The following is a 144,179-nucleotide window of genomic DNA, read 5'->3' on the forward strand; positions in this document are numbered from 1 at the left end:
GAGACAGCACAAAAGAGATGGGGGAGAGAGACAGCACAAAAGAGATGGGGGAGAGAGACAGCACAAAAGAGATGGGGGAGAGAGGCAGCACAAAAGAGAAGGGGAGATAAACAGCGCAAAAGAGAGGGGGGAGAGACAGCACAAAATAGAGGGGGGAGAGACAGCACAAAAGAGAGGGGGAGAGAAACAGCACACAAGAGAGGGGGGAGAGACAGCACAAAAGAGATGGGGCAAAGAGGCAGCACAAAAGAGATGGGGGAAAGAGGCAGCACAAAAGAGATGGGGGAAAGAGGCAGCACAAAAGAGAGGGGGAGAGACAGCACAAAAGAGAGAGGGAGAGAAACAGCACACAAGAGAGGGGAGAGAAACAGCACACAGGAGAGGGGGGAGAGACAGCACAAAAGAGATGGGGGAGAGAGACAGCACAAAAGAGATGGGGAGAGAGACAGCACAAAAGAGATGGGGGAGAGAGACAGCACAAAAGAGATGGGGGAGAGAGGCAGCACAAAAGAGAAGGGGAGAGAAACAGCGCAAAAGAGAGGGGGGAGAGACACAGCACAAAATAGAGGGGGGAGAGACAGCACAAAAGAGAGGGTGAGAGAAACAGCACACAAGAGAGGGGGGAGAGACAGCACAAAAGAGATGGGGCAAAGAGGCAGCACAAAAGAGATGGGGAAAGAGGCAGCACAAAAGAGATGGGGGAAAGACGCAGCACAAAAGAGAGGGGGAGAGAGACAGCACATAAGAGAGGGGGGAGAGACAGCACAAAAGAGATGGGGAAAAGAGGCAGCACAAAAGTGATGGGGGAAAGAGGCAGCACAAAAGAGATGGGGGAAAGAGGCAGCACAAAAGAGAGGGGGAGAGAGACAGCACAAAAGAGAGGGGGAGAGACAGCACAAAAGAGATGGGGGAGAGAGACAGCACAAAAGAGATGGGGGAGAGAGACAGCACAAAAGAGAGGGGGAGAGAGACAGCACAAAAGAGAGGGGGAGACAGCACAAAAGAGAAGGGGAGATAAACAGCACAAAAGAGAGGGGGAGAGAAATATCACACAGGAGAGGGGGGAGAGACAGCACAAAAGAGATGGGGGAGAGAGACAGCACAAAAGAGATGGGGGAAAGAGACAGCACAAAAGAGATGGGGGAGAGAGACAGCACAAAAGAGATGGGGAGAGAGGCAGCACAAAAGAGAAGGGGAGAGAAGCAGCGCAAAAGAGAGGGGGAGAGACAGCACAAAAGAGAGGGGGGAGAGACAGCACAAAAGAGAGGGGAGAGAAACAGCACACAGGAGAGGGGGGAGAGACAGCACAAAAGAGATGGGGGAAAGAGGCAGCACAAAAGAGATGGGGGAAAGAGGCAGCACAAATAGATGGGGGAAAGAGGCAGCACAAAAGAGAGGGGGAGAGAGACAGCACAAAAGAGAGGGGGAGAGACAGCACAAAAGAAATGGGGAGAGAGACAGCACAAAAGAGATGCGGGAGAGAGACAGCACAAAAGAGAGGGGGATGGAGGCAGCACAAAAGAGAAGGGGAGAGACAGCACAAAAGAGATGGGGGAGAGAGACAGCACAAAAGAGAGGGGAGAGAGACAGCACAAAAGAGAGGGGGAGAAACAGCACACAAGAGAGGGAGGAGAGACAGCACAAAAGAGATGGGGGAGATAGACAGCACAAAAGAGAGGGGGAGAAACAGCACACAAGAGAGGGAGGAGGGAAACAGCACACAAGAGAGGGAGGAGAGACAGCACAAAAGAGATGGGGGAGAGAGGCAGCACAAAAGAGAGGGGGAGAGAGGCAGCACAAAAGAGATGGGGAGAGAGGCAGCACAAAAGAGAGGGGGAGAGAGGTAGCACAAAAGAGAGGGGGAGAGACAGCACAAAAGAGATGGGGGAAGTAACACGATAGGTGGAGTAACACGTATTAAAGTGCTAAGAATAGTGCTTTTTAACACAACCTAGTTACCATGGGTCCCAGACCGCATGTCTTGTTGTTATATTTTGTCAGGGTAATCATGCAGGCCATATAGACCTCCTCCACTAGGGGGAGTAAAAGGGATTAAAGTGCTAAGAATAGTACTACTTAACACAACCTAGTTACCATGGGTCCCAGACCACATGTTTTGTTGTTATACTTTGTCAGGGTAATCATGCAGGCCATATAGACCTCCCCCGATAGGGGGAGTTACAGGGATTAAAGTGCTAAGAACAGTACTACTTAACACAACTTAGTTACCATGGGTCCCAAAGTGCTAAACAAGACCGCATGTCTTGTTGTTATATTTTGTCAGGGTAATCATGCAGACCATATAGACCTCCCCCGATAGGGGGAGTTACAGGGATTAAAGTGCTAAGAACAGTACTACTTAACACAACTTAGTTACCATGGGTCCCAGACCGCATGTTCTGTTGTTATACTTTGTCAGGGTAATCAGGCAGGCCATATAGACCTCCCCTGATAGGGGGAGTTACAGGCATTAAAGTGCTAAGAATAGTACTACTTAACACAACCAGTTATCATGGGTCCCAGACCACATGTTTTGTTGTTATACTTTGTTAGGGTAATCATGCAGGACATATAGACCTCCCCCGATAGGGGGAGTTATAGGGATTAAAGTGCTAAGAATAGTAATACTTAACACAACCTAGTTACCATGGGTCCCAGTCCACATGTTTTGTTGTTATACTTTGTCAGGGTAATCATGCAGGCCATATAGACCTCCCCCGATAGGGGGAGTTACAGGGATTAAAGTGCTAAGAACAGTACTACTTAACACAACCTAGTTACCATGGGTCCCAGACCGCATGTTCTGTTGTTATACTTTGTCAGGGTTATCAGGCAGGCCATATAGACCTCCCCCGATAGGGGGAGTTACAGGTTTTAAAGTGCTAAGAATAGTACTAATTAACACAACCTAGTTACCATGGGTCCCAGACCACATGTTTTGTTGTTATACTTTGTCAGGGTAATCATGCAGGCCATATAGACCTCCCCTGATAGGGGGAGTTACAGGGATTAAAGTGATAAGAATAGTATTACTTAACACAACCTAGTTACCATGGGTCACAGACCGCATGTCTTGTTGTTATACTTTGTCAGGGTAATCATGCAGGCCAGATAGACCTCCCCCAATAGGGGGAGTTACAGGGATTAAAGTGCTAAGAACAGTACTACTTAACACAACCTAGTTACCATGGGTCCCAGACCGCATGTTTTGTTGTTATACTTTGTCAGGGTTATCATGCAGGCCATATAGACCTCCCCCGATAGGAGGAGTAACAGGTATTAAAGTGCTAAGAATAGTACTACTTAACACAACCTAGTTACCATGGGTCTCAGACCACATGTTTTGTTGTTATACTTTGTCAGGGTAATCAGGCAGGCCATATAGACCGCCCCCGATAGGGGGAGTTACAGGGATTAAAGTGCTAAGAACAGTACTACTTAACACAACCTAGTTACCATGGGTCCCAGACCGCATGTTTTGTTGTTATACTTGGTCAGGGTAATCATGCAGGCCATATAGACCTCCCCCGATAGGGGGAGTTACAGGGATTAAAGTGCTAAGAACAGTACTACTTAACACAACCTAGTTACCATGGGTCCCAGACCGCATGTTTTGTTGTTATACTTGGTCAGGGTAATCATGCAGGCCATATAGACCTCCCCCGATAGGGGGAGTTACAGGGATTAAAGTGCTATGAATAGTACTACTTAACACAACCTAGTTACCATGGGTCCCAGACCGCATGTTTTGTTGTTATACTTTGTCAGGGTTATCATGCAGGCCATATAGACCTCCCCCGATAGGAGGAGTAACAGGTATTAAAGTGCTAAGAATAGTACTACTTAACACAACCTAGTTACCATGGGTCTCAGACCACATGTTTTGTTGTTATACTTTGTCAGGGTAATCAGGCAGGCCATATAGACCGCCCCCGATAGGGGGAGTTACAGGGATTAAAGTGCTAAGAACAGTACTACTTAACACAACCTAGTTACCATGGGTCCCAGACCGCATGTTTTGTTGTTATACTTGGTCAGGGTAATCATGCAGGCCATATAGACCTCCCCCGATAGGGGGAGTTACAGGTATTAAAGTGCTAAGAATAGTACTACTTAACACAACCTAGTTACCATGGGTCCCAGACCGCATGTTTTATTATTATACTTTGTCAGGGTATTTATATATCTATCAAATTGATCTATTTATCTTCTATTGATTCTATCTAACTATCAATCTATGTATATCTATCTATCAAATCTATCTATCTCGTGGCCAGACTGATTTGAGACAGCCACTTGTGTTTAGGCCAAAAGTAGGAGGACAGACCAATCTTTCATCTCCCTGTTCCAAAAATGCAGGCTATATAGACCTCCCCCGATAGGGGGAGGAACAGGTAGTAAACTGCTAAGAATAGTACTACTTAACACACCACGAGTCCCAGACCGCATGTCTTATTGTTATTCTCTGTCAGGGAAATTATATATCTATCAAATCTATCTATTTATCTATCGAATCTATGTAACTATCAATCGTATCTATCAAATATAAATTGCATCTATTGGTCTATGTAATTTGTATCAATCAAATGTATATTGCATCTTTTGATCTATGTAATTCGTATCTATCAAATGTATATTGCATCTATTGATCTATGTAATTCGTATCTATCAAATGTATATTGCATCTATTGATCTATGTAATTTGTATCTATCATATGTATATTGCATCTATTGATCTATGTAATCTATGTATCTATCTATTAAATCTATCTATCTCGTGGTTGTGCAAATGGACTGTTTGCAGTTGTTTGCGGTGCGTTACACGGGGAGTTTGGTCTGTCACTGTGAAGCGGGCGTAACCCTTACACTACCTGATCGATATAACATCATACCTGATGTTTTAAAGCACATTATTCAAAAAAATTTTAGGAATGTTAGGTGATTAAGGCCCTTTATGGGTTAATAACAGACTCTGCATCAACTATGTAATTTTCCGTGGAAGTTTTGCCATGGATCCCCCTCTGTTCAGGTGATCCTATACTGCCTCTATAATATTCAGCTCTTGTTTTATCAGTTGTTTTTCTCTCCAAATATGATTTCACTGCATTATCAGTGTGCTTGGGATCATTATCATACCGAGAAATAAAACCATTCCCAATCATGTGTTTTCCAGAAGTAATGGCATGATGAATTAAAACCTATCTGTACTATTCAATATTCATGATTCCATCAATTTGGACAATATCGCCAACACCACTGGCAAAAATGCAGCCCCAAACCAGGACAGACCCTCCACCATGTTTCACTGAAGGCCACAAGCACTTATTCTTCCATCTCTCTCCAACTCTTCTCACATATTGTTGACAATTGTACCCACAAATTTCAAACTTGGATTTGTCACTCCATAATACTCTTTTCCATTGATCTTCATTCAAATCTTTGTGAGCGTTAGCATATCTTAGCCTTTTCACCCTTTTCCGTTTTCAAAAAATTGGTTTCTTGGCTGCTACCCTTCCACATAGACCATTGTAAATCAAGATTCTTCAGACTGGAGGGGGCGGAGCCAGCCAGGAAAGAATATGGATGCAGTTCTGTGGAGCTCCCGAATTTAACATACTTTTGGAGCTACAAATTAGTTATTAAGGATGCAAACAGGCTATAAAAATGTACTTGGACTCTTGGCAGTTCAAGGAAAAGCTAGATCTCTCTTTGTTATGATCTTCCTACTTCTACTCGTCTAATGAGGGATTACAACAACTAGCTCTCCAAATGACGACTCATTATTCTGAAAATAGGAGAACTTTAACTCTTTCATGGGCCTAACTAATACTCATCTTTTGCAAATTATGCCTGATATTAGTTAAATATTACCTGTTATTGAGTAAATAATAGGCTGTTTAAATGCAGAATGTTTACATGTGTCAAGCAGAGGCTCCCAATTATTATTCATATGCTATATGTTGTTTACAATGGGGAATTACATTAAGGTTTTATGAGTAATGCTTAAAAAAGATATTTAGAGATGTGCTTAATTTCAGCAACTCGCAGGATGAACCTATTAAGAGAGTTTATGCTGTGTACCTACCAACAGCCCCTTTTTTGATATAATGCTTTCTCCTTTAACTAAGTAATCTGAGGTGCTTATACTATATTTGTTTGACCTTATAACAAGAGCAATGGCCTTAGTAATCATATTTCAAATATATATTCTGAGTTGCTTAATGATCTTGTATAGAGGTTCTCCATTAGAACTTACCTATTCAACACAAAAATTGTTTCCTGGGGTTAAATTATGCATAGCCCGTTATATTCATGATGGCTGGAACCCTTGTGTCCACTGGTATTGCTGGGTCAAGCTCTCTAATTTAATTTAATAACACAGGAGTGTGGTGTAAAACATAGTTAATGGATGTCCTAATGAAATGGGGATCTCTGAATATACCTGTAGGGATTAATTTAAAACACTGCTACACTCATACTTAGTTAGTCCCAACTCATGTTGTAGGAAAATCTATGATTACACACATTTCCGGCTCATAATGGTTAATAGATGCCCCATGGGTCTAGTGTTATGTATCCATGGATTGTTTTACACGTGGATATAGCATAATATTTTAGGAGTTACCTACTGATCACATAGACCTATTAACACACATAGGAGAATTTATGACCAAATGTATATCTTAAAGACTGTATTTTCCCCTACTTATTGCAACACGCTCCATATAAGTTAACTATTGGGGTTTCAGGAGAAGTCCATGCTATCAGCGGCCGGGATGGCATGGATAAATCTCTTGCATAATGACACTGGAACATATCAGTTATGAGGGGAAATTTGTTTACCTTTTCTCTTCACCATCAGTTCCCTATAAGTTCATATATATAACGGAAGCTTAGCTCACTTCTTTATAGACATACATTTAATGATCCTAGCTTGGTCTTTAGGGTCAAACATATTAGAACCCTTAACCTGTCCTATAGTTGAGACAGCAGCTCACATCTTCTCACCTCCCCCCCCCCCACACACTTGACTAAGATTAGTCTCCATTCACCCATTGTGGTGAATATTTCTGCGGTATTAATCCGCTATATATACTTTATATCTAGCCCATTATAATAGATATTATACATGCTATCTTTTATTCTTTTTTATTGTTAGAAGCCTACCTCTCTTATTGTTGGTTATTGTTCTAAGCATGCCAGTTTAAAATATCACCCTATCAGGCAGTATATCTCAACAAAGAGGTAATACAGATTTTGCAATAAGTTAAAATAAAATTCTAAGGTATCAAATTATATTAATTTACTTGCACTAAGAATGGCTGTTATAATGCTTCTCTTCTATTATGCTTTTTTTGTATAAGTTCAACTAAACAATTATTGGATAATTCACTGTGATGTTGTCTTTATATTTCGTTGGGCGATCTCAGAAGTTGCTTATGTATCTCTTATATCCCATTCTGTATAGATAATTATTTTTGTGCTGCAGAAATGGTTTCTGTGATGACATAGCAAGAATGTTGTATTACTGAATACCTTAAATAAAAAACTTTGATTTAAAAAAAAAAAAAAAGATTCTTCAGACTGTAGAATGGTCAACTTGGCATCCCGAAGAAGCTGCCAGATGCTGATCCAGGTCCTTGCTGGACTTCTTCCTGTCTCTCAAAGAAGAAACTCTGAGAAACTCCTCATAAGATTTTGAAAGTTTTTTAGCTTTCCAGTCTGTTTTTTGTCCTTGAATTCTCGTGATTCTTCAAATTTCTTTATAACATCTTGAATACCACATCTTGAGTATCCAGTTTGTTCGCTTACATGTTTGTCAGAAACTCCAGTCACATGGGATCAATCCTCAAATAGCGTTCCTTGTGTAGTAGGAATTCTCCCAGTTTAATTCCTCTGTTTCAATCACGGTTTAACAGAGTGCTTTGTGTTGTGTGCTGGAACTGTCTTACAGGAGACATGCTTAAATGAATCACATCTATGTGTTTCAGCCAAATGCTGGCCTTTATCAAGATGTTCTAACAATTAATCACTTTTCAAGAATATATACATATATTTACACATCTTATTAGCAAGCTTCCAATGAATTAAACTCATACCACATGTGTATGCAATACTCAAACATGTCTTGCACAAACCTGGTGTAATACACCTTTATAACAGCAGTCATTTTGACATGAAATAGTAGGACAAATACGGGTGTTGGAAAAGACAATAATTAGTGTTCCATTACATTTAGGGTTACAAGAGCCAGATTCCTGCTATTGCTCAAGTGTAAGGGGAGGTCATAATAAATACTATAGAAGCTGTTTTTTTCTGGGGGGGGTTTAATACTGCATTCAAATATCATGCACTTTGTACTTTGTGGTTGTATTCTAATAAACAGACTGAGAAATAATTATATATTGTCATTATACGATAGTTAAAACAACAAATCTAATGATGGCCTAAGACTTTTGCATAGTACTGTATGTATCTTTAGACAAAATGTTCCCTGAATATTTGTTGGCTGTACTATTCGTTATTTGTTTAGTTTAAAATGAAAGGAGTACTGAATTTTAGTTAAACATTTGAAAAGTTAATCTGCAGCAGTTGATACCTTTTGAGCACTGAAGAGCACGCTAACCCAATCCTCTGCTTGCTAGAGCCCCGGCTGCGCTAACAGCAGGCTTAACACGCTTGGCTCCAATGAGTTGCACTAAGCCTCCTGTGTATATATATATATATATATATATATATATATATATATATACACACACAGTTGTAATGAAAATTATTCAACCCCCATTGCAAATCAGGTTCATTTTCAAACTTTACAGACTTTCAGCTATTTGGAATGAACAAATCAAACAAAATCAATTAAAATAGCTCAACACAATGAATGCTTCAAGTGGTTTCCCCAAATTCAAATAAAAATGCAACATTTTACGAATTCTGAAGTCTCAAAATGATTCAACCCCTGAATAGAATTCCTCACAACAGCAAAAATATGCAAAACAGGTGTTGTCTTAAGCACACCTACTGATGCAACTAAACAAGGGCTTCATTAGTTGCACCAGATGAGCTTGAGACAACACCTGTTTTGCATATTTCTGTTGTTGTGAGGAATTCCATTCAGGGGGTTGAATCATTTTGAGACTGCAGAATTCATTTAAAGTTGCATTTTCAGTTGAATGAGGGGAAACCGCTTGAAGCATTCATTGTTTGATTCTTTTGTTTGATTTGTTCATTACAAACAGTTCAAAGTTAATGGAACAGTGGTTACACTAAGTGGACGGGGTAGAAAAAGGAAGCTATTAACTGCTGCAACCAGATTTCTGAGAAGACAGGTTGAAAAAAACCCTTGAGTGACTGCAAAAGACCTGCAGCAAGACTTGGTGGCAACAGGCACTGATGTTTCAGTTTGCACAGAAGGTTTCCATGCCATAACTCTACTACTTAACCAAAAGCACAAGAAAAGTTGGCTCCAATATGCTCAAAATCATGTAAATAAGCCACAGAAGTTTTGGGATTCTGTTCTGTGGAGCTATGAGACAAAACTGGAACTTTTTTGGCCCGATGGATGAGCGGTATGTCTGGAGTTAAAAGAATTAAGAATATGATGAAAAGAACACTCTGCCTAAAGTTAAGCATGGTGATGGCTCGGTGATGCTCTGGGGCTGCTTTGCATCCTCTGGCACTGGAAACCTGCAGCATGTGGAAGGCAAGATGAATTCAATGAAGTATCAGGAAATCCTAGGGGAAAACATCATGCCATCTGTGAGGAAGCTGAAGCTTGGGAGTCATTGGACCTTCCAACAAGACACTGATCCCAAGCATACCTCAACTTCTTCCAAGGCTTGGTTGCAGAAGAAGTCTTGGAAGATTCTACAGTGGCCATCACAGTCACCTGTGAAACCCATAGAAAATCTCAGGTAGGATTTGAAGAAGGTGGTTGCAGCACCCAAACCCAAGAATATTACTGAACTGGAGGCCATTGCTCATGAGGAATGGGCTAAGATATCTCAGAAACGCTGCCAGAAGCTGGTGTCTGGCTATGCATCTCATTTGCAGCAGGTCATAAAAGCAAAAGTATGCTCTACTAAGTACTAAAGCTGCTTGCCATGAAGGGGTTTAATAATTGTGAGTCAACAGAAGTCATTAAAAGTTGCAATTTCAGTTCAATTTGGGAAAACAACTTGAAGCATTCATTGTGTTGAGCGTTTGTTTCATTAATACATTGCAAACTGCTGTCTGTAAATTTTGACAATAAACTTGATTTGCAATGGGTTTTGAATAATTTTGATTACAACTGTATATATATATATATATTGGAAACAATGTAATTCAGAGGTTTTCTGTGAGAAAAACAAGCCTTCTAGCCTGTCTAGATTTGTTAATGAACTGTACAATGAGTTATTTTCTCTCTCTCTCTCTCTCTCTCTCTCTCTCTCTCTCTCTCTCTCTCTCTCTCTCTCTCTAATATATATATATATATATACTAGTCCTAAAGCCCGTTTACACGGCCATTTTTTGCAGTACAGTGGTCCCACCCCTTGCGCTCTCTCCCTCCCCCTCTCTTTTGCTCTCTCTTCCCCCTCTCTTTTGAGCTCTCTCCCCCCTCTCTTTTGAGCTCTCTCTCCCCTCTCTTTTGCGCTCTCTCTATCCCCTTCTCTTTTGCGCTCTCTCTCCCCCTCTCTTTTGCTCTCTCTCCCCCCCTCTCTTTTGATCTCTCTCCCCCCTCTCTTTTGAGCTCTCTCTCCCCCCTCTCTTTTGATCTCTCTCTCTCCCCCCTCTCTTTTGCGCTCTCTCTCTCCCCCTTTCTTTTGCGTTCTCTCTCTCCCCCTCTCTTTTGTGGTCTCTGTCTCCCCCATCTCTTTTGTGCTCCCCCCTCCTCTCCCCCCCTCTTTTGTGCTCTCTCTCTCCGCTCTCTCTCTCCCCTCTCTATTGCGCTCTCTCTCCCGCCTCTCTTTTGCGCTCTCTCTCCCCCCTCTCTTTTGCGCTCTCTCCCCCCTCTCTTTTGTGCTCTCTCTCTCCCCTCTCTTTTGTGCTCTCTCTCCCCTCCTCTCTTTTGCTCTCTCTCCCCCTCTCTTTTGTGCTCTCTCTCCCCATCTCTTTTTGCGCTCTTCCCCCCTCTCTTTTGCTCTCTCTCCCCCCTCTTTTGTGCTCTCTATCCCCCTCTCTTTTGCGCTCTCTCCCCCCCTCTCTTTTGGGCTCTCTACCCCCTCTCTTTTGCGCTCCTTCTCCCCCCTCTTTTTTGCGCTCTCTCTCCCCCCCTCTCTTTTGCTCTCTCTCTCTCTCCACCTCTCTTTTACTCTCTCTCTCCCCCCTCTCTCCCCCCTCTCTCTATCCCCCCCTCTCCCCCCCTCTCTCTCTCCCCCCCCTCTCTCCCCCCTCTTTTTCTCTCCCCCCTCTCTTTCTCGCTCCCCCCTCTCTCTCTCCCCCCTCTCTATCTCTCCCCCCTCTCTATCTCTCTCCCCCTCTCTATCTCTGCCCCCTCTCTATCTTTCTCCCCTCTCTATCTCTGCCCCCTCTCTATCGCGCAACCGGGCATGACCAGCCCACCTTCACGCCCGGTCACGCCCCTTCATGTCGGCCACGCCCCGCTCATGCCTGGTCACACCCACTTCTGCCGCAGATCAGCTAGAGACTCAAAGGCCAGGTGTGTTTGTCCTCTTGCTGTCTCTACTGCGCATGACAGCTTCGGACAAACACACTTGGCCTTTTATATTATAGTATATATATATATATATAAAGATACAAAAGAGAATGGTAAAATTGCTCTTTAACAGTCATAATAATAGTAAGCCTCCATAAAGGTTTTCGATTTACACGGCCATTTTTTGCAGTACAGTGGTCCCACCCCTTGCGCTCTCTCCCTCCCCCTCTCTTTTGCTCTCTCTTCCCCCTCTCTTTTGAGCTCTCTCCCCCCTCTCTTTTGAGCTCTCTCTCCCCTCTCTTTTGCGCTCTCTCTATCCCCTTCTCTTTTGCGCTCTCTCTCCCCCTCTCTTTTGCTCTCTCTCCCCCCCTCTCTTTTGATCTCTCTCCCCCCTCTCTTTTGAGCTCTCTCTCCCCCCTCTCTTTTGATCTCTCTCTCTCCCCCCTCTCTTTTGCGCTCTCTCTCTCCCCCTTTCTTTTGCGTTCTCTCTCTCCCCCTCTCTTTTGTGGTCTCTGTCTCCCCCATCTCTTTTGTGCTCCCCCCTCCTCTCCCCCCCTCTTTTGTGCTCTCTCTCTCCGCTCTCTCTCTCCCCTCTCTATTGCACTCTCTTTCCCGCCTCTCTTTTGCGCTCTCTCTCCCCCCTCTCTTTTGCGCTCTCTCCCCCCTCTCTTTTGTGCTCTCTCTCCCCCCTCTCTTTTGTGCTCTCTCTCCCCTCCTCTCTTTTGCTCTCTCTCCCCCTCTCTTTTGTGCTCTCTCTCCCCCTCTCTTTTTGCGCTCTTCCCCCCTCTCTTTTGCACTCTCTCCCCCCTCTTTTGTGCTCTCTATCCCCCTCTCTTTTGCGCTCTCTCCCCCCCTCTCTTTTGGGCTCTCTACCCCCTCTCTTTTGCGCTCCTTCTCCCCCCTCTTTTTTGCGCTCTCTCTCCCCCCCCTCTCTTTTGCTCTCTCTCTCTCTCCACCTCTCTTTTACTCTCTCTCTCCCCCCTCTCTCCCCCCTCTCTCTCTCCCCCCCTCTCCCCCCCTCTCTCTCTCCCCCCCCCTCTCTCCCCCCTCTTTTTCTCTCCCCCCTCTCTTTCTCGCTCCCCCCCTCTCTCTCTCCCCCCTCTCTATCTCTCCCCCCTCTCTATCTCTCTCCCCCTCTCTATCTCTGCCCCCTCTCTATCTTTCTCCCCTCTCTATCTCTGCCCCCTCTCTATCGCGCAACCGGGCATGACCAGCCCACCTTCACGCCCGGTCACGCCCCTTCATGTCGGCCACGCCCCGCTCATGCCTGGTCACACCCACTTCTGCCGCAGATCAGCTAGAGACTCAAAGGCCAGGTGTGTTTGTCCTCTTGCTGTCTCTACTGCGCATGACAGCTTCGGACAAACACACTTGGCCTTTTATATTATAGTATATATATATATATATAAAGATACAAAAGAGAATGGTAAAATTGCTCTTTAACAGTCATAATAATAGTAAGCCTCCATAAAGGTTTTCGATTCCACTCAACCCAGTTAGTACTCAAAGTGTCCTTATAGGTGAGAGTAGACCAAACAGTCCTGTAAAACCCTTCACAAGTGTTTCCCCATAAGGTAGCCAGAAGAGTCAGACCAAACAAACAGTGAAATATATATATCCCTTGTTGTTTAGGTAATACACAGTCAGTGTTCAATAACACTAAAGCAGCTTATAGCTGTAATAACTCAGTGCTCCAGACAAACTTGAGGCTGCGTTCCAGCCAGTACAGAAGCAGTGTCCGTGTTTGCTTCTCTGCTGCTAACTTTCGCCGCCCTGCGTGGATCCTAACTCTGAGACCCAACCGGTTCCGGTCACATGGTGCGCTCAAGGCGCCTCAGCTAATAGGATCCTTATGCCTGCCAGGAGGCTCCAGGTGAATAACGCCGGGGGAAAAACACTCATCCGAGGGCAGAAGGGAGAGTGGAAAAGAGGCTAGCTCCTGCTCCAGCCTGGGAAACGCTGGTAAATAAAGCCAAAAAGGAAAAAAGTGTCCAGGCTAAGTAAAAGTAAAACGTCCTTTATTCAAATTCCACTTGGGATAAAAACAGATGCATAGGGGTCCAGCACAAACAAAGTGAACAAATACTCAGCTAACATGTTTCAGTGAAAACTGTAATCATAGCTAAAGTGAGTACAATGTGCTGGCTATTTAAAAGCCTAGAACAGCTCTCATTGGACAGAATTAAAACCAATAGATAAGTCACAGTGTTCAATCAATTAAGTATTAAACTACAAAACTATATATCCTGTCATAACCCTAAGATAAGTACAAAACATATATCATATATCATGTACAAACTATAAGAAGTTAGACAAGTGTCATAAAAGTGTAAATGGCAATACAAGAAAAATCGCAACAGTTAGTCATAACAGATATCATAATTTCGTGTCATCAGTAATACATCATATCATATCATAAAAACCTCCATGGACTGGTTAAATAACACAGCCACTATAACTCCTACATGGAAGTCATATCCTAAAAAAAAGGGGGGTCAAGTATCGATATATGAATGTATATACACAGTCAAAAAGAAAAAGCAATCATATATATATATATATATATATATATATATATATATATATATACAATGCAATGCAAAGAGCTGTAGCACTATTTAATTAAACATTCACCCTAAGTCAAGATACTAGTCATATTGAGTATATGTAGATACCAAAGCACATGTACAAACAGTTGATCATGTGTTTAAATCCAATAAATAATGATAATAATGACCATTATTTATAATTATGACTAATTAGAATTATGTTTATATTAAATAAGCATAGCATGTATATCTAAAAATACACTTACTGTGAAGTATATAAAGTGTAAGATGTATATTGTGTCCTTGTATAAAATAACAAAGGCTGTTAGAACTTACACTAATGTTGGATTATAAACTAATATATACATACATATACTTAATGGAAAGTATATAATATATATAGTGTGCATAATAAAATATAAAAAGTAAAAAGTAAAATAGGTTAAATATAGGTAAGGAAGAGAAAATGGAAACAGTAGTTGGCAAACGCAGACAGTATCAAGGGGAGAAAAAATAGTAGTTTTTCACTTCCGATAATTGATCAAATCGTATTTGGAATTGAGTCCCCCTGGTACTCTAGTCCGTAATTTGAAAATCCAAAACATTTCCCGTTTGCCAAGCAACTGATCCCTGTCCCCTCCTCTAGAGGGTAATTTCACTCATTCAGCTGACAAAAGACTAAAGTGTTTATTTACAATTTTACAGATATCCTTATATCTCTATTGATCACATGATTGGGGTAGCATCTCTCTCTAAGTCTATTCCTCATTTCACAACTTTGCTCCAGGCAAGTGTTTACTTCACTACAATTCCGTTTAACTCATGTAACACACTTTCCTGACCTTCACTGAGGTGGGTGATAGTGTAATGCTGTCTACCTGTTTCGTGTATGAGAACTAAGCCTCCGCAGAGTGGGAGTAGGAGGGGGTTGAAATCAGGTATATAAGGGATGCCTGTATGACGCAGTGCCTCCACCTATAGGTGACACCCTAGAATAATAGGGTGTGGGGTCCTATAAGATTTTAGTACAAAAAGAAAACAAGTAATAACCACACAAGAAATCTTCAAATAAAATGTTGCTTTGATTATTATAAAGTGTTTAACCAATAACATACAGTGCAACAAATACAAATAATAATATTAATCACAATATCTTCTTATGACATCAGTATACCTTTTTTTTTAACTCAGAAGTCCTTCATGAGCTCATGAAATAATAACATAACTGTTGCTGTAAAATACTTTAAGGTGGTGCTGTACAATGCAATTTCATATACTAAATAGAATTTAGTTGAGATAATTATCCCTTGCTGCTTGTGAACTAAGCTAGAGAGCGCTGCTTGTGATCGATGCAGTGCTCAAGAAAACTTCTCCTCAGAAATACTGAATAACATAAGTCTCTACCTTATTACTGAATTTCAGCAATCCACTTGCCTTATACTGCAAAGTCAGTCACTCTTTTACTACAAACAGCTGCAGAAATCTCACAGTTATGCCCTTATGTAATGTAGCTTTATAAATCCAGTCAGTGTATTTGTGCAAACTGTTCAGGCAGAATAACTTATAGGATATTCTCTGGGTTATCTCTTTAATACACATCACACTCAGTTACTTCCTTATGTAATGCAGCTCTGCAATCCATTTAGTGTATTTATGCAACTGTTTAGGCAGAATAACTTCTAGAATATTCTCTGGGTTATCTCTTTAATATACAACAACTCTGCAGCACATCAGATATGACTAGTATATCTTTTCTCTTGCATTTAGTTAACATGAAGTTATGGAGATCTTAAAACAGCAGATAATGGCTGACACTCACAGTACAAATAAAAGGTTCTAACTTCTGTCTGCAGCAGCCACATGTAGCAATGTCTGAACTGTCTCTGGAATCCATGCATTAGTCTGAATAACTTCTTTCAGCTTGGAAACAGCAACTTTCTTCCCCCATTTCAAAGTCTGTGAAAAGCTCCACACTTCTCTTAACACCTAAGAAATCTCCTCAGCCTAAAAACTCCTCCCCCTTCCCAGATGGCATTTCTCTTCCTCAATACAACTATTACAGCAGCCATCTTGGGTAAGGGCAAGGTCCTTACATACTCCCCCCCAAAAAAAAACTTGCTGTCCCCAGCAAGGGGTACAAGAGCAACACATCAATACATTTTCTTTAGCAAGTCTACTAACAAAATCACATATTCATCATGAGTCAAATTATGGTTAGGGTATACATCTTTCAAAACACATCGTACAGCAGATGTTAGAGCAGGCAACAAGGGTTCAACATTATAACCAGGGTTTCCTAGTGTATCATATGTCAATTTCTTTGGGGGATGTCTCTTTCTTGCTGGTCTTTTCTCTCTATAGGGACTTCTACTATCATAATGTATAGGGTTTGGAGATTCCCTATCTGGTATAGGACTATTAGGGAAGGTTGGCATATCAGGTTCAGAGGTTGGGGCAACAGAGGAGGCATGCTCATCATTATAGGTCTCTCTTTGCAATGGAGATCTCATTTCAGGGTCCGATTGAATTGATGAGTCTTCATGTGGGATACTATATTCATTATTAATTGACATGCTTGGGCCTTGGTCCTCATGATATGTAACATCATGCTGGAATTGAGGTATAGGCAACAAATGATTCCGATGCCATGTCTTCACAACACCATTTTCATCTGCCATCTGAAAAACTGGAAGACCTGGCAATTGTCTGACTATCCTATAGATACTATTCCTCCATCTAGGAGCTAACTTGTGCTTGCCTGGTATCCCTAAATTCCGTAAAAGGACACAGTCTCCTGGTTGCAAATCCTGATGTTTTATTCTCTTGTCATATCGTTTCTCATTTAATCGAGCTGTAGCTTCTTCAGCCAACTTATAAGCTGTTTGTAAACTCTCCTGCAATCGCCTGACATACTGATAGTGACTCTTATGAGAAACTCCATCTGATGACACCCCTAACTGGAGATCTATAGGTAGTCTCGCTTCTCTCCCAAACATAAGGAAGTATGGTGAATAACCTGTGGAATCATGTCGGGTGCAGTTGTAGGCATGAACTAGTGCTTCTACTTGACGACTCCAAGTTCTCTTTTCAGACTCTGGCAGGGTCCCTAAGATATTTAGCAAAGTTCTGTTAAACCTCTCAGGCAAAGCATCTTCTTCTGGATGATAGGGAGAAGTTCTTGTCTTCTTAATTCCCAAAACATTCATCATTTCTTTAATGAGGCGACTCTCAAAGTCTCTACCTTGATCAGAATGCAGTTTCTTAGGAAGACCATAATGAATGAAAAACCTTTCCCAAAGAACTCTAGCCACTGTACTAGCCTTCTGGTCCTTTGTTGGGAAGGCTTGAGCATAACGGGTATAGTGATCTGTTACAATAAGAACATTTCCAATGCCACGAGAATCTGGCTCAATGCCCAAAAAATCCATGCAAACAAGATCCATGGGGCCTTCACTTTTCAGATGACCCATAGAGGCAGCTCGAGTTGGAAGAGTTTTCCTCTGTACACATCTAAAACATTTATGAATGTAGTCTTCTACATACTCTCTCATCTTTGGCCAATAACATCTATCCTGCAAGAGGCCAAACATTTTTTCTATCCCAAGATGTCCGTGCTGATCATGCAAGGATGACAGAACAAGTTTTCTTAGTTTGGCAGGTAACACCAATTGTCTTCAATCTGGATAATTGTGGTATTTAACTACTCAAAACAGAAGTCCATCTTGAATTTGAAACTTATCCCACTCTCTATCTAGTGGACCAGACCATTCCCTAGGAATTCTCTTCAGTATGTGTGGGCTATCAGTTTGAACAGCTTTTCGAAGTAGTCCAATTAAAGGATCTTGTTCCTGTGCATTTATTAATTCTTCAGGAGGTATTCGAGACCATCTGGCTAATTCAATATTAGAAAAGTGTTTAAGCAGAGCGCTGGTTTATAAACAGGATACCACACAACTTACAAGTAAGAAAAGATCCTTCTATCTTTTAAAAAATGTAGTAAGAATTATGGTGATAGTAAGTGCGCTAAAAGAAAGCTAAAGGTATCCAATATTATCCAGTATTAAAAAGAGTTATAAATATATGTATAAAAGTGAAAAGTGTGATAAATGTGTATAATTCACAGTCAAAAATAAAAAGGGGGGTGTGAGGGGAAAAAAAGAGGTCTATGCAAAAAAATGGCAGTGTCCGCAAAAAATGTATCTTGGGAAGAACTAATATAATCTTCTAATCATGGTGTGCTATATAATAAAAATATGTAACAATAAGTGATGTGTCTATATATTGGTGTAATAATATCAAACTTTAGATAGTGTATGTGGGAAAAAAAACAATACGTTAATTGGTAACGAAAAAACTATAATATCTAAAAAATTATGCAGCCTAAATCATATATCAAAAATATTTATTTATACACACTCACAAACAAATAGAAGGGGACGTCTCCCCTAATAAAAAAGTAATAAAAGCAGATTTAAGCAAGTAGAAATTCAATTCTAAAAAAGCAGACTTTGCTGAGAAAATGTGTTAAAAAATCCACAGTATTGTGCAGAGAGAGACAGTTCCTTATAGCATCCGAACCTTTCGTTGTTGCTTTATAGGTAGATTTTACTGACCAAGTTCAGGATTTAGAAAAAGTGTAGGCTCCTTATAGTACTATACAGTCATTCAACTTTATAGGACTTATTGCTTTAGGATACTTTCTACTTACTTCACCACCCGTGTGGCAACGATATCACCTGTACAGCTCCAAGTATCCAAACTGAGTCAGTGCGCCGCGTGTATCTCGGCGTCTGACGTCATCGGCAAACTTCAGCCGCTGTCACCGTAATAGTTGGCTTTTCTGGATATTATAATCCTAGGTGGTTTTGGAGATAGTCACTTCTTGTGTTTCCAACAGAGATAGTTCCCTGCACTTAGTGCTAATTGCACGCAGGAAAAAGGTGGATATTGAGAAATGTAAATAACCCGGGTTAACTTATTAACCCGGGTTATTTACATTTCTACTGGTATTCCGGCCTCTAAAACGATCCACAGCTGACGCAAGCTACACCTGTCTTCATCAATCCATAGGTTTCCCGGGTGAGACCTCCAGCGTACTGACTGCTGGTTTTGAATGTCAGCCTGCCTGCACGCACCTTGTTGATTCAAGGTGCCACTCCACTTGTGAGTATATTTCTTATACTTTATTTCTCAGTTGATGTAAACTGATTCACACTATGTTGGCGCCCGTTGTTGCTTTTATATCCTCTGCTTTTTTAGAATTGAATTTCTACTTGCTTAAATCTGCTTTTATTACTTTTTTATTAGGGGAGACGTCCCCTTCTATTTGTTTGTGAGTGTGTATAAATAAATATTTTTGATATATGATTTAGGCTGCATAATTTTTTAGATATTATAGTTTTTTCGTTACCAATTAACGTATTGTTTTTTTTCCCACATACACTATCTAAAGTTTGATATTATTACACCAATATATAGACACATCACTTATTGTTACATATTTTGATTATATAGCACACCATGATTAGAAGATTATATTAGTTCTTCCCAAGATACATTTTTTGCGGACACTGCCATTTTTTTGCATAGACCTCTTTTTTTCCCCTCACACCCCCCTTTTTATTTTTGACTGTGAATTATACACATTTATCACACTTTTCACTTTTATACATATATTTATAACTCTTTTTAATACTGGATAATATTGGATACCTTTAGCTTTCTTTTAGCGCACTTACTATCACCATAATTCTTACTACATCTGGCTAATTCCACTACAGATGGTTTACAATAATATACAGGCAGAGCTTGTGGATGACATCCCAATGAATCTACTGCTCTCAAATCTGAAAAAACAGAGGTTTCGTCTTTGAAGACACTGGTTTGGCAGAATGCTCTCACACCAAGTGAAGGAATTTCTTCCCATTGAGAATCACCTGTTTGTTCTGGTAGTCCTGGTCGTCGGGACATTGCATCAGCCCCTATATTCTTAGGCCCTGGCTTGTAACGTAACTTAAAGGTGTTATTTGATAGTGCAGCCAACCACAGCTGACCGGTTGCATCCAACTTTGCTGTAGTCAAGATGTAGGTAAGTGGATTATTATCTGTTCGAACTTCAAATTCTACTCCATAAAGGTAATCGTGGAGTTTATCCACTACTGCCCATTTCAGAGCCAAGAACTTAAGCTTGTGGACTGGATAATTCTGTTCACTCTTAGACAAACTCCTACTTAGATAAACAACAGGTCTCAACCCTCCAGGGTACTCTTGGTGTAAAACTGCCCCCAAACCCACATAGCTAGCATCTATATGTAGCACATAAGGTTTCTCGGGATCTGCATAGGCCAAGACAGGTGCCTCAGTTAAATTTTTCTTTAAATTCTCAAACGCTTTGGAGCACTCTGATGTCCACCGAGTTCCTAAAGGAGTTTTTGCATTTAGTGGCTTTTTAGGATCATCTTCACTATGTTTCAGCAAGTCGTTTAGGGGTCGAGCTAACTGGGAGTATCCTTTCACAAATCTTCGATAGTATCCACAAAATCCAAGAAATGATCGAAGTTCACCAATGTTGTTAGGCTGTGGCCATGCGGTTACTGCTTCCACCTTAGCAGGGTCTGTAGACATCCCTTCTGCCGAGACCACATGACCTACATAGGTCACAGATGATTGCCCAAATCTACATTTCTCCGGACTTAACTTTAGGCCTTCTTCATGAAGACAATCCAATACTTTCAGGAACCTTGTCTCATGTTCTTCCAAAGTACTACCGAATACAATAAGGTCATCTAGATAGACAAGACACTCATGTCCATTCATATCTCCCACAGTACGTTCCATTAGCCTTTGGAATGTGGTTGGAGCTCCACAGATCCCTTGTGGCATCCGTGTAAACTGATAGAATCCTAGTGGACAAATAAAAGCTGTCTTCTCTTGGTCTTCTTCAGTCATCCCTACCTGAAAATAGCCGGATCTCAGATCCAGAACACTGAACCAGCAGCTGCCATTAAGACAATGTAAAATCTCTTCAATTCGAGGTAGGTCATATTGGTCAGGTATAGTTCTTCGATTGAGAGTCCGATAGTCAATGCACAAACGTATAGACCCATTCTTCTTTCTAACCACTACAATGGGTGAAGCCCATGGACTGCGAGAAGGAACAATTATTCCAGCTTTTTCCATCTCAGCCAAAACGGCACGAACATCCTCAACATCACAAGGAGGCAATCTCCTAGAGTGTTCCCTAAAAGGGGCAGAATCTGTTAGGCGAATGGTATGAAGCATATGTTTTGAACGTCCTACATCCATTTCTGCGGCAGAAAAAACTCCTGCACGGGCCTTCATAGCCTTCTGCAACCGCTCACATGCCTCCTTAGGCATTGTAGATCCTTCAAAGTTAAATTGTAGTTTTTTCTGTTTCTGTTTTTGAGAGAGAGAAACATTTACGAATAGCCAATGATGAGTCTACTACTGGATAAAGATATCCCAAAGTCTGATTAAAATCAATACCAACAGGGTATGGAGCCAAATTTTGGACCTTAACATTTAGCCATTGTGGTGGAGGCCCATCCTTTCTTCTGTGTAAGATTTCAGGTACCAAAATCCAACCCTGCTTGGTTGCTTCTTCATCTGGCGTTTCAAGAATAAAACAGTCCTCTTTGGGTCTGCCGTCAGGGTACACCAACAAACATTTTAACTCTTTCATCCCTCCTGGGGAAATTTAAGTCACTCCGGCAGAACGGTTGTAGCACTGACCAGCATATTGTCTCAAAGATATCTTTTCAACCTCCTGACGTAAAGTTGGGTGTAATGACTTGTCTATGTGTTGCCCCCCAACCTCCATCATGAATTTCCGTAGCAAAGATTGTACATATTTTGTGTTGGTCCCTAGAATTATAGGGGCTTCGGAATCTTTGCAGGTTTCTGGGCAGATTAAAGCCTTCACTTTCATGGGGTATATCATACTAGTATGTAACTGGACTATACTAATGACTACTGTGACAACTCCATCAACAGCACACCTATTTCCACCCACACTTCTTAAATCAATTTGAGAGGGAGGCTTGATTTTAAGATGTTTAAGGTAAGTATCATAAAAACTACGATAGATTATGGTGCACTGAGATCCAGTGTCCAACAGCGCCTGTGTAGAAATGTTACAAACTTTTACTCCAATAAAAGCCCTTGGCCCAGCTACATCATCTTCAGATAAATCAAAGGAAATATCAGTCATTCCCGTCTTCTGAGGGACTGTAAGGCTTCCCAAAAAATCACCAGCATATGAATGTATTTTGCTGGGGCAATCCTTTGAGAAATGGCCTATCTCTCCACAAGTGAAACAACTCCATTTTGGTCAAGTAGTATTTTGGAGTTTTACAGGTAGTTCTCTCTCCGACTCCAACTCAGCCTTTACTTGGTCAGGCAGTCCATTCTCCATAAGCTCTTTCAACAAAGAATCTGCCTTTCTGGAGTCTTCTATTTTTTTTTTAGTCTCACTTTTACCTATGCAAGCTTCGCCAGACTTACGCATAGTGTGGAAACTCATTTCCTCTTCTTGAGTCCTTATCATAGGCATAAGGGCCTCCAATTCTTTTGGTGCTTGAGAGTGCAATTGGGCTCTAAGAAAGATGGCTATTGGGTGGTCTGGTATAATGCCACAAAGGAACTGATCTTGCCTCCGTTTATTCATATCTTGTCGGGTCACTACCCCTTTTCGAAACAATAATACAAGCTGCTCATGTAATCTTAATAGAAAGTCAGATATCTTCTCTGTCTCTCGCTGCTTAAGTAACCGAAACTTATACAAGAGATCTTCTGGATCTTCAAATAGACTATATAAGGTCTTTAAGAAAGATATTAACTCTACAGCAGTAGCTTCAGGGTGTTCCTCTCTATGGTGTTGCAACAATACTTGTGCTGGTGGCCTAACACTTTCTAAGAGGCGGACACGCTTCACTGTCTCTGGGCAACTCCATTCTTGCAGCACCATGTTAGCATGATCACACCATGCCGCAATACCCTCCTCTCCTAAGGGTACAGGAAGGTTTCCTGAAAATATCTTTAGTTTCCGGTAACTGTATGTATGTGAGCTGTCTGTGATGCTTGTAGCCAACATCTTCAGAACTTCAGATAGACTAGACTCCCTATTAGATTCATTTTGAGATCCTCTAACACCCTGAACATCATTTTCCTTGACTATATGCAGTTCTGATTTTATGGCATAAATGAGGGGTAGTCTGACTGAAGGTAGCCCTAGTAGCTGTAGCTCAGAGGGGTTGGGTACTTTTAAAAAACATTGGTTGGTGTCTATTAATATGCTACCCCAAGTGTCATCTGGTACTCTTTTGAATGCTACTATCTTAGGGTACTCTCTTAGTTGAAGTGCTCTCTGGAGTGATTCACATAGTTTATCTCGACTGTTTCCTACTGGTATCTAAGTCACAGCCACTGCCTGCTCAATTGATACCTTTTCCTGCATTGCCCACTCTCTCACCTCTTCTAATTTTAAAAGATGCATCTCTTCTGATTTTGCCCCGCCTCTCGATCTCAGCAGTGCCTCCATCTGTAACACCCTTTCCTGACCTTCCCTGAGGTGGGTGATAGTGTAATGCTGTCTGCCTGTTTCGTGTATGAGAACTAAGCCTCCGCAGAGTGGGAGTAGGAGAGGAGTTGAAATCAGGTATATAAGGGATACCTGTATGACGCAGTGCCTCCACCTATAGGGGACATCCTAGAATAATAGGGTGTGGGGTCCTATAAGATTTTAGTACAAAAAGAAAACAAGTAATAACCACACAAGAAATCTTCAAATAAAATGTTTCTTTGATTATTATAAAGTGTTTAACCAATAACATACAGTGCAACAAATACAAATAATAATATTAATCACAATATCTTCTTATGACATCAGTATACCTTTTTTTTAAACTCAGAAGTCCTTCATGAGCTCATGAAATAATAACATAACTGTTGCTGTAAAATACTTTAAGGTGGTGCTGTACAATGCAATTTCATATACTAAATAGAATTTAGTTGAGGTAATTATCCCTTGCTGCTTGTGAACAAAGCTAGAGAGCACTGCTTGTGATCGATGCAGTGCTAAATAAAACCTCTCCTCAGAAATACTGAATAACATAAGTCTCTACCTTATTACTGAATTTCAGCAATCCACTTGCCTTATACTGCAAAGTCAGTCACTCTTTTACTACAAACAGCTGCAGAAATCTCACAGTTATGCCCTTATGTAATGTAGCTTTATAAATCCAGTCAGTGTATTTGTGCAAACTATTCAGGCAGAATAACTTATAGGCTATTCTCTGGGTTATCTCTTTAATATACATCACACTCAGTTACTTCCTTATGTAATGCAGCTGTGCAATCCATTTAGTGTATTTATGCAACTGTTTAGGCAGAATAACTTCTAGAATATTCTCTGGGTTATCTCTTTAATATACAACAACTCTGCAGCACATCACACTCAGTTACTTCCTTATGTAATGCAGCTGTGCAATCCATTTAGTGTATTTATGCAACTGTTTAGGCAGAATAACTTCTAGAATATTCTCTGGGTTATCTCTTTAATATACAACAACTCTGCAGCACTTCAGATATGACTAGTATATCTTTTCTCTTGCATTTAGTTAACATGAAGTTATGGAGATCTTAAAACAGCAGATAATGGCTGACACTCACAGTACAAATAAAAGGTTCCAACTTCTGTCTGCAGCAGCCACATGTAGCAATGTCTGAACTGTCTCTGGAATCCATGCATTAGTCTGAATAACTTCTTTCAGCTTGGAAACAGCAACTTTCTTCCCCCATTTCAAAGTCTGTGAAAAGCTCCACACTTCTCTTAACACCTAAGAAATCTCCTCAGCCTAAAAACTCCTCCCCCTTCCCAGATATCATTTCTCTTCCTCAATACAACTATTACAGCAGCCATCTTGGGTAAGGGCAAGGTCCTTACACTCAGATAAGTTGTCCCTTGGCTACCGCCAATCATGTGATCAATAGAGCGCAGAGACAGGTTGATCACTTGGACCGAGGCACTTTTTTGAAGGGATCTAATTAACATAGGGACCAATTGACCACTAGTGTTAAAGATAAAGTCACGTTTGTAATTGACTACAGTACAGAATATAAGGATATCTGTAAAATTGTAAATAAACACTTTAGTCTGTTGTCAGCTGACAATAGTCTTGTGAATTGTGTAGAGGGAGGATTGCGCTTCTCTAATAGGAAGAGCAGGACACTTGGGAATATCTTGGCTCCGTCAGAGATATTGGTCAATAATCCGAGAGTACAAAGCTCTTGGTTACGCCATAGGGGGATGTACAGGTGTGGCAGGACAAGGTGCAGGTCCTGTGAATTTATCATTGTTTCTGATGAATTCAGATCTGAGGTTACTAGGGAGACCTTTGAGATCTCTTCCTGCCTCAACTGTACATCCTCCTATGTGATTTACCTCCTCTCTTGCATAGAGTGCCATCTTCAGTACGTGGGACTCACCACAACTGAGGTCAACACTAGGATTAGGAATCATTTGTCCACCATAAAACTAGGTGAAGCAAGCACCCCACTGGTTAAAGATTTCAAGAATATACACAACAAAAGCAACACCACATTCAGGTGGCAAGCTATTGAATGGGTGAAATTACCCTCTAGAGGAGGGGACAGGGATCAGTTGCTTGGCAAACGTGAGATGTTTTCGATTTTCAAATTACAGTCTAGAGTACCAGGGGGACTCAATTCCGAATACAATTTGATCAATTATTGGAAGTGAAAAACTACTATTTATTCTCCCCTTGATACTGTCTGTGTTTGCCAAGTACTGTTTCCCTTTTCTCTTCCTTTCCTATCTTTAACCTATTTTACTTTTTACATTTTATTATGCACACAATATATATTATATACTTTTCATTAAGTGTATGTATGTATATATTAGTGTATAATCCAACATTAGTGTAAGTTCTAACAGCCTTTATTTTATACAAGGACACAATTTACATCTTACACTTTATATACTTCACAGTAAGTGTATTTTTAGATATACATACTATACTTATTTAATATAAACATAAGTCTAATTAGTCATAATTGTAAATAATGGTCCTTATTATCATTATTTATTGGATTTAAACACATGATCTACTGTTTGTACATGTGTTTTGGTATCTACTTAGGGTGAATGTTTAATTAAATAGTGCTACAGCTCTTTGCATTGCATTGTGCATATATATATATATATATATATATATATATATATATGATTGCTTTTTCTTTTTGACTGTGTATATACATTCATATATCAATACTTGACCCCCTTTTTTCTAGGACATGACTTCCATGTAGGAGTTATAGTGGCTGTGTTATTTAACCAGTCCATGGAGGTTTTTATGATATGATATAATGTATTACTGATGACACGAAATTATGATATCTGTTATGACTAACTGTTGCAATATTTTTCTTGTATTGCCATTTACACTTATATGACACTTGTCTAACTTCTTATAAGTTGAACATGATATATGATATATGTCTTTTACTTATCTTAGGGTTATGACAGGATATATAGTTTTGTAGTTTAATACTTAATTAATTGAACACTGTGACTTACCTATTGGTTTTAATTCTGTCTAATGAGAGCTGTTCTAGGCTTTTAAATAGCCAGCACATTGTACTCACTTTAGCTATGATTACGGTTTTCACCGAAACATGTTAGCTGAGTATTTGTTCACTTTGTTTGTGCCCTGACCCCCATGCATCTGTTTTTATCCCAAGTGGAATTTGAATAAAGGACATTTTACTTTTACTCAGCCTGGACACTTTTTTTCTTTTTGGCTATATATAAGGGCAAGGTGTTGTGCCTCCTATATTACATTATATTAAATCATAGTAATCAAACAAATATACCACCAGCATTAGAAACGTTTCAGTATTTAAAGTGGAAAAAACTATTTTAAAAAAATAGTGTATCTTTTCAACATTATTATGGCTTTCTGGACATCCTGATTCCTAAGGCTATAAATTAAAGGGTTTAGCATTGGGATGACACTTGTATAAAAAACTGATACCATTTTGTCTTGTTGTTTTGTTGGATCCCTTGGAAGCATATATATAAAAATGTTAGCCCCATAGTAAAGAACCACAACAATTATGTGTGGCATACATTTGGAGAAAATTTTGTATCTTCCAGAATGGATTTTTGCTACAGCAATTACGATTTGAATGTAAGACAAAGTTATAAAAAATAGAGGAGTAATAAGCAATATTACACTGCCGGTAAAAACAACAGTTTTTGATATAGTTGTGTAATCACAGGCTAGTTGAACTAGTGAAGGAGTTTCACAAAAGAAATGGTCAATGGTATTAGGACCCTCATAAGTTAAATGATACGCAGCCATAAGATCTATTGATGATATTATATAAGCAGCTACATATGTTACTATGATCATCCTAACACAGACCATAGTGCTCATCATCATATTATAGCGTAGTGGGTAACAGATCGCAACAAAACGATCATAAGCCATGAAAGCCAAAAGAATACAATTGCTTTCTCCAAAAAGAAGATACAAATAAACTTGAATCATGCATCCTATAAAAGAAATAGTTTTTATCAATGTTAAGCAACTCACAAGCATATTTGGAATAATTACTGAAGTGTAGCAGATATCCTGGAATGATAAACTGACAAGAAAAAAATACATAGAAGTATGAAGACGATGGTCTATTCTCACAACAGCAATGAGGAGAACATTTGCACTCAATGTGCACAAGTAGACTATGAAAAACAAAACAAAAATTGCAGTTTGCAAGTTGGGGTCGTTTGATAGTCCGAGAAGAATAAATTCTGTCACTGTGCTGTGATTCCCACATTCCATTATATTTCAGCCTTATTTAAATGGGATCAGAAACTGTGGATTGATATAAAATATCATATATAATGAATCATCATATATTACTCATTTAGAATGCATGTATCTGAACTAGGGCATAAACAAGAGACATGTTTCTCTATACATTACTGACATAGCAAATATTATAACCATTATTTGTATTAAGAAATTAATTTATATATACAGAATTTGTAAGTGTATTACTAATATTATAAAGAGTTGTTTGTGTGATGATTATGAATTCTACTGTAAATAGGTAACCAAAATATAATTACTACAATAGATCCTATAACTGATATAATTAAATATCCCCACTATTTTGCAGTGATGTGCAGTCACTAGAGGCAGGTGAGGCAGTGCTTCACCTCTCATATGGGCAAAAATATATATATTTTTATGGGCTTTAAAAAAATAAAATAAAAAAATTGCAATTTTTTTCCCCAGCATTTTTTTTTTCACAGATACATGTTGTGCAATGGAGAGGCACAAGCAGGTCTGCCCACCATTACACAACATGCTGCGCCATCTACTGGATGAAAGTGGTTAAGATCATTGCATGGCCCATAAGTGCTTTATTTGAGGCAGTCCTATTTGGGCTGAACCAATCTAGTGAGAGGCATTAGTCAGTGGCACTTAGGGTTGGGGCTGGGTGTTAAATCATATAAAACAAAACAAAAACGGAAAAAAAACTACTTTCATTTATTTTGTTGCTGTGCTGTGAAGCTGCTAGCTTTTGCTAAAGTGAAAAAGAGAGTTCTGTGCTTCCCCTCTAAGTGCAATGGAATGTGCCACTGTCACTTCCTGAATACAGACAGAGGCAGAGCAGGAAGAGATTCAGTCAATAAGCAGTGTTTAAGACACATCTTTGAAGTAAGTTCTACAACCTTTGATTTCACTGAAAGGGATTCTGTTAGTGAAAATTATAATTTAATGAATGTGATTTAACAGCAGTTGAAGGATCGTTTTTGTATTTTGTTTCCTCAACCTTTACACCCACTAACTTAACAGCTTGCCTTCACTTTCTGAACTCTCTGTAGCTCTGCTATTTTATTACTTAAAAATGCAGTGGTCTCTCTCCCTCCCCCCTTGTGTGTGTTTCTCTCTCTCTATCTATCTATCTATCTATCTATCTATCTATCTATCTATATCTATCTATCTATCTATCCATCTCTCTCCTTATGTGTTGTTCTCCCCATGGTCTCTCTGTCTCTCTTCCTCCCCCTCTGACTCTCTCATCCCTTATGTGTCTCTCTAACCCTCTGTGTTTGATTGTGTCTCTCTTTCTCTAACCCTCTGTGTGTGATTGTGTGTCTCTCTTTCTCTCTCTCTCTAACCCTCTGTGTGTGTGTCTCTCTCTCTCTAACCCTCTGTGTGTGTCTTTCTCTCTCTCTCTAACCCTCTGTGTGTTTCTCTCTCTCTCTTTCTCTCTCTCTCTCTAACCCTCTGTGTGTGTCTCTCTCTCTCTTTCTCTCTCTCTCTCTAACCCTCTGTGTGTGTCTCTCTCTCTTTTTCTCTCTCTCTCTCTAACCCTCTGTGTGTGTCTCTCTCTCTCTCTCTCTCTCTCTCTCTCTAACCCTCTGTGTATCTCTCTCTCTCTCTCTCTCTAACCCTCTGTGTGTCTCTCTCTCTCTCTCTCTAACCCTCTGTGTGTGTCTTTCTCTTTCTCTCTCTTTCTCTCTCTAACCCTCTGTGTATGTATTTCTGTCTACCTTTTATTTATTTAATTAATGAATTGGTAGTGCCATCTGATGGTGTGGCTTTATTTAAAGGGGTGGGGTCAAGCGCCCCACCATCTTTAAATTTCACCAGCCACCACTGGATCAAGACATTTTTATATTTACTGAATAATGAAAGAATCTATAATCATAATTTGCAGCATTAAAGTAAAAAGTATGTTTTAAACATATTTTAATGGGCATGGATTTCTAGATCTCATAATCAGAGCAAGCATTTTGTTATCTGGCAAGTGTTTCTGTTACATCCTTTAGACTAAAATCAGATGTTTACTAAGTTGACCAGTTTTCCAAGACACCATTTAAAGGGACATGAAACCCATATGTTTTCTTTCATGATTTAGAAAGAACATGCAATTTAAATAACTTTCCAATTTACATCTAATATCTAATTGTCTTCATTCTTTTGATATCCTTTGTTGAAAATCATATCTAAATATGTTCAGTAGCTGCTGATTGGTGGCTGCACATAGATACCTCATGTGATTGGCTCACCCATGTGCATTGCTATTTCTTCAACAAAGGATATCTAAAGAATGAAGGCATATCCAAGCCACGGCCTCACCAGCCTCTGACGTCACTGCACGTCACTGCTATTTTGTAATAGTTGTGTGTGCCATAAAGGGTATGAGCAGTATTATAATAACATTGAGGGCACCTAAACAAACACTTAAAAATATAAAATAACATTTAGTATCTGATACCTCCATAAAAACTATTAAAAAAAAAAGCTATAAAGAAAAACACAGAGTGAGACTCATAAAATGCAATTTAAAAAAAATGTATATGCTGATAATAATAACAGCTAAGTGAAGTATTAATCCCAATAAATCATCTTAGACTTTTTTGCTCTATCATAATATCGCATTTTCTGTTATTTTCCGTGACTACAATCACATTTTTGACTCCTCAATAAAAGCCCTATTTTTAACATGGGTCCAAAATCCATTTTCAATAGACTGTTCAAGACCAATTTTAACTTTTCAAAGTCAACACCTAAAGGCACTTGATAAAGCCCCAAAAATGTTTGGACACTTTTGCAAGTATATTATAGTGCTTATGTGCAAGACACTTTGAAATGGTCACAGGAAACCGTCCTTTGTGACCATGTTTCTATAGGAAACACACTTTTGTAAGCATAAAGTCCAAATGTTCATGACAGTGGGTTTATAAATGCTTGTAACTACGTAATTGAACTCTCATTTAGAAGTTTGATATTGCAGATGCAAGCACTGTAAAAATGAAAGGCATGATACCTATAAAATATATTCACAAAGGCGCAATCTCATTCAAACATCTTCAATTCAGTTACAACGCTGTAATGGAGCGAGATCATGCGATATAGTTTCAGTACTGTTAAAATTAAGAATAAGTAGATGTCAGTAGTCCTTTTTATAGAAACCCATAGTTTTCTTTTTGTTTCCTGATCATGTCAAACTAGAAAATGGTGATTTAAATTAATAAATACAAATATTATAAAAAAACAATAATTTTAAAATATTAAAAGTGAAAATATTGTGATATAGCAAGTATCCCCATCATGTCAAGATACAAAAGGCATTCAGATCATTAGCAGTGGTGAGGATGGATTAGAATTGCAATAGGTTAATCTATATATGTAAACAAGAATTTCCCTTACACACTGATCAAAGAGGTTAATTCAAAAGCACTTTGTTGAAACCTTAAGAGGTATAAAAGGGCTATTGTTATATGTCAGTTTCAGGCCTTTTAAAGAGGTTTGTTTTTTTAATCACATTCGCAGGTGCAGGCTTTTAATGCACAGTTCATAGAATTTGGGTCATTCAGGAGATCAGTCAAATTGCTATGTGTTTCTTTTCTTTAAGTAATTCTAGAGAAACAAATATTATTTGTATACATATTCTTAAACATACCTCAGAACAAGAATGATTTTAGAATTAATATTTAATTCAAATTCTATTTTTTTATATTATATTTGATATATAGAAAAATATTATTTAGATGATGAGAAATGAGTAATCTTTTTGTGCTGTTAATACGCTAACACACATAGATGTATATTGGGCTTTATAATCTCCCTGTTTATATTTTGTTTATTAAATTAATACCTAGAGATTTAATTCTAATACCCAAAGCTAATTTCTTTCATTAGATATATGAAAAAATGAATTGTAAAATATCCGGAAACCTCTAAAGTATTGTGAAGGTGAATATTGTTCCAACATATATTAATGCAACTGACTCACATAATTAAACTAATTTACTTTTACAGAATAATACGTATTACGAATATATATATTTTTAAAATTAAATTATGTAATTGAACTATCCCGCAAGATTCGTAACGCATTCTAAAGTCAGTAGTTATGAGTTTTACACTACAAAGCTATAGCATAAAACTCATAATTATAGTGTTAAAAAGTACACTAACACACATCAACTACCTATTAACCCCTAAACCGAGGCTCTCCCGCATCGCAAACACTAAAATAAAATTATTAACCCCTAATCTGCCGCTCCGGATATCGCCGCCACTAGAATAAACATATTAACCCCTAAACCGCCACACTCCCGCATCACAAACACTAGTTAAATATTATTAACCCCTAATCTGCTGCCCCTAAGATTGCCGCAACCTACATTACAGTTATTAACCCCTAATCTGCCGCCCCCAACGTCGCCGTCACTATACTAAAGTTATTTACCTCTAAACCTAAGTCTAACCCCTAACTTCAATATAGTTAAAATAAATCTAAATAAAAATTACTATTATTACCTAAATAATTCACTAAATTACACTTCAAGACATCCAGCGCAGAGCATCCTCTTCTTTCGATGTCTTCTTCCCAAATGAATGTTCCTTTAAATTGACGTCATCTAAGATGGCGTCCCTTGAACAGCCAATAGAATGCGAGCTCAATCCTATTATATGATTGGATCAGCCAATAGGATTGAAGCTCAATGCTATTGGCTGATTGCATCAGCCAACAGGATTTTTTCACCTTTAATTCTGATTGGCAGATAGAATTCTTTCAGCCAATCGGAATTCAAGGGACACCATCTTAGATGACGTCATTTAAAGGAACATTCATTCGGGAAGACGTCGAAAGAAAAGTATGCTCCGCGCCGGATGTCTTGAAGATGGATCCGCTCCGCGCCGGATGGATGAAGATAGAAGATGCCGTCTGGATGGAGACTTCTGCCTGCCTGGAGGACCACTTCTGCCGGCTTGGATGAAGACTTCTCCTGGCTTCGTTGAGGACTTCTTGCCACTTTGTTGAGGACTTCTCCCGGCTTCGTTGAGGATGGATGTCAGCTCTTCAAAACTGTAAGTGGATCTTTGGGGGTTAGTGTTTTTTTAAGGGTTTATTGGGTGGGTTTCAATTTTAGGTTAGGGTTTGGGCAGCAATGGAGCTAAATGCCCTTTTAAGGGCAATGCCCATCCAAATGCCCTTTTCAGGGCAATGGGGAGCTTAGGTTTTTTTATTTAGGATTTTATTTGGGGGGTTGGTTGTATGGGTGGTGGGTTTTACTGTTGGGAGGGTTGTTTGTATTTTTTTTACAGGTAAAAGAGCTGATTTCTTTGGGGCAATGCCCCGCAAAAGGCCCTTTTAAGGGCTATTGGTAGTTGAGTTTAGGCTAGGGTTTTTTTTTTATTTTGGGGGGCTTTTTATTTTGATAGGGCTATTAGATTAGGTGTAACTAGTTTAAATATCTGATAATTTGTTTATTTTGTCTAATTTAGTGTTTGTTTTTGTAATTTAGGTAATTATATTTAATTTATGTAATTTATTTAATTGTTGTGTAATGTTAGGTGTTAGTGTAACTCAGGTTAGGTTTTATTTTACAGGTAAATTTGTATTTATTTTAGCTAGGTAGCTAGTAAATAGTTAATAACTATTTAATAACTTTTCTACCTAGTTAAAATAAATACAAACTTGCCTGTAAAATAAAAATAAAATCTAAGATAGATACAATGTAACTATTAGTTATATTGTAGCTAGCTTAGGGTTTATTTTATAGGTAAGTATTTAGTTTTAAATAGGAATTATTTAGGTAATGATAGTAATTTTTATTTAGATTTATTTTAATTATATTTAAGTTAGGGGGTGTTAGGGTTAGGGTTAGACTTAGGTTTAGGGGTTAATAACTTTAGTATAGTGTCTGCGACGTTGGGGGCGGCAGATTAGCAGTTAATAAATGTAGGTAGGTGGCAGCGATGTTAGGGGTGGCAGATTAAGGGTTAATAATATTTAACTAGTGTTTGCGATGCAGGACCATGGCGGTTTATGGGTTAATATGTTTATTATAGTCAAGTTTTCTAAAAAATAGAAGAGAGGAGCACGGACTCAAATGCAGAGTATAAACAGTTTAATATATATCACACACGACAAATGGCCACTCACAAGATTAAAATATAAATGAAGCATATGTGTAACTTGTACACCATAAACTTATCGGCTCAAACCGGTGTTTTTCTTATCTGTGTCCAAAAAGACGTTGAATCTCCCGTGTCTCTCCCGTAATCCTCCAAAATTACCAAGTCCAGGTTGGCAAAAGAGTTCATACAAGTTCATATGGGATATATCGATCACGGGGGTTGTGACACTAACTCTTGACAAAGTCACACCGAGTCGTGACGAAATGCATAGAGACCCGCCCACCCCTGAGCTCATCGTTCCTGTGAAGCCGCCCCAGTTCCGATTCTGCAGCTAGGAATTTGGAGGTTTGAGTGCTGAGGAACGCCACACTAAAGTGTGATATTATTTTACAATTCTTTACTCATCAGCTCCACTGTTAGTGTCACAACCCCCATGATCGATATATCCCATATGAACTTGTATGAACTCTTTTGCCAATCTGGACTTGGTAACTTTGGAGGATTACGGAGGAGACACGGGAGATTCAACATCTTTTTGGACATAGATAAGAAAAACACTGGTTTGAGCCGATAAGTTTATGGTGTACAAGTTACACATATGCTTTATTTATATTTTAATCTTGTGAGTGGCCATTTGTCGTGTGTGATATATATTAAACTGTTTATACTCTGCATTTGAGTCCGCGCTCCTCTCTTCTATTTTTTAGAAAACTTGCTTACAATCAAGGTCTGTGGAATCACCTGTCTAAGAGGAGCTGCTGGAGTCTTTTGCATTATTTGACTTTATATCAGATTGGATCAAGTATAAGGGGATCTTTGTACTTTTATCACCGAATTTTGTGCAATATATATCTGAAAATCTGTACATATATATCTGAAAATCTGTATATTTAGGTGTTTACATTATTTATATTATTTATATCATTGCCTTATTTCAGGTTATTTGCGCTACTTTGGTGTGTGTTTCACACACCGTAATTTTGTTTTATGTTTATTATAGTGGCGGCGACGTTGGGGCCGGCAGATTAGGGGTTAATAAGTGTAGGTAGGTTGCGGCAACATTGGGGGCGGAAGATTAGGGGTTAGTAAATATAATGTAGGTGTTGGCGATGTTGGGGGCAGCAGATTAGGGGTTAATAAGTATAATGTAGGTGTCTGCAAAGTCCGGAGCGGCAGATTAGGAGTTAATAAATATAATGTAGGTGTCGGCAATGTCGGGGGCGGCAGATTAGGGGTTAATAAGTGTAAGATTAGGGGTGTTTAGACTCGGGGTTCATGTTAGGGTGTTAGGTGTAAACATAAATTTCAGCCGGCTGTCTATGGGGAAATCGTGCACGAGCACGTACAACCAGTTCACCGCTGATTTAAGCAGTGCTGGCATTGGAGTGCTGTATGGAGCAGAATTTTGCTCTACGCTCACTTCTTGCCTAATAACGCCGGGTTTAGGAAAACCTGTAATACCATCTCTGTAGGTAAGTGAGCATGTTAGCACCGCACCCCTCATAACGCAAAACTCGTAATCTAGACATTAGTTTTTTGACCGTTTAAGGTTTTCTGAGTTGGTTTCTGATAATATCAAGCTCCTCAAAAATATCTGATGGAAAAAAAATGATGGGCGAGATTACAAATGCCGCAGTAAATCAAAACTTTTTGCTAGCTGAATGCTTTTTGCGCTTCTCGGGATCCACTCGTATTACAAGTTGAAAAAATTATTTTTTGTGCTAGCGGTAGTACGAGAAACGCAAAAAACACTAGCGGAGTTTTCGAGTGTGCATGCATGTGTTCCCCCATAGAAATCAATAGAAAAATAAGTAGAAAAAAACACCCTACTAAAAAATGAAAAAGCCTAAACCGCCACCCCCCCAAAACGCAAACTATTAACTCCTAAATCGCCATCCCTCCACATTGCAAACACACTAAATAAACTATTAACCCTTAAACTGCCATCCACCCACAATGCAAACTAAATAAATAAACTATTAACCACTAAAGCACCATCCCCCCACAATGCAAAGTAATTAACATCTAAACCCACTAATCTAACACCCCCTAACTTAAGCCCAATTTAAATACCCATAAATTAACTTAAAAATATTCTAACTATCTTACAAGAAAGAAAAACTTACCTGTAAAATTTAAATTAAAACCTTAGCTTACCATAACTAAAAAAAAGAATACACTACAAAAAATTACTTAAAAGACCGCTGCTCCATAACTTGTCTGTCTGTTCTGAGGCGGCGGACTGAAATCAACCCAATCAAATAAGATTGGGTTGATTGACACCCCCTGCTAGTGGCCGATTGGCCGCAAATCTGCCGGGGGTGGAATTGCACACGCAGTTCACAAGAACTGCTTTTGCAATAATAAATGCCGATAGTGTATGCTGTCAGAATTTATTGATATGCGGTGGCCATGATATGCTACTTCGTATCATGTCCGCTCGCACATTGTTAAATATGCCCCATTAGGCTAAACCAGTACAATAATTACCTGTTGATTCATATAATATCAAATATTTTTTTTCTCATTTAAATTGTAATTTAAAGACTGTCTGATTAAACCGAGAATATATATCTACTGTAATTCCCATCTAATTCAACAAAGACAAGATGGATAGAATTTCAGTTATACATCTAAATCAGCCACTAGTCAGATGTGTCCTATGGAGACTGACACACAAATAAGCCAATCTAAAAGTCCGAATTTCGACTGTATCTAAAATCACTAACACGCATGATTATCCATCTAATTTGGTAGAGTCCAAGTCCAATACCTATAAATCCTCAAAATCGGTATAAACCGAATGTATATAAGATCAAAAATCGAGGATAAACAGAAAAATAGATACGGCTCGATATTCCACCAATCACAAGCAGGTAACATGATTGACAAATATGTGCTCCAATCGCGTCACGCAAACGATGACTGACAGTTTATGCAGCAATCACAGTCCATCTTAGGGTATAAAAATCACGCGAGAACACAGCGAGATTGCCCTTTGAAAAAGCCACAACGGTAAAACGCATCAGTGGCATCTCTGGTCGCAATTTTTAAACTTTCATTAGCTTACTCAATGATTTAAATCATTCGAATGATTTTTAAAAATTAATTATAGGCAAAATTTATTAATAATAATAATAATATCGGACCATTTCGCTAATGTATTTACCTAAGCCACTTTATATTTAATGGCTTTTAAGATAGCGATTTAAAGGTTTTGATTTGGATATTTCTCTCCTATGCCTAAATTCAATCTATGGTCATTAGAGTATGCTTTTGTGTTTTTAACCAATTTCCTTAATTTTATGTTATACCAAATAAAGGATAAGTTTTAACCTCTTTGAATGTCTTGGATATTAATGTATACATTGTTGCAGACACTGAGTGCTACAAGTGTACTCTTTGTTCCGCCTCCTGCTGAAATAGCTCTCCTGAATCCAAATAAAGCTGCCTGATGCTGAGAAAGGTCCTTGCTGGACTTCTTCCAGTCTCTCAAACAAGAATCTCTGAGAAACTTCTCATTAGATTTTGAAATTCTAGTTCGTTTTTGTCCTTGATCAATCCTGATTCTTCAAATTTCTTTATAACAGCTTGAAAACCACCTCTTGAGTATCCAGTTTGTTTGCTGATTTCCCTTTGAGAGTGGCCTTGCTGATGCAAAAGTATGATTTTATGTCTGTCAAATTCTGTGATCTTCAGCATTTTAAATGGAATAATGTGATTGAAAGTTGGTCTTATTAGCAAGCTTCCAATAATTAAACTCATATCACATCCACATGTGTATGTAAAGCTCAAGCATGTCTTGCATAAACCTGGTGTAATAGATCTTTTTCACAGCAATCATTTTGACATGAAATACTAGGACAAATACAGGTGTTAGCAATAACATTAATTAGGGTTCCATTCCTTTTAGGTTTACGAGAACCAGGTTCCTGCTATCTGTTTTTATCTATACCTTTGTATAATCATCTATATATATATATATATATATATATATATATATAGGTATAAATATATATTGTGCCAAAATACTGTCAGATATATGTAGAAATATGTATTTATGAATAAATAGAACATATTCTTCTATGTGAAGAACATTGGAATGTGAAATATTCATATTTTTATGTCGGTTAGAGCACATGAGAATATGTGATCGGGTTTGCCTTAGAGTGGGGTGTTTTTTTCTATTGACTTCCATGGGGGAATAGGTTATTGTAAGCTTTTTGTGCACGTTGGGTTAGCGTGAGCGCAATAACTTTTAACTTTCAACTCGTTACACCAGTGCACCCTGATGTGCGCAAAAAGTTTACTTCTAGCACAATTAGTGCTCTAGCAAAAGTGCTAAGTAGCGCTCCACTCGCCCTATATAGGGCCAAAAATATATATTTTTTTATTTTCAGGTATTTGAGTGTAAAAAGCTAAAAAGTATATTTATAAAAGTTCTACTCTGTGAAAAGTATTACTGGGATAAAAAGAAGCTGCACTCAGGTGGTAAATTGCCATAGAACAAGCTAACAATGTTATTGAGCTGGTCATTACTGTGAGTGTGCTTCTCTTTGTATGTATTTAGTCTCCCTAAGGTGAAAAAGGGGCAACCAGATGTGGACTCCTTGCTCAGTGTGCATAGTGGAATATGGCTAAAACTCACTGACGAGGCCCAAAGAAGACAGAAATAATCATCTGGTGATGCTGTGTTCCTTGTTCAGAGAGGGATTGCCTGGTATTTTGGCTCTGGACTGACCGTAATAGGCGGGATCAGACTGATATACTACAGGAAAGTTTTACTCTGTGAAAAGCATTACTTGCCTAAAAAGAAGCTGCACCAATGTGGTAAATCATCATAGGATAGGCTATCAATGGTATTGCGCTGGTCATTCGTTCCTGTGAGTGTGCTTCTCTTTGTATATAAATATATATATATACACACACATATAACACAAGAATACACTATACTCTAAGACTGGACATAGTACACATCCTAAGTCACTGTAAACTTCCCAGCCCTGAACACTGACAGACAGCTGTACAGTTTCAAGCAGCCCAGACAGTTAACCCCTGAGCTGCCTGGATGTCAGGCCCATTGAGAAACTCACAAAAATTATCAATGCAACACACAGAAAAAACTGGCACTCACCAGCAAGCACACAGCAATGTTTAAAAACAAAAATGGGAGAGTCAGTTGCATTTGGCGCCAAAAGGTTTAAGCTCAGGTGCATGTCAAGGTTCCTCCCCTCCTGGGACCCTAACCTGCAGACACACAATGCATGCTTTTAAACAAACCATGTACATGCAAAACACAGGAATGGACTGCACTATCAGAACGGACAGGGTACACATCCCAAGTCACCATTAACTCCACAGACCTAAATACTGACAAACAGCTGTAAAGTTACCAGCAACTCAGGCAGTTAACTGAGCAGCCTGGGTGACAGGCCCATAGGGAAACTTACAAAAAATTTCAGCACAAGGACACAAACCTGGCACTCACCAGCAGGCACACAGAAATGGTTAAAAGCAAAATAAATCAATGTCTAAAGGCAATATGATAAGCTCTTTTCCAATAATGTGTATTCATTATCATCCAAGGCACACTCTAAAATGTTGATTACTTTGACTACAGCCTCTTCTGCGGCTCATCCCTCTACTGGTCCATATTTGATTCTATGGCATATTGAGGTGTGACTTAGATTCACTTAAGATGTTTGTGCAACAGTTAATTTGGAAGTCAATGGTATAGTACGGTGTATATTTTAGGACATCCTCTCTCCTCTAAAACACCATCCTTGCTAATACCTCCTCTCAAACTCCATCAATCATTCACTGAAACTCCATGCTCCCTCCTTTAAAACTCCATTGTACCTCAGGTGTCAGACATTAGGTATCAGGACTCAGGTGTCAGGCATCAGGTATTAGGTCTCAGATGTCAAGTATCAAGTGTCACACATCAGGAGTCAGTCAATAGGTATCTGATGTCAGACATCAGGAGTCAGGTATCAGACATCAGGAGTCAAATATCCGGAGTCAGACATCAGGTATCAGGAGTCAGACATCAGGAGTCAGGTATCAGAAATCAGGAGTCAGAGATCAGGAGACAGACATCAGGAGTTAGGTGTCAAACATCAGGTATCAAGAGTCAGATATAAGGTATCAGGAGTCAGGTATCAAAGGTCAGGTATCAGACAACAGGTGTCCCTATTCAGAGGTTTATATAGTACAAGTTGAGCTGTTTGTTGTTTTTTTAATATCTAACTTATAACAATATAAAATCACATTTCTGTTTGTGCTTTTTTTACATATATATATTTGTTTAGCAAAGATGTGCACTCTCACTTACTTGCAGCAACCAGGGTGCTAGTGGAATTGAATATAACATCAGAAAAAGACCTTGCACTCGCTGGATTTTTTAACAAACTTTTTTACTTGGCAAAATTAGTGACGTTTCGGGGACAGTGTATCCCCTTCCTCAGACAGTGAATGCTTCAAACATTAGTGAATTTATACAAACAAACAAATAACCCCTCCCCCCAATTAGCAAAAAAAACCGCCAAAAGTGTTGCTATGGTGACCATATGTCACAAAGTGAACATCATATATAGGATGTAATATAAGTGATCAATGCTGTGACAGTGCAAATATTCATATTAAAAGACCTATAGCAGTACAAACATGGTAAACAAATTAACATTCCACAGTTATGGTAATCATGACGTACCCCTTATAACCGTTATTGTCTGGGGAGCCAACCAATATTGAAAGCCTCATGTGTTGTTACCTAGGTGGTCAGGCACTAAGTACATATATGTACAAACTCACAACCTACCATGATTGAAAACAAACAAAGTTCTGATGCCGATCGCCGTGTACCATGCCATCGCAACTGCACCCGCAATAGGAAAGACAGGCAAACCCGGAACTGCATCGGCCGATCACGTGTGTGGCGATGCACCAATCACCCGGGTTGCGGTTGGGGTTGCCATGGCGATGGGTCACAACGATCCTAAACAGAAACAAAGAAACAAGTCAACGATATTCTGTAGCAAATTAAATGCTAAGCGTAAATTAACAGCACCAGAACACTGAACTCTATCATTGTTACAACTCATATCTATCAATACTTATAGTGCGCGCTGCTACAGTGACTATACCACTACTATAAAGATACTCTACAATATATACAGCATAACAATCCTGCCGTAATATGATAGGGGTATATTAATATCATACACTGAACCCTAAAGCGCATATCTATCAACACTCATAGTGAGCGCCGCTACAGTGACTATACCACTACTATACAGTTACTATACAATATATACAGTATACCATGATGGGGGGTATATATAAAAATCTCATACACGGTAGCACTGCCCATTAGAAGAAGGTGATCGTAAATGGGAGACCCCACAGCCCATGAACCTTCCCAAGAGAAAGTACCCAAACACCCCAAAGAGTAAAAATTAATAAAAAGAAAAGGTACAATAATAATAAACCAGATGGTGAATGAAAAACACAAACTATAAATAAATGAAATAAAATGGTAAGGGATAAAATGTAATAAGAAAAATACGAGATAGAGAATAAAACCAAATGAAAGAGAATAAAGTAAATAAGAATTAAACACCAAGGACAGAAAATGACCATAGGACAAAAATGGGAGAAACAAGAAAGGAAAAAGGGAAAAAAAGAGGAAGAAAAAAAGAAAAAGGGGAGAGAAAAACAGAAAAGAAAAGAAGAAAAAAAGGGAGAGAAAAAAAGAGAAAAAAAAGAGAAAAAAACAAAGAAAAAGACAGTAAAAAGACACAGGATCAACAAACCACAAGTGAAGCAGAATAGAAAGTGAGCAGCAAGAAGGAAATAAAAGATAAGCTAGTAACCAACAAAACATTGAATAGAGTGTGGACTCTCAGGTAGGTAAGCCAGAATGACATGGACTCTCATGATCAGTAAGGCAAATATCCATAAGGGCTGGATCTAATTTACAAAAAACAATGCCAGTCAAACATAGTATTGAGTCCATGTGGTTGCAGGGTATTTAAACGAAAGATCCATTTAGCCTCAACTTGTAGGAGAAGTGTATCTCTATCACCCCCCCGCCTTAATGGGGGGACATGATCAATTAAGGTGAATCTCAGATCATGGAGTCCATGGCCTTTCTCCACGAAATGCCGGGCCACAGGTTGATCACTAAAGCCCTTCTTTAGAGCCGTTCTGATGGATGACCTGTGGTTAGCGAACCTGGTCCGGGCATCGTCAGTTGTTTTTCCCACATAGAACCGCCCACAGCTGCAATTTAGTAGGTATACCACATGAGAGGTGGTGCACGTCAGCACATGCCTAATCTTGAACCTCTGGTTGCGGTGGGGATGTCCAAACGTTGGTCCTCGAATCATGGCGTTACAGGTGGTACATCCCACGCATCTATAGCATCCTGGTTTCTTTCTTTGTGTCAACCATGTCTCAGGGTTGTAGCAATGGGTAGGATCCGTGAGCATCAAAAAATCTTTTCAATTTTTGTCACGTTTGTAACCCACTCTCGGGGGTTGCCACTTGTTGAACGGGAGAGAGGGGTCACCTTGTACGATGTGCCTGCACTCCTCAAGGCAATTCCGAAAGCCCAACTGCAGCGGGCCGCAAGAAATAATAGTGATGAGACCATAAGACACCAGCAACTTGATGAGATGCAGCAACGATTCGTACAACGAGGATATAATCCGCACCTTGTCAAACAGAGTAGAACGGGAGTGGAAAAGGATACCATGATGTCTCCCCGAACCGATCCTAAAGATGAGCAGCGGATGACTTTTACCACGGTATATAGTCCCTCAACTAGAGCCTTAGGTGTAACACTAAGAGAACACTGGCACATCGTACAAGGTGACCCCTCTCTCCCGTTCAACAAGTGGCAACCCCCGAGAGTGGGTTACAAACGTGACAAAAATTTAAAAGATCTTTTGATGCTCACGGATCCTACCCATTGCTACAACCCTGAGACATGGTTGACACAAAGAAAGAAACCAGGATGCTATAGATGCGTGGGATGTACCACCTGTAACGCCATGATTCGAGGACCAACGTTTGGACATCCCCACCGCAACCAGAGGTTCAAGATTAGGCATGTGCTGACGTGCACCACCTCTCATGTGGTATACCTACTAAATTGCAGCTGTGGGCGGTTCTATGTGGGAAAAACAACTGATGATGCCCGGACCAGGTTCGCTAACCACAGGTCATCCATCAGAACGGCTCTAAAGAAGGGCTCTAGTGATCAACCTGTGGCCCGGCATTTCGTGGAGAAAGGCCATGGACTCCATGATCTGAGATTCACCTTAATTGATCATGTCCCCCCATTAAGGCGGGGGGGTGATAGAGATACACTTCTCCTACAAGTTGAGGCTAAATGGATCTTTCGTTTAAATACCCTGCAACCACATGGACTCAATACTATGTTTGACTGGCATTGTTTTTTGTAAATTAGATCCAGCCCTTATGGATATTTGCCTTACTGATCATGAGAGTCCATGTCATTCTGGCTTACCTACCTGAGAGTCCACACTCTATTCGATGTTTTGTTGGTTACTAGCTTATCTTTTATTTCCTTCTTGCTGCTCACTTTCTATTCTGCTTCACTTGTGGTTTGTTGATCCTGTGTCTTTTTACTGTCTTTTTCTTTGTTTTTTTCTCTTTTTTTTCTCTTTTTTTCTCTCCCTTTTTTTCTTCTTTTCTTTTCTGTTTTTCTCTCCCCTTTTTCTTTTTTTCTTCCTCTTTTTTTCCCTTTTTCCTTTCTTGTTTCTCCCATTTTTGTCCTATGGTCATTTTCTGTCCTTGGTGTTTAATTCTTATTTACTTTATTCTCTTTCATTTGGTTTTATTCTCTATCTCGTATTTTTCTTATTACATTTTATCCCTTACCATTTTATTTCATTTATTTATAGTTTGTGTTTTTCATTCACCATCTGGTTTATTATTATTGTACCATTTCTTTTTATTAATTTTTACTCTTTGGGGTGTTTGGGTACTTTCTCTTGGGAAGGTTCATGGGCTGTGGGGTCTCCCATTTACGATCACCTTCTTCTAATGGGCGGTGCTACCGTGTATGAGATTTTTATATATACCCCCCATCATGGTATACTGTATATATTGTATAGTAACTGTATAGTAGTGGTATAGTCACTGTAGCGGCGCTCACTATGAGTGTTGATAGATATGCGCTTTAGGGTTCAGTGTATGATATTAATATACCCCTATCATATTACGGCAGGATTGTTATGCTGTATATATTGTAGAGTATCTTTATAGTAGTGGTATAGTCACTGTAGCAGCGCGCACTATAAGTATTGATAGATATGAGTTGTAACAATGATAGGGTTCAGTGTTCTGGTGCTGTTAATTTATGCTTAGCATTTAATTTGCTACAGAATATCGTTGACTTGTTTCTTTGTTTCTGTTTAGGATCGTTGTGACCCATCGCCATGGCAACCCCAACCGCAACCCGGGTGATTGGTGCATCGCCACACACGTGATCGGCCGATGCAGTTCCGGGTTTGCCTGTCTTTCCTATTGCGGGTGCAGTTGCGATGGCGTGGTACATGGCATTCGGCATCAGAACTTTGTTTGTTTTCAATCATGGTAGGTTGTGAGTTTGTACATATATGTACTTAGTGCCTGACCACCTAGGTAACAACACATGAGGCTTTCAATATTGGTTGGCTCCCCAGACAATAACGGTTATAAGGGGTACGTCGTGATTACCATAACTGTGGAATGTTAATTTGTTTACCATGTTTGTACTGCTATAGGTCTTTTAATATGAATATTTGCACTGTCACAGCATTGATCGCTTATATTACATCCTATATATGATGTTCACTTTGTGACATATGGTCACCATAGCAACACTTTTGGCGGTTTTTTTTTGCTAATTGGGGGGAGGGGTTATTTGTTTGTTTGTATAAATTCACTAATGTTTGAAGCATTCACTGTCTGAGGAAGGGGATACACTGTCCCCGAAACGTCACTAATTTTGCCAAGTAAAAAAAGTTTGTTAAAAAATCCAGCGAGTGCAAGGTCTTTTTCTGATGTTATATATATATAGATAGATAGATAGATAGATAGATACACATATATAGAAATGGTCCTCCAGGCGGGCAGAAGTCTTCACCCAGATGACATCTTCTATCTTTATCCTTCTGACGTGGAGCGGCTCCATCTTGAAGACATCCGGTGCGGATCATCCTCTTCAATCAACGGCTTCTTCTACAATGAAGGTTCCTTTAAATGATTGGAACAGCCAATAGAATGCAAGCTCAATCCTATTGGCTGATTGGATCAGCCAATAGGATTGAAGATCAATCCTATTGGCTGATTGCATCAGCCAATAGGATTTTTTCAACCTTAATTCTGATTGGCTGATAGTATTCTATCAGCCAATCAGAATCTAAGGGACGCCATCTTGGATGGCGTCAATTTAAAGGAACCTTCATTGTAGAAGAAGCCGTCGATTGAAGAGGATGCTCCGTGCTGGATGTCTTGAAGATGGAGCCGCTCTGCGTCGGAAGGATGAAAATAGAGACTTCTGCCCGTCTGGAGGACCACTTCTGCCGGCTTGGATGAAGAATTCTCCCGGCTTCATTGAGGATGGATGTCTGGTCTTCAAAATTGTAAGTGGATCTTCGGGGATTAGTGTTAGGATTTTTTAAGGGTGTGGGTTTTATTTTTAGATTAGGGGTTTGGGCTGCAATAAAGTGAAATGCCTTTTAAGAGCAATGCCCATCCAAATGCCCTTTTCAGGGCAATGGGGAGCTTAGGTTTTTTTAGTTAGGTTTTTATTTGGGGGGTTGGTTGTGTTTTTTTTTTACAGGTAAAAGAGCTGATTTCTTTGGGGCAATGCCTCGCAAAAGGCCTTTTTAAGGCTATTGGTACTTTAGTTTAGGTTAGGGTTTTTTTTATTTTGGGTGGGCATTTTTATTTTGATAGGGCTATTAGATTAGGTGTAATTAGTTTAAGGATCTTGTAATTTGTTTTTTATTTTCTGTAATTTAGTGTTTTTTGTTTTTTTGTAATTTAGCTAATTGTATTGAATTTTTTTAATTGTATTTGATTTAGGGAACTTATTTAATTGTAGGGTTAGGTTAGGTGTTAGTGTAAGACAGGTTAGGTTTTATTTTACATGTCAATTTGTAATTATTTTAGCTAGGTAGTTATTAAATAGTTAATAACTATTTACTAACTATTCTACCTAGTTAAAATAAATACAAACTTGCCTGTAAAATAAAAATAAACCCTAAGCTAGATACAATGTAACTATTAGTTATATTGTAGCTAGCTAGGTTTGTTTTTTACAGGTAAGTATTTCGTTTTAAATAGGAATTATTTAGTTATTAAAAGTAAGTTTTATTTAGATTTATTTTAATTATATTAAAGTTAGGGGGTGTTAGGGTTAGGGTTAGACATAGGTTTAGGGGTTAATAAATTTAGTATAGGGGTTAATAATATTTAACTAGTGTTTGCTAGTGTTTGCGATGCGGGAGTGTGGCGGTTTAAGGTTTAATATGTTTATTATAGTGGTGGCGATGTCCAGAGCGGCAGATTAGGGGTTAATATTTTTATTATAGTGTTTGCTATGCGGGAGGGCCTCGGTTTAGTGGTTAATAGGTAGTTTATGGGTGTAAGTGTACTTTTTAGCACTTTAGTTATGAGTTTTATGCTACAGCATTGTAGTGTAAAACGTATAACTACTGACTTTAGAATGCATTACGAATCTTGACGGTATAGGGTGTACCTCTCACTTTTTAACTTCCCAGGACAAGCTTGTAATACCGACGCAATGGAAGTCCCATTGAAAGTAGACTATACGCAAATTGCGTGAGTTGATTTGCGTTAAGGCCAAAAAAGTGTGCGGTGCCCCTAAATCTGCAAGACTCGTAATACCAGCGGTAGTAAAAAAGCAGCGTTATGAGCCTTAACGCTGCTTTTTTACTCATAACGCAAGACTCATGATCTAGCCGTATGTTTCTTAATTCTTACTCCACAGCTGATACTGGTTTAATGATTTTGATGTTATCAAATTTTAATTGTCTTGTCCTTTCACCTTCAAGACCAATTTATAATATTTCACATCCTTCTGTTTCTCTTCAGTTTATTGAATTTTTTGTTGCTAGTGTGAAAATGTTTGATTATTTACAGGAATGGTAAATTAATGCTTCTTATTTTATCATTCCAGGAAATGGTGGCGTACCCCATACAGGAAAGAACATCTGTCTCCTGCAGTATTGATTTAATTTCTTCTCCTGCAGGAATTCTACATGATGATAAACGTGTTTCTTTGGTTATGTCAGATAATATTTTATCTTTTGATACAATTAGCACAGTAGATTCATCTAATGTTTCTTACCTACCTGCTACTTTATTAGTTAATAATTAGAATCATTTTGATTCTGTAGAATTATAGCAATGTATGGACCATGCTATTCCCCAATTTTCTGTTCATATTAGTTTATTTGAACATACTACTACTTTACTTCCTATGTCTGAACCTATACCTAGCTCCTTAGATTAACCTTTTTATAAAGGTGATCCTATTCAGGTATGTTTAGATTCTGTGACACAAGTTGCTTATGATGTTGAATATCGTTTATTTACTTGGCATCTTCAACTGTCAAGATGGATGGTTTCTACACAATAGTCAAACTGTACTCCATGTACAAGAAAAATCATTCCAATGGTGGTTTCATGAAAGATCTAATCATAGACATAGGAGAGATGTACTTGCTATTGGCTTGGGAGCATATGGTAGTATGATTAGCTCTACTGTAAAAATAAATTCTGGAATAATAAAATATAAATGAGCAAATCTTGCCTCACATGCAGCTACAATCTTAGATATTCAATATGGAATTAATAATGATATTGCTAATCTCCAGCAATATCAAACTGATGTTATGGGGGAAATTACTAATGTTATTAAAGATACATTTAATGTTTTAGTAAATTAATTATATAATTTTACACATGAAACAGACTGGACTATGTTATGCTCTCAAGTACAATCTGATCTATCTACTGACTTAAAAATTCAGCTTCAGAGTTTATGGTCTGGAAAGTGGCCAGCTTCTTTAAGTTTAGCTGCATCCAAGTCAGTCACTAATTTTGCCATGACACATCTTTTATGGTGGGAAGTAATTTTTTTCTGACTGCACCACTTAATTGTGTATGATTCATACATTAATTCCTTGGTCCAGTAAAGATAATATTATTTATCGCTTAGCAACAATTGGTCTTCCTGCTAATGGTTCATTATTGTTTCAGGTATTGTCAAATCAATGGGTGTCACATAACATTGATAAGTCAAAATTTTGTTGATGCATCATTGTGTTATTCCAATGCAAATTTGTTTATCTGTTCCCTTTCACAATTCCATACAACTAATGAAACATGTTGGGAAAATCAAAAGTCTTGTACCTTACAAAGCCACTTGAATGTGCTTAGACAGGTATTTTATTTGGAATCTGACAGAGTTTTTTTTTTTCATTTATTTAATTCTGATACTATTATATTCCAAACATGGGATAATTTATTTGCTAGTTCTCACTTATTATCTGGTACATGGTGTAATACTATTCCACTTAATTATATTGCATCATCTACTTGGAATTTTACCATGCCCCATGATCTTAATATTACTTTAAATTTAACATGGGACCATGTTATGAATTTTCTGTTTATGATTTACCTTTGGGTATGGGATCACAAATAAAAAAAATGGTTAACTGATTCTACTATAATTACGTCCCTGTTACAAAATCTAAAATATGTTTCTGTAGACACTAAAATTACAGTTGAACATGAACAAGGGATTTTAAAATCAGCTACTTCTGTTTTACAGGATGCAAATATATCTTGGTGGGAATCTGTATTTGGATATAGTAGTACAGCTACTCAATTTCTTAATATTATGTTGCACCCTTGTATTGTTTTGACTTCTGTTCAAATTTTTATGTTTATTTTTATTTGTGGTTGTGTTTGTTTTCAGAAGCATTTAAACAAAAATTAGTTAGACAACTTACATCTCTGGAACATCTTAATTCACAACAGAAACGTTATGTACCTTTATATTCTGCTTATTCAGTTTCACTTGACACAACTAGGCTTCCTAATCCAATTTGACTGACATAAATAATAATTTGATATCAATATTGTATACTTATACTTTCTTTTAATTTTCTAGGAAACTCTTATCTCTACCTTTTCTTGGTGTCTGGATGGAATTCTTTTGATTTTCACTTGGGCTCTTCTGAATTTATCTGCCTGACTACTACTGGACATGCTAAGGCCTTGTGATGAGTTTGCCTGTGGTTGCTGCACTCACATGCAACCAACTGTGTCATCTACTATCTACTTGTTTCACCCTATGGTTATTCCTTGGCCTTTTCAGTGGTTATATACACTATTGTTCCTGTTTGTAAGCACTGTGAAGATTACACATGTTGTATTTCTTGCTGGGACTGCTCCTTCATACTTTATTGCTTTCATTTTCTGCTTCAACTTTCTCTTACTACTAAGGTAGCTGTGGACTGAACTTTCTCTGCAATGAATCTGCTATTGATTTGATTCCTTCAATCAAGACTTGGACATCTTTGCTTATGAACTATGTATTCGCTGGAACATTCTTTATTGTCATGGCCCATTTATCAAACTCCGGATGGAGCTTGAGGGCCCGTGTTTCTGGTGAGCAACTTTGTATTTATTTTAACTAGGTACAATAGTTATTAAATAGTTATTAACTATTTAATAACTACCTAGTGAAAACAAAGACAAAATTACCTGTAAAATAAATCCTAACCTAAGTTACAATTATACCTAACACTACACTATCATTAAATAAATTACCTAAACTACCTACAATTAATTACAATTAAATTAAATAAACTAAAGCATGAAAAACAACAAACACTAAATTACAGAAAATAAAAAATATTTACAATTTTTAAAAACTAATTACACCTACTCTAATCCCCCTAATAAAATAACCCCCCCCCCCAAATAATAAAAATCCCTTCCCTATACTAAATTACAAATAGCCCTTAAAAGGGCCTTTTGTGGGGCATTGCCCCAAAGTAATCAGCTCTTTTACCTGTAAAAAAAAAAGTACAATACCCCTCCACATTAAAACCCACCACCCACACTCCCAACCCTACTCTAAAACCCACCCAATCCCCCCTTAATAAAACCTAAGACTAACCCCTTGAAGAACCAGCCGGCAAAAGTGGTCCTCCAGAGGGGCAGAAGTCTTCATCCGATCCGGGCAGAAGAGGACCTCCAGACGGGCAGAAGGCTTCATCCAGGCGGCATCTTCTATCTTCATCCATCCGGAGCGGGTCCATCTTCAATCCAGCCGATGCGGAGCATCCTCTTCAAACGAAGTCCAAGCAAAGAATGAAGGTTCCTTTAAATGACGTCATCCAAGATGGCATCCCTTGAATTCCGATTGGCTGAAAGGATTCTATCAGCCAATTGGAATGTTAGGTTTTATTAAGGGGCATTGGGTGGGTTTTAGAGTAGGGTTGGGTGTGTGGATGGTGGGTTTTAATGTGGGGGTATTGTATTTTTTTTTTACAGGTAAAAGAGCTGATTACTTTGGAGCAATACCCCGCAAAAAGCCCTTTTAAGGGCTATTTGTAATTTAGTATAGGGTAGAGATTTTTATTATTTTGGGGGGCTTTTTTACTTTATTAGGGGGATTAGAGTAGGTGTAATTAGTTTTAAAAAATTGTAAATATTTTTTTATTTTCTGTAATTTAGTGTTTGTTGTTTTTTGTATTTTAATTTATTTTATTTTATTGTAATTAATTGTAGGTAGTTTAGGTAATTCATTTAATGATAGTGTAGTGTTAGGTGTAATTGTAATTTAGGTTAGGATTTATTTTACAGGTAAATTTGTCTTTATTTTAACTAAGTAGTTATTAAATAGTTAATAACTATTTAATAACTATTGTACCTAGTTAAAATAAATACAAAGTTGACTGTAAAATAAATATAAACCCTAAGCTAGCTACAATGTAACTATTAGTTATATTGTAGCTATCTTATGGTTTATTTTACAGGTAAGTATTTAGTTTTAAATAGGATTAACTTATTGTTAGGGGTAATATGAACCTGATCGCAGCCATCTTGTTTCTCGCAGCCATTTTGTAATGAATAGACTTTATTATACTGGGGTATTATGCAGTGAGAACTATATGCATATTATGATAGTTTCCTTAGCTGTTCGGCCTTGCCAATGTACCCTGGCCCGACGCCCAGAAATAAGATAGAATAAGATAATGTAAACAAGATGGTTCAAAAACCTTGTTGTCTCCGCAGATGGTAGTTTGTTATGACTCTGTAAGTATTGTTATGAGAAACTCATGTTCCAGTTTTCCTTGTACTTTGCTCTGTATAATTGTGTAAGATGACGCGGTCCTAACGTGTCATCCCCTTAACCCTGTATGTCACTATAAGAAAGGCTTGCACTGTGCAATAAACAGAATTGGCTTTCGATCATAATGCTGCGTGGTCTGAGTCATTCTAAGGGGCCCTTATCAGATAATCTACATATGCCTCAGGTGGTACACTAGGCCCCAGGCTTTGGCCTGCGCTGACACCCCCCGTGGGATTATACACCTTACAATTCTTGGTGTCACGACAGTATCGTGTTTTTATTACGCTGCTTTCCTTCTGTGAATCTGAACCTAAATTTAGTTGTTTGTGTTTTTTTTAAAAAAAAAAAAAAAAAAGGTGTAATATATGATATAAGGTTAAAGGGGTTCCTGTGGTTGAAGCACAGGTTTGCGGAGGTTATAGTCCTGCCGGCAGTTGTGATACCCCTCCAGACAGGTGTAGAGTCCTGTGCTGGGACACGACAGGTATTGTGAGTCCTGTCTGTGATAAGCGCGCAAGAAATATATGAATGCCTGTTGACGGAAGAATATTTTTAAGATAAAACTCCCCCGGGCAAGGTGGCAGAGTGAGTGAGTCTCACGTGTGTTAAAGTTTCCCATATTCATTCCCATAATAGAGTTTTGTCACCCACCTGAAGCTCATGTTGATATCTGATGCTTGCTTTGCTTTGTTTGTGTTTTTGATGCTGTGCGCAGAAAATATTAAGTGGCTATGCATGTTATTATTGTAGCTATTATTGTATTGAGAAAGGGGAACTGCTTATAGATAAGAATGCACAGAGAAAATTACATGTATAAGGTAAAAGAAAAGGAGAGTTAATAGTTTCTGCAAAAGACAGAAATATTTTTTAAAACACTGTCAGTGAGTACTGCTGTGTGATAAATTGAGGAATCTCTGTGTTTAAAAATGTAGCAGGCAAAGAAGGGGGGCCACCACTGAGCGCGCACATAGATCAGAATAAAAAAAAAAGAGAGAGAAGAAACTGTTACAGCAGCTCCGTTTGTGAGACTTTTTGTATTTGCAGTAAGGAAATTTAGGAAATTTTGTCTGTCGGTTCTCACTGTGGTATGCGTGTAACAGATTTGCTTTAAACCAAAAACAGAATGTATTATTTGAAAATGATTATCCCAATCCAGGCAAAAAATGGCCATTTTGCGTGGAATCGGAAAGAAAAATACATTTTGGACTTGGTGACAGGTTAATCTGGTGGTCTTTAATATATATATGTCGTACGCGATGCAATAGATGTTTTTCTGCGAAAGGAAAAAAAAGGGAGTGAATCTCTGGTATGCGAGATGGAATGAACTTGTGTGTCTGTATCGTAAGAATGTTTCCTTATGTTTCTCTGTTGGGAAATCAGATGTTTTAAGAAGATATTTTGTAATGTTATTTTATATACCTGTATTTTAAAGTCACCAGCATGTTTTAAGTATGTGGTATTCATATGCAGTTTTAGTTTTAAGGGATAATTGTTTTTCGGCATGTAAAGATATGATATTGTTTTTGCAAGTGAAGTAACGGCTTTGAAAGTGGCTTTGAAAGTGCGATGGTGTGTGTGATTTTTGTCACGCTCTGGTAAATATGAAACTGTTTCTGGTATGATTAATGGGTTAACGTATGTTGTATTTGTAAGGTCTGTGCACAGAGTTGGTGCACCCAATGACATATAGTCATAAGCTGTAATTGAAAGTTTATTTAATAGTGCGTCCGTTTTTGTTGCAAGTTAATTAATCTGCAGGTCATGCTACAGTACAGAGGTGAAATTTGTGTGGTAAATCATACAAGCAGACTAAATTATGGTTAGGATATACATATGTAATTTACGTGATGAATGTTTAGTCCTTAAAGGGACAGTCCACTGTAACAAGGTGTTGCTATTAATGTATTGTCCATGACTTGTGATACAAGCTGCATAGTATAACATATAGGAGAGATTGCATTTGCAAGTTTATTTGTATATATATGAAGTAGCTGGTCTTATGCTTTCAAAACACAGTTGATTGCAATGGGTTGCATTTTAGATAATAAGAATATCTCATTATCTTATATTTGTCTGTAAAATCAGAGCTCAGTGCGTAGACGGAGCAATAGAAAATTGTCATTTTATTATTTAAAGAACCAGTGCAATAACACTGTATTAGTAGTTTGCTAAATATATTTTAAGAGAACTTTCTTTGTAAATATTTATTTTAAATTTGCTGTTCAGATAGCAGATATTTTTTTGCAGCATAACTTAATTCTCTCTGTAATGCAAACTGAAGTGATAAGTTGTTTACAATTTTAGTGTAGGGATCCGGGAGACTAGTGGACAGAAAAAGAAAAAGAAAACGAGAAAAACCAGAGGAGTGAAAATATTTAAAGGGATACAGGAAAACTGATATAACATCTGAGAATTTAAGGGAATATTTACATAAAAGACGATGAGGTTTACTGTAAGCCTAGCACTAGTATATTTCACTGTGTTAGCAGTTTCAATTACAGATTATTTTTAGTTTGGTTAAAATGTCCCTTTAATTAGCCTGCATCCCACTGTGAGTGCGTTCTTATGCTGCTTATGCTTGTTTAGGCTATTTAATGAACGTCAGTATGCATTTTTTATTATAAGGATCATTGGGAATAATTTAAAGGGGAAATTGTATTAGTATTCTTTTTCATAAAGCTTATTTTTTTGTGTTATATGCGGTTGTTATATTTGGCTGGACAACTGCCGAATGGTGAATATCAAATTATACATAATATTAAATCCAATAATTTTGTTGTGGTTAAACTAATTAGCATTTATCAAGTTTTAGTTTGAATTTTATATTTTTAAGCAGTAAACAGTGTTTCTCCTTTAAGTAGAAATGAAACTTTGAGCTTGCCTCACTATCCTTGAGAAGAATGTAACACTGTGCATGTTTTGCTTTTCTTTTGAAAAAAAAGTTTCTCTGTTTGGCTTTGTTGCAGAGAGAACAATTTGCACATTACATTTAAAGCGGCAGTACTGGTGTTCTATATTATAAAAAATGATAAATATAAATTGCTCAGTATTTATATTATATTCTGTCACAGAATATAGCTTAAAATGATAATTTTATTTCTGTGGCTGTCAAACTGTATCTCACAGATATAACTCTTTGTTATTTAAAATAACCCCCACTGCGTTCAATGAATAAATGAGATGTTATTTAATGAAGTGATTTTAGTGACACTTTAAAATATATATAGTTATTTGGTTATTAACTAGTCTACCACTATTATTGCAATGACTTTGATTGCTGCTTAACAGCTAAGCCGTGGTCTATAAGGTGTCTACAAATAAACACCCCTAAAACAAATGATGCACATTTTATCTGATTCTACTGCATTTATATAACTTGCTAATTTATCTGATCCCAGTTTTAGTTTTATTTATATGGCTTACGTGTATTTTGTCTCTTGGTGTTGTAATGAGATTTATACAGCCTGTGATAAGAGGCAGTCCTCAAAGGCTTAAAAATTAGCATATAAGCCTACCTATGTTTGGTTTAATCCAGGAAGGTTGGTTAAAATTAAAAGTCCTATCTGAATAATGAAATTTTCATTTATCCTACAATGTCCCTTTAACAGTGGCTACCGTGGTTATCTGATCGTTCCCAAATAAGCGCAATTTTATTTGTATAATCTGCAACTGAAGTTTCTTGTGCATCTGCCGTGTTTGTACATAGTGGATGTTTTTAATTGTTTGTAGTGTTCTGAGAGTGTTGCATTCCAGTGAATGTCAGAATATGTGTTGCATTCTAAGTTAATTGTGGTTGTTTGAAATTTGTGTCAGCAGCTAATGTTTTGTTTTGTGAAAGACAAGAACGATTGGTTTTCATTGTTTGTTATGTTTTTCTCTTTTGTGACTACGTGTGGAAGCGTGCTGTATGGACAGCATATTGAATTGTGAAGTGTATTTCATTTTCCTTGCTATTGAGAATTGTCTCTGCATGAGTGGAGTGCATGATTTGCCGTTTAGTTTCTTGTTATCTTGTGTTTGCGTGTCACATGAGATGTTTCACGCAAACATGGGGGAAGTATTGATGAGTATTGATGAATATCGTTATGTAATGGGGGTGATTGCTTTTAAGAGGTGAACCTAAAACGTTTTGAATCTCCTCGTACAATGTTATTGTCTAACCACCAGCTGTGCCCTAAAATTGCCTTGTCTTACCCCTATGCAGGATGCACTACGTCCCTAGGATTGTCTAGAACTTTCCTTCATTGGGAATCTGACCACGGAAAAGCATCTACCTTGCTGGCCAGCCCGGTCGTAGCCTGTACACCCACACCCCACTCTTTTTTTTTTCCCTCCCTGGTGGATTAGATCTTTTTATTGTCTTTCTGTGTTTTATTTTGCTCTCATATTTCAGATGCCTAAAATGTTTTATTTTTCTATTTGGTTCTTAACACTATATTTGTATTTGCAGGATGAGATCATGAAGCTGTCTTCAGAGATTAAAAGACACTAACTGAATTATTTTTGAGTTTCCATATTTAGGTGAAATCTGTACAGGCGAAATTCCATAAGTGCACTCTTCAAAAGATTAAAGATTGAAAGCAAGTAAACCTTTAAAGAAAGAAAAGATGAAGATGAAAGACCTTTTGTCAAGCTTGTTTTAACCACCATACTGCAGTAAAAAAAGTTGTTGAACTATCTTTGGATCCATTCTTTGCTTTGCATGCTGGTACCAGCCCCACAACTGGACTCTGGGTAATCCATGACTGTTTCCTCTGATGTGTGTCTTCAGGACATAAACACTTTCCTTCTCTGGACTGTGCCTTACCGCTCGATATGGAGGTCCTGTTATGCTGTTACAGGGTCAACCAATTAAATTAGGGGAGTATTGTTTTAACTCCATTCCTTATATTGCTTGTTTTGTATTCTCTTGTATTTGTTTTATTTTTTATTGATCATATTGGGTATAAGAAATCATATGCTTCATTGGTATTAGTTCACATTGTAGTTTATGTGCTTAACATAGTAATTTTTAGATAAAGGTAACTGTGAACTTCACAGTATTGTACCCTATTGAATGGCCCACTGAGTATAAAGATATGTTTAAGGAAGATGCTGCAATATATCATAATATCTTAGACCCTTCACCCTTTAGAACATAAGGAGGACACGTCTAAGCTAGAAGTTTATAGTAAATATACAGAGAAATGTTTCAGGGAATAGCCTAATTATAGTTTATGAAAGCAAATGTATTGTTCCCTTTTATTAATTAGTATGGTATCTGCAAAGTGAATTTGGTCATTCCTGATGTTTGTCAAAGAGAGTAATTCTTACCATAAAGATGTGTTTACCTTTAAAAGAGTTTGTAGTTTTAAATGATGTTCTGTTTGTATGCTTTCCTCATACAGGAGTGTGAGAGAATTTAGGTTGGAGAATTATAAACATTATAGATAGCAGCCATCCCGAATAAAGCAACACAAGGTTCTTTTATTTTTTTAGAAGTTCAAAGTGACAGTGTAAAGAAATTCATTTATTTTCATTGACTGTTTTATTTTTTTCCATTCTTACTACAGGGCAGGCCTTAGCATAAGTTTTAGCATAACCATTCAGGCCCTTGATGAAGTCTGACAGGATTTCACTTGCGTAGTATTCATGAAGTATCATTTAAAAGTGTATAGAGAAGTTGTAAATTATTCTCTGAGAAATGTCAATGTATTTAGTTTGTATTATATATCAACAATGTTTTTAAATGACATAGGATGAAAGTAACAGTTTATTTGGACATAATTGTGATTGTATTGAGGTGTGTACTCATCCTGTACTGTTTCTGTTTGCTTCCTAAACTCCCTGTGACTCGAGTGTCTGCTTGCCATGGGTATCCACTGGTTGCCTTGTCTACCCCATGAACAAACCATCAGATTTCCAGTATCTCCCTGCGGAAGAACCGTGGATAAGCACCCCTACTGCAAATGAACTGTTGGAGAACTGTATTATAGCAAAGTGTCAAGGTGCAGCGCTCTCAAATGGACAAAGACTGTTCTTAAAGTATTCAGAGGCCACCTAGAGACAGTTGTGCTGTTGCTATGTCATGCTTCACTGTGGAAAAGGAACTGTTGGACATATTGGGGGGTGCTAGCAATGCAGGTGGAGAGATAGACGATGCAGCGTTGTTTGGGGGTAGATGGGGGGCTGGTTGGGTCTCTGTGCTGGTAGACCGGTAGTTTTGGGAGGGCTGGAAGATAGATGGAATGTATATGAGGGATTGTACCTATATGCAGTGACAATTATCCTATAAAAGTATATCACGACACAGGAATATTTTTCTCTTTAGTATTATCACAGAGTTCTGTTACCATAATATAAGGCTTTACTAATTTTCTATGCCTGTCTATGTTTATGTTATTCTGTTAGAATAAAAGGATGGTATGTTAGGGGTAATATGAACCTGATCGCAGCCATCTTGTTTCTCGCAGCCATTTTGTAATGAATAGACTTTATTATACTGGGGTATTATGCAGTGAGAACTATATGCATATTATGATAGTTTCCTTAGCTGTTCGGCCTTGCCAATGTACCCTGGCCCGACGCCCAGAAATAAGATAGAATAAGATAATGTAAACAAGATGGTTCAAAAACCTTGTTGTCTCCACAGATGGTCGTTTGTTATGACTCTGTAACTATTGTTATGAGAAACTCATGTTCCAGTTTTTCCTTGCTCTGTATAATTGTGTAAGATGACGCGGTCCTAACGTGTCATCCCCTTAACCCTGTATGTCACTATAAGAAAGGCTTGCACTGTGCAATAAACAGAATTGGCTTTCGATCATAATGCTGCGTGGTCTGAGTCATTCTAAGGGGCCCTTATCAGATAATCTACATATGCCTCAGGTGGTACACTAGGCCCCAGGCTTTGGCCTGTGCTGACACCCCCCCGTGGGATTATACACCTTACACTTATTTAATAGTAGTAATTTTATTTAGATTATTTTAAATTATATTTAAATTAGGGGGTTAGGGTTAGGTTTTGACTTAGGTTTAGGGGTTAATACCTTTAATATAGTAGCGGCATCGATGGGGGAGGCAGATTAGGGGTTAATAAATGTAGGTAGGTTGCGGCAACATTGGGGGCGGAATATTAGGGGTTAATAAATATAATGTAGGTGTTGTCGATGTTTCGGGCAGCAGATTAGGGGTTCATAGGGATAATGTAGGTGGTGGCGGTGTCCGGAGCGGTAGATTAGGGGTTAATAATATTATGCAGGTGTTGGTGATGTAGGGGTCAGCAGATTAGGGGTTAATAAGTGTAAGATTAGGGGTGTTTAGACTCAGGGTTCATGTTAGGGTGTTAGGTGTAGACATAACTTTAATTTCCCCATAGGAATCAATGGGGCTGCGTTAGAAGCTGAACGCTGCTTTTTTGCATGTGTTAGGTTTTTTTTCAGCTGAATCTGCCCCATTGTTTCCTATGGGGAAATTGTGCACGAGCACGTTTAGCCAGTTTACCGCTACCGTAAGCAACGCTGGTATTGAGGTGAGATGTGGAGCTAAATTTTGCTCTATGCTCACCTTTTTGCAGCTAACGCCGTGTTTAAAAAACCTGTAATACCAGCGATGTCTTAAGTGAGCGTTAAAAAAAAATGCTCGTTAGCAACGTACCCCTGTTACCGCAAAACACGTAATCTCGGTGTTAGTGAGTGATAGTTAGTGAGAGAGAGAGAGAGAGAGAGAGAGAGAGAGAGAGAGAGTTAGTTAGTGAGAGAGAGTGAGAGTTTGTCTGGGTGAGTGTACGAGTGCTGATTTTTTGTACATTTCATAAACACATTTACACGCAAACACATTCAATACATACATATGCATCATCAGTAGTTCTATATACACACACATACACTCCATATCCCATTCCCTTTAATCCCATACCCATCCCATAGTTAGAATTTCTTTGATTTACAACAAATTATTGTTCACATAACCTCATTTAATCTTTTTTTATACTTTTGTCTGTTAATTAATACCCCTTACCCTATTTTTTTAATACCATTCACAGTTTGAGCACTTTTTACTTTTAGTTCATTATTTTGACCCGCTTTCATTTGAGCACTTTCACATTTGGAATGAGTATGGCGGGAAGGAGGGCTAGGGGAGAGCCGAGGCAGGAGATCAGCGCAGAGCTCTTATAGCTTATTATGCAGCAGGTTACTCAACAGGTTAGGGAGCAGGTTATGGAGGAAATAAGGGAGCGGAAGAGGAACTAGAGGAAGGGGGAGAGGAACTAGAGAGAAAGGAGGAGAGGAAGGGGGAGAGGAAGGGGTGGGCCCAGCCACATTGTTGAAGATGAACAAGTGGCTGGGCCCATTGGTGTAGGACAGGAGCACAGACAGGGCGCATTACAGTCTGGACAACAGAGGCTCACATCACAGGGGAAGCCCAGGCAGAGGGAGGAGAGGTATACCAAGGAGGAGAAGGAGGTCCTTATAGCAGCCTATATGGAGAGGGCTAGGAGGCTAATGGCACCGAAGGCCACCCCTTCAGAGAAGAAAAAGTTGTGGCTGGAGATCATGGATACCGTCAACACAGTGGGGGAGTTCAGGAAGGATGTCAAATCAATACAGCACCACTACCAGGACTGGAGAAGTGAACTCAAGAAGAAGATGTCAAGGGAGAATGCATACCATGCAGGGACCGGTGATGGGCCGGAACAGACATTTGTATGCAGCCACTGGGAGGACATGCTGCGTCCAAACATCTCCGAGGTGGCCGAAGTATGGATCGAAGGAGGAATTGATACCGGGAACCTGCCCCTCTCAACTGCTGGTAAGCTCATTTAATAATCTCTTTACATCCACCTCATAACTCATTCACACACAAAAGAAATTAGGGATATGACTAACGCAGTTTGTTTGTTTTTTTAACATTATTACATAAACACATTCAAAATTACCTTGAGAAAGTTAGATTTGAAGAAAAACCATCACATTTAGTATTTAGTCTGCAGATTAGGTGTGCATTTAAACATATTTAGAACGCACGCAAAAATACATTCATATTGACCATCTAGATATCCGAAAGACGGGTTTGCAAATATGTAAAGTGTATTGATTGCTTTTGGTTGCAAGTCAATTATGAAGGCAGCCTCATTAATACACTTTCAAATATAAAACATTTACATCTTTATTTGGAACTGTGCTAATATCTCTATTTCTTTCATTTTGAAATCTACAGAGTCTGAGGCCCGGGGAGGAGGAAACACAGCATGAACAGGCTCCTCCTTCACCCAGGCATTAGGGTGGTGCAGAAGGTGACATGCCACCTTGGGGAGAAATGGAAAATATCCCTGCATCTCCCCCGCCCCTGAAGAAGCCCCCCATGCAGAAGAGATCCGTTCAGCAACCCCCATGCATTAATCTGCCATGCACCAGCAGCCCTCTGTGCACCAGCTCCTCCTGAGGAGAACATCCCCCCAGAGATACCAAAGGTGGAGCTGATGAGGGCCTTCCTAATAGAAATGCAGAGCTCCCAGAGGGAACAACAGGCACGCAGAAAGTTCATGGGAAACGCAATGAACCGCCTTCTCAAAGGACAAGATAATATCCTGCAGGTCCTCTAGGAGGTGGCAAGCAGACCAGGAAGGGGAAGACCCTCAGCTCCTGGAACATTTGCTCCTGGACCATATGCTCCTGGGCCTCCTCCATCTCCTCCTCTGCTTGGTGAATCCCCAATGACTCATAATACTACTACTCCCTTTCTTCCCCAACCATCTCCAAGGAGGACTCGTCGGAGGGGGCATTTGCCCTCCTCAGAGCCTCCGTCTTGTGGGAAGGAGGGAAGGAGGAAGTAATTATGTATCTATATTTTTGTAGTTATTTAATGTGTAAAGGATAGGTATGTGATTATCAGGAACAAATAGAATGGTAAACCACTCTACAGAGGTGCGCTATAGCAATCACAGTCCTTTTACTTGATAGCGATCAGGTGTCCAATGCTGCTCTCTCAAGGAAAACAATATGAGACGAAGAATCCTATAGCAGGAAAGAAGAGGCACCAATAGGGTGATAACAAAACATAAACGTTGAGATCAACAAAAACAAAGTCGAAGTACTCACAAATGGAGCGACACTTACGAGTGCCAAGATCAGCAGACCGGGACCTGTCAGTCGCCCGGAAGACCACACATGGCAGAGAACGCCAACCAGTCACGTGAATCCTCAGCCAATCCGGGAAGAACCAACCTTTCTCCAAAGGATCTGTTCCCCAATCAGGAACACACCGCTGCTCACACCCTCCTCCCTTCAACCAGCAAGATTGAACAGCAGGGGATAGGCAATTACGGCACAGGCGGTAAATGTCCAAACGGGAATAAAATTGAACGTTAAAAGGCCAAATGATTAGGAGAAAGACTCCAAGGGGTACATTAAAATAAATTTATTAAAATGTATTAAAGAAACCAGCAACGCGTTTCTTGGCTGCACAGAGCCGTTTCATCAGGCTGTAATAAAACTTAACACAAACCCGCTGTATAAGTACCCCTCTTGGCCAATAGGATTATACTTTTCCAATCCCTCCCCTCACTAGCAAGATGTAATAGAACGTCTAAACCATTATAGTGTTAACTATGATTGATATTAACCCAATACTATCGGTAATTGGGAATAATCAGAGCAACCACTCTTGTTTATATAATAGCAATAACACATATATCAAAATTCACCAGTTTGAACCGACCTTCTAAATTAGATGCAGTTAATTCGAAAAAAAGTAAGCATCACAAACATGTTGCCATATGAATGATACATATAGTAGACATATACTAAGCCTTCACACACACATTTAAGCATTGTTAACCAGAATATATATATATATACAATGTAAATATCTTTCTACAGCATATATTGTGGACAATGGTTTCACCAGATGACAATTGAAAGATTCCTCTCTAAGGTATAAACCTTCAGTATTTTTAACCCCTATCTCATATAACTTTCAGTTGGTGTTTTAGTGTGGTTGAAAATACAATACACTGATTAACATATTGTTTTCTTATTAAAATGCTGCCAGATCTACATTCATATTGAGACCTACTGGATACAAAGTCTGGAGCTTATAAATCCAGAATGTCTCTCTTTGCCTCAATCTAAAAAATCGGTTATAAAAATCGTATTTTGGAATGTGTTCAATTGGGGTAATTTTGAAACAATCTAATTTGCCATTATGTTTCTGGTGACAGTGTCTCGGTACACTGTGCAATTTGAAATTATATTTAATATTCCGATAGTGCTCTGACCATCTCACACTTAGACGCCTACAGGTGCGCCCTATATACTGGCACCCACAAAAACATGATAGTAGGTATATAATATAGTTTGATGCACAGGTCATTTTGCTCCCTATTTGGTATGTTTTCTTAGTAACATTAGACTGAAAGACATTACAATTATGTGTAATATGATCACACATCTTGCATATTTTATTATTACATTTGAAACATCCCTTTCTTAATCTCATATTAAAACAATTAGACGTTCTATCCTTATGGATTTTATCATTGCAAACATTTCTTTTATTCTTTACTACCTTACTCGGTGCCAAAATATTTTTTAGGCTTGGTGCTTTTTTGAAAACTACAGTAGGTTTTGCTTCCATCACACCTCCAAGTATAGGGTCCTTCATAAGAATATTCCAGTGTTTCTGGATGATTTTTTTAATCCTATCATGATTACAATTATATTCTGTGATGAACATAGCGGATTTCTTTAAATTTACTTGAGTTTGTCTTCTATTTTTATTATTTTTGGAAATATAATTCTCTGTAATCATTCTTAGCTCTTTCATAGCCACTATCAATAATATATTTCTCTTTGAATCTCTCCTTTAAGATCTGTCCTTGTGTCTCATAGTCAGATAATTTACTGCAATTCCTACGTACACGTTTGAATTGCCCATATGGTACATTTCTTTTCCACGGGTGGTAATGGTTACTTGTAAAGTCAAGATAACTATTACAATCCACCCCTTTGAAGTGGGTACTGGTAATAATCTTATTTTCTACAAAAGTAAGATTCAAATCGTGAAAAACTATTGAATTAGTATTGGTTACACTAGTGAATTTCAGTCCTCTATCATTTGTATTTAGATGTTCCACAAATTTATCTGCTGATAATAAGTCACCCCTCCATACAAGAATCAGATCATCTATAAAACGGCCATAGAATACCAGGTTCACCCCATACATGGAGTCATATATGTATTTTTGTTCAAATGACCCCATGTAAAGATTGGCATAACTAGGGGTGAACCTGGTACCCATGGCCGTCCCTCTCACTTGGAGGTAATACTCGTCTTGAAACATGAAATAGTTATGGCGTAGTATATATGCAATTAAAGATAGAATAAACTCTTTTTGTAAAGTCGGTAAAAAAATATCCCCTTCAAGATAACTCTCTATGGCTTGCAAACCCAGATCGTGCGGAATATTATAATATAATGCTTGGACATCACACGTTATCCAAATGAGATCACGCGTGATGACCACTTGGTCAAGTTTCTGAATAAGGTCTGATGAATCTCGAATATATGATTCCAAACCTATCACGTATTTCTGTAATGCAATGCTTAAATGTGTGTGTGAAGGCTTAGTATATGTCTACTATATGTATCATTCATATGGCAACATGTTAATGATGCTTACTTTTTTTCAAATTAACTGCATCTAATTTAGAAGGTCAGTTCAAACTGGTGCATTTTGATATATGTGTTATTGCTATTATATAAACAAGAGTGGTTGCTCTGATTATTCACAATTACCAATAGTATTGGGTTAATATCAATCATAGTTAACACTATAATGGTTTAGACGTTCTATTACATCTTGCTAGTGAGGGGAGGGATTGGAAAAGTATAATCCTATTGGCCAAGAGGGGTACTTATACAGCGGGTTTGTCTTAAGTTTTATTACAGCCTGATGAAACGGCTCTGTGCAGCCGAGAAACGCGTTGCTGGTTTCTTTTATACATTTTAATAAATTTCTTTTAATGTACCCCTTGGAGTCTTTCTCCTAATCATTTGGCCTTTTAACGTTCAATTTTATTCCTGTTTGGACATTTACCGCCTGTGCCGTAATTGCCTATCCCCTGCTGTTCAATCTTGCTGGTTGAAGCTTTGGGAGGAGGGTGTGAGCAGCGGTGTGTTCCTGATTGGTGAACAGATCCTTTGGAGAAAGGTGTGGACGTTGGTTCTTCCCGGATTGGCTGAGGATTCACTTGACTGGTTGGTGTTCTCTGCCATGTGTGGTCTACCGGGCGACTGACAGGTCCCGGTCTGCTGATCTTGGCAGCTCCGTTTGTGAGTACTTCGACTTTGTTTTTGTTGATCTCACCGTTTATGTTTCGTTATCACCCTATTGGCACCTCTTCTTTCCTGCTATAGGATTCTTCGTCAGGTATGTGATGATGTTGTCTTCTTACACTTGTGGAACACACTCTGTATTAAATAGGCTTCTATATGACCGGCTCCATGGAAGCAGATTGTTTTCAGAGTGTGTTTTACAAGTGTTTTGAGACAACATCATCACATACTGTCTTGTTGATTAGATTGATTGGTTTTTGGGATGTGATGTCCAAACTGCTCCTAATACAAAACAATGACCATTACAATTATATGATGGCTTATCACTGTGTTAATGCCAACAACACAGCTTAAAGGGACAGTCAACACTTGAATTATTGTTGGTTAAACAGAAATATAATCCCTTTATTACCGATTGTCCAATTTGGAATAACCAACACTGTAATAGAAATACATGTTTTTACCTCTGTAATTACCTTGTATCTATGCCTCTGCAAACTGACCTCTTATTTCAGTTCTTTTGACAGACCTGCATTTTAGACAATCAGTGCTCACTCCAGGGTAACTATACATGCATGAGCTCAATGTTTTCTATATGAAACACATTAACTAATGCCCTCTAGTGGTCAAAATGCATTCAGATTAAAGGCAATCTTCAAGGTCTAACAAATTAGCATATGAACCTCCTAGGTTTAGCTTTCAACTAAGAACACCAAGAGAACAAAGCAAAATTGGTGATAAAAGTACATTTGAAAGTTGTTTAAAATTACATTTCCGATTTAAATCATGAATCTTTTGTTTGACATGACTGTCCCTTTAAACAAGAACATATGCTAACATATACTAATCCTTAGGGCTTGTTGGTATATATACATGTGCTTGTTAAAACAAGCAAATATTTGAATTTTATAAAGTATGCCATATTTCTCTTGATGTGTTAAATAAAGTGTATATTTTTCAAGCTAGATTCAAGTGTTTTATTTAGGAAATAAATTTCATTTAAAAGGTGCATCAAAGCAGAAAAATTTGCTTAAATGATTTTGACAGAGCATAACATTTTTAACAACATTCGCGTTTACTCGAATTGCAACCGAATTAAAATTGTATGTTCAACATAACTAATGACAGATTCATTTAGGGTTTCATGTCCCTTTAAGATTTTCATTTGAAATACATGCTCACAGTACTATATTTAGAGAAAAACAATGTGGAATCGATACATGACACGATATTGAGCATTTACATTAAGAAGAAATATCAGGACATAACATCTAGAATAAGTATACATCTCATATATATTTATCATATGATAAAGGTGAATGCATATTGAGAAATTAATTCAAATACAAATGCACATGTTTAGGAATTTTCAATGTAGAAAATTAAACATAACACATTGATTATTAGTTAATGTGCAAATATTGTTGACAAACATATTAAACAAGATTATATTCATCGCTGAACATTCAGGGATTAACACTTGCCTCAAAATATATTCAGGATCAACAACACATTGCCTTCATTTGTTTCTTCCATGAGACGGCTGTCAATAGATATCAATAGACATTTATTTGCTCTTTATCATCTATGTTTCAACAATGTACATGATTGACACAATCCATAATCCCAGAAAATCATGGTTTTAAACTTGTGTTCTCATTCGTAAACGTGGCAAATCCAATATTGCGGGACAATGTAATCCAATCAAATGACGGATTTTTCAACTTTGCATGTGACGTCTTACGCAACATGGCGCATCCCATATTGCGGAACAACGGAATCCAATCAAATGACGGATTTTACAACTTTGCATGTGACATCTTACGCAACATGGCGCATCCCATATTGCGGAACAACGTAATCCAATCAAATGACAAATTTTACAACTTTGCATGTGACATCTTAAGCAACATGGCGCATCCCATATCGTGGAACAATGGAATCCAATCAAATGTATTTCTATTTCAAAAACTAGCATGTGCTATATTGTTATCTATCAAGCATGTTTGTTTCATGTAATGCACAGCTTCACATAATGTAACGCTAGACAACATAATACTGTGATATCTGAAAGATAATCCATTGTTGGTAATAAATATATATTTCATTAGAATAGGAAGATTATCAAATATTTAGGAAGCAGCAGGGTTTAACATAGAAATAATGCTACTATATACATTACGAAAATGTGGATTGTTTAGACATTATATGTTACCTATAGCAATATATTGTTGGATAATTACATATTATCAAAATAAGAGAAAGAAATTAATTATCTAAAATGTGTGCATTACACACAGTGATTTCTTATGTTATACTACTACAATATGATGTCAGGAAAATTAAAATATTTGTGCTGCCAACATTCAGATAATAGTCTGTTTTAAATATCTTATATGTGTATGTTGATGTCAAAAGAAATAATAATAAAATGAACATTATCAATGCATATCCCTAAATTAAAAATTGTGGTCAGCATCACTTAAGGATTATCAACATAAAATATCTTTTATTAAAAATGACATTAATAGATAAAGAAGAACATTGCCATTTTAATGACATTTATTTTTTATTATAATAAATATGATTTATGATGTCATAAAGCATAAAGAAATAAGATAATTTGAGTAATAAGTCAGAATGAGAACATAGACCCTTAGTATTCATCTGACAAGGTGACATTTTGCATCACAGTCCTTGGAGGGAGTTGACAAGGGTAAACAAAGGCCAACATAGACCCTTAGTAGCCATCTGACAAAGTGACATAGTGCATCACAGTCCTTGAAGGGAGTTGAAAAGGGTAAACAAAGGCCAATTTAGACCCTTAGTAGCCATCTGACAAGGTGACATAGTGCATCACAGTCCTTGAAGGGAGTTGACAAAGGTAAACAAAGGCCAACATAGACCCTTAGTAGCCATCTGACAAGGTGACATAGTGCAACACAGTCCTTGGAGGGAGTTGACAAGGGCAAACAAAGGCCAACATAGACCCTTAGTAGCCATCTGACAAGGTGATATAGTGCATCACAGTCCTTGGAGGAAGTTGACAAGGGCAAACAAAGGCCAACATAAACCCTTAGTAGCCATCTGACAAGGTGAAATAGTGCATCACAGTGCTTGAAGGGAGTTGACAAAGGTAAACAAGGGCCAACATAGACCCTTAGTAGCCATCTGACAAGGTGACATAGTGCAACAGGCACAACAAAAACAACAACAAAAAATAAATTGGCCAAATGGCAACAAATATAATAAAATAACATGTGGATGGAGGAGTTATTTGTGCTCCCTCGGGTCATCTCCGGATCCTCCACTTACTGGGGCATCAGCCTTACCTTCATCGTCCTGAGGTCCTGCATTAGCATAATGTGCTGAAGCTGCAGCTGCATAACCATGGTGTCATGCATCTTTCTCAGCAACTCATTGAAACTCAGCATGCTTCGCTCCAAACGTGCTAGAGCCCCTAGCGTCAACCATGCTGAGTCACAACCTAAACAAAAATAAATATTAAAAATTATTATTAATTCCAGAACATAATAAAAATATAGCAAAGATACATTGTACTAATTAAAATACGAATCAGGATTATAATAAAATTTGCTATAGAGAAGAAGAATTTCACATTAAATATGTTCTTCATAGATAAACCATTACGATATTAAGAAAACTAAAAACCCTATCAATCGCAAAAACATTATTTCTTTGGTTTATGACACACTGGGAAAAGGGTGTTGATAACAAATACAAAATATTGGCATATATACATAACTATATATACAACATCTACACAATATCATTTAGATATTAGAAAATGAGGATGCTAATTTCATACAATGTAAATCTGAAACATTTACATTAATAAAATAAAGAAATGTTTTATAAATAAAATTTCCAAATCAAAATCAATGTATAATTAGATCAGTATAATGTCCCTATAAGAATGTATGTTTTAATGTTGATTTGTAATAATACTTACATTGGTGGCTGGGAAGGACAATACGACACCCAGGACAATGAAGGTGGGGATTAGGGTAAAGGTGTTGGTGGGGAGGGATGGGGTGAGGTGGGGTATGGTGTTCCTGCTCTGGTGGAGCCTGCACAGCTAGGGAGGGTGGGGCCTGGTGAGTTGGTGGCTGTGCAGGTGGGGCAGAAGCAGGACGGGGCAAAATGGGGAAAGTGGTGAGGGAGGGACAGGGGATTGATTTTGAGAAGGGGCAGGAGAGGGGGGCAGGATGGGAAGGGGCAGGAGGGTGATGCCCAGAAGTGGAAGGTCCATCTGAAATATATAATACAATTGTATAATTGCATATGTTATATGAAAAAATATTATTATATTGAAATAGATCAATATTCACCATTATTTTAAATCTGTATTCATTTTCTCATAAAATATTTAGACAAAGTCACAAATAATGACTATGTTTAAAACGTTTGATTGATTTGAAGCTAGTCGAATTTATAATAATATTTAATTGATCCTTAAAACTCTGGTATTTTTCATGGAGCGTTTGATCAATACATTAAAAATCATATTTTTCAAAGTCAACATTATGTGCTATTCTTTATGATTTTACAATATGATATTTCTCTTTTTGATAATATATTAGGACACATGTATGCATTTGATATTGAAATGCCATAGAGTTCTTTTAGACACATGCCCATGGATTGACTTTGGAGACTCCACCAATTGGATAATATGGGAGTATGTAATATGATCAAATATAAATGGCCACTCCACATAGCCTTTGAAACAAGGTAATCACTGATTACCATATATATTAAGATGATTGCCTTTGTAATCTTAAATATAACTATTTTAAGCTTGATGGTTCAATCAATTACTATTCAGAATATATACACGGTAGATACTACCATTCATATTATATATTAAGAAAAGAATGGTATCTATCTGACATTACTTTTACAGAGTATGTTTTGTGAATATCTCTTTTACATTAGGATTAAATGTATGTCATTTCAATATTAATAGACACGTTCAGAATTGACCTTTTTAAGTTAGAGGAAAATTAATGTTTGTTTAAGTGGAATTGACAGTCTACACATAAATAATTTTCAAACCCTTTACATATCATACATCATGAAATTAGATCAATGATTTTCAACAGGATTATGTTTTATGTATACTTAGAAGTTGCTGAGAAGCTCAGAACAATGATGACATAATGAGATGGTCGGCATCTAGGCAATCAGATGAATAGCTATGACTGTCTGTACAATCATAATATGATTATTGGATGTTTGGATGTAATATGCATGTGACATCATGATGTCATTCATGACAATTCATACATAAATAGGAAAATAAATCAATAATTTATATTTTCATGCTGCATGATATAAAAAAGGGGGGGCAGTTGTATATTCCAAAAATAATGGGAATAATATATTTTAAAGGGGACAAAGCTGTAGGACTTTAGTTCTCTTCAACAGTATAATTTTGAAACCATACACGTTAGATACATGTTATATATATTTGGACGTACCATCAGACTCCAAGGGAGCCACTTCCTCCTCCATCTCACATGAAACATCAATATCTGTAAAACATAATATGTTGTGTACATGTTAAAATCAAATATTATAACATGGGTTACTGGTGCTCAAGGACACACATCAATGTTGCATTAAAGAGATACTGAACCAAAAGTAAGGAATTTCATAATTTTGATGGAGCATGCAATTGAAATAAAATATATTATTATCGATGATTAATAATTAAATGTGATTGTCTGTATTTTGAAAATCCGCAAAAAAGCATAGCACATGGAACATTTATTAGTTATCATGTATGTATTGCTTGATGACTGTTGTCTACATTTATACAAAATATCAACATTTATTTGTCATGTTCTGAAGCACAAAGGTGTAGACTAAGAAGCTTTGAGATCTTAATATTAAACTAATAAAATAAAAAATAATATATATATATATATACACTAGTGTGTATTGAATATTTATGTTTTTTATTCAAAAAATAACAAAAGATATAAACATTAACATAGACATAAAATCATATTTTTATTTAAAGTAAATTAAAATAAAATAAAGTTTAAAATGTACATTAAAAATATTGCTATAAATAATACAAACTTACTTGTAACTAAATAAAAAGACACAACTTATTTATTTATTTAAAGTATATTTCTTTAAAAACAATGTTTTTTGTATAAATTTTATCACTGTTTGGTAATATCTTTCCTTGCTTTGAACCTTCAAGTATCTTAATTTTGACATCAGATGATGTACGAACTTGAGCCATTGCAGCATAAAGTTGTCCATGACTGAATACTGGTTCTGGAAGGGATATTCCAACTTTGTCTAACGTTTGACCTTGTGATTTGTTGATGGTCATTGCAAAGGCAAGTTTGATTGGAAACTGTCTCCTTCGTAAAATGATGGTAGTTCAGTGTTGGCAGGGGGCTAAATCTATTCTTGGAATAAACACCATCTGGTTTTGAGCTGTTCCTGTGAGTACCTATGCAATTATTAGATTGGGCTTAAGATCTTTAACTATCAATCTTGTTCCATTGCACAGACCTATTTTTGTGTTCAGATTTCACATAATAATACTTCCCAATTTTTAACTTATGAAGAGGCATTCCTGATGGAGCTAATTCGTTTAGAAACTCTATGGGGATAGTTTTTAAGCATCTTCATCTGTCTGATCGTCAATTGAATCTGAACTTAGATAGATTTTTTTCATCACCATCGAGTATATTAATACATGCTCATTGATTTGATCAACATGACACTTCTTTGTACACAAAATGGCCTTTTTTGAAAAACTGTGAAGATCAGATGGAAGAAGTCTTTTTCCAAAAATTTCAGATATGATACAATCGTGGCATATTAATTTGGAAGGGATCTCAACTAAATCCTCAGGAAGGCCCTCTGAATTATTTAATGAACCCTGTCCTAATTGTAGTAGCCAATTGCTAAATTCTGGATCCACCGAACGCACATTATTGTGCAATTTCAAAATTTTGAATTTATCCCAGTGATCATAGAACTTTATAGTAGCTTCCACAATAGCAGTTCTATTGCATTGAGGAAGAACTGGGAGTGTTTGTCGGAAGTCACCACTAAGGAGTATAACTTTTCCACCAAAGGGCTTGTTGTTCTGCATAATTTCCTGAAGGAGCTTATTTACACATTTTAGAGCGATACCGGGTGTCATTGAGGCCTCATCCCAAATAAGCAATTGAGCATTACGTATGAACTCAGCATCTTTTGAAGTCATTCTCATATTTGATGTTGATGTGTCCAGTAATGGAATTGGAAGCTTAAACTGTGAATGGTAAGTTCTTCCACCATCAAGGAGATTAGCTGCTATTCCTGTAGAGGCAACAGGAAGAACTTCATCTGTGCGTCCACGTAAAGTACTCAATAGTGTTTTATATAAATAAGTCTTGCCACTTCCACCAGGGTCCATCAATAAAAAAACATCTGTGTGGTAAATTTTCATTATCAATAGCAGACATTACATTGTCAAATGCAGCTTTTGCTCGATGTTTAGTGCTTCTTGAAGTTGTGCTCCAACTTGGGCTTCCAACTGTGTAACATAGTTGAATTGCATGTCTGGAATGAAGTTTGATGGATTGGGTAGTCCAAAATCTTCACAACGTTTACCATGTAATATGAGAACATTTAGAATATCTGTTAATGCTACATTTTTACAACTTTTGCAATCATCTATGTGGCCTTCATGACGTGAATAATCTTCATAAAGATCATTTTTGTATTTTTCAAAGAGTTGTGGCACATTAGGTGGGACAACAAAGATACACAAATAAGCAAACAGTTCCCTCATTTGTTTAGGCATTTGTTGAGATGCTGATTCGTTAAGTGTAAGATCCCATGTAGCGTCGTCATCTAAAAGTGAAAGCTTTTGGGCAGCTTCTTTGAATGTGTGACAAACTTGTCCATTAACAGTGCGTAAGTCCTTAAAGGATTTTGCTCCTTTTAAGTGCAAGAGCAGTAACCTCAAACAAAATCTCTCCAAATCTGATTAAATATTTACATTATACAATCGGCCAATTGTTGTATCTGCTCCTCTTTGTCTTGGATTCTACTTACGGGTTTTTACATCAAATACATAATGTTGAGGAATGTCAGAGTAAAAAAATTCCCGTGCAGCATCATCATTCAACTTAAAGTATGCTGTCAAAGTGGTATCCCTGTCTTGTGCCTTTTCTGCAGCTAATTGTATGTTACCATTTTGGAAATATACATCTTGTTCGCCTGGAAGATGACATTGAAGTCTTATTATTGTATGTGTTTGATCTTGCATCAAAAAACCATACAACCTCCAAACAGCTTCAGGAGCACTGACATATCTTGAATATCATTTTGAATTTCATCATGCTGTAGTGTATTATGTTCCTTAATGGAAATATTTGCACAATCGTAACCTTTATATACATATTTGAAGAGATATTTAACACTTTTAACAGAAACACAACTCTCTACATTTATATGGCAGTTGTATTTCAAGCAGAAGTATGGGCTATATGGAACTACCCAAGAGTTGTCAATTTTTTTGCCTTTGACAATTACTGTGGTCTCATTTTTTCGTCTGCGATATCGAGGATGTCCATCAACATTAATTAAAGTTTGTTCTTGAAATTTTTTAGGAAAATTCTTGCTGCAATTACCATCAACCATGCACGGAGAATTTAAATTATGTTCTCCACATGGACCGTGTATCATATGCTTTATTACAATAGCATGTAGTCTGGGAAAAATATGTTCATCATGAATTTCAGTTGATATAAAAGTGTCAATGGTTTCAGCATCATTTGGCTTGTCTTCGGCTTTCAATATTAAAAGGATATGAGCATGTGGTAGTCCTCTTTTTTGAAACTCTATAACATGCACTTTTGCGCAAGGACTTCCAAGAACATGTTTGTTTAAGATATCATGCAAAAGAGAATTTAGTTTGAGATTGAAAACTCTTGCTACCAAATCTGGTCTGAACTCCACTGCTTGACCTTCTAATAGGTTATCAACTATCTCAGGCCATTTAGGGTTGCAGGTCATGGTGATGAAGTAATCCGGTTTTCCATATTTTCTAACAATGGCCATAGCATCATGGTAGTTTTGGGCCATATTTCGTGGACTTCCCTGAAAAGTTGATGGCAAAATAACTGCTTTTCCAGGCATCAGGCCCTGTGCAGCAGCTTCACTTTGAATGTAATCCATTAATCCTGTATATTTTTCAATGCAAAGGTTTGATTGATTTTGATGGATATAGTTGAGTCTGTTGGCCTCAGTCTTGACATAAGCATCAATAAAGTACTGCTGCGTCAACCTGCCAGCACTAAGGAAAGGATTAAATTGATCCGAATTGAAATTCTGTAAGAGTAGTATTTCATTTGACTAACTCTTATCCTTGGATTGGTGGTTACTCTTCTTTGTACATCACTAATTGATGTTGGCCTGTAGTTAAGAGCAATGTTGGAACCCCAACTTTGGTCCCCATATGGAAACAACAAAGGATACAGCAATGGTTCAAGATTAGGATCTAAGACACTTATTCTTTCTGTTTTTTTGTTTGATCTGTAGATTGGGCAATGAATAAGAAGGTCACGTTCAAGAGGAGGTTCACCATCAGAATTTTGGAAAATAACAGCCACCCTCATTAACTCTTTGTACATTATATCTTCGGCAATCTGATGTTCTGTCCTGCAGAATTACCATTGAAACTTTAGAAGTTTGAACTCCATTTAAAGATGCTTCATGGATGCATTCTTGCTCTACCTCATAGAGCATTTTACATGCTTTTGCGAAAGGGTTATACTGAGACATATATGAACTTAACTCCCTCAAAAGTTCAATATGACATCCTGAAATTTTCTTTTAGTGCAGCTCGTTGGTCCGCAGCTTCCTCAGGACTCAAAATGTAGAGTTGTGCAAATTTGCGTTGATCATCATTTTCTGGATGCAAAGCACCAGATCGGTGATAAATTTGCCCATTTATTCTAAAACAGTATGGTCCATATCCTGGAGGTGGTGCAATGTTTGCTCCCATTGATGCAAACGCCAATGCACTATTTATAGAACAGATATTTTGCATAAAATTCTTTGAATGTGTGTGATGTCTAGTCATTAGTTGTTGGATCAGTGGTGAAATTTGTATATGTGGTAATGTTATTTTGCCTTTATTGCAGCATTTATTAAAAAGCTTATCGCTTGGTTGTTCCTCTGGAAAATGCTTTGCCATGCAAAATTTGCAAAAAACATTAAGTTGACCACATGTGTGCATCTGGACATTGTCTTCATTAAATAGTGAATGGTTATAACTTGCGTTATATTGATTAGTGATAGTGATGTTAGTGCAAACGTTTTTTGTACGTTGACGATGTTTTACACTTTCAAGAGTTATTTCAGCATCTGTATTATTTTTTCTACGGGTAGCAGAACGTGATCTTTGCATGTCCTGTTGGAGAGCTTTTTCCTGAGCAGTCATATTGGCCCTCCAAATCCTTTTTTTTGCAGAATCCTTCTTACGTAGAGTTACCCTTTGTTGTTCAGTCATATGTGTCCGACGTATACATTGAGTTTCTTTTCTTCTGTGTTTAAACGTTTTCTACATCTTCCTGTGTTAAAATTCTCTTAGGAGGCATTCTGCAGTTTTTAACTTTTTATCTACTTATATGTTTTGCAGCCTGTTTGTCTCACACTTTTTTTTTTTGTCACTCGTAGTCTCTTTATAATTTGTGTCTATTTTTTGAATATATTTTTTTTGTCTCTACCTTTAATTTTTTGTGTACCAACGGTCTATTTATTTGTTTGTGTATGCAGTTTCTTTATTTTCCATAGGCAGTCTTTTTTATTTTCCCTTTTATTTGTTTTAGGCAATCTATTTATATGTTTAGGCAGTCTCTTTATTTGTTTTAGGCAGTCTGTTTATTTACCATTTTAGTTTTTTTTAGGCACTCTCCTTTATTTTTTTTGTTATATAGGCAGTCTTTTATTTTTTCGATAGTCTTTTATTTTTTATTAGGCAGTGTTAGGCACACTTTCTTTTTGTTTTAGACAATATTTTAATTTGTTTTACAAAGTCTTAGGCACTCTTTACTTTGTTTTAGACACTTTTGAGTTTGTTTTTGGCAGTCTCAATTTTTTTAAGCAGTCTTAGGCAGTCGTTATTTTGTTTTAGACATTAGGCAGTCTTTGGCACTCTTTACTTTGTTTTAGACACTCTTTATTTTGTTTTATGCACTCTTTATTTTATTTTAGACACTCTTTTTTATGCAGTATATATGTTTTTTAAGCTTTATTAGTATTAGGCACTCTTTATTGCCTTTTTTATGCTTTATATATGTTTTTTTTAAAAGGTTTATTATAATGCTGCTTATGTAGTATTATGCACTCTTTATTGCCTTTTTTATGCAGTATATATTTTTTATTTGAAAAGGTTTATTATAATGCTGCTTACGTAGTATTAGGTACTTGTTATTGCCTTTGTAATGCAGTATATAGGGTTGTTAATATTTTGCTTTGGCTTATGCAGTAAGTTTTCTAAAATAATGTTAATAAAATTAGTTCTGCAGCTGATTTTTTGTGTGCTGTGTAGCACAATCTTGCTCTCTTTTATGAGCCTCTTAAAGGGAGCAGTTAAGCAGTATTTTTTTTTATTAAAAGCAAATAGTGAACCTTTCAGTTATACTGGCACTTTTTATGTGTGCTGTGTAGCGCACTCTTACGCTTTTGTATGAGCCTTTTAAAGGCAGCACTTATGCATATTTTTTTTTTAAATAAAGCAAATAGTGCTACATGCAATTTTTATGTGTGCTGTGTAGCACACTGCTATGCTAGCAAATAGTGCTACATGCAATTTTTATGTGTGCTGTGTAGCACACTGTTATGCTAGCAAATAGTGCTACATGCAATTTTTATGTGTGCTGTGTAGCACACTGTTATGCTAGCAAATAGTGCTACAGGCTATTTTTTTTTTTTTTAACTTTTATTTGTAATCCAAGAAAAGGTCATAAAAAACAAAAAATAAAAACAATATAAACAGCTTTGAACATATAAGATCATCCGTAAATTATACACAAGTTCATTCTTATAATACTGTATTTAGCTATGCATACAGATATATTTTAGCTAGATATTGATATATCACATTCAGCTTACTTATTAACATTTCTTGGAGTTTTTTAGTTTTTTCACCCCCCTCCTCCTGAACCCTCCCCCAACCCATACCCCTCCCGTGCGGAGAGGCAACTCATCAAGGAAAGAAGGAAGAGGAAAAAAAAAAAAAAAACAAAAAAAAAAACCTAAAAGAAAAGGGGGGGTGGGGAAAGAGAAAGAAATCAGCTTAGATACTAGCTCTCTTTTAATTTTTACCAGTTTCCTAATAAAACCAATTTCTGTGTTCCTGAAAGGAAAGATTATATGGTTCATTTCAGATTCGGGAAAAAATTCTCAAAAAAAACGCCCATTTATCAAAAAATCTTTTAATGTCTGTGCTCATTATTTATGTCTGCATTTCTTTGATCTAAAAATACATTGCTTTTTCATGGCAGTTTTTTATCTCGGAGATACTTGGAATTGTGCAGCTTTTCCTCTTTTTGCAAATTAAATATCTAGTAGCAAGAATGCCAGAGATTACCCACTTTCTCATCGCTCTGCCTACCAGATTCTTTAAGACAAAATATTATCTGATACAATGTGAGTGAAAGATTAGCTATTTTGAGTACATTCTTGAACCAGTATTCGACCCTGGCCCATAGGTTTTTAATCTTGGACAGTGCCAAAACATGTGGATTAGGTCAGCTGCCTGAAGTGAACATTTTGGACATTTACAAAATCCCATGTTGGCACACTTGAACCCTCTCTTTGGGGTAAAGTATGCCCCATGCAGGAGTTTGACGTGCGCCTCTCTCCAGGTTGCAGATAGTGTTACTTGCGAGATTTTCTTAATTGACGATTGAATAGTGTTTATTTCAATATTGTTTTGTGGAATTAATTCATTCCAATAAGCGACCAAGTTTGCCCGTATCGAGGCTCCTTTATTTATGCTCAGGAGATGATAACACGGTGCAATTGACAAATGACCATTTCTTGTCAAAGCTAGCCAGTTCTCCAATGTGCCCAGTCCCCATTCCCAGCCCACTTTTTTAACCAAGTCTTGGACAAAATGCCTTAATTGCAAATATGCAAAAAAGTCCTTATTAGACAGATCAAAATCTATTTTTAAGTTCTGGAATGATTTAATACATTTCCTTTCTTTATCTATAATTTGAAGTACCTTTGTTAGTCCAGCCGTGTGGCCATTTTCTGAAAACTTTCCGAGTCTAAGCCTGCTTGAAAAGTAGGGTTGCCTATTATGGGTAAGATACAGGAAGCTCTATTATTAATTGATAAGGAAAACGGTTATCTTATACCAAGCTTTGATGGATTGAAAAATAGTTGTAAGTTTTTTAATTTCTGCTGAACTTCTTTAGGTTCTAAATGTATTAATGCTGCTAAAGAGTATGGATGACATACACTAGACTCAAGATCATTGTTCAGTAGCATAATTATTAACCGAGATCCAAGTCCACTACATTTCGTGCTAAGAAGGAAAGGTTATAGAGCCTTATGTCAGGTAAAGCAAGACCTCCACTTTCTCTTGGTAGCGAAAGCTTCATAAGAGAGATCTTTGACCTTTTGTTTTGCCAAAAGGAACTGAATAAGAGAGGTGTTAATCGATCGGATATCCTTTCCTAAGAGAATTATTGGTGTATTTTGAAGGATGTACAGTAGGGTTTGGAAGGAGAACCATTTTAAAGAGGGCTATCCTGCCAGAAAGGTGATAATGGGAGTTTTTGCCAAGTCAAAAGTTTTTCCTTAATTGTTTTTTATTACCGGGGGAATATTCAAAGCATATAGATCCGATATTTTATCGGGAATATGAATCCCTAGATTATTTAAAGGAATCTGTTACTTGATGAAAAGGAGTATTCAGGATGGAGGTATTATTTTTCCTGAGCCAGTATATCTCTGACTTAGCCCATGTTGACTTTATAGCCAGAGAATGAGCCAAATTGCTCCAGTTATCTGGAAAAGTTTCGGTAAATTCAATTTAGTGTTTGCCAAATAAAGCAGCAGGTAGTCTGCATATTGACCGATTTTTATTTCAGTGCTACGAATTTGTTATACCTTCTAAAAGATGGCGAATTTTGATTGCCAGAGGCTCTATGGAAATATTAAATAAAAGCGGGGAGAGAGGGCAGCCCTGCTTGTTCCTCTACCCAAAGAGATAGAAGGGGAGATGGTATTATTTACTATTAATTTTGTAGATTGCTGATTATAGAGATTTCCAACGAATTCAAAAAAATTCCCCCTAATACCAAATGTCTTAATGATGTTTTAATATGTTCATAATATACTGGAGTCAAAGGCTTTTTCAGCATCGATGGAGATAATGGCAAAGATCAGGTAGGCCCTCCCCCCCCGCTGTATTGGGTGAGAAGTAGCCTCGAAATATTCTACCACAAGCAATGCTTCTCTTATTTTCGCAGCTGAATTACGGTTATTTAAAAAGCCTGCTTGATCAGTGTGTATGATTTCTGAAAAGATCCCTTGGAGTCTATGTGCTAAAATCGCAGTGAGAATTTTATAGTCAGAATTTAGGAGAGCAATTGGTCCTATAAGATTCTTTGCAGGACGGGTCCTTTCCACCTTTTTAAAATCAAGGTTGTATATGAGCTAGAAAATGAAGAAGGAATCAAGTTACCATTTGCAAAAAAAACTATTGAAAAGATTGCAGAGGTGTGGGGTAGCTTCAACTAGCAAGATCTTGTAAAACTCACTAGGGAGACATCTGGGCCTGCTGCCTTATTTAGCGAAAGCACAGATATTGTTTTTTCTATTTTCCTCTATGGAGATGGGGGCATTTAAATTATTAGACATTTCAAGTGTAATTGTGGGGTGTTTGAGGGTCCCTCCAGAAATCTAAAGATTTCTGTGAGTCACTTGTTTTTATATGAATACAGCTCTTGATAGTACTCAAAAAATATGTTTAGAATGTCATCCGAGTTTGAAATTTGTAACCCTTTATCTTGCACACACTATCTATTACAGGTTGTTTTTTCTCATTTTTATTAATTTGGCTAACAACTTACCCGACTTATTCCCAAATCTATATAGCTTGGCTTCCATTCTTAATTCTCTTTGTGTTTCTTGTGACAATATAAAAGTATCCCTTTCATTTTTTGCTTTAACATATCTCGTCCAGTTTAATGGAGTTTTATCAAGAAGATATTGGTTATAAGCATTGGTCAGGACATTGGCATGATTCTCCTTTCTCTGTAAGGGCAATACTATATGACAATATTTCCCTTCTCATTACTGCCGTTCGCATTATCCCAAAACAATTCAGGCTGACATCAGAAATTCCTTGTTAAAATGTACATACTCCTTGTACTTATTTACGAGCCAATTCTTAAATTTTAACTCTGCCATTAAATAATAAGGAAAAAAGAAGCGCGATAGAGCGGGGCCGGTGGGGCGAGAAAAACTGGAACTCCAAAACAATTGGTGCATGATCTGAGAGGGAGAATTGACAGAATGTCTGATCTTACCCCATTCATTAACATACTGTTCATCAAATTATAAAACAAATCAATTCTAGAAGAGGTCTTATGCGCCTTCGAAAGGCAAGAAAGCCTCTGCTAGAGGGATTTTGATGTCTCCAAACATCTCGCAAGGATAAATTTTGCATAATTTTTTTAAGTAGCTTAGATTCTAAATTATCCTTTTTTTGTTTCAGTTGTTTAACATCTCGCCTTAATCTGTCAATTGGGCTTTGTGGTGCCATTTTGAAATCTCACCACCCATAATCAGGCACCTTCCGTGTAAGCTAAAAGCTTAGATTGGAAGAGTGGTCCAATAATCTGGGTCGAGTAAATTAGGGCCATATGTATTGCACAGTGTGTACATCCTCTGAGAGATCCTTTATTTCAGCATAACATATCTCCCCCCTGGGTCAGCCTCAAAATGTATTACTTCTGATCAATTTTTTTTCCCAATTAATAACTGCTACTCCTCTCTTCCTCTTAACACTAGGTGCAAAATATATTTCCTTCACACCAGGGCTGACCTAAGCTTCAAAGATTCTTGCCGCAGATAAATGAGTTTCTTGAATGAACCTATGTCAGTCCGGATTTTCCGAAGCTGGGTAAGAATTGCCTTCTCTTAAGGGTTGGGGTAGATATACCACCCACATTCCATGACACAATTTTGCATTATCACTGCCTGTTACTCATTTATGTTTCCGAGAATATGGGGCAGAGGGAAGAACAATAAAAAAAAAAAAAAAAAAAAAAAAAGGGGGGGACAGGGGGGTCCTTAGTTTTAAGAGGCAAAAATAAGAGATTCCTCTTCATTTCCTTTGATACAAAATGAGTATATGCCCTCTCCCGCACCGGAGGGATCTAAGAACTGCGGCTCATACTCTGAGCAGCCATCCCTCTCCCCTAACGTGGAGAGGCAAAAAAAAAGAAGAATTTCAACATATTGTATTTTATCTGAGACCTTCATGTTTAAACCTATATCATCTGACCGCGGAATTCTGTGTTTGTGTAGAAGCCGTTTCAGCTAAGTGAGCCTCCTCAAAAAAATGAAAAACTTCATTAACTTTTAACCTTCAGTTTATATGGAATATTATAGTTGCCTGGAATCCTTTACTGTATAAACCTAGTGCAGATGGGAGCGAGCTCCCTTCTTTTTGCAGCAGTGTCAGCAGAAAAGGTCCTGAAACAAGAGGATTGTGATACCTCCGACTTTAACTGACTGTTGTTTACGATAGTGCTGAAGTAAGGTAAGTTTGTCTTGGAAATTTAGCAATTTAGCTATAATAGGTCTAGGTTTAGTTCTGGCTTTGTTCCCCCTACATGGAATGAGCCTAATCTTGCGCTCTCATTCCACGGAATTTGGATATGAAGTGGGTGGCTATTTTAGAATTTTAGGCAAAGTTTTCTGATACAAGTCAACAAGATGTCATATTGCTGTTCTTCTGGGAGTCCTATGATTCTATAATTGTTTCTCCTAGAGCGATTCTCTAGATCGTCTAGCCTATTCTGTATTTTTTGTAAATTGGTATTCACAGATTTCTAAATTGGAAACTATGCTTTTATTGTTAGATCTTCCAGGTCCGAGTCTCTTTGCTCGGCTTCCTGCAGTCTATTGGAAAATTGGCGAACTTCCTGTGTTGTAAAGAAAGGAAGTCTTGTTTAATTTCAGCTGCTTAGAGCTTCAAAACTTGGGAGAGAGTGCTTCAGATATATTAGCAACAAGGTTTTGCATATTAATAGGCTTCTTGCGCCACTAGTGGAACTGTCTGCGTGTCCATGTTTGTCTCTTGATTACCTTTCATTTTCCTATCTCTCTGCCTCGCTGCCTATGCTGCCGGAGAAGGGATTCTAGGTGAAACGTGAAAAAATTTATCCATGTGCCAATAATAGAGAATTGTGAAAAAGGGGGGAAAAAAAAAAAGGAAAAAGAAAAAGAAGTTGAGCCAAAAATTTGTGAAAGTTAGTGAAAAACCAGAGGTGTTTGTGGGTTTAAGTTGAGAGCGAGAGACGCTACCAAGCTGACATGTGGGGATAGGTGTGTGAAGGTGACGACCAAGAGTGGGGCGGGGGGAGAGAGAGAAGAAAAAAAAAAAAAAAAAAAAAAAAAAGGGAGAAAAGGGGGGGAGGGGAGGGGGGGAAAGTGAACAAGCTAGTGATACTTAGTTAATTGTGCAGTGAGGTCCGGCCACGGATGCGAGTACCAGAGAAAAGATATGTAAAAGACATATCATCAGATCCACCAGGTCTAATAGTAGTAGTAGGGGGTCACAGCAAGATATTGCCAATAGGGCCAGTAAAAGTAATCTAGTTACTCTACTTTAAATAAAGCTCTAGTGCTGTCTAGAGATAGCGAGTGATATACCCTTGTTCACGGGGTAATCTCTAGAAAGAAAGGCTAATGCAAACAAATCCCAGAAATTATTTCAGCTTTTTTAACTGTTTAAGTCATAGTCTTATAAACTGGTTTTCTCTGCCTTTATTATGTCTTCCTCCTAAGCCCCTTTTTATCTTGCTCTACACCCACTATCTAATCAAAACAGTTTTGCCAAAACTTAACACAGATATTAATTCTTATAAAGCATAAACAGATAATCAGCCAATATCTTTAAATCAATCAACAGCCCCAGAACACATCGTTTCAGTTCAACATCCAGGGACATATATAGAGCAGCAATTTCTACTTAGAAAGTTAAATTCTGAGATGTAGATATATAGATACAGTACAAAACTTAGGGATTCAATACCAGAGAGAAATGATAGATTGGATAAATTGAGAAAATATCAGCAACCTTATTTATAGAACAAGCTAATAATCATGAGTTTAAATAGGTCAAATAGTTGTTAGTTGTTAAGGATAAGAACATACAGGAGCAGCCCACAGCATATAATTAACCAGAGTAGGGAGTTTTCTTAGCCTGTTCTTTCTACACAGGCACTAATACAGAATGTCTGTTAGGCTGTTAATTAGGTAGGACCAGGAGGGTCTAAAGAGACCTAAAGGACAGCTATACATATAAATTCACCAGTAATTAGTTTTTTAAAATATATAGCATAGCTGTAAGGGTAAGGAGCTCCTTTATCCCTCTCCCTCTCCTCTTTTCCCCTCTCCTCCAAAAAAAGGATCTCAAAACCCTATAATCAGGACCGTTTATATATACGTCCTTAGACTTAATTGGAAAAAAAAGGGTTGGTTATTATACTCTTTATAGAAATCTCTGCTGGGCTATGCTACCAACGTAGGCCCAATATTATAAAAAACTGTTCTTACTGCTTTTATAAACCTTGAGATTTAAAATAAAACTAATGCTTGCAGAAAGTGTGTTCATGCCATAATCTGAGTTGTAAGACACAGTGATATATGTTGAAAAAAAAGAAAGGAGCAGGAACCTCAGAAAAAAAAAAAAAAAAATAGAGGAGAGAAAAAAAGAGAGAAGAAGGAAGAAAAAAAAGAAAAAAGAAAAAGTAATAAAAGAACAAAAGGCTACAATCAAGAATCAATAATTAGCTGCTTCTATATGTTGAATTACTACACATTTTAGCCATGTGAAAAATGTTCACTTTTTGTAACTTCGCAAAAGACAACTATTTTCTTATCCTCTCTTGAATAGTCTTAAATCAGTCCATATTTTCTGTATGGCCTTGATATCTTAGGAAAGTAAAAAAAAAATATCCTTTTAACAATCTCAGTCAGTGACCGCACTTGATCCCAGTAAGTTTTTAAAGAGTCCTTATTTAGTATCCTTTCCTTCAGGATATCCCTAGCTCTCTCCAGGTTACACAGCTTGTCCCCTCTGGAAGATTATATCAGATGATTCAGCCAGCAAGTAAGTCAGGTATATATTATCACCATAGAAAACTCACCCCCTATGTGCATGCCAGCCGTCCGCATCTCCGTTGTTAGGTACTGTCTCCAACAAAAGCTTGTCCCAGAGTGAAGTCAGCTCCTCCGCTTCCTGTTCGTCCTTCCAGGAGGTAATCAAAGCTAATTCCCCTCACGCAGCACCGGTGGGAGGGGAAAAGCAGCACCGGACCAACACCGCAGCCAGCCAGACAGAAAGCTCCTACACCGGACCCAGCTCCCTCCCACGCAGCACCGGTGGGGGAGGGAGGGAGGGAGGAGAACCAAAAAAGGAGCCGGGGTACGACTCAGCAGCTGAGCCCACACAGGGCAGCGGGTAGGCTTAAGTTGAAATAAGAGAATTGCAGATTTTGTCCGGCGGGGTCAGCTGGCACGCAGGGGGGAGAGAGATTGTTTAATCATACAGCCAAAGTATCAGCAGGGGTAACAAGGGAGAGGGCAAGTAGTATGTTCCACAATAAGGTAAGAGAGAGCGTATGGGCTACTACCAAGAAAGCAGGAAAAGTTGAGGGTCCAGGTATTTAAAAACTGACAACCATCAGGTGGGATGACAGACCACTGGAGAAGGTTCCGGATCAGTTAATCCTTGACTATCCAGAGACTGTTTACCCAAGACTTGGGTAGGGCGCGAACAAACCACCGCCACTGTGTATGGGACTGGAGCTGAATCCTGAGCCACACCTGTGCAGCACCTGTGCAACACACCTGCTCAGCAGCACCTGTGCGAGCACAACCTGCTCAGCAGCACCTGTGTAGCTCCACCTCCACCGGAACCTCAGGAGATCGCTACAGGCTATTTTTTATGTGTGCTGTGTTGCACACTCTTACGCTCTTGAATGAGCCTCTTAAAGGACAGCAGGTTATGCATTTTTTTTTGTTTTTTATTAAAAGCAAATAGTGAACTTTTCATTTGTCTGGCAATTTTTATGTGTGCTGTATGCGCACTGTTAACGCTCTTTATGAGCCGCTTAAAGGCAGCAATTATGCAATAATGTGGGGGGGTTTTTTATTAAAAAACATAGTGAACCTTTCAGTTCTACTTGGCAATTTTTTATGGTGTGCTGTGTAGCGCACTTTTACGCTCTTGTATGAGCTCTTAAAGGCAGCAGTTACACTTTTTTTTTTTTTTTAAAAGCAAATAGTGAACCTTTCAGTTCTACTGGCAATTTGTATGTGTGCTGTGTAGCGCACTCTTACGCTCTTGTATGAGCCTCTTAAAGGCAGCAGTTACGCAGTAATGTTTTATTTTAATAAAAGCAAATTGTGAACCTTTCAGTTGTACTGCAATTTTTTGGTGTGCTGTGTAGCACACTCGTATGCTTGTTTTATGAGCCTCTTACAGCCCAGCACTTATGCATTACATTTTTGTTTTTTATTAAATCAAATAGTGCAACATGCAAATTTTATGTGTGCTATGTAGCACAGTGTTGGGCTCTTTTATGAGCCTCTTATTGCAATTTTTTTTTTAAACTAAAAATAGTGCTACAGAGAATTTTTTATAGTGGTCTTCTTTATGAGCCTATTAAGCCAGCAGTTATAAAAAAAAAAAATTTAAACTAAAAAAGTGCTACAGGGACTTTTTATATGTGCTGTGCAGCACAGTGTTGGGCTAATTTATGAGCCTAATAAGCCAGCAGTGATGTTTATTTTTTTTTAAAAACTAAAATAGTGCTATAAGGAATTTTATATGTTCTGTATAGCACAGTGTTGGGGCTCTTTTATGAGCCTATGTGCTGTGTAGCACAGTGGTTGGGCTCTTTTATGAGCCTATTAATCCAGCCCTTTTTTGTTTTGTAAAGTAAACATTTTTTTCTATGTGCTGTGTAGCACATACATAAGTCCTAATCAAATGTTTTTTTTTTTTTAACTAAAATATGTTTTTCTTCTGTGCTGTGTAGCACATACATAAATCCTGAGGCAATTTTTTTTTTTTTTTAAACTAAAATATTTTTTTTTCTATACAATAAGTCCAGAACAAATGAAGTTTTTTTAAACTAAAATATTATGTGCTGTGTAGAACATACATAAGTACAGAGCAAATGTTTTTTTTTAAACTAAAATATTGACTAAAATATTATGAGCTGTGTAGCACATACATAAGTACAGAGCAAGACCTTGTGTATACATAAGGCCAGACCCAATTTTGGTTTTTTTTTTAAACTAAAATATTATGTGCTGTGTAGCACATACATAAGTACAGAGCAAAGTTAAACATAAGTAGAGAGCAATTGTTATTTTTTTAAAGTTAATAATAGTTTGTTTGTATGTGCTGTGTAAGCTCATAGATAACTCCGGAGCTTTCAATTGAGTGTGTTGCGCAGTTTTAAATTTTGTTTAGCCTCGCAACACTTTCAAATGGTAGTCACGCGACTACTCGCGCCGGTGTGTATTAATCACTCGCGCTGCGATGGTGCGGAGGGTGCGCGTGCGGGCAAGTTTGTGGAGGGGTGCGCATGCGCGTGCGGCCAAGTTAGGTGTGTGTATTCATCTGGTGCTGCAATGGTGTGAGGGTTGCATGTGCGGGGCAAGTTTGTGAGGGTGCGCATGCAGGGCAAGTTTGTATAATAGGCTGTTTTTGGGTGCGAGGGGTGCGGCCAAGTTAAGCTTGTGGGTGTGGGTGTGAGAGTGCGGGTTTGTGTGTTAAGGGTTTGTGGGTAATAATAGGCTGTGTGTGGGTGCGAGGGTGCGTGTGCGGCCAAGTTTGTGGGTGTGTGGATGTGTGAGCTGTCAGCTGTGCGCGCGAGGTGTCTGGGATCTAAGGCCAAGTGTGTTTGTCTCTACTGCGCATGACGGCTTCACTTGGCCAAACACACTTGGCCTTTTATAATATAGGATATATATATATATATATATATATATATATATATATAAATATATATATATAGAAAAAAATAACTCATTGTGTAGTTCATTAACAAATCTAGACAGGCCCAGAGGCTTGTTTTCCCACAGAAAACCTTCTGAATTACATTGTTTCCAATGCAGCAAAGGATTCTGGGTAAGATATGCAAATTAAGTACACAATGACACACCTTTTTACTTCAGTCTGCTTTTCAGCAGGTTCCCTTTACGCCAAAGTATCGCTGTTCACACAGCTTATAAACTTAGCTAGGGTTAGTGCAGTGATTCATAACCATCCCAGGACAGACTGTTTTGTGGTTTTTGCCACTCATCAGCTGGGAGAAGTTAGAATCACTGCTGGGTGAAGTTGATTCCAGGCAGAAGTACAGCAACATTTTAAATTAGGGGGAGATAAAAGGCGAGTTTAAAATCCTCCACTACGCACAAAATATAGAAAAAATAACTCCATTGTGTTGTTCATTAACAAATCTAGACAGGCTCAGAGGCTTGTTTTCCACAGAAAACCTCTGAATTACATAGTTTCCAATGCAGCAAAGGATTCTGGGTAAGATATGCAAATTAAGTACACAATGACACACCTTTTTACTTCAGTCTGCTTTTCAGCAGGTTCCCTTTACGCCAAAGTATCGCTGTTCACACAGCTTATAAACTTTGCTTGGGTTAGTGCAGTGATTCATAACCATCCCAGGACAGACTGTTTCGGGTTTTTTGCCACTCATCAGCCTCTGGGCCTGTCTAGATTTGTTAATGAACTACACAATGAGTTATTTTTTCTATATTTTGTGCGTAGTGGAGGATTTTATCTCCCCCTAATTTAAAATGTTGTTGTATTCTGCCTGGAATCAACTTCACCCAGCAGTGATTCTAACCTTCTCCCAGCTGATGAGTGGCAAAACCATGAAACAGTCTGTCCTGGGATGGTTATGAATCACTGCACTAACCCTAGCTAAGTTTATAAGCTGTGTGAACAGCAATACTTTGGCATAAAGGGAACCTGCTGAAAAAGCAGACTGAGTAAAAAGGTGTGTCATTGTGTACTTAATTTGCATATCTTACCCAGAATCCTTTGCTGCATTGGAAACAATGTAATTAAGAGGTTTTCTGTGGGAAAATAAGCCTCTGGGCCTGTCTAGATTTGTTAATGAACTACACAATGAGTTATTTTTTCTATATTTTGTGTGTAGTGGAGGATTTTTAAACTCACCTTTTATCTCCCCCTAATTTTAAAATGTTGTTGTATTCTGCCTGGAATCAACTTCACCCAGCAGTGATTCTAACCTTCTCCCAGCTGATGAGTGGCAAAAACCACGAAACAGTCTGTCCTGGGATGGTTATGAATCACTGCACTAACCCTAGCTAAGTTTATAAGCTGTGTGAACAGCGATACTTTGGCATAAAGGGAACCTGCTGAAAAGCAGACTGAAGTAAAAAGGTGTGCCATTGTGTACTTAATTTGCATATCTTACCCAGAATCCTTTGCTGCATTGGAAACAATGTAATTCAGAGGTTTTCTGTGGGAAAACAAGCCTCTGGGCCTGTCTAGATTTGTTAATGAACTACACAATGAGTTATTTTTTCTATATTTTTGTAAGTAGTGGAGGATTTTAAACTCGCCTTTTACTGTATATATATATATGTACTGATATATTAATTAGAGGAGTATATTATAATTTTTATTAAATGGAATGGTTCATTCATAATCATGTTTAGAATATATATGAAAAAGACACCTTTAAGGATATATGAATGAGTCAATAGACTTACCAGAATGTTGAAAAGGCAGGTCTGCATTAGTGCTGGATCCCTCCGAGCCTGTCACAATAAACTAGATCTATTAATGTTATAAATAAATATTATGTAACACAATTTGTACATCAGCTTTTAAATATACATATTTTGTATTCTAAAATAACATTATTCTAAACTATTTAAAAATAATATTTTAAAATGTGAAGACTAGTTCACTAATATGAAAAATAAATTCATTATTTCATCAAGGAGAGTGGAAAGGAAATGATGTATTTCACATACGCCAAATTTCTTAAAATTTTAGACAGCCAATTCTTATCATATTAATCTATGGCATATCTAAAAATAACTATTGGTCCCTGTTTTTAAAATAATACAGACAGGACAACACTTTGAATAACATCTGGTGACAACTAGATCATAATACATGTGGCACATATATAAATTTGAACAATGTACAGTAATCTGGTTTCTGACACAACACAATATTGATCACAAGACATAAGATATATTTTAAACTATGTCATCATCGTGCTGTTAAATATGCATAATATAAAGGTAATCTGAGAGTGAAAGATTTGATTTAAATCACAGTATTGTTTCATCAAAACAGTGTAATGATTAATAAAGATATTTTGTATCTTAAGATAAATTCAATATCAATATTTGAGAATGTCACTCTAAGGGAATAGTCTATTCCATATGTTGATGTAATGAATCTGACAGGGATTCAATTTCAAGCAAATATATAATTTCCTCCTATCATCATGAATATTTAATTATCCTTCTCTCTTGATGATAAGAAGAAAATAGCAAAGCATATGAGATGGATGTTATTTATATATTTATATATTTTGCGCATGTGTAAAAATGTGTTAGTGTTGTCTAAATGTAGCCAACAAACGTTAAGCACTACCCAGGTGCACAATGCAAAATGGGCAAGACCATAATATTACATTCAAATAAAGATAACAAGATTCAGAGGAATATCTTCAAATAATAATAAATAGTGATATTGACTACGATGGAATTCGATCTCTGAATCGTGATTTTTCTTTTTCAATATACTTGAAATAAAATTAGAGGATACATGTTAATATAGAACAATGTGAATGGATTAGGCAATGTTATGTCCAAATTTGTAAGCCAAAGAGAAGTATAATGAGACATACCAGACTGGGACAAATCTGAACTTTGACACGAACAATCATACATTGTTTTTCAAATTGACAAAGCTAAACATATTTTAAATCTTCACGTGAGTTCATTGTTTAATAAAATGTATTTATAAATAAAGAGATAATGTATATTTATTTACAATATTTTATGTTTTTTTCTGTCCCTTTAAGTCATTTTATGTATTCTTGCACTGTCATCAATTGTTATACATTGATCTGTCAATTTTTAATTTTATATTGCTAGTATAGCTTTTGTAATAAAGAAGATTAAAAATCAGGATACTGTATTCTTAACATTTATACTAATTAATGTATACATTTTACCAACATGTCTAAAGTAATGGCACTGCTACAGCAAACACATGTTCATGTCTCTGCGCAATTATATCTTCCATGATCATTGCGCAAAAATTAAAAGCATAATTGCATATCCATGATTATGAATTGATTTGGATCTAGTAGTGTAATGAGTATAATTTGTAAAGCTTTCGAATATATTTACAATTGTGTGTATCACGATATTCCAATGGGATCAATATAAAGATTGAATTATACAAATTAATATTTCTAACTTTTGTATGAATCGATATTCAACGTATGAAATTGCGAAGTATAGGGATTTCACGGATGTGCAATTCCATTTTAGCTCTGTGACGCATATTTGGGAAAGCGCAAGAAAAGGCATTATTCCTATTTGAAATGTGATGAATCTGAATTCAGATGTCTACCATCATAGATAACGTCTGTTGTGAGATCTATATAGGTTTAATATTTGACTATATACACATTGATCCTTACCTGGTTCAGCCTCTGAAGTGCCTTCTTCTCCCAGGTCACCGATTGAGCTGCACTGACCTCTTGGGTCGGGAGTTTCAGGACCAGCAGACTGGGAGGGGGGGCTGAGGAGTCGGGCAGAAGCAAATCTGCGGGGGAAACGGAGATTGAGGAGGGTGCATAAAGCCTCCTCATTAGGTTGTAGGAAAAGTTTCCGTGGGGGTGGACCCGGCTCCTCACCTCTCTGACGGGCACTTCTCCACTCTCTCATGAGGCAGACTTGATTGCATATCAGCAACCTCATATCCTGAACTCCGCATAGATTTGCTCTGTGCTCCTCTTGACGTCTTGCACAGAATTCTCAGAAATGTGACAGACACCCAGAGGGCCCTTTTGATCGCCGCACTCGTCGACCTCTTCCCGAGTCCCAAACAGCTGAGGATAACACTCCTCGACTGCGTGGACCAGTGCAGCACTTTCCGCTCGGTGTGAACCTGGGAGACATCCTGGCTAGTTGATAATATATCTATAAAAGATACACCAGCAGGGCATTAGAGAACTGACAAAAATGGCAACGTGTAATGGACTTATATATCGGGAAGTAAACATGAGATACACCATGGGACATGGTATCTGTACCCTCTGATTGGATAAAATACTGTAATTTAGTTAGCATGTCTGTGAGGCCATACTGACTCAAGTCATGTTTGTGTTTGGCCGTTACTAATGGTTCATGGATTTATATTTTTGTAACTTCCATACACATACCTCCCTAGGGGTGTTGTTACTACATTTGTCATGTAGACTTTTATTTTGAATTGCTGGAAATGTAATGCTTATTTGATGCATATATAATATACGGAATCCCATAAAATATTAATCTATTTTGTTGATATTTGAACAAGATTTTATTTTTAATCATGATAGTAAATATAATCCAGTCACATGTTTTAAATGTTTTTGACCCATTTCGATGTTTAATATTGATTAAGTTATTTTAAAAAGTTGACATATATTTTAAATTCAAAAAAGTAAATATTCTATGTATTCATTGTTTATTAAATAAATATTGTGACTCATTGGAAAGTATTGACCGTGCTCTATTAAATGTATTTACAATCCCAACAAGGCACATCAAACATTTCACATATGTTCGGTTCCTGCCCAAAAATTTATCAATTCTGGAATAAGGTATCATATTGGTTTAATAAAAACTATGGGACTAATGTCTATATAGGGCTGGAAGAGATTATATTTCTTGAGGTTCAAATAGATAATCAAAATTTGTATAGAAACATACTAAACACAGTAATATTACTATCCAGGCATTTAATTCCTGAAAGCCTAGAGAGTACAATAGCTCCTAGCTTCTCGCTTTTTATTAAAGAGGTACAGAACCAAATTATTTTCGAATCATTTCATACACAATTATTAGGGGAACAAAAAATTAAAAAAATTCTTGGTATGATGGCTCCCCATAATCAAAACTTATTCCCCTCAAATCCAAAAACGTATTTTGAACCCTTTCTTGAGCTCTAATAGTTTTGCTGGAATTTAGTTCTATTAAATGAATTTCCGGCATCTTGGATTTCGTTATATAGAGAAATATATTAGTGCTCATTAGCCTCAGTAAATTAATTTAGCTTACTGAATAATAAAAATACCAATAGGATTCAGCATTAAGGGAGGACAGGGGACGGGGTTTTTTTTTTTTTTTTTTTCTTCGCTTGCTTTGTTAAGGTGGGAGCCGAGTCTTCCTGGAATTTACAATGTGATGAGGAGCTGCGTCTCCATATTATATTTTGTGTTTTTTTTTTTTTTAATCATTCTTCTGTTTTTTTTTTTTGCTTGTGGACTGTCCTGTTTTATTTTCTGTGTTATTTGAAAAAAACTGATAAATAAATATTTAAAAAAAAAAAAAAAAAAAAAAAAAAAGAAATTATATTCGAATTTTCATAAATGCGAATCTCGTGCTGAAAGATACTTTTACCCTGCTATTATTTCAATTATGGTGAAATACGTTACTCGTATTTAGAATGGATGTTACTTTGAGAAAATAAAGTTAATTTTATTAATGGAAATTCAATGTTTCTGTCCCCTTATTTTTAAAAATCAAATAGAGCAGGTATTTGTCTGAAATGATTGCATATAATTTTCTTTTTCACTGTGTCCTTTATTGTTAAAGGGACCTTAAATACTATACATTAATGAAATGTAACTAATGAATGTGTTAACATCCTTTAAGTGTTAGGATGCAAAAACGCATACATTTTTTTTTAAATTTAAAAATATTCACATCCCGGACAACAAAATTGTGAATACGTTGATCCTTTCCTAAGCTTTACTCTGCTCTGCTGCCCTGTTGGCTGCTCGCTCTTCTCTCTAAGCTGTACAAGCATGGTACAGCTTAGAGAAAAGAGCGAGCAGCCAACAGGCAGCAGAGCAGAGTAAAGCTTAGGAAAGGATCAACGTATTCACAATTTTGTTGTTCGGTGTTGTGCCCTGAATGGATCCCTCACCGACAATGGTTTCCCCGGCACTCGGCATCTCCGGCACTCCTCCTCCCGCTACATCTACTCCCACTATACTCCCACTATCCTTGCCCCACTCATTACAATACTATTTTTCTAACGCCTCCACATTCTTTGCGCTCTGCCCCGCTGCATCTAATCCCTGCCCTATTCATTGTATATTTTTCATTATGCCGTGCGCTGTGCACGCCCCATGTTTCCCCTGTCAACAAATATAATATAAACATTAAAAAAATGTATCTGAAAAAGCAATCAGAAACATATAATATAATCATACACATATATATATATTATATATATATATATATATATAATATAATATATATATATATTATATATATATATATAATATAAAGATGTATTGTAGTATATGCACTCTCACCAACACACTACAACTTGCCAGGGTGCTGTAGCCAGGTATGTAGAAAACGAAAAATAGAAAGCACTCACTGGACTGTAGACAGCAATGTAAATCAAATAGAATTTATTGTGACGTTTCGGGACCAACAATGTCCCTTCTTCTGACAAACAGCTAGTGAAAAAAGCAAACATTTATAGACCCAATAAAACACTCCCCTAGGTGAACTGCCAATGAAAATGTGCCGTGTGCAAAACAAAAATGAGCCGTGTGCAAAACAGGCAATAGATCCCTATAATTAGGGTTAAAACATTCATAACATAGTGAACAATTTCTTAAATTGTGTAAATGTACATAGATATATATGTGATACTATGAGTGTAAACTGTGAGTATACCTGATAGCCCCCAAAACATGACCCGATCTACTGCAGGCTGGAATAAAATCTGTAGCGCACATCTAGTGAAAATAAGAACAACAAAGAGCCTGATAGGTGGGATATTACACACCCCCATTCTTTGATTGGCCAGGCAAATTAGTCATCCATAACCACGCCTTTATCAGTGTTACAGGCCAGGCACAGGTGTAACCATGGAGTGCATTGCATAGAGGATGCCAACAAATGTTCTGATAGGCTAAAGAGACGCCGACAAGCACGTCACGCCGTCACTTACAACAACAACACGAGCGGTTGCCCTGGCAACCAATGTAACAAGTCTGTGTGCACTAGTAGCCGAATAATCGCCGCGTCTGCTCAAGATCAATCACTCACTACAGCAACGCCGTAACACACACCCACTTGGGCGGTTGTCCTGGTAACCAATGTCAACATGTGTGCAGTGGTAGCCGAATATCGCCGCGCCTACCCAAACACAGTCAAACACTACCGCACCCGAGGTCCAACCACATTGTCTACCCTATAGGAGTAAGGCCATAACCAAAGATTCACCATTAAGCTGAAACATGCTGAAACATCGCCATATCTCCCCACCAATCAAATTGCAGCAATCCGCTACTCGTCCGACTAAAAGGCTGCCATAGCAACCTGCATATACACATCAACACACGATCGTGGCCTCACTCTACACTATGTACAACAAAACAAAACAAAACATAAGGGTTCTTAAGACACCAACCTGGCCACCGCGTTAGAGGTACTCATATGTGGCTATAACAATCATAAGAAGGAATCCACACCAATGAAAAAGCAAAATAGAGTTCTATAACATAGAAAAATCATACATAGGTCCATCTGCTATACCCTAGCATGTGACCACACACCTATAGTCAGAGCTGCACAAACTGACACACCGCTAGGTAACGTATCATAAAGAAAAAAAAAATATATATATATATATATATAAATAAATACATTGATAGACCCTCCCTAACAAATGTCAAAATACCTTATTTGCATAAACAGGAACGTGCCACTATACTTTATAGGCGCATTTCCCAAAAATGCTAACCCATAACTCACACCATCTAATAATTGTAAAAGGAACAGCAAAACCCCATCAGCTAGATACCAAATATATAATCCGTCCAATAGGAAGGACAGACACAATCTACAAAAAATTACAAAAAAAAAAAGTTGTAATAATATATATGAAATGAAAATGTGACCCCATCACGGATACTCAGAAATGAGCCTACCCAAATAGGTGGTTCATAGTTGACGGACGTGCACCACTGTACCCATAATGCCAAAATTTTTAAACCATATAGTTCCCCCTATGGAAGCTATATATGTCCTAAATTAATGACCACCAAATCCTGTGTCTACGACTCAGCACTACATGGTGTTGAAGGAATGAGAGTTCAATTTCCATTCTTGAGTTATACTTATTTAGTTCAATTTGGTTTGTTTTAGTCTTTTGTAGTTGCCTTACTAGACCCGGACTAGGGTCGCATGTTCTCTATGATTCAGGAATTAAGTCTTGTAAATGTATATTGTCTTCCATATTTTTCCATTACCATTAGTTTTTATCAATTTAGCTTTCAGCATGTGTAAATATGAGGTGTGTTTTGTTTTTAATCTGTTTTTATGATAGTTACATGTCACTTGTCACACACACTATGATTTTTTAGTATGTCTGATATGCCCCCTGTACATGGGTTACGGTCCTGACTCATTTCTGAGTATCCGTGATGAGGTCACATTTTCATTTCATACATATTATTACAACTTTATTTTTTGTAATTTTTTGTAGATTGTGCCTGTCCTTCCTATTGGACGGATTATATATTTGGTATCTAGCTGATGGGGTTTGCTGTTCCTTTTACAATTATTAGATGGTGTGAGTTATGGGTTAGCATTTTTGGGAAATGCGCCTATAAAGTATAGTGGCACATTCCTGTTTATGCAAATTAGGTATTTTGACATTTGTTAGGGAGGGTCTATCAATGTATTTATTTATATATTTTTTTTATTTTTTCTTTATGATACGTTACCTAGCGTGTGTCAGTTTGTGCAGCTCTGACTATAGGTGTGTGGTCACATGCTAGGGTATTGCAGATGGACCTATGTATGATTTTTCTATATTATAGAACTCTATTTTTGCTTTTACATTGGTGTGGACTCCTTCTTATGATTGTTATAGCCACATATGAGTACCTCTAACGCGGTGGCCAGGTTGGTGTCTTAAGAACCCTTATGTTTTGTTTTGTTTTGTTGTACATAGTGTAGAGTGAGGCCACGATCGTGTGTTGATGTGTATATGCAGGTTGCTATGGCAGCCTTTTAGTCGGACGAGTAGCGGATTGCTGCAATTTGATTGGTGGGGAGATACGGCGATGTTTCAGCATGTTTCAGCTTAATGGTGAATCTTTGGTTATTGCCTTACTCCTATAGGGTAGACAATGTGGTTGGACCTCGGGTGCGGTAGTGTTTGACTGTGTTTGGGTAGGTGCGGCGATATTCGGCTACCACTGCACACAGAGTTGTTGACATTGGTTACCAGGACAACCGCCCGAGTGGGTGTGTGTTACGGCGTTGCTGTAGTGAGTGATTGATCTTGAGCAGACGCGGCGATATTCGGCTACTAGTGCACACAGAGTTGTTTACATTGGTTGCTAGGGCAACCGCTCGTGTTGTTGTTGTAAGTGACGCGTGACGTGCTGTGTCGGCGTCCTCTTTAGCCTATCAGAACTTTTGTTGGCATCCTCTATGCAATGCACTCCATGGTTACACCTGTGCCTGGCCTGTAACACTGATAAAGGCGTGGTTATGGATGACTAATTTGCCTGGCCAATCAAAGAATGGGGGTATGTAGTATCCCACCTATCAGGCTCTTTGTTGTTCTTATTTTCACTAGATGTGCGCTACAGATTTTATTCCAGCCTGCAGTAGATCGGTCATGTTTTGGGGGCTATCAGGTATACTCACAGTTTACACTCATAGTATCACATATATATCTATGTACATTTACACATTTAATATATTGTTCACTATGTTATGAATGTTTTAACCCTAATTATAGGGATCTATGCCTGTTTTGCACATGGCTCATTTTTGTTTTGCACACGGCACATTTTCATTGGCAGTTCACCTAGGGGAGTGTTTTATGGGTCTATAAATGTTTGTTTTTTCACTAGCTGTTTGTCAGAGGAAGGGACGTTGTTGGTCCCGAAACGTCACAATAAATTCTATTTGATTTACATTGCTGTCTACAGTCCAGTGAGTGCTGTCTATTTTTCGTTTTCTATATATATATATATATATATATATATATACTACATATATATATATATATATATATGTACTGTATACATAGATATGTATGTATATATATATATATATATATATATATCTATATATATTATATACTATATATATACAATAAGGTTAATGGGTATGTTTACATTATATTATATGTTTCTGATTGCTTTTTTAAACCTAAATATTATAAGGTTTATATTAATTGTGTTGACAGGGGAAACATGGGTCGTGCACGCGCACGGTATAATGAAAAATATACAATGAATAGGGCAGGGAGTAGATGCAGCGGGGGCGGAGCGCAAAGAATGTGGAGGCGTTAGAAAATAGTATTGTAATGAATGGGGCAAGGATAGTGGGAGTAGATGTAGCGGGGGCGGAGCGCCGGAGATTGCCGAGTGCCTGGGGAAACTGTTCACGATTACTACACCGGCTGTGAATATATCTAAAATGCGCGCAACTGCTATCAAGTCTGACAGCGAAGTGTGCAGACAAGGTATTACCTGTGGGGAGGAGGATGTTAGAACATGGGTTTGCGTGCAGATTCAGTAAAATATAAAAAAATTGCGCAGGCTCGTTTGACTCCACTAATCAGAGCATCACATGACCACCCTTTTATTTTGCAACGTGCGTTACAACATGGATGCTCCCAGTCAAACAGATGGGCTGTGGTTTGGATGGTAAAACTTAATCACATCAAATTATCTAAAAAAAAGACCAGATCCTGCTAATATAATAAGAACTGTCTTTGTAGCAGTATAAACTTTAATAATATTATAGTAATTTGTGAAATGGCAAGGTGTTTAGGGTCCCTTTAAGGATCGATATGCAATAGTGTGAAGTATCTAAAGACATCTGGCTAACCATTGCCACTATGCATTGTTGCCCACCCACAAATAAGCAGATATCTCCCACTAATGCTTTGCTGATTATAAGCCTATACATATCATTTTTGCAAACTTAGGATAACATGAGAATGAACCACATTTGATTAATAAAGTCAAATTTTAATTTAGATTCAAATCTGCTCTGTCGGAATCATGGAAGAATAACTGTGGATTGCATTTCCTTTTCACTAAAAATGAAATAGTCATCACAAGCTATTAACTACAACTAAAAAGTTCACATAATACCCACTACTCTAATAGTGGATATGCAATGGTAATTTTTAACAATAAATATGCAGTCATGTCTAAATATGATAATATATTTAAATAGATGAGTTTATACCCCGTGAAAGGTTATATACATTTAAAAGGACAGTAAACCATAAATAGATATTTACTTTAATACACATTACACATTTTATCATACTCGATCCTGTTATATGAATATCCATTTGACCTGTGTGAGGACCTTGTATGTAAACTGTCCACTTATCTCGCTCTTTTGATGGAATTTTTTAATGATTCAGTGCAGACTCTTTAAGGGACAGTATACTATAATATTTGGTCGACTTAATGTGTTTACAATTCCTTATTATTTAATCAGCAGCAGAGTATATAATGTCTGAAATTAAATTGTTCCTGTTTTTATATTAATTAATATTTTTAAGCCACAACAAAATAAAATGTTTTTAGCTTGTAGATATAATCTGATCTCCTAACTTTATCACATTGTTTACATATACATACTTCTTATATCTTCAAACCAATAAACCAAAAAATAAATTTATTTGTATTACCTTATATATTGTATGCCCCACTAGGAGTGTAATATCTTATAATGGCTGTGTTTAAACAGCTTTGCCTTAAAGGGACACTAAACCCAAAAAAATTCTCTCATGATTCAAGTAGAGAATACAATTTTAAACAACATTCCAATTTACTTGTATTATCTAATTTGCTTCATTCCTTAGATATCGTTTGCTGAAGAAATATCAATTCACATGTGTGAGCCAATCACACGAGGCATCTATGTGCAGCAAACAATCAGCAGCCACTGAGCCTATCTAGATATGCTTTTTCAGCAAAGTATATCAAGAGAATTAAGCAAATTAGATAACAGAAGTAAATTAGAAAGTTGTTTACAATTGTACTCTCTTTCTAAATCTTGAAAGAAAAAATTTAGGTTTCATGTCCCTTTAAGGCCAAAAACATTATGAATAAGTGGTGATAACATAGGAAAAATAAACTATTTTAAAATTCAAAATTAAGGTTAACGGAAATAATTGTAAACAATTTTTTACACTCCAGCAGGTAAAGAGGATAATTGTGAGAAATTATATTTTGAAATATCTATGAGTTAACTGTCATCAGTATGGCATACAATAAGTAGCTCTGTCTAAATGTGAAAATAAACTTAGCTATCATGTTTTTTTAAAAGATAATTTAATCTACCTAGGTTGCCTTGCAAATAATGATGCCATAATAACTAAGCTACATTTCTTTTAAGAATATGTTAAACTTTTAAAAATAAATAATAGATATTAGAATGTGAATTTAACATTAAACTACACTGTCACTTTAATCAAACAAGTTCACCCTACACATTTCTTAAAAGTGACTTAACCAAAGTTGTTATGTAGACTTTATACTGCATAGCCTCATCATTAACATTTTATGATTTGTACATCTCTAAATAACACAACCAAAAAATAGATGACTGTATTTAACTCCACCTTAACTTTTGTAAGATACAAGACTTTAACACTCATTATCTGCTTGAGCTGTGTTGATATTTTAAAACAAAATAAAAGTGCAACTGTATTATATTTAATATCAGGCATGTGCTTGTAAAATAGATACTTTAACAACTAGTCATGGGACTAATATTTTCTTTACATGTCCTAGTATTAGAAGGATGCATTTGTAATTATCCTACTTGGATAGAGAAAAAAAAAAAAAAATTATATATATATATATATATATATATATATATATACAGTATCTCACAAAAGTGAGTTCACCCCTAACATTTTTGTAAACATTTTATTATATCTTTCTATGTGACAACACTAAAGAAATGACACTTTGCTACAATGTAAAGTAGTGAATGTACAGCCTGTATAACAGTGTACATTTGATGTCCACTTAAAATAACTCAACATACAGTCATTAATCTTGAAACCATTGGCAACAAAAGTGAGCACACCCCTATGTAGAAATGTCCAAATTGGGCCAAAAGTGTCAATATTTTGTGTGGTCACCATTATTTTCCAGCACTGCCTTAACCCTCTTGGGCATGGAGTTCACCAGAGCTCCACAGGTTGCCACTGGAGTCCTCTTCACTCTTCCATGACGACATCACAGAGCTGGTGGATGTTAGAGACTTTGTGCTGCCCCCCACCTTCAGTTTGAGGATGCCCCATAGATGCTTAGTAGGGTTTAGGTCTGGAGACTTGCATGGCCAGTCCATCACCTTTACCCCGAGCTTCTTTAGCAAGGCAGTGGTCATCTTGGAGGTGTGTTTGGGGTTGTTATCATGTTGGAATACTGCCCTGCGGCCAGTCTCAGAAGGGATGGGGATCATGCTCTGCTTCAGTATGTCACAGTACATTTTGGCATTCATGGTTTCCTCAATTAACTTTAGCTCCTCAGTGCCGGCAGCACTCATGCAGGCCCAGACTCTGACAATCCCACAACCATGCTTGACTGTAGGTAAGGCACACTTGTCTTTGCACTCCTCACCTGGTTGCAACCACACACGCTTGACACCATCTGAACCAAATAAGTTTATCTTGGTCTCATTGGACCACAGGACATGGTTAGAGTTATCCATGTCCTTAGTCTGCTTGTCTTCAGCAAACTGTTTGTGGGCTTTCTTGTGCATCATCTTTAGAAGTGGCTTCTCTCTGGGACAACAGCCATGCGGACCAATTTGATGCAGTATGCGGCGTATGGTCTGAGCACTGACAGGCTGACCCCCCACCCCTTCAACCTCTGCAGCAATGCTGGCAGCACTTATACGTCTATTTCCCAAAGACAACCTCTGGATATGACGTTGAGCATGTGCACTCAACTTCTTTGGTCGACTATGGCGAGGCTTGTTCTGAGTTGAACCTGTTCTGTGAAACCACTGTATGGTCTTGCTCACTGTGCTGCAGCTCATTTTCAGGGTCTTGGCAATCTTCTTGTAGCCTAGGCCATCTTTATTTAGAGCAACAATTCTTTTTTCAGATCCTCAGAGAGTTCTTTGCCATGAGGTGCCATGCTGAACTTCCAGTGACCAGTATGAGAGAGTGTGAGAGCGATAACACCAAATTTAACACATCTAATCCCCATTCAAACCTGAGACCTTGTAACACTAACGAGTCACATGACACTGGGGAGGGAAAATGGCTATTTGGGCCCAATCTGGACATTTCCATTTAGGGGTGTACTCACTTTTGTTGCCAATGGTTTAGACATCAATGGCAGTGTGTTGAGTTATTTTTGTTGTCACATCAAAAGATATAATAAAATATTTACAAAAAATGTGAGGGGTGTACTCACTTTTGTGAGATACTGTATATATAAAATATGTATTTAAATAAATAAAAGAATATATAGTATGTAAAGATATTTATTAAAAAAAATTTGATTCTAACAATATTCAATATTCTTTTGGGAATTCATCAACAATTAAAATCTGTAAGAAAAAAATATATATATATTAGAATCTGAAATTGATTATGTTATTTAATAAACACATGACTAAAAAATTATTCTGTAAGTATAATTGTAAAGTCATCTTCTTTCTATGCTCTAACATGTATTGATTGTTTTGATATTAAAGCCAGGTTCATATATATACAAACATATTTTAAATTATACACATTCAATTGTCTAATCAAGAGTTGAATTACATATTAAAATTTAAAATTAGGGAGGGCGGAGTCAGCCAGCAATGCAATTCTCATGATGGCTCTGCAAGAAAATTACATTTTTGGCATATAACATATTTTCTGTGCCCTACCAAACCATTTTCAGTCACATGAATGACCTGTGAGGACACAAAGAAAAACTTGGTGGCTACGGTCCCAGGCTGTGATCGAGCATCTTAAAAGACGGCCTGTCCATGGTTGCAGCCTTTTTTACTTAGGGCGCCGGAAATACCAGGACCTATTCCAGCTTATCAGGAGGCTTGCCAAGGTCACTGAATTCTGGGTATAGACATCGATAGAGGTATTTGGCATGAGAAACCCCGGCCTGCTTTGCTGGGCATTATCACTAAGATTGAGAGTGTGTGATGGTGGGGAATAGGAGGAGCTGCATGTAGCTTTTCCATAGTGGCCTGAACTGCTACGCACTTATTGCTACCTACAGTATATCTGATCTTCATAACATTAAAATGCTATTGTAAGCATGAGCCTGAAAAGATAGTAAACAGCCCTTCCAAAGACTTCTACGATAAATGCTGATCTGTTTATTACGCATCAAGTCACCTTGCAAATATTGGGGCTATATTCTGGTTCTGATTACAATTACTTTGTATGCAACAAACATGCTGCTCCACTATTTACCTTTCAATTTACCTTTCAATTGTAATACTCTATGCATGAGCTCTGAAGGATTTCCTCATCTAATGAAAACAATCTCTTACTGTATAACATTAATATTTAGTCCTGCTGTTTTGTGCCGCTGAATATAGGCTAATAATCTTGCACCTATCATATCCTACACTGCGAAAGCCTGAGAAGGAACAATGATGAGCACAGAATACATGTATGATTTTCTCTTGACATTAAATGATGTTTTGGAAGAGCACAGGCAAAGACTTTCACAAACAATTGAAGAGGCATTTGCAACTCTCACTGGTGGGAAAAGAACAGAAGAGTCATCTAGATGCACAGTCATGGGATCTATGAGTGAAATCAACACAACGCAAGATGCAGTATACATAACAAACCCATATGATAGTGACTCAGTGGAATCCATATTTTGTTCTCCTTGGTATTCAATCTCCCCTTAAAATAAGAGTCAAGATCACTTCATATATTCTTCATTGCTTATCCTGATAGACTAGAACACCATTAAGAACATAAAGTTATCTGGACTTCAGTATACTTTTGGCACAGAGGACCCCCAGAATTGGGGAACCCACTCTTTTCTCAGAAACACTATTCTTGAATCTCTCACGAAACAACCCTCGTTGATAATATTTCAACTGGAAAATAGATCTGGTATCGGTTAATATGTTCTGGGACAGGGGCTGCAGCCTAGAATGGGTTCAGTCTGCTGCACATATGCTGATGGACTTGCATTAGTCAGCTTCCCTGTTTGAGAGAGCAGGCATGGGATAAACATTATGATCCTTTTTGTGGCGGCTGGCTGGCTAGTCATCGGTAAAGTCCATTGATATTCAGAAGCCTATATTTTGACATGGACTCAATTACCCTATAGTTCAAATCAGGTTGGATTGCACTTGTGCTTGTTTGCAGAGTCCTCATGCATTATTGTTAATGAAGTTACTTGCTCTTATTTGTTCTAGGTTTTTTGTATATTTATTCTTTAAAATGTTCAGAGGCCTAATGTTATTTCACTTGTAACACCGCACAAATAGACCCTTTTATTGTCTAGCTCTCTCCTTGGTAACTATACTGTGAAAATATACCCAATGTCTAACCACATCACTGTGTTGTCAGCGGCTGAGACAGCATGGCCTCCTCTTTTAAAATTTAAACTGGTATGTCCATTATTTTTATCTCAGGGTGAACAGCGTACGATAACAAACCTTCTTTTACCTTATATCCTCACCATTTATTTCTTAGAGTCATCTATTTGTAGTTGTACTTCCTTTTTTAGATGTAAATATCCCATGACCAACTTCATTTGGGTAAGATTCCTATATATGTCTTGGACGTTAGCCTCTTAAGCATACTATTTAGTCCATATTTAGTTTAACACCCACTGTAATTAGCTTACTAGAAGGGTATTTTATCTCCATGCTAGATGATAAACACTAGATAATGAGGTGGCTTATATCATGAATCTTGCTAGCTCCTCAATGTTACCATTAAATGTTCCCATGTGTCTACATATTAGTAGTGCAATAGCCATAACATTTATTTATGTTTGTCTCCTATATAGTTTTTAATTAACTTAGGAAATGTTGCTCCTTGATCTCTGGTATTAATATTGAGATATGTTTGTTTGGTTATAATTATTTAAAATTAATAATCTGGTAGGCACTGTTTATTTATGCTCTCATTTTAAACCACTTCTCTACTAAGATATTGAGATAAATATGCTCATTAAGCGCTTACATTTTTGGTTTGGATGCCATCTACAACAACAACCTATTTTATTATAACTACTCAAGAAAGGTAATGAGCTTTGCCACCCCTATATATATATATAATGTGAAGTTTCTCTTCATACTACGTTTAGCTAAATCTACTCATACGTTCTCTTAGACATTAATATCTTCATAGGTGGAGCCAAATAAGTATGATCCTATTATATAGGGTACTTGAGACTATTTGTAATTTACATGGTGGGAACACTCTCTAACACTGTGTTTACTTTTTCTCTTTAAAGTACACATATAGGCCTTTGGCAGGGTTTTCCACTTCGATATTTTAGCTTGTTCCACATTAGCATATAAATGATGGGTATTAAAGTGTTCTCTTTACAAAGCTGGGTATTATATCTATTATTTCAGTATTTTCCTGTTGCTGGGTATAGGGCCCATACTCGGGGAACAGGATTTACACCTGCATTTTTACCCTGAGCTAATGTATATAACAATATCCTTAACAAATTCGGAAGCAGTCTCAGCCTTATATTATATCAAGAGATTATCTCATGCTCAATCATAACCTTCTACATATCAGTGTCTAACCATATATAATATAATAACCCCACTAGCTCCATTGTTGTTAATAGGTCCTATAAGATTATTTTCACTAAGTCAACCGGCTGGTCTCCTACACACTATAAGTATCCGAGTATTTTAGTTATTGTACCCGGATACATAATGAGCGGTTTTTCTCACAATAAAAACACAGTTAATAACTTAATCACTAACTACTATATAGAACCAATACTATGATCATAAACTTACAGTTAATCTGATAATTTTATAATCCAGAACAAATATTGTAACAAAACTGTATATTAAACGTGTCGACATTTAAGATTTGTTTCAGAAATCCCAATGGAAGCATGTTTATTTTTTAGTTATATATGGCTACCATATATTTGGGTTTATTGGGATAATATAATGTCTACACTCTCATATAAGATATACTAGCTGGTGTTAACTTCTTAAATTGAAAACAACATAGCATATTTATTTATATATGGTCGCTCTTCTTTTGAGTGTATTGTTTATGTTCTATAGCTTTACACGCTATAGTACATATATTTCTCATGTCAGATTTATTTCAAATTAATACATAACAAAGAAAAAGATGATATCACTGTTATTCTTTATTTGTATTCTAAAAATGTGAGGTTCATTTTCTATATATTTCACACTATCCTGTGATGTAACAGGGATGGTTGTATAATATTATTTTCAAGACAATTGATGTGATTTTTCTTTCTGTACCAACACACTATTTGAAGTTTTGCTTGTCTGTAATTGTATATCAAACCTCAATAAAAAAAAATAATTAAAATTGTTTTGTTTTTTTAAATTAGATCAAATAATGCCTAATATCATATTATGTTCTAAAATTCCTAATTATTCAATTGTATGAGGGACATAATTGAATGTAATATTTCATGTCCCTTCAAAAACTAATATACCTAAATGTCAACTATGAAATGTATCTCATCATCTGTATGATTGATCACAATCTGAGTCCTCTCTAGCACAAAGTAGGGTGAATGTATATTAAATAAATGTCTTCAAAAATAGGACATGTTTAAAATTGACAGACACATTAAATATATTATGAACTAGTTTTAAATTATTTCTCCTATTATTCTTACCAATAGCATACATTGTCCAAACTAACCTGGATGTATGATCTTTTAAAGTCAATTCTATTCAAAATATTAGTTTATCTTCATTATGTGTCATATTCATCACTTTCCAAATAGAGGATTGTGAAATACCATCTAAAAGAAATGAGGAAACATAAATGAATCCTGCATCTCCAGTCTTGTTCCAGACAATTGTGTACACTTACCATGTGAACGTGTCTTTGTATGTTTTTCAAAGTCAGCACAGTTGAAAGACAATGCCACAGACATAATCACATAGGTATTCTTCACTTTCAGTCTGGTATTCTTCACTTTCAAACAGGAATCAACAATGGTGTTAGCAAACAAGGATTTTTTTCATCAGCACAATCAAAAACAGCAGCAACGTTTCTGGAGAACCTCCAATATTCATGCTAAATAATTACAATGATTTTCCACAATTGATACACATGCACCATTAGATGGTGCTACTGAGTGCACAAAATATTTAACTCTTTCATAACCCTTAATCCAGGTACATTTTACTAAATACACATTGCATTTCTTTAACATTTTTTATTATAAATCTAAATAATTAAAAACATTTAAACCTATATCCTATCCTTAAGGCTTTACCAAGTTAATCTTAACAGTACTACAGGAATATTTACATATTCCAACATAGATATCGACTTTATAATCTATATTTAATTCTAAATTCTTCCTCAATCTCAAGGCCTCATATCTATAAAAAAGTTAAAAAAAACTGCTTCACAGAAATACAGACAAATCCCAGTACATATTGAGTTCAATTGGTTCCATGGTTTCCAATTTATAGGTCCAAAAAGCCTTGTGTTGCTTTAATAGCAGCTCTCTATTCCCACCTCTACGGGGCATATGTACATATTCTACAATTTGGAACCTTAATTCATTAATCAAATGTCCCAATTGTAGCAAGCACAGATTAGATTCTGACAAATGTATCTATTTTTCTTGATCGTATATTACGACCTTATGTTGAACAGTCTAATTCCTTTTTGCAAGATACAAGTGATTTTTTGCAAAAGATAGATACAATAGTCCTTGATTCAGAGAAATATATAATATTCAGTCTAGATGTAGAGAGCCTGTATACTTCAATTATGCATGAGAGCGGTATAGGAACTGTAAGGTCTGTATTGAATTCTGATAAAAAATATTCTAAGGCCCACATTGATTTCTTATCTCAACTGCTCAAATTAATCCTTTATTGTAATTATTTCCTATTTAAGGATGATTATTTTCTGCAAACTCAGGGTACATTGGATCCAATGTTGCCCCTAATTATGCGAATATTTTTATGAATATTTTTGAGGAAGAATTTGCATATACTAATTATAGATTTCATCGGTATGGCACCTGTTGGTGGCGCTATATCGACGATATCTTTGGTGTTTGGAGGGGTGACGTTGGACCCCTATTGGCTTTTGTGGAGGATTTAAATGGCGTAACAAAATGTATTAAATTTAAAGTAGTGTGGAGTGAAGACAGTATTGCTTTCTTGGATACTAAGGTAATAAAGACAGGTGTGTCTTTAAAAATTGATCTGCTCCAAAAAGAAACGGACCATAATACTCTTCTCCACTTTGAAAGTGCACATCCCCCATCATTATTAAAGGCCCTCCCACAGAGTCAGTTCTTGAGAGCTCATAGAATTGTGACAGATGGCCAATTACTGAATATAGATTTAAAGAAATGGGTGAGAGATTTTGCAGTAGAGGTTATCCCTCTGCAATGACAAATAAAGAAATTGAGAATTCTGCCTCTATATCTAGAAATACTTTGTTAAGTCAAAAGAATGATAAGAGAAAAAAAGATGACCAGCCCTTAATTTTTGTATCAGAGATCAATGCCCAGTCAACTGAAATCCAACGTATTATAAGAAAACACTGGTCTTTGCTGTCAGATTGAAATCCAGATATTGTAGAATTTCAAATGTCCCCTATGTCTGCATTTAAACAGGGTTTGAATTTAAAGCAACAGTTGATAAAAGCTGATATAGGTCTCAGTAAGAAATTGAATCAGAGTTTCATTACAAGTAAAAATGAAGGTTGTTTCCCATGTTTGAATTGTAGTTGTTGCAATAATATGATTAAAGGCTCCATTTTTTTACCATCCTACGATGGGTAAGAAATTTAAGATAAGGGGGTATCATTCTTGCCACTCTCAATTCGTAATATACTTGATAAAATGCCCATGTGGGAGGAGTTATGTGGGTGAAATGACAAGAAAAATTAGGGACCGTATAATTGAACACAAGAGCTCCATTAGAACAGGTAACATTAAAGAACCCTGTTGCGCATCATTTCCTTAAAATGGGACATTTGATTCATGAATTAAGGTTCTAAATTGTAAAATATGTACATATGCCCCGTAGAGGTGGGAATAGAGAGCTGCTATTAAAGCAATTCCAGGCTTTTTGGATTTATAAATTGGGAACCATGGAACCATTTGGACTCAATATGGACTGGGATCTGTCTGTATTTCTGTTAAGAAGTTTTTTGACTTTTTTATAGATATGAGGCCATGAGATTGTGGAAGAATTTAGAATTAAATATAGATTATAAAGTTGATATCTATGTTGGAATATGTAAATATGCCGGTAGTACTGTTAAGATTAACTTGGTAAAGCCTTAAGGATAGGATATAGGTTTAAATGTTTTTAATTATTTAGATTTAGAATTAAAAATGTTAAAGAAATACAATGTGCATTTAGTAAAATGTATCTGGATTAAGGGTTATGAAAGAGTTAAAAATGTTGTGCACTCTGTAGCACCATCTAGTGGTGCATGTGTATAAATTGTGGAAAATCATTGTAATTATTTAGCATGAATAAGGGAGGTTCTCCCGAAACGTTGCTGCTTTTTCTGATTGTGCTGATGAAATAAATTATTATTTGCTGCCACCATTGTTGATTTCTGTTTTAATATTGTCTTGGAGGAAGAAGTAGGCCTCCTGGGTGGCGTGCACAGACCGTTGTGTTTAGGGCTGAACTGTGGTTTTTTTGTATTCTTCACTTTCAGTCTGTAGATAAAAAAAAAACTCCCTAATTTGAAAATAAAGAGTAAATCAAATCTCTAATAAAATGGTATATAGTTCTGCATCCCTCCCCTAACACTACCTATTTTCTAAAATGTTTATAGCAATAACTTACTAAGCATATGTAGCCTCTTGTGTTATGTTATAACAATACATTGTGAAGCAGAGTCACATACATTGTCCATACTTAAAGGGGCATTAAACCCAAAATATATATTTCATTATTCAGATAGAGAAGACAAATGTACAAAATATTTCTAATTTACTTTTATTATCAAATTTGCTTCCTTCTCATGTTATTCTTTGCTGAAGAGATAGGTAGGTAGAGTGCACATGCCCGAAGCACTACATGACAGGAAATAGCGCTGCCATCCACTGTTCCCTCTATGGACAGTTTTGTGAGCAGCCCAGCAGTGAAACAGTTAATTAGATCAATTAGCGAACACTACCAATGCAGACTGCAAGATGTGGCTCCCTTATTAACTCTTTCACTGCAGGACCGCTCACAAAATTGACTTTAGAGGGAACACTGCTGCCATCTAGTGCTCATGCTAATGTATAACATTGTTGCAAAATTGCTGACATATAGTGCTGCAGACACATGCACCCTTCTGAGTTTATATCCTTGATTTTCAACAAAGGATAACAAGAAAAATAAGCAAGTTTGATTACAGAAGTAAATTGAAAAGTCGTTTAAAAGTATGTTCTCTATCTAAATTATGAACTAAAAATTTGGGGCTTTAGGTCCCTTTAACCTCTGATGTATGACTGTGTATTTTAATGTGCTTCAGAGTATTCCCTTAACTGCTATCTGTGGCATTAATCCCTTTCAGAATATCTAAAATCAAATAATGTCTAAACTAAATACTACATGTAAACTAATTGTATGCCATATGATGGATCATTGGGCAAACCCCCCCCCCCAGTCTCCGTCCATACATTGTATACTCTCACCATGTGAACTTGTCTTTGTATGGTTTTCAAAGTCAGCACAGTTGAAAGAAAATGCCACAGATAGGATCACATAGGTATTCTTCACTTTTAGTCAGTAGATGAAGTCAATCTCCCTAATGGGAAATAAAATGTAAATCAAATCTCTAATAAAATGGTACATAGTTCTGCATCCCTCCCATAACACTACATATTTCCTAGAATGTTTATAGCAATAGCTTACTAAGCATATGTACCATCTTGTGTTCTGTTATAACAATACATTGTGAATCTGACTCACATACATTGTCCATACTTAACCTCTGATGTATGACTGTCAATTCTAATGTGCTTCAGAGTATCCCTTAATCTGCTATCGATTTTAGATATTCTGAAAGGGATAACCTTTCAGAATATCTAAAATCGAATAATTTCTAAACAAAATACTACATTGTATGCCATATGATGGATCATTGAGCAAAATCACCACCCCACCCAGTCTCGATCCATACATTATGTATACTAACCATCTGATGTTGTCTTTAAAAATCAGGTGACGAATCCATTACAGAAGGCAATGCCAGAATCATATAATGTATAAATCATCTATAATAATAAAATAATATATTTTAGATTTGCTATAATAATTTCTTGAACAATCCTAACATGTTCGCACAATTCTTCTTTCATTTTACTCAAAGTCTCACATATTTGCAATGCTCCTATATAACGTATACAGGGAGTGCAGAATTATTAGGCAAGTTGTATTTTTGAGGATTAATTTTATTATTGAACAACAACCATGTTCTCAATGAACACAAAAAACTCAATATCAAAGCTGAATATTTTTGGAAGTAGTTTTTAGTTTGTTTTTAGTTTTAGCTATTTTAGGGGGATATCTGTGTATGCAGGTGACTATTACTGTGCATAATTATTAGGCAACTTAACAAAAAACATATATATACCCATTTCAATTATTTATTTTTACCAGTGAAACCAATATAACATCTCAACATTCACAAATATACATTTCTGACATTCAAAAACAAAACAAAAAACAAATCAGTGACCAATATAGCCACCTTTCTTTGCAAGGACACTCAAAAGCCTGCCATCCATGGATTCTGTCAGTGTTTTGATCTGTTCACCATCAACATTGCGTGCAGCAGCAACCACAGCCTCCCAGACACTGTTCAGAGAGCTGTACTGTTTTCCCTCCTTGTAAATCTCACATTGATGATGGACCACAGGTTCTCAATGGGGTTCAGATCAGGTGAACAAGGAGGCCATGTCATTAGATTTTCTTCTTTTATACCCTTTCTTGCCAGCCACGCTGTGGAGTACTTGGACGCGTGTGATGGAGCATTGTCCTGCATGAAAATCATGTTTTTCTTGAAGGATGCAGACTTCTTCCTGTACCACTGCTTGAAGAAGGTGTCTTCCAGAAACTGGCAGTAGGACTGGGAGTTGAGCTTTACTCCATCCTCAACCCGAAAAGGCCCCACAAGCTCATCTTTGATGATTCCAGCCCAAACCAGTACTCCACCTCCACCTTGCTGGCGTCTGAGTCGGACTGGAGCTCTTTGCCCTTTACCAATCATGCCACGGGCCCATCCATCTGGCCCATCAAGACTCACTCTCATTTCATCAGTCCATAAAACCTTAGAAAAATCAGTCTTGAGATATTTCTTGGCCCAGTCTTGACGTTTCAGCTTGTGTGTCTTGTTCAGTGGTGGTCGTCTTTCAGCCTTTCTTACCTTGGCCATGTCTCTGAGTATTGCACACCTTGTGCTTTTGAGCACTCCAGTGATGTTGCAGCTCTGAAATATGGCCAAACTGGTGGCAAGTGGCATCTTGGCAGCTGCACGCTTGACTTTTCTCAGTTCATGGGCAGTTATTTTGCGCCTTGGTTTTTCCACACGCTTCTTGCGACCCTGTTGACTATTTTGAATGAAACGTTTGATTGTTCGATGATCACGCTTCAGAAGCTTTGCAATTTTAAGAGTGCTGCATCCCTCTGCAAGATATCTAACTATTTTTGACTTTTCTGAGCCTGTCAAGTCCTTCTTTTGACCCATTTTGCCAAAGGAAAGGAAGTTGCCTAATAATTATGCACACCTGATATAGGGTGTTGATGTCATTAGACCACACCCCTTCTCATTACAGAGATGCACATCACCTAATATGCTTAATTGGTAGTAGGCTTTCGAGCCTATACAGCTTGGAGTAAGACAACATGCATAAAGAGGATGATGTGGTCAAAATACTCATTTGCCTAATAATTCTGCACTCCCTGTAGTGTTTACTGTCTGAAATGGCGGTTGATGATGTTGGCTCTGAAATTGACCCCTCATCCCAGAATGGCCCCTCTAGAACTGGATTGTCCTTCTCATCTTGGAGGAGGTCTCGGGGCACCTGGATGGCCTGCAGCATCCCAGCCCGCTGAGCAATGTTATGAAGGATGCTGCAGGCTATAATGATCTTCACCACATTACCAGGGCTGTTTTGGAGGGCTCCTCCAGACCTGTCTAGGCATCTTAATGGCATTTTGAGGAGCCCAAACATCCTCTCCACTACAGCCCTGGTTCGCTTGTGCACACAATTATAGCCCACCTGGGCCTCGTCTATGAGGTTACGCAATGGCGTAATGAGCCAAGGACAGCTCATGTAACCCGAATTACCTATAAATAATGATCATGACAAAATGTCAATATTAAAAATATCTTAAAAATTATGATATGAAAATACATTTAAATAAAATGATACAATGCATTTGTGTATACAAAAATCGCCTAAACTAGGCATTTGCTGAAAGAGACAAATAAATGGCTAAAGTGCATCCTATATCTGCACATTTAAGCTATGACCTGCTACATATCTATTTGTTTCTAAAACTAGACATTTGCTGAAAGACAATAAATGGTTAAAGCGCATCCTATATCTGCACATTTCAAATATGACCTGCTACATATGCGTTTTTCCCTAAAACTAGAAATTTGCTGAAAGAGACAAAAAAATGGTTAAAGTGCATCCTATAGCTGCACATTTAAGCTATGACCTTCTACACATCTGTTTGTTTCTAAAACTAGACATTTGCTGAAAGAGACAAATAAATAGTTAAAGTGCATCCTATATCTGCACATTTAAGCTATGACCTGCTACACATCTGTTTGTTTCTAAAGCTAGACATTTGCTGAAAGAGACAAATAAATAGTTAAAGTGCATCCTATATCTGCACATTTAAGCTATGACCTGCTACAAATGTGTTTTTTACTAAAACTAGACATTTGCTGATAGAGACAAATAAATAATTAAAGGGCATCCTATATTTGCACATTTAAGCTATTACCTGCTACATATGTGTTTTTCGCTAAAACTAGACATTTGCTGATAGAGACAAATAAATGGTTAAATCGCATCCTATGGCCTCTAGTTATCAATGTCTGTCGGACCTGATCTGACAGTGCGGATCAGGTCCGACAGACATCGCTGAATACGGCGAGCAATACGCTCGCCGTATTCAGCATTGCACCAGCAGCTCACAAGAGCTGCTGGTGCAACGCCGCCCCCTGCAGACTCGCGGCCAATGGGCCACCAGCAGGGGGTGTCAATCAACCCGATCGTACTCGATCGGGTTGAATTGCAGCAATGTCTGTCCGCCTTCTCAGAGCAGACGGACAGGTTATGGAGCAGCGGTCTTTGTGACCGCTGCTTCATAACTGCTGTTTAAGCTATGACCTGCTACATATGCATTTTTTGCTAAAACTAGACATTTGCTGAAAGAGACAAATAAATGGTTTAAGCGCATCCTATAGCTGCACATTTAAGCTATGACCTGCTACATATGCGTTTTTTGCTAAAAATAGTAATTTGCTGAAGAGACAAATAAATGGTTAAAGCGCATCCTATAGATGCACATTTTGCCCATTACACAACCATGCTGTGAACAAGTACTCATCAACGAGCCACCCGTGGGGAAACTGTCTGTCCTCAAACTGCCCTCACAGTGACGAGTGCCTGAGGATACGGGCATCATGAGTGGCCCCCCGAAAATCGAACACACCTGAATAATCCTCATTCGTGCGTAACAAACGAACTGCACGTTCAGACTATGAAAATATTTGCAATTTCAGTAGGGGAGCTCTTTAGCTGGAGCACGTGGCGCAATGTGGGTGCAATCTATTGCTCCCAAAACATTGGGTATTCCAGCTATTGCATAGATTTCACTCTTGAGTCTCCTCCAATCATCCTCATTTTGAGGGAATCCTATGTAAAGCTTACAAACTCATCACCAAATGGTCTGCATTGCTGTTGTCCCAGAAGGAAGCCTCTTCTAAAGATGATGCACAAGGAAGCCCACAAACAGTTTGCTGAAGACAAGCAGACTAAGGACATGGATTACTGGAACCATGTCCAGTAGTCCGATGATACCAAAAAAACCTATTTGGTTCAGATGGTGTCAAACATGTGTGGTGGCAACCAGGTGAGGAGTGTCTTGCCTACAGTCAAGCATGGTGGTTGGAGTGTCATGGTCTGGGCCTGCATGAGTTCTGCTGGCACTGGGGAGCTATAGTTCATTGAGGGAATCATGAATGCCAACATGTACTGTGACATACTGAAGCAGAGAATGATCCCCTCCATTCGGAGACTGGGCCGCAGGGCAGTATTCCAACATAATAATGACCCCAAATACACCTCCAAGAAGACCACTGCTTTGCTAAAGAAGCTGTGGGTAAAGGTGATGGAGTGGCCAGGCATGTCTCCAGACCTAAACCCTATTGAGTATCTGTGGGGCATCCTCAAACGAAAGGGTGGGGGAGTGCAAGGTCTCTAACATCCACCAGATCTGTGAGGTCGTCCTGGAGGAGTGGAAGAAGACTCCAGTAGCAACCTGTGAAGCTCTGGTTAACTAAATGCCCAAGAGGGTTAAGGCACTGCTGGAAAATAATGGTGGCCACAAAAACTATTGACACTTTGAGCCCAATTTGGACATTTCCATTTAGGGGTGTAATTTTTTTTGTTGCCAACGGTTTAGACATTAATGGCTGGGTGTTGAGTTATTTTGAGGTGGACAGCAAATTTACACTTTTAGACAGGCTGTACACTCACTACTTTACATTGTAGCAAAATTTAATTTCTTCAGTGTTGTCACATAAAAAGATATAATAAAATATTTACAAAAATGTGAGGTGTGTACTCCTTTTGATGGGATACTGTACATATATGCACACATACATACATACACACACATACATACAGACACACATACATACATATATATATATATATATATATATATATATATATATGTGTGTGTGTGTGTGTGTGTGTGTGTGTGTGTGTGTGTGTGTGTGTGTGTGTGTTTGTATATACATACAGTACATACTCACACATACAGAGAGTGCAGAATTATTAGGCAAGTTGTATTTTTGAGGATTAATTTTATTATTGAACAACAACCATGTTCTCAATGAACCCAAAAAACTCATTAATATCAAAGCTGAATAGTTTTGGAAGTAGTTTTTAGTTTGTTTTTAGTTATAGCTATTTTAGGGGGATATCTGTGTGTGCAGGTGACTATTACTGTGCATAATTATTAGGCAACTTAGCAAAAAATAAATATATACCCATTTCAATTATTTATTTTTACCAGTGAAACCAATATAACATCTCAACATTCACAAATATACATTTCTGACATTCAAAAACAAAACAAAAACAAATCAGTGACCAATATAGCTACCTTTCTTTGCAAGGACACTCAAAAGCCTGCCATCCATGGATTCTGTCAGTTTTTTGATCTGTTCACCATCAACATTGCGTGCAGCAGCAACCACAGCCTCCCAGACACTGTTCAGAGAGCTGTACTGTTTTCCCTCCTTGTAAATCTCACATTTGATGATGGTTCTCAATGGGGTTCAGATCAGGTGAACAAGGAGGCCATGTAATTAGATTTTCTTCTTTTATACCCTTTCTTGCCAGCCACGCTGTGGAGTACTTGGACGCGTGTGATGGAGCATTGTCCTGCATGAAAATCATGTTTTTCTTGAAGGATGCAGACTTCTTCCTGTACCACTGCTTGAAGAAGGTGTCTTCCAGAAACTGGCAGTAGGACTGGGAGTTGAGCTTTACTCCATCCTCAACCCGAAAAGGCCCCACAAGCTCATCTTTGATGATACCAGCCCAAACCAGTACTCCACCTCCACCTTGCTGGCGTCTGAGTCGGACTGGAGCTCTCTGCCCTTTACCAATCCAGCCACGGGCCCATCCATCTGGCCCATCAAGACTCACTCTCATTTCATCAGTCCATAAAACCTTAGAAAAATCAGTCTTGAGATATTTCTTGGCCCAGTCTTGACATTTCAGCTTGTGTGTCTTGTTCAGTGGTGGTCGTCTTTCAGCCTTTCTTACCTTGGCCATGTCTCTGAGTATTGCACACCTTGTGCTTTTGGGCACTCCAGTGATGTTGCAGCTCTGAAATATGGCCAAACTGGTGGCAAGTGGCATCTTGGCAGCTGCACGCTTGACTTTTCTCAGTTCATGGGCAGTTATTTTGCGCCTTGGTTTTTCCACACGCTTCTTGCGACCCTGTTGACTATTTTGAATGAAACGCTTGATTGTTCGATGATCACGCTTCAGAAGCTTTGCAATTTTAAGAGTGCTGCATCCCTCTGCAAGATATCTCACTATTTTTGACTTTTCTGAGCCTGTCAAGTCCTTCTTTTGACCCATTTTGCCAAAGGAAAGGAAGTTGCCTAATAATTATGCACACCTGATATAGGGTGTTGATGTCATTAGACCACACCCCCTTCTCATTACAGAGATGCACATCACCTAATATGCTTAATTGGTAGTAGGCTTTCGAGCCTATACAGCTTGGAGTAAGACAACATGCATAAAGAGGATGATGTGGTCAAAACACTCATTTGCCTAATAATTCTGCACTCCCTGTACATACAGACACACACATACATACAGACACACATACATACATATATATATATATATATATATATATATGTGTGTGTGTGTGTATATACATACATACATACATATATGCATACATACATACACAGACACACATACATACAGGAATTGAGTCTGTCATCTAAGCTACAACAAAGAAAATATTGCACCATATGAAAATTATAAATAAAAATTAAACACCATTAAACACTGGAAATCATAGTCCATTTTAAGATGATATACTTAGAGCTTGATTAAAAAATAATTATAATAATAAAATACCAGGATGTTGACTTCCGGTGGGCGGGCCAAAGGAGCAGACGTGTCCTAACAGAGCTCCGCTGGTCGGATCGCAAATACCCCTAAAATCTGACAATTTTCTGCTGGGCACCGCATGACAGACTTGCTGGACTAGTGACCATCGCACAGTGCCAGCCGTCTACTGAAGTGCGCGGAGCATATTCCATCAGCTCCGGCTCCTGGAGGCCATTGATAGTAAGAGGAATTCACACACTACAGACGCCATCTTGGATTCTACCCGGCCTCAGTCACAGGCGTGGAGGGAGTAAAGGGGCGCAAAGAAGAAGTGTTACAAAAAGCCCGATACACTCCATATTGTGGGCAATAGTGAGTAACGCTCATGAAAGTTGCGAACGTTAGCTTTGTGTGGAAGGACGGCAGTGGATGGTGAGGTGGGGAAAGGACAGGGGACACGCAGCCAAAGAAAACACACCACAGCTAAGTGATAACTGCGCAGACAACCTACTGTTTCTCTTTGCTCTCTGGGGACAATAGTGTATCAGGACTGGTTCAAGAGAGGTGAGCAAAGTGAGAGTTTATTGAACACTGCACAGGGAACGTTTTTCTTTTATTTTATTACATCGTGGCCCCAACTTGCAGTCTGCCCTAACTGTGCCACGCTATCCTAGTAAGTGAAAATCGTTGTTTGTATATCAACAGGTGCTTGCATAGCCCAGAATCACATTAAAGATCCCTCTGTGTCCTCCCACCCCACAATAGTGGCGGATATTTTCCTCACCTCATCAAGCGCCAATCACATACATCAATAGACACACTTATACCTGACCCTGTCTATACCTCCTTCAACTGCATCAGGATATAGCAAGGCAGCACACACCATTCCAACAGCTGTACAGAAACTACGCAACAGTAAAAGGGTGTCAGACTGAACATCTCTACCCCCCAAGACTAAGGCATCCTCTTGGGGCACAACGCCAGAGGCTAGCATCTGCTTTAATATTGCACCATCACGCTTAACTGCCCTACACACACAGAAGACCCCACACCCCACTCTAATGAAAGTGGACAAATACTTTCATAAACTCTCTCCCTCCAATAAACCTGACATGTCTCACAGATCAAAGACCAGTGAAAAGAGACTGAAACACTTATCAGACACTCAGGCAGAGGGCTCAGCTATACCAGACCAAGCGGGGGCCTCAGATCCAGCCTCACACTCTGCTCTCTTGCAAGAATTAAAATCCTTCTTTCTCCCAAAGATGGATTCTCTGCAAACAGGGGTTGACACGCTAACAAGCGAGGTACGCCAATTTTCTTCACGCTTAACTGCAGCTGAAATCCGCATCTCCGATGCGGAAGACAGGCAATTTGCCACAAATACCACAGTCAAGCAATTAGTAAAGAAAATACAAGTGCTCCAGGATCGCATAGATGATCTGGAGAACAGAAGTTGCCGCAACAATTTATGTATCGTAGGAGTCCCAGAATCCATTAGGGGCAAAGACTTGCTCGAATTCACAGCACTGAAGCTCCCCAGGCTGCTGGGCATTCATCCTGACATTCTACCAATTGATGTAGAGCGAGCACACCGAGTGGGCCCGGAAAGGGCAGGGGATCAAGCAGGAGCCAAACCTATACAGGTAATATTCAAGTGCCTAAATTTCCAAGAAAAATTAAAGATTCTGAGAGCCTACCGTTCACATAAAGAGCTAATATACGAAGGCTCAAAGCTGCTCCTCTTCCAGGACTTCTCACTGGAGGTCTCTAGACAGAGGGAAGAATTTGCCCCGCTCTGCTCCCAACTACATGAACAGGGACGCCAAGTAGCACTGCTTTTTCCGGCGAAACTTCATCTACAAACACCATATGGCGTAAAATTCTTCCATTCACCACAAGCGGTGAGAAGCTACCTGGCTACGGAAAATCAACACCCTCCAACCTGAAAATAACATGCTCCTATTAGGAGGATGCTTCCTCTGTTGTTTTCTCCTTCTTGCTATGTTTTTAAGCCTCAAAAGTAAAGGATGGCTGAATCTCTTTGTTGCTTGGCCTTTTCCTGGACTGGAAGAGACTTTTACCCCAAGGGGTCGATGGACTTCACAGGGAGGCAGGACAATGCCTCTAGGGTAATGTTGAATAGTGATACCTCCTATAAGTTTTTTTTGTTCTATTTGTTTCTTTTTTTGTTGTTGTTGTTCTATTGTTTATCTCTAACATGTTTTAAATTCTTATTGTGTCATAACAACGGGTTAATACTACTGACACCTTATTTGGGAAGGGGGGGATTACAATGTGATTTGCTTTATTCTGGTTTTGACAATGTTAAATCTTACAATATGAGTCACCATGCATGTACATGCCCAAGCTCTCTGATAAAATATGCTGATAGCTACTATGAGGCACAGGTAGATGATGACTTAAATACCCCGCCTGAAAGTGATAGAAATCAAAGATGTTGTAATCTAGAGGGGACCTTCAGTTGCCACAGAGATAACAGAGGACCCTCAGAACATAGTGCTTACTTAGACCCACTCCTCCTTAGTCTGGTAACAGAACCACCCCCTCTCAAGAGGAATGCCCCTCCTACCTACACCCCTATTATTGTCAACTCCACTGAGGTCACTCACACATATATATACTACCAGGGCAAGTTAAATATTGCTGGGATGTTTTACCAGCCTACTACTCGGGGTACCCCTCCTATGCCTAACTCAGGGAGTCACACACGCCTATATTCCCCAGCAGTATCTACCTCTCCTAAGGATAGGGGCCTCGAACAGCTGCTTATGATTGGGATGAGAATCTACATACTTATAGTCCCGGCTCTGTCTGAGCATGCAATAAATGTAGAGCTTAATTATGTATATGCAAAGATAAGTCCAAGCCTATGTCTATCAAATATAAGTGGAATTATTGAAGGTCCAGAATGCTGTATACTTTATGCTCTTCCTCCTATTTTATTCCTTCTTTGTCTTTTTTTACGTCCAGATCCCACTGGGCTCTCTCTCACCCGCCTAATGTCTCTCCCCGTCTCCCCTCTCTTCCCCTCCCCCTCCCTCCTTTTTTTTTTTTTTTTTTTTTTCCTTTCTCCTCCCTTACCAGCTATGATCCCCTGTAACTGAGAATGTCTCTTAAGATAGTGACCTGGAACGTGGGTGGCATCCACTCGCCCATAAAGCGCAAATCAATTCTCACCCATCTCAGGAAACTGGGAACGGACGTAGCCCTATTGCAGGAGACATATTTGACAGACTCAGAACATCAAAAACTACAAAGGGACTGGGTGGGACAGGTAGTCTTCTTATCTTACACTAGTGCAAGCCGGGGTTTAGCCATTGTATTTGGGAAAAAGGTAACAGCGACAGTAGATAACACCTACCTGGACAGGGAAGGACGATTTATGATAGTACAGGCAACGGTAAATTCTGTGAAATATACATTCTGCAACCTATATGCCCCCAACCACAGAACAACAGGCTTCTGGTCAGATTTAATTTGACACTTCGCTCCGCACATGGGTTCGTCCCTGATAATTGGTGGAGACTTTAATATCTCGCCCACACATGTTTTGGATAGACTCAGGTTAGCATCTCACTCTGTCAGAGACCCAAAAACAAACTATAAGGCCAGATATGAAACAAAAATCTTTAGCATGCTAGAAGCAGATTTAGGGGTCTGTGACATCTGGAGACTATTGAACCCAGAAGGAAAAGAATACACCTGTTTATCTAAAGCCAAGCATACCCTGTCCAGAATCGATCTATTTATGATTGCTGGGGAACTAACCACACAGGTACATCATTGTAAGATACACAACATCTTAATCTCAGACCATGCACCAGTAGAGATTGCCCTGGGATCCCAGAGAACACCCTCCAATAGGAACACTCTTAGATTTCCAACTTACTTGACCACCTCAGAGGTATTTGTGAAGTATCTACAACATACATGGACAGACTTTCTCACTGACAACGCAGCGCACGCAGTCGACACCCAACTTCTCTGGGAAACGGCGAAAACAGTGTTTGCCGGTTCCATAATCTTATATGTCTCCAAACTGAAACACAAGACACAATATAAATGTAAGAGCCTACAAAAGCAGCTGGGACAGACTTATCAAGCCTATTTACAAGCTAAAACAAAAACGACCTATGAGACCTACCTAGCGGCAAAGGCAGAGCTCGAGGCATTCATGAGGCAACAAACTACCTCAGGGCTATTAAAGACGGCAGGTAAATTCTACAGATTTGGTGGGAGGGCAGGCAGGATGCTGGCTACCCTATCAAAACCCCAGACAGCAAGGGCTAACATAACAGCAATCAGAGCGCAGGGCCTAACCCACACAAAATCAGTTGACATAGCACAGTGCTTTGCACAATACTATGCAAAACTCTATACCCAACAAGCCGTGGCCCCAGATGGGGTCCAGACACAATTTTGGCAATCATTGCAGCCCCCCAATTGACACAGACTCAAATTGACAGTCTAAATGGCCCGGTGACTGTCGAGGAACTCACCTTCACCCTGAGGTCCTTGCCAGTGGGAAAGGCACCAGGGCCAGACGGCCTCCTGGCTGAATTTTATAAGTCCCTACAACCCCAGATCACATCTACACTGACCAGGCTATATAATGCCTTCCTTCAGACGGAAACCTCCCCCTCTAACAATTTTACTTCGGCACATATTACGTTGATCCCCAAGCCAGGTAAAGACTGCTCAAGACCAGAGTCCTACAGACCAATTTCCCTGTTGAACACAGATTACAAGCTGTTTATGAAAATCTTGGCCAACAGACTGAAGGTGATCCTTCCAGACCTGGTACACCCGGACCAAACGGGCTTCGTTTTTAAACGCTCGTCCGTGGTGAATCTCCGCAGGGTCATGCAGGTAATAGAGCAGTACTGGACAAGGGAACAGGAGAGGGGGGGGACACCTCGGAGGCCTTCCTGCTATCCTTGGATGCAGAGAAGGCCTTCGATCGGGTGGAGTGGCCTCATTTGCTGGACACCATGCAGAGGTTCGGTTTCAGGGGCCCATTCCTAGAGGTCATAGGTAAAATGTACCATCATCCAGTGGCACGGGTCATTGTCAATGGACTGTTTTCTCCTGATTTCAAATTGCAGCGGGGCACCAGGCAGGGTTGCCCCCTCTCGCCGCTGCTATTTAACTTAGCCCTGGAACCCCTTGCGCTGAAACTACGGCAGCTCTTCCCAGGGATTACGGTGGAGGGGGTTCCCCTGCACCTAGCGTTGTACGCCGATGACATGTTGCTGTTTGTGGACACTCCCTCTGTCCATATGCCGCGTATATTGCGCATGATCGCAGACTTCGGCACCTCGGGATATCAGATAAACACCTAGAAGTCTGAGGTACTGTGGTTACATAGACACCAGAACTCAACACAAGGCTACCCATTTGTAGAGGCCCCAGAGGGCCTTACCTATCTGGGCATCAAACTTCATAGAGACCCAGCTAAGATGTATGAGCTTAACATAGCCCATAAGTGCTCAGAGCTAGTCTCTCAATTGACAAACTGGGCCAATCTCCCTTTGGGTCTATCAGGCCGGATTAGTCTAATTAAAATGACAATCCTACCCAAAATCCTATACCCATTGCTTATGCTACCATTTCTAATGACAAAAAAGAATCTGCGGATGCTCTCAGGTGCCATATCACATTTCATTTGGAGGGGAGGCAAACCCCGGATAGCGGCGGTTAAGTTACATCTTCCATACTCGGAGGGAGGATTGGGTCTGCCAAATCTCAAACTATATAACTGGGCAGCTCTGGCCAGGATAGTCACTGACTGGCAACTAAACACGAAGCATTTTAGTGATGCGATACTGGAAGAAGCAAAAGTTGCCCCCCTGGCACTGGCCTACCTCCACTATGCAAAATTTTCGACCCTACCATCACTAATCACTAACAGTGTGTTATATCGCGACCCACTGAAAGCGTAGCATCTGATCCATAAACTCTTGAAAGTGGACAGTCCCCCTCCGAGACATATACCCATTCGCGGGAATGCCGACTTTTCAGCAGGAAATGAGCATGAGCCATTCCGCATTTGGGAAACCCTCGGTATCAAAACGGTGGGAGACGTCTTGGACCCACTACTTCATACAATACGCTCCTTACAGGAGCTAAAAGCGAAGTATAATATCCCGAACCAACACTTTTACGCGTACCTTCAACTGCGACACTATATAGCGTCTCTGCAGTCATCAAATGTCGGCTTTTGGGACAAATCACCCTTTGCCATTGCTCAGACGCTGTTCCTTGTGGGACGATTCTCCTTGTCATACTTTTATGTACAACTAATGAAACAGTCCGAGACCCTAATACAAGCTAACATGTTGACAAGGTTGGCTGCGGATATTCCCGTCACGATTTCAGTACAAGACCTGAAAGACAGTCTAGACAGCACGAAACAAGCTACACTTGCAGTCACTCACAGGGAGGCCCAGGTTCGACTATTACACAGAGATTACATCACTCCCAATAGACTAGCAAAATGGAGCAACCTACACCCCAACCAGTGTATCAAGTGCAGTAGTGCTGCCCCCTCTTTTCTACATTACTTCTTCGCTTGTCCGATTATTAGGCGCTTTTGGGGTCACTTCCAACACTGGGTAAAAATCACACTTGACATTGAAATAGAGTTCACTACAGCTGAGATATATCTTTTTAAGTGGGGAGACACATACAAGCGGCAGCAGCGGTTACTCACGATGTGCACTATACTAGCACAACACTGTATCCTAGCAAGATGGATCTCCAAACATCCACCAACAATAGCACAATTCAAACAGTTACTGATAAAACGACTATACATAGAACAATATGACGTAAGGCTAGATGTGACCCGAAGACTGCGACCCTTCTGGAGGAAGTGGTCCCCTCTTATCAATACCTTCAACATGGACTTAAAAAGCCAGATCATGAGACCATTCCTACAGTCCAAGGTAATGCCTCAACTTAATTATACTGTGACTGAACAATCTCTCAGGGATCAAGGGGAAATTCATAATGGGATCCGATACCCAACTGAGGAAATGCTTTTCTAGGTAACAGGGTCCAAACCCCCCCTTTTTTTTTTTTTTTTTTTTTTCTTCTTCTCTCTCCCCCTCTCGACCCTCAGACTTTCACACTTCTCCTTTTAACATGTTGTTTTAATGTTAATATGTTATGTTTGTGGTTAAACTGTTACATGTTATATTCTAAAAATGGAGACGGATATGGCATGCAAAACTTCATGGACAAATCTTGCTAAAAGTATCAAATCGCATGGACACAGCGACTACAACCTATGCTCCTACCATTCTTTGTATGGACTGATTTGGACAATCCGCATGAACATTTTATGTACAGTGAACAATGGAGTATGGTGGAAAATACTCTTACATTATCTATGCCACATGCTGTAATACCTGATTCTATGTCATGTCCTGTTTGTCTCTTACAATAAAAAGAATTAAAAAAAAAAAAAAAAATACCAGGATGTTGTAAAATGTATCTTTGGTGCATTGTTATTTTTTTAATTTAATTACATTTGAGGTGCAAACTTCAGCTAGTAGCAGTTAGGGGGTTCTAGTAAAATTCAGCCATAACGCGGTGGATGTTTTTTTTCAAAAATTTTTATTTTCCATTGACTTCTATCGGCAATGTGAAAATGCAATGGTGTTTGTGCGATATAGGGTGGTTTTTTTTCTACTTTTCGCCTTCATTGATTTCTACGGGGGAATACATACAGATGCACGCAAAAACGCAAGTTAGGATTTTTGCGCTATTCGGGTTACTACTTGTGCAAAAAATAGAAAATCAGAAATTATTTTTTTTTACTGTGCCTCTTGTAATCTAGCTCTTAATGTTTTCTACGAAGGTATTAGTCAACTGTAATGCTACTGCCATTATGGATTTATGTTTATCATTGTATATAGCACCTGTGGGAACAATTATAGATGTTATAATGGTGTAGTATACAGTTAAAGAATTATTTGTTGTTTTGTGTGTCTAACATTTTAAGTGTTTAAGAACGGATTGTTAACTCAAAAGACAGTGTTGTTGCAGGATATTACAGAGGAAGAGAAGATAGTGTCACAATATAAAGTAAAAACAATTTTATTAATATCACCCTCTGGGCATCCTATAAAGGGAATAATGCAAACTATAGTAACTAAAATGTTTGTACTTAGTAAACTTCTATTAGCGTTGAATTGTGCCAAATGATGCAATATACCTCTTATGTATAAGAGGAAATCCCAGTTATTGATAACTCCACTGAAATGTATAAATGCAAAAGATCATTTAAATAATAAATTCTTGTAAGAAGAGTTTCTTATCTATTAATAAGTTCCAATCAAACTAGTAGCAAGCTTATGAACATCTCAGTAAAATTTTAAATGTTTATCATAGTGTCTACAACCAATAAGGGGTCTACTTCTCGTCTCATGCTCTATCAAGCTCGAGGTTGGAAAACCAGTTTACAATACACAGTGGGAATCCATCTCTGATTCTCCAAATTCTATCAAATAGATAACGTGGGCAATGCTAAACTTTTACTTGGATTTTTAAAAAAAAGTATTACAACTCAAAATGGTGGTCCGTCCCCAGACCTCAAAGGGTTTATCTTTTAGGAATTGCATTGACATAATATAGCTTCTAGGCTTTTAAACAATTTACAATTGGGTCTGGCATGTATGTTGACCTTTGGCAGATGTTTTAGATCTCATATGGTTAACACTAAGGGGCCGATTTATGAATGCCTGTCCGACATGATACACTGTAGCGTATCATATCCGAAAGACATCGCTGAATGCTGACAGCATACGCTGTCGGCATTTAACATTGCATAAGCAGTTCTGGTGAACTGCCTGTGCAATGCCACCCCCTGCAGATTTGCGGCCAATTAGCCGCTAGCAGGGGGTGTCAATCAACACTTCCTGCTAGTAGCATTAGGGGCCATTTGGCCCTTGATAAATCGTCCCCATAGGTTAAAAAGCTACATTGTTTTTCTAGTATGTACCTTTCTGCAAACCCTGGACTTGTTCTTCTTTTTTTATAAATTAAAGGATCTTCAGTTTGATGTTGATATTAGGTTCTTGACTCCTATTTGGATACCTTTAGAGACAAGCCAAAAGCAAATTACTACGTAGTATGATAAATAAAGCAAATTATCTTTCTTCACTTTTCGGAGGTGGCATATACTAAGATGTATTCATACCTTACTAATTAATTAACATAACATATAACTTTTGCTGTGAGAAGTATTAGCATTGTCAATTCTAGTGTCTTACACTGATGTAACACAATGGGCTACATTACAAGTGGAGAGCTAATTTATTGCATGCTCGCAAATGGGCAAATTTCCCATTTGCGAGCACGAGATAAATAAACAGCACAATAAATAACCAGCCCTAATATCAGATCTCTGGTTAATTTTAGAAATGTGCCCTAAATGCCCCCAAAGTGCTAGTTTTCTTTCTTTTCTTTTTTTCTTTGTTTAAATGTAACAATTGTTTTTCTTTTTTAAAGAAAACTGCACCTAGCAGTTTTAGAGGCAACAGTCGGCAGCTGTGGGGTGTTAGGAAAAAAAATGGCACTGAAAAGTACCTTTACATTGCGGTTTATGGGAACTGTGTGTTCCCAGAAAATATATATGTGAATATACATATTTAATCAAATTAACCATAAAAATATATGTATATAGTCATATACATATATATTTACTGGGAACACACACTTCCCATAGACAGCAATGTAAAGGCACTTCAGTGCTGGGTTTTTTTCTAACATCCTACAGCCACCGACTTCCCTCAAAAACTGCTAAGTTTGCCATCACTGCGCTATTTACCCCCTTCGCTGCTCTAGATTCTCATGCCATGTGCTACAGCATGAGAACAAGGCTCCCATTGGAGCCTATGGAAGAGCGCTCTCATGAGCGCAATGTTTCCAAGCAATGCGAACGCGATCTTGTGTTCTCATTGCTGTCAACTTGTAATACCATGGCCCAATATATCTTACATATACTGTATCTTACATTTCAGTGTTTACTTAATACTACTGTGCAGTTACAATTGAACTCTGTACATTTATTGCTGCAAGAGATGTATGTTTGTAAGATAATATGTAATGGTCATTCTTTAGCTGTGTTTAGTGGTACCCATAACCTATCATCACTGTGTCTATCCTACAGACATCACTGTATCATCTATACATGTATTACTGCAAAAGATGCATGTCTATAAGATATTATATAAGGTCAATCTTTAACTGTGTTCAGTGATACCAATTAGAGCTTATCACCACTGTCTATCCTACAGACATCACTGTATCATCTGTACATATATTGCTGCAAGAGATGCATGTCTATAAGATGTTGTATAAGGTAATTCTTTAGCTATGTTCAGTGGTACCCATAACCTATCATCACTGTGTCTATCCTACAGACATCACTGTATCATCTGTGCATGTATTGCTGCAAGAGATGCATGTCTATAAGATATTATATAAGGTCATTCTTTAGCTGTGTTCAGTGGTACCCATAACCTATCATCACTGTGTCTATCCTACAGACATCACTGTATCATCTGTACATGTATTGCTGCAAAAGATGCATGTCTATAAGATATTATATAAGGTCATTCTTTAGCTGTGTTCAGTGGTACCCATAACCTATTATCACTGTGTCTATCCTACAGACATCACTGTTTTATTTGTACATGTATTGCTGCTAGAGATGCAGGTCTATAAGATGTTGTATAAAGTCATTATTTAGCTGTGTTTAGTGGTACCCATAACCTATCATCACTGTCTATCATACAGATATCACTGTATCATCTGTACATGTATTGCTGCTAGAGATGCATGTCTATAAGATGTTGTGTAAGGTCATTCTTTAGCTGTGTTCAGTGGTACCCATAACCTAACATCACTGTGTCTATCCAACAGACATCACTGTATCATCTGTACATGTATTGCTGCAAGAGATGCATGTCTATAAGATGTTATATAAGGTAATTTTGCTGCGTTTAGTGGTACCCATAACCTATCATCACTGTCTATCATACAGATATCACTGTATCCTCTGTACATATATTGCTGCAAGAGATGAATAACCTACCATCACTGTATCTATCCTACAGACATCACTGTTTTAACTGTACATGTATTGCTGCAAGAGATGCATGTCTATAAGATGTTGTATAAGGTCATTCTTTAGCTGTCTTTAGTAGTACCCATAACTTATCATCACCGTGTCTATCCTACAGACATCACTGTATCATCTGTACATATATTGCTGCAAGAGATGCATGTCTATAAGATGTTGTATAAGGTAATTCTTTAGCTATGTTCAGTGGTACCCATAACCTATCATCACTGTGTCTATCCTACAGACATCACTGTATCATCTGTGCATGTATTGCTGCAAGAGATGCATGTCTATAAGATATTATATAAGGTCATTCTTTAGCTGTGTTCAGTGGTACCCATAACCTATCATCACTGTGTCTATCCTACAGACATCACTGTATCATCTGTACATGTATTGCTGCAAAAGATGCATGTCTATAAGATATTATATAAGGTCATTCTTTAGCTGTGTTCAGTGGTACCCATAACCTATTATCACTGTGTCTATCCTACAGACATCACTGTTTTATTTGTACATGTATTGCTGCTAGAGATGCAGGTCTATAAGATGTTGTATAAAGTCATTATATAGCTGTGTTTAGTGGTACCCATAACCTATCATCACTGTCTATCATACAGATATCACTGTATCATCTGTACATGTATTGCTGCTAGAGATGCATGTCTATAAGATGTTGTGTAAGGTCATTCTTTAGCTGTGTTCAGTGGTACCCATAACCTAACATCACTGTGTCTATCCAACAGACATCACTGTATCATCTGTACATGTATTGCTGCAAGAGATGCATGTCTATAAGATGTTATATAAGGTAATTTTGCTGTGTTTAGTGGTACCCATAACCTATCATCACTGTCTATCATACAGATATCACTGTATCCTCTGTACATATATTGCTGCAAGAGATGAATAACCTACCATCACTGTATCTATCCTACAGACATCACTGTTTTAACTGTACATGTATTGCTGCAAGAGATGCATGTCTATAAGATGTTGTATAAGGTCATTCTTTAGCTGTCTTTAGTAGTACCCATAACTTATCATCACCGTGTCTATCCTACAGACATCACTGTATCATCTGTACATATATTGCTGCAGGAGATGCATGTCTATAAGATGTTGTATAAGGTCATTCTTTAGCTGTCTTTAGTAGTACCCATAACCTATCATCACCGTGTTTATCCTACAGACATCACTGTATCATCTGTACATGTATTGCTGCATGAGATGCATGTCTATAAGATGTTATATAAGGTAAATCTTTAGTTGTGTTCAGTGATACCCATAAGAGCTTATCACCACTGTCTATCCTACAGACATCACTGTATCATCTGTACATGTATTGCTGCAAGAGATGCATGTCTATAAGATGTTGTATACGGTCATTCTTTAGCTGTATTTAGTGGTACCCATAACCAATCATCACTGTGTCTATCCTACAGACATCACTGTATCATCTGTACATGTATTGCTTCAAGAGATGCATAACCTATCATCACTGTTTATATCCTACAGACATCACTGTATCATCTGTACATGTATTGTTGCAAGAGATGCATAACCTATCATCACTGTGTCTATCCTACAGACATCCCTGTATCATCTGTACATGTATTGCTGCAAGAGATGCATGTCTATAAGATGTTATATAAGGTCATTCTTTAACTGTGTTCAGTGGTATCCATAACCTATCATCACCGTGTCTATCCTACATACATCACTGTATCATCTGTACATGTATTGCTGCAAGAGATGCATGTCTATAAGATGTTGTATAAGGTCATTCTTTAGCTGTCTTTAGTAGTACCCATAACCTATCATCACCATGTCTATCTTACAGACATCACAGTATCATCTGTACATGTATTGCTGCAAGAGATGCATAACCTATCATCACTGTGTCTATCCTACAGACATCACTGTATCATCTGTACATGTATTGCTGCAAGAGATGTATAACCTATCATCACTGATGGGACTTTTCATGTTACCATGTTACTAGACTTAGAATTGTGTATTTTTATTGCACTGCTACTGTATAATGTTACATTGTCCTAGAGAAATTCAAGAATGTGGTGTTGCTCCTTGTATTTATTCTCATGATCCACATCAAACATTACAATCATGTTTATAAATGTAATTACTGATCTTGCCTTAGCTACATGCTGACCTTTGCTCTAATTGTAATTATCTATCACCTAAGAAGTGAATTGCATGCTGAGTTCTTCTGTGGATTTTCAATGAGACTGTTTATTACCCAATCTGAGTCAAAATAGCAGACCTTTCATGAACAGCTTCACGGTGTTGTGACCATTTTTGTTGCTGATGAGTTCCAGTTCTTTGTTGCATTTTTTTTCTTATCATTGAGAACATAGCTCTGTTTTTTTTCTAAAAATAAAAAAATCTCCAAATCTTTCTCATTCCCTTTTGCACATCCTGATTTCTTAGGCTGTAAATAAAAGGATTTAGCATTGGGATAACCATTGTGTAAAACACTGATAGCATTTTGTCATGTGCTTCAACTTTACGCCTCGGTTGCATGTAGATAAAGATAGTTGTCCCGTAATAAAGAACTATGACAATCATATGTGACATGCATTTGGAAAAGGCATTGTACCTGCCACCAGTAATTCTGATTATGGCAGCAATTATTTGAAGGTAAGAAAAAACAATTAGGGTTATTGGGATAATTAGCAATATCACACCACCAACAAAAGCCACTGTTTTTTCTAAGGAATTATAATTACAGGATAGTTGAATTACTGATGGAGCCTCACAAAAGAAATGGTTAATTATATTGGGACCAGAGTATGTTAAATGAGATATAAATAAAATATCTATTGAAGATGTTATATATCCAGACATATATGATGCTGTAATCATCCTGACACAAAGCATTTTGTTCATAATCATATTATAGCTCAGAGGGTAACAGATCGCAACAAAACGATCATACGCCATGAAAGCCAAAAGAATACACTGACTTTCTCCAACAAAAAGGTACAAATACATTTGAATTATGCATCCTGTAAATGAAATACTTGTCCTATATGTAAGAAAACTCACAAGCATATTTGGTGCAATTATTGAGGTATAGAAGACATCCAGGAAAGATAGGCTTATGAGAAAGAAATACATAGAATTATGGAGGCGACGATCTATTCTTACGGCAGCTATTAGAAGAATATTTGCAGTTAATGTGCACATGTACATTATAAAGAAAATTATAAAAAGTAAAACTTGGAGATTGGGGTTGTTAGATAATCCCAAAAGAACAAATTCTGTCACTGTGCTGTGATTTCCACATTCCATTATATTGATTTATTGATAAGCAGTGGAAGCTTTGTGTTGGTAAATTAAAACGTTAGATGCTTTATCAGTTATGCAAGTTTAGTCATTTATTTTACATTGTAAACAGCTGACTTAGGCCTTTCCCTATCTGAAAAAAATAATAGATAAAATATTTAAAAACTAAATTTAAAGACAGTTATACTTTAAGCTGAGTATTACATGCTGCGTTTAGTCAGTGAAATCAACATTTGTTATAAAATGCCTGTGCCTTTTAAATATTCAAAAGCCACTTATTGATTACTTACGAATATAGCTTACAAATATAATGCATCATGTAGCTACCAATTTTATTGTGCTAAAATATACAAAATCATATGAGTTTTGCTGGTTATGGGTATATAATTACTGCCTCCAAAAAGCTAACAATCAGTTTATTGGTATGAATGACTTATTGAAGCATAAGGATGATAAGATAAGAGCATTTAAACTTGGTGTGTACCATTACATTTTGATGAGATGATTATTAGAACTGATGGATTTTAATTTACATGTATACAGAAATCCAAATTAAAATTCTAAAGTTAATGAACAAGATAGCTATGCTTATATTTATGTAACTATTTACCTTGTCTTGTATTGAAATGCCCAGTCTAATAGTATATTTGAAATAAAAAGGGTATTACGTATGACGGATATTGATATATATATATATATATATATATATATATATATATATATATATATATATATCGATATCAAACTAAAATAATGACCAGGCATAATAACATTTTTGGATTTTTTTCTCTCCATTTTTTGTTGAAATCTTAAGCTTGGTTGAGGAAGTGAAGTGTCTCTTCCAGATCATTTAGAAAATTTGTAGATATTTATATAGGTATTGTGTTGCAATTGATGGGTCATTATGTGCACACAAGGTTCAATTATTCTTCATTATTTTGTTGATAATTTTAATTCCCAACTGGAAGATCATTAAAAGCAAAATGATGATTATCCTCCAAAGGATTGTAAAGCTAATCATGATTAAACCAGTAATGTATGTAATGAAGAGTCAGGGTTTAGCTTTCTCTAAGATCTTCACAATAATCTATTTTTGGCAAAATAGCAGCAAATAATTGTATGACTTTTTATTATGTAAAGTGATGTGGCCTGGTGTTTATCACAATATTTCTAGCCCTCAGAAACACATTTCATTAAATAGATCAGTAACCATCATTGTACATTATTTCCTAATTCTAAAGATGTTTGAAAGGAACATTGCAGTTGATTTAAATCTGTGATGTTGTTTATTTCTTTATTTATTAAACTGTGGATGCAGATTTCTGAGCCAAAGTGATGCTCACGAATGGGCCTGAAACTCTAGTTAAGTAACTGCGGTCTTAAGACCTCTTCTATTTAACCTTTCCACTACCTCAAAACTGGCAGAGTTATTCATTCTGGTCAGGTCCAATGGGGATAATTCAGAATCCCTGCTCTTGTACAATTATTTGCTCAAGAGCAAGGGTCGAGGCTGTGCAAGTGATTCTGAGCAGAAATCTTGTTCATCTGGGGCCCGATCCAATATGCAGCGTCGCCCGCAGAAGCCGGCGACGCCAAATATTGCGCGGGTTTGGTATCACATATACGGCGTAACCTAGGAGTTACGCTCGTATATTTCACCCTTCGACCCTAGTTTTTTGGCCCATAGAGTGATATACCAAACCCGCGCAGTTTGGTATCCAATATACAGCATAAGGACTTGTGTGGCAAAAATGGAGAAACTTACTCCATTTTCACCTCGCCACAAATTGCAGGCATAGTAAGCCTTACGCTGAGTATTGGAGCCCCGTAACTCCCTAAACTACCTGCAAAATAAAACCTAACACCTAACGCATGCACAATGTCTATCTACCTGTCAACCGCAATCCCCCGCCGCAATCCCTAATAAAGTGTTTAACCCCTAAACCGCCGCTCCCGGACCCCGCCACCACCTACATTACATGTATTACCCCCTAATCTGATCCCCCTACACCGCCGCCAGGTATATTAAATTTATTACCCCCTAATCTGAGCCCCCTACACTGCCGCCAGCTATATTAAATTTATTATTCCCTAATCTGAGCCCCCTACACCGCCGCCACCTTTATTATATGTATTACCCACTAATGTGAGCCCCCTACCCCGCCGCCACCTACATTAACTATATTACCCCCTAATGTGAGCCCCCTACTCCGCCGCCACCTACATTAACTATATTAACCCCTAATCTGAGCCCCCTACCCCGCTGCCACCTATTTTAACTATATTAACCCCTAATCTGAGCCCCCTACACCGCCGCCACCTATTTTAAATATATTACCTCCTAATATGATCCCCCTACACCGCTGCCACCTATATTAAATTTATTACCCCCTAATCTGAGCCCCCTACACCGCCGCCAGCTATATTAAATTTATTACCCCCTAATCTGGGCCCCCTACACTGCCGCCACCTATATTATATGTATTACCCCCTAATGTGAGCCCCTTACCGCGCCTCCACCTACATTAACTATATTACCCCTTAATGTGAGCCCCCTACCCTGCCGCCCCCTACATTAACTATATTAACCCCTAATCTGAGCCCCCTACCCCGCCGCCACCTATTTTAACTATATTAACCCCTAATCTGAGCCCCCTAAACTGCCGCCACCTATTTTAAATATATTACCCCCTAATATGATCCCCCTACACCGCCGCCACCTATATTAAATTTATTAACCCCTAATCTAATCCCCCTACACCGCCGCCACCTATATTAAATATATTAACCACTAAACCTTAGTCTAACCCTAACACCCCCTAACTTAATTATTATTTAAATAAATCTAAATAATATTAATATTATTAACTAAATTATTCCTATTTAAAACTAAATACTTACCTATAAAATAAACCCTAAGATAGCTACAATATAATTAATAATTACATTGTAGCTATTTTAGCGTTTATATTTATTTTACAGGTAACTTTGTATTTATTTTAACTAGGTACAATAGCTAATAAATAGTTAATAACTATTTAATAGCTACCTAGTTAAAATAATTACCAAATTACCTGTAAAATAAATCCTAACCTAAGTTACCATTACACCTAACACTACCCTATCAATAAATTAATTAAATAAACTACAAATATCTAAACTAAAATACAATTAAATACACTAAACTATATTACAAAAACAAACAAACACTAAATTACAAAAAATAAAAAAAGATTACAAGAATTTTAAGCTAATTACACCTAATCTAAGCCCCCTAATAAAATAAAAAAGCCCCCCAAAATAATAAAAATTTCCCTACCCTAAACTAAATTTAAAAAAGTAATCAGCTCTATTACCAACCCTTAAAAGGGCCTTTTGTGGGGCATTGCCCCAAAGTAATCAGCTCTTTTACCTGCAAAAAAAGAACAACCCCCCCATTACAACCCACCACCCACACACCCCTACTCTAAAACCTACCCGATCCCCCCTTAAAAAAACCTAGTCTAACCCCCAAGTGGTCCTTACCTGTCCTGAAGACCGGCGGAGAAGGTCCTGTTCCAGGCGGTGAAGTCTTCTTCCAAGTGGCGACATCTTCTTCCAGGAACCAGCCATCGCGGAGCGGAGGAGTTGAAGACCGATGACCGCAGAGCTGAAGACCGTCCACTCTGGAACTGAAGACCGGCGATGCTGGAACTGAAGATCGGCGAAGCTGGTACTGAAGACCGGAGCCATGGAGCATGGAGGATCCTCTTCAAACGATCTCCGCCGTACACTGAATAGGAATTCAAGGTACGTGATTAAAAATGGCGTCCCTTGAATTCCTATTGGCTGATTTGAGCCTTCAAATTCAAATCAGCCAATCGGATGAGAGCTACTTTAATTCTATTGGCTGATTTGAATAGTCAGTAGAATAAGAGCTACTGTAATTCTATTGGCTGATTAGAATAGCCAATAGAACAACAGAATTACGCTCCATGGCTCCGCGGACTTCAGTTCCAGCGTCGCCGATCTTCAGTTCCAACATGGCCGGTCTTCAGTTCCAGAATGGAAGGTCTTCAGCTCCGCGGTCATCGGTCTTCAACTCCTCCGCTCTGCGGCAGCTGGTTCCTGGAAGAAGAAGAGGTCGCCGCTTGGAAGAAGACTTTACTGCCTGGAACAGGACCTTCTCCGCCGGTCTTCAGGACAGGTAAGGAGCACTTGGGGGTTAGACTTAGGTTTTTTTAAGGGGGGATCGGGTGGGTTTTAGAGTAGGGGTGTGTGGGTGGTGGGTTGTAATGGGGGGGGTTGTTCTTTTTTTTACAGGTAAAAGAGCTGATTACTTTGGGGCAATGCCCCACAAAAGGCCCTTTTAAGGGCTGGTAATAGAGCTGATTACTTTTGTAATTTAGTTTAGGGTAGGGACATTTTATTATTTTGGGGGGCTTTTTTATTTTATTAGGGGGCTTAGATTAGGTGTAATTAGCTTAAAATTCTTGTAATCTTTTTTTATTTTTTGTAATTTAGTGTTTTTTTTTTTGTAACATAGTTTAGTGTATTTAATTATATTTTAGTTTAGATAATTGTAGTTTATTTAATTAATTTATTGATAGTGTAGGCGTATTTGTAACTTAGTTTAGGATTTATTTTACAGGTGATTTTGTAATTATTTTAACTAGGTAGCTATTAAATAGTTATTAACTATTTAATAGCTATTATACCTAGTTAAAATAAATACAAAGTTACCTGTAAAATAAATATAAACGCTAAAATAGCTACAATGTAATTATTAATTATATTGTAGCTATCTTAGGGTTTATTTTATAGGTAAGTATTTAGTTTTAAATAGGAATAATTTAGTTAATATTAATATTATTTAGATTTATTTCAATAATAATTAAGTTAGGGGGTGTTAGGGTTAGACTTAGGTTTAGGGGGTAATATATTTAAAATAGGTGGCGGCGGTGTAGGGGGCTCAGATTACGGGTTAATATAGGTAGCAGCGGTGTAGGGTGATTAGATTAGGGGTTAATATATTTAATGTAGCTGGCGGCAGTGTAGGGGGGTCATATTAGGGGTTAATATATTTAAAATAGGTGGCGGCGGTGTAGAGCGATTAGATTAGGGGTTAATACATTTAAAATAGGTGGCGGCAGTGTAGGGGGATTAGATTGGAGGTTAATACATTTAAAATAGGTGGCGGCGGTGTAGGGGGATTAGATTAGGGGTTAATACAGTTAATATAGGTGGCGGCGGGGTAGGGGGCTCAGATTAGGGGTTAATATATATAATATAGGAGGCGGCGGTGTAGGGGGCTCAGATTGGGGGGTAATACAGTTAATATAGGTGGCGGCAGGGTAGGGGGCTCAGATTAGGGGTTAATATATATAATATAGGTGGCGGCGGTGTAGGGGGCTCAGATTAGGGGGTAATACAGTTAATATAGGTGGCGGCAGGGTCCGGGAGTGGTGGTTTAGGGGTTAATACATTTATTGTTAGGAGTGAGAGGGGGGATTGCGGATAGAGGGGTATATGTTTCAGGCTATGTTTGGGAGGCGTGTTAGACAGTAACGGGAGATTTAATATTTTAGTTCGTTTTTTTAGTCGGCGGCAGTTTCTAAAGTGCCGTAAGTCACTGGCGACTCCAGAAATTTGTACTTACGCTGATTTCTGGACATCGCTAGTTTGTCCGCATTATGGCACTTTAGCAACGGCCGGCACCGTATATGTGATAGCTCGTTGTGTGAGCTGAAACTACAGGAGGCGCAGGTTTCCACGCTTGCGCCGAAACCTGCGCCGTATATTGGATAGCGCCCCTGATGTTTGATTAATGGACCCTTATGTCTCTAATTAGTTACAGTTACATTTTAAATAAGAGCACAGTTTCCAGGTCAACATTTTTGCTTACTAGTAGGCAAAAACACAAATATGTAAGTTTAAAGAGTATTATCACATATTTTATGTTGACATTCATGGCATTTCAGGGGATTTTTAAACACTTTTACAGGGAGGAATTTATAATCAATCAATACAAAACATTTGAACATCTTAAAATGATACATTGTTTTATACTGTATAAGAGTATATTAGAAAAAGTTAAGTGCTAAAAGCAAGGGTATAGAAGAGGACTTAAGTGTAAGTGAAATTCAATATTGAATTGTGGACAGATGTAAGTATATAAAAATATAAAAGGATAATGACCCAAAAACTATGTCTAAACGCTAAAAGCCAAGGTATATATGGGGACTGTAATATCAGTTCAATAGGCCGGGTAATTATATCCAACACTAAAAAGGTATATATATATATATATATATATATAAACGATATTAATCCAAAGTATGACTCTAAAAGAAAATATGTACTCGAATAACAAGGGCGACGTAACAGTTTATATTATGACTCTGAGAAACTATTTATTTAAAACAATGTATTTATAAACAATGTATAAAAGGGTGTACATATCTAAAATAAACTGTATTTAAAAATTAGCTAGAATGCAGGGACGTCTCCCTTAAGTAGCAATATTAATAGCATTCATAGGACCTAAAAAAGAGGTTAAAAGTGATCAGTACTTGCGTTTTTAAAGGTAGTAGCAACTTTAGAACAATTATATGGATCCTTGGTGTTCCAATAGCACGTGAAAAAGGGCAATTTTATATGTTAGATAGGCGGCCGTTCTGTATACGGCTTGGTGTTACCGAATGGTACTGAATGCGCCTTTTTGCGCGGCTCCTACATGGCCGTTGTGATGTCACATGTGATGATAGCGTACGGAGTTCTCGTAGTAGCCCCTATTCCTCAATGCATGGTGAAGTCTTGAGGGAAATCGGAAGATTCTTTGCGGTCACAGAAAGTGACTAATACTTTTCCTTTATGTTGAATAGTAAGGAATGAAGATCCTCAAGGCTTATTATTTGCAGCTTGCAGGCTTTGCGGTCCCGATGTAGCAACTTGTAGCAAAGAATGTAGAAAAAATGTGTAACAGGAGCACCAGGTGAAGTGATAAAAGTATAAATTTTTATTAAATGCAAAAGGGTATATACCCCGGGTAAGAACACACAAAAAAGAAAAAAGTAACAAAAAGATGAACAATGGCTGACCGGTTTCGGCTGTTGCCTTACTCCTAGCCTGCTTAAAACAGATTGACAGTTACTGCCTTAAAAACCCTCATCTGAGTTACCATTGGTTCAGGGGCACGCGCCCCAAAATCTCAGCTTCATTCAATTAAATGATCATTAAATGACACCTGAATCTCTACGGTACATGGTTCACAAAAAGCATGCAAATATACAAAACCAAAACTAATACAACTTAACACTCTTAGAGTTTCGAATAATGTTGATCTTTGTTCTGTTATTGTGTCTGAATATGAATTTATGCATGCTGTGATTGTGTGCATGCTAAAACATATACCTGTGTACAAATAGTTGTTAAACTTGCCGATCGCTCCGGCTGTGTGTGAAAGTGCTTAATGTTTTATTCATTTAGGAGGGACACTTTAGTCCGTATCATATGCTTTAGTGAATGATAGATTTTTTTAAAGTTTACCTTAAAATTTTTGCATTTAGCCTCGTTTGTTATCGTCCGCTCACTGCTGTGTGGCTTGCAAAGGGTGGCCGCCCATGTCATTGTTCAAAACATTCTGATAGGTTGAAAATCGTAAGATTTGGCCAATCACCCTGCAAGTCTCACTGCACAAGTCTGGAACGGAGAAACACAGTTTCCTATTGGGTCCCTACGCTTGCAGTGTCCTCCTATTCGTGACATATGCATGTTTGTTAGCAACCGACTGTGGGTAAAATCTGCAATTAGCTTTTCATTCCATGTGGAAAAATAAGTTTAATGGGGTGAAAATATGACAAACAATGAATAGATAGAGAACTAAAGTCTAGGATCTACAAGTTCCTAATACAAGATAATGCTGCCAGTTTAAGGAGATATTAAGGTATGATGTAAATAGCTTGTAGTGTAATATCTAGATTGTAACTATCTAGCTTATAGTATAGTGAGTAGCCCCCATACAGTGTGCCTATTATCTAAGGAAAGATAGTTACCAAATGAAGATATTAGACCTGAATTATAATTTGAATATAAAATGGAGGAATAAACTGCATTGTGCAGTGGTTTAATTAAGGAATGATACTAAAAAGGAACAATTCAACTAGGGAAATCAAAAGATACCAGATATGGCATTTTTTGATTTGCTATGTGTGGTGTGAACTGGCCTCGGTTACCAAAAATTAATTAAATCAAATTCTGAGTTGAGGCCTTCTGGAACTCTCGTTTTTAAACGAAATATCCAGAAGGCCTCTCTTTCACCCAATTTACGAGTCCTATCTCCCCCTTTGGTCTGGATAGGTACTCTCTCAATGATTGTCCACGTAAAGAATCTCTTATCTTTATTGTGAACATTCGAAAAGTGATTGATTAATGGAGTGGTGAGAGCACCTTCTTTTATATCCAGCAAGTGTTCTTTAATCCTGACTCTAGCTTCCCTCATTGTGAGTCCTACATATTGGAGCGCACAATGTGTACATGAGTTCAGATACACCACGAAGGTTGACCTGCAATTCAGGCATAGCTTCTTTTGAAAATTCTCACCTGTGACCAGGGAACAAAAAGTATCCCCTGTAGTAACCCTTTCACAGGCCTTGCAGGTAAGATGGTTGCACCTAAAGGTGCCATTAAGTCTTAACCAAGAAGACCCATCCGTCTGTTCTTGTTTTAATCTCGTAGGTGCAACCATGTTGCCTATAGTCTTGTTTCTTCTGTAGGTGTATCTGATACCCTCTGACACAGTTTCTTTAAGAGCATCATCAGCTAGCAATAGCTGGTAATTGTTCTTAATGATCTGGCATATCTGGGTATACTGCTGAGAGTAATCCGTCGAGAATGTGATTTTCTTCTCGATTTTCCTTTCGGTCTCTTTTCTATTCTGTTTTAGAAGGTCAGTTCTACTGATCTTGGTGACAGAATTCCTCTCTTTCGAAATAATTGACCTGGGGTATAATCTTTCTAACAGTCTGTCCGACAGTTCATCCGCTTGTTGCTCATATGTACTGTAACTCGTACAATTTCTTTTTAAGCGGATGAACTGCCCTCTTGCTACACCCCTGAACACTCTCCTGGGGTGGCAACTTGAGGCATGCAATAGAGAGTTCCCTGTGATTGGTTTTCGATAGGTCTCTGTAATTATCTTGTGGCCTGCTACTCCTTTGAGCGTAATATCTAGAAAATTTACTTTGTGTTGTTGAATCTCTGAGGTAAAGCTGATTCCCACAGTATTGTTATTTAATCCCTTCACCAATTCCTCCAAATCCTGAAGAGGACCTTGCCAGATGAAAAGAAGGTCATCTATAAAGCGCCTGTACCACACTATCCCCTGCCTGAAGGGATTCCTCTCTCCAAAGACATGGGAGAGCTCCCACCACCCCATGAAGAGGTTGGCATAGGAGGGGCAAACTTGGCCCCCATTGCCGTCCCACGCCTCTGGAGAAAGAATTTCCCCTCAAACAGGAAATAATTGTGAGTCAGGAGGAATTTGGTTACCCTCAGTACGTAATCTATAAAATCCTGATCATGTGTATATTTTCTAGATAGAAAAAATTCCAGGGCCTCAAGGCCTTTCTCATGGGGTATGGTGGAGTACAGGGATCTTACATCCACTGTCAACCATTTGAAGTTGCTCTGCCAGGTGATTTCAGAGAGTAAGTTTAGTACATGCTTCGTGTCTGACAGGTAACTCCAAAGGGTGCTTACCATGGGTTGTAGGATACCATCCAGCCATTCTGACAAGTGCTCTAGGAGGGAACCAATTCCGCTTACAATTGGTCTCCCTTGAACATTCTCTATAGACTTGTGAATCTTGGGTAGGTGATTAAACACAGGAATGCCAGGATTTTGTATCAGAAGACAATTCTTGGTTTCCTGATCCATATAACCCATCTCTACCCCATCGTCCACAAGGGAGACCAATTGTCGCTGGAATTGGCGTGTAGGATCTTGTGACAATATTATGTAATCCTGTTCTATACTTAATTGCCTAAGGGCCTCTTTAATGAAATCCTCCCTATCTAGGACCACTATAGCTCCGCCCTTATCAGCAGTTCTAATTACAAGGTTTTTATTATTCCTTAAATTTTCCAAAGCTGTTTTCTGTTTTTTTGTGATATTTGAGTTAAGACCCCTCTGTGTAGTGTACTGAAGCTTGATCAAATCATTCGCCACACGTTTCTGGAATTTCTCCAAAAGAGGACCCCTACTTTGAATGGGATAAAAGAGAGAATTGTTCTTAAGTGATGGTGTTTTAATGCTTCTTCCATCTGACAATTCTTCCTCTCCTTGGAGAGATTCCAGAACTCTCACATCACACAATTCCTGGAAATTTAGATCAGTGATGTAATTAGGCTTTAATTCGGAGCCATCAACAGATTGTGGACTCTCATCATTTCCACTTGAATCTTGGGTCCTGAAGAATTTCCTGAGTGTCAGATTTCGAATCATCCTGTTGACGTCTAACAAGGTCTTGAATAAATTGAAATCTGTAGACGGAACAAATGTAAGTCCCAAACTTAGCACCTCAAGTTCAGATTTGTTTAAAGTGTGGCTTGATAGGTTCAGAACATTCAGTCCCTGTAATGGCCCCTCCTCTGGCCTCTCCTTTGAGGGTATCTTCTCTGTTCTCTCGGTTGCTGCTGTTGTTTTTCTGGGTTTCCTCTTCCCCCCCCTTCTGATGCTCTTGGGGGTACCTGAAAAACCTGTTCTAATTGAGATTTTTCGGACTCTCCTGTATACCTAAGTGTCCCTCCTCCCTGGGAGGTCTCCTCTCTGTAATGTGACGTGGAAGGTAGAGTATCGGGATCTCTGTTCTTCAGAATTGGGGGTAACCTATTTGGTCCTTCTTTTGGTCTCACTGTAGTTTTGTGAGCCCCAAATTCCTCACTTCCAGAGGACGAACCCTCGTCCCAAGATTCCCCTTCACTCTCCTGAAAACTCACACGTCTGCCTCTATTGCCTCTAAATCTGTTGCCACCCCTTCTTCTGTTGTAATAAGGGACAGATTTATTTTGTTCTTTCCTTAGGGCAAAACGATCCCGTCTGTTCCAGATATATACTCTGTTTAAATTATAATCTTGTAAGTCTCTTAGATATTTTGTGCGCTTAGTCTCCAATAGTAGTGTCTTTGCTTCTGCCAATACCTTTTGTAGGGTGGTGTCAAATTTTAGAAAGTTGGGTTCCTCACTCCTTTTATTCAATTCGTCTTGTAGTTCTTTTATTTTAACAGCTAGGTCTTCAATTGTTTTTAATTTATATTCACAGATTAATTTCATCAATTTGAGTGAACATTGTGTTAGGTGATTGTTCCACTGTTCAATAAATGTTTTATCGTCCGTAACGAAAGTAGGAAATTTGTTTAGTCTGAGACCCCTCGGTATGAGGCCTAATTCTAAATATTTGTTCAATGTATTAACATCCCATTTCAACTGATCCTCCTTCAATAAGAGGTTTTCAACTTCTTCAAATAGAGCTATCAAACTATAGTTAGTTTTATTAAGAGAGAAAATTTGATTGCAGTCCCCCGCTGCTGCTTCCCTCTCCTTGGCTGTCCGTAGAGAAAATAATGCTGGTGTCCTTTGTGTGTTGCTCTCTCCCTGCATACTTTGACTGCGGAGGTTAAGCTAGAAAATATAATTGAATACAGACACCCAGAGCTTGGCCAGAGCTCTTAGCAATAATGCTTATTGTTAACATGAAAAGAGTGGGGGGAAATAGGTTGGGTGTGTGTATTATGTAAATAGATGAAAAAATCTGTAAGGACAGAAGATTCAGTTCAATAGTATGTTGTTAAAAGCTGCTGTGCAAATAGACTGTATAAGGTGTATATATGTACATACACTGGGATGGCGGTGTTTCCCCCCAAAACACCTCCCACCATTCAGATTCCAATGAAGCAGTAACAATCCACTGTAGATGAAATTTTGTAATAAAGGTGACTCACCACTCACTGCCTCCTTGGAAAAGGGGCAGCCTTGTTCTTAGGTGCTGTGTCCCCTATGTTGGGGATGTCCGTCCTATTCTGCTCACCTCCGCCTTTTAGCAATGATATAGCAAAAATGCTTTAGCTGGACATATGAAGTATTTCT

The 144,179-nt window shown here is 37.9% G+C and overlaps 1 protein-coding gene across 1 annotated transcript; it reads right to left on the bottom strand.

Moving 5' to 3' along the window:
• Positions 1 to 72,412: 72,412 nt before the first annotated feature.
• LOC128656864 (uncharacterized) lies at positions 72,413 to 74,588 on the bottom strand. The gene is given in 4 exon segments (XM_053711030.1): positions 72,413 to 72,891; positions 73,009 to 73,272; positions 73,275 to 74,276; positions 74,279 to 74,588. Coding segments are annotated over 4 exon segments (2,055 nt in total).
• Positions 74,589 to 144,179: the final 69,591 nt, after the last annotated feature.

This window comes from Bombina bombina, chromosome 4 (genome assembly GCF_027579735.1).
Source record: "Bombina bombina isolate aBomBom1 chromosome 4, aBomBom1.pri, whole genome shotgun sequence".
NCBI classification, from domain to species: Eukaryota; Metazoa; Chordata; class Amphibia; order Anura; family Bombinatoridae; genus Bombina; species Bombina bombina.